Consider the following 136,586-nt stretch of genomic DNA (forward strand, 5'->3'; position numbering starts at 1 on the left):
CTAATGTATTACTCTATTTTCTACTCCAAAAATAATATTTTTTAAATGATTTCATTTTTATTTTATTAATAATTGCAAATAAAATCTTATACTTATAAAAATTTACCAATTAACCCCAATTATTTTATGTTTACGATAAATAATTAAAATATAAATTATTTGAATTAAATATTTATTATTAAAATGTACAAAAATCATTAAAAAGACAACATATATGTGGGTTCAACAATGAACATTAGAATATTTTTTCTACAAATTATCAACTAATGCATTTTGTAATGAAAAATGAGCTTCTTTATCTTTGATATTCTTAAATCGAGCAAGAAAATTTTGAAATCGGACATTTTCATTTTCTGCAATTTTGATACCCAGAGGTGGAGCTTCTCTTCCAAATTCAATTGGTGCATCGAGTTCACGCTCATCCATACAAGATCCAAATATTTGTGCGTATATTCAAGTTTAACAAATACAAATAATATTAAAGCGAAATGTTGAATCACAAGATCAACAAGCTCTTTCTCAGACTTTTTCGTTTGGGCAATATTTCACCGACCTTAGCGGATCTGGAATGGATTTTCCAGATTATTAAATTACTTATTTTATGTTATTTTTATTTTTATTTTAATTATTTATGTTTTCTGTTATTTTATGCATTTATTTAAAATTATTAAATAATCTTTTGTGGAATATACTATTTTCATGTTATTGCATCATTTTAAATATTATTTAAGTAAGAAATAAAAATATTAAAGATTCAAATGACCATTTTATAAATAAAAAAAGTTTAACTCCAAAATGGAGTAATGGGTAAGAGCATCTCCAATGTAAAACTCCATTTTTTCCTCCAAAATGGAGTAAAAGTGAAAATGAAGTAAAATTGCTCCAACCCTACTCCATTTCCCACTCCATAATGGAGTGATGAACAAACAAAAAATAGATTATTCCATTTATGGAGTAAATTTCATTATGGAGTGAGATATGAAGTTTGGTTGGAGCATTCCTTACTCCATATTCACTTTTACTCTATTTTAGAGAAAAAAATGGAGTAGGGATGGAGATACCCTAAGATTACTCCATAAATGGAGTAACCCCAGCAATTACTCTATTTTAGAGTTAAAAATGGAGTGGGATTGGAGAAGATTTTACTCCATAATGATGTTTGGAGTTGAAAATGAAGTAGGGTTGGAGATGTCCTTACTCATTACACATCTGTTAATTTAAGGTAAGTTATAAACTAACAAGTAAACGAGAGCACTCTGGTAAAATAAATGTGTTAATTAAGTAACTTTTGGTAAGGCGTTTAATAGAAAAGGAAGTGATGGAATTAGGGAGCAACGATAGTGACTCGTCTTTGATTGGAACTGATTTTCGTGGGACCCAAAAGAGGAAGCCACGTGGGGAAGTAGATGATGACGTGGACTGGACAGCCACGTGGAGAGGATGAGGAGCCAAGCTGTTTGGTATGTGGAACCAAACAACTAAAACCACATCAAGCCCATTCCCTGCCATTAAGCTTCTCCACTGTTTTTTTTTTTGGTCCCGCCATCTCCACAATTTTCATTTTTTTCTACAAATATGAAAATTCTAGTTTGAAATAATATTCTTTTAATGTTTGGAAACATACTAGTAGATAATACCTGATATTTTTGCAATACGTAATGATAGGTACGGAAAATGTGATTATAACATCATATCAATAGGTACATTTTCTGCTTCTAATTCGAAATCCAAATTAAAGACTAGGTACATTATTACAGAAGTTAGAGTATCCACATAGGTTCTTGCAAATTTGACAAAACTAATATAACAAAATATTATTTGAGTATCTAAATTTTTTTAATGTAACTACAACATCTTTAGTGTATTATTCTATACTTTTCAAAATATCATCTATATAATGAAGCTGAAGTTCTAGAATAATAAGTAAAAAATGGTTACACGATTTCATTTTTTAAATAATCATTTTTACTTCATTACATAATGAAAACGTAGAATTGATTTTTTTTACTTTGAACTTTTAGAATTAAAATGGAGTGTGATTGAAGATGTTATTTCTTATTTTTTGACATCGATTGAAGATGTTATTAAAAGAGGTAAATTTCTGAAAAAAGCTTTATTACCTATACATATTTTCTAAGCTTTATCATACTATAGAAATGTCGACATCTCCAAACTTGTAGGATACTCCATTTCTGTTTCAAAATAGTTGATGTTTTGGATGAATGTACAAGAATTAAAATATACACATTTTTCTAAAAAATAACACTAAAAATATTAAATAAATCTAATCCAACCAATCATCAAACATATTATAAAACATCATTGGCCACACAGTTTTCAATGAATTTTAAACTAATTAAAAAATATCAAACATCATGTATTTTGAAACATCAATAACTCTTCAAAACATCATCTATTATGAAACGGATGGAGTATTTCATATTAAAATTAAATTAGGCAATAGAATCCATCAAAATCAATAAAATATATGATAGGTTAAGGAAGGCTCTATTAACTTTATTAAAGTATAAATAAGTACGATTATAGCTTTTGTAACTAGCTAAACCTATGCTAGCCAAGTGATGGTGACTAACTTAGTTGCAATGATAATATCTTTTTCTCTTCATTGGAACTTGAAATCACAATTGTAAAGTGCGTTTAACAAAGTACACCAAAAAAGGCACTCGTATTGGTGGCTATGAGTTAAGTTTTTGAGTTTGTCAAAAGAAAAAGCTATTTGCATTTTAAAAATATTGGATCCCACCAAAACCCACTAGATGGGATTGTGGAAGGAAGAAACCTAAAATTAGAGATGTAAAGCCATGTGCACGGAACCTTGATTCCATGGAGCTTTCTCTTCTTTTCATGTCACAACATTTTGGAAGCTTTGAGTTTGGCATATCTATATATACGTACGCGCATATACAAAATAACCAATATGCACTCATTTTAATGTTATTTACTTCAGCAGGTTAAAACAGTGTTATTTCATCGATGTCGGATTGAATTTTAAATCTCGTCTGGAAAAGAAATTCACTCTAGTTAAACTTTTTTTTTTGTTCAACCCACTCTAGTTAAGCTGATCCTGATCCTTGGTTCGGAAAGACTAAAATATACATATTACTTCACGGTTTTAAACAATACATTCAACTTTTCTATAAAGAATAGCAGTTTGGGATATGGGTCACTAGAAAAGCTTATTAGGTATGAATCAATGAATTATTATCGTGCATGAGTCACGACCACTTAGATAAAAGAAACGTACCAAACACTTTTATTGTTATTACACTATTAATGTTTTAATTCGATATTAACCACTTATTCAGAAAGCCTTTATTATTTATGTGATAGAGAGGGCGAAAGAGTGTTTAACTCACGAATGTCGATCCCTTTATTGTACGATCTTTTGTATACTGATTTTTGGTTTTTGTCGTTGGATGTTTGTAATGACTTCGCGTTATTTCAAATGCCAACTATACATTTTTCTTTTCTTTCCTATGCCAGATTTATCTAAGGATAGGTACTATTTGACTTTAGGGAAAATAAGTTAAACAACACTAGCTTAGACCATTTTCAATGGCTTACTCTATTTTAATTTTAAAATAAAGTAACTCTATAATAGAGTTTGAGTTTACTCCAATGGTACTCTATTTTAGAATAGAAAATAGAATAATGAATAAAAAACATAAATTATTCTATATTTGGGGTAAACATATTTAGAGTGAGAAATAAAATACTATTAGAATATTTTTTACTCTAAACTCTATTTTAGAATGAAAAATATAGTGAGGTCGGAGATGAAACATCATATATTCAAGCTGTAAAAGAAAAGGAAGAAGGCATTCAATAGTATATGTCTACTATTACAACGAATAAAGAAATAATTAAGCTACTTTGCTTTCAAGCCTTTCTAGGTTTTTTTGTAGAACATACTTTCTCCATTTTTGAAAGACCTTTTTCTCTCAGTTATGGAGAAGTCTTACTCTTATTTTGTTCTACGATATCTTTAAATCTAAGACAAATATTTGATAATGTTTGTGACATATCCACAGTCATAAATCAGTTTTTCCCCCAAAGTGTAGTTACCTTAAACTTGAATTAAGTTATGTTAGCATTGTGAATTATTGATTAAAAAATAACACTTTGATAGTGATAGCTTGAATTATTTGCAATCATGCTTTCAAATGAAGTAAAAAAAAGATATATAATGGTTTGTTTCATGCATTTTTAAGAATTTATGCATTTTTAAGAATTTATAGTCCCTTGATAGTGATAGCAAATTTAATAATTTTTAAAAATTGAACAAATGTTTTTTTTAAAAGAATTTTAACGAAATTGGTAGCAAATGACTTAGGGCTGGCTATATGTTTGAACTTAAAATTAAAGAATTAAAACGAGTTAAGTTTAGTATCTCAAAGTACTAAATAAACAAATATGAACGATAATCGATTAAGTGGTCACGCGGAAGGAGAAAAGGAGAAATATGAAATCATTGTGATATGAAAAGGAATCGCTTCATGTACAATTAGGCGTAAAGTGCAAACTGCAGCTCATTCGCCGCAGAAAGTTTTAAATTTTACTTAATTAGTTGTAATCATAAAAAGCTATACTATCCATTATATAAGTATATACATTGCTTCGTTTCCTACAAATGGCGGTGCACTTCTATCTCAAAGTATTACTATATTATGGTATAACCTATACAGTTGGTACGTATTAAGTTATTCCAGAATACTCTTTAAGAAGTATATACTCTTCTTTGGATTTTGAAGTTGTCTTTAATTCAGTTTATTAAATATTTATACTCCACTTTCATAAAAATTCATATCAAAAGATTACATTCATGTTTGAATCACCTTTTTTACAAAACTCGAAATTATAACTACATAAAAATTTCAGCCATATCTGTTTTGTTATAACTTTTGAGATGGATTTTTAAGTTATTTAAATATTTATTACTAGTAATATTCAGGAAAAAAAATCAAAGCACCAATATATAACAGTACACATAAGGGTGTCAAAATGGGTCAAATGGGTCAACCCAACCCAAAACCCAAATAGGTTTACTGTTAATGAGTCATGGGTCAACCCAACCCATTTATTAAATAGGTTGGGTTAACCCATGACCCATTAAATTAAAAAGGTTAGATGGGTTAATGGTTGACCCATGGACCCAATATCTTTATAATAAATTATTTTTAAGTTAAGACCAAGTTGATCAAAATGATAAAATGTTTTTTGTGGTTTAGGCGGAAAATAACATTTTTGCGGGAAAGTAAATTTTCCCAGTTTTGGCGGGAAAATGCGTTTTTGCGGTTTTGACGGGAAAACATGTTTTTACGGTTTTGGCGGGAAAATGCGTTTTTGCGGTTTTGGCGGGAAAGTGCATTTTTGCGATTTTCGCGGAAAAATGCGTTTTGCGGTTTTGGCGGGAAAATGGGGTTTTGCGGTTTTGGCGGGAAAATGGGATTTTGCGGTTTTGGCGGGAAAATGTGTTTTTGGCGGGAAAATGCGTTTTTGCAGTTTTGGCGAGAAAATGAGGTTTTGAGGTTTTGGCGGGAAAATGGATTTTTGCGGTTTTGGCGGGGAAATGCGGTTTTGGCGGGAAAATGCGTTTTTGCGGTTTTGGCGGGAAAATGGGGTTTTGAGGTTTTGGCGGGAAAATACGTTTTTGCGGTTTTGGCGGGAAAATGCGTTTTTGCGGTTTTGGCGGGAAAATGCGTTTTTGCGGTTCTGGCGGGAAAATGGATTTTTGCGATTTTGGCGGGAAAATGCATTTTTGGCGGGAAAATGCGTTTTTGCGGTTTTGGCTGGAAAATGGGGTTTTGAAGTTTTGGCGGAAAAATGCGTTTTTGCGGTTTTGGCGGGAAAATACGTTTTGGCGGGAAAATTGGTTTTTGCGAGAATAAATGATTGGACTTTAGAGATATTCATGATTTTCCAATTTTATCAAACCTTAGAATTGAGTTTACTCATGGATTTTTTTAATTGAAAACAAAATGAGTCATAGTTGACCCAACCCAATAAACCCATTAACTTGTTAACCCATTAACTTGTTAACCCATTAACCTGTAAATCCATTAACCTGTTAATCCATTAACCTTTTAACCCATTAACCCATTGGATCAAAAATAAACAGTTCATTTGGGTTAATGGTTCAAATTGGGTTGGGTCAACCCATGGGTCATGACCCATTTTGACACCCCTAAGTACACATAGAACATATTTACAGTCAAATATATTTTATAGTTTAAAACAAAACGTTATATCAAAATAAAAATTATCAAAATTCTGAATATTTAAACATTTGTTTCTTTTATCAGCAATGCACAAAATAATAAATAATTTAGGATTACGCTCAGAGAATAATTGTAACTAGAACTTGATCCGTGCGACAGCACTGATGTTTATATAACAATTTATGTATATCATGTATTTTGTTACTGTATCATGTTATATATATATTTATTAAATGTGAGTTGGAACATTTATATAACTATAAAAAAAGATTGGATGTAAATATATATATATATATATATTAATATACTATGTTGGATCAAATTTATATTGATATTTTTTCATATTTAATTGTATGATTGAAATATATTATTAGTACTAGTCTAAGACCCGCACCTTGCGCGGAATGAACATTATATATATAAATTATTTTATATTTTATATGTTTATAACATATTATGAAATAATAAATATATATTGAATAGTTAAAAAAGTAATTATCTACTACTTATATAATTAAATTGGTGCGAACATATAAATAAATTTTATAAATCGAAAAAATATTTTTTCTATTTGATATGATATATAATTAAATTTAAATGATAATAACATATATGATATATTTCAATATTAATATTTATTAGATGATGTTTTTTGCTCATACTTTTTCTTTATTATTTGTATCTGTTATAGCAAAAAGTCTAAATTATTGATAACAAAATTTTCACTGTGAGATCAATGGTTTAAGTAATTTATAATATTTTAAAAAATTAAATTGTCAATATTTTTTTCAATTTTTTTATCAAAAAATGTTCAAAGTAAATTTCAAAATTAAGATATTTATGTATTTTTATATGGCATATAGTTTAAATTTAAAATGATACATATTTTTATATATCTTTTATTTTTGATACTTATTAAATGAGACTTTCAACTTCTATTATTTTTTAATTATTTGTATCATGTCATAACAAAAGTTTTAAATCATAGATCACAAAATTTGAATGTGAAATTTTTAACAGTTTTAGTAATTTATACTCGTTTTTAAAAATTCAAAATATAATATATAAGTAATTTTTTTAATTTTTATTAGATGGTTACTATGATTGTTTAATTTATTTTAATAGCTTAAAATTAAACAAATATAATTATAATACACATTTATTTTTATCAAATTTTTATTATTCAAAATTATTAATTGTCATATATACTTTAGCCACATTAGACAATTCCGTAATCTTATTTAGGAAATAATGAAGCACATTAATAATGTATTTATTGTGGTTTAATAAAAATCTTATTCTATATTTAGATGGACCAACATATTTCTCTAAATAATCTAAGAATCATTCTAGTGATGACACGTGGCTACAAAAAAATTGTTGTAATGCTTCTCAAATAATATATAGAGGATATTATGCGTTTGGATCAAACTAAAAATGAATTACAACTATTCTAAAAACCCAATTGGATGGAATATAAATTGACCCGTCTATTTTAACTAAAATTATGGGAATAAAGTTAATTTTATATTTAAAATATGAAGGTGATATTGTTGTAATATTTATTTTTTATTAAAAAAATATTGATGATAATATTCCAAAACGTTTATAATAAAGAAGTTTAAAACATAAATGAATCACATATAATATATATGCACAATATTTTATTGGTAAGTTACAGAAATAAGCATTAATTTTGTTTATATATGGTAATTTATACTTATAAGACCACTAGGTTGTTTTTAATATTTGTTTCAATAGTTTGTTAATATAGGTGTATTTTAAAATTGATTTAATTACATTTAACTCAGATTTATTTAAAAAAACATATTAATCTAACTGAAAAAGACAAGTACTAAAATAAAAAATTCAATTTAATGTTCAGTGACATGAAAATATAATTAAATTTAAAAATTAAGAAATATTTTTAATGGATATTTCTTTTTTAATAATATAGAAGGAAGCGATTCCCGAAATTAGTTCAGCTTTTCCTGATACCAACTGATTTATGCAATGATGAAAGAACTCTTTTAAGAAAAATATAAAAAGTATCTTTTTGTTTATTATTGCATGTAATTCTTTTTACTTATTTGATCAATCAAGCTAAATACTTTTTCTTTAAAGCAATTAGCAACTGTATGGTCATTAGACCGCATTAAGTAAGTTCTTTGGAATCGTCTTCGAAATAATATATCCGATGGTTTTGATTGGTCATATGTAAAGCGTACTACAGTCTACAGAATAACCGAAGATTTTGCTCTTTCACGAGTTTTTATTATCACAAGATTTTGCACAATCACGATGTTTATTCATTTATTTTTCCTGCAAATTTTAATGGCAAGTAGGAATATTAAGATAATAGTATAATGAAAGGATCAAATATGCACATTCTTTTACGATTCATCGTTTTATTATATATTTCAAGTTTTAACACCTACGCAGTACATATACCTTCAGAAAATATAAACTTCGATAAATATATGAAAGTAATAACAAAAGTATCTATGCATTTGCAAAATAAGATGCACCCAAAAGATAACATGTCACATGAAAACCTTGGATTGTATTTGAAAATAACCATAGAGAGAGGAATAAATAAACTTGACGAATATATAGGAGCCAAATACAAATATTAACTAATCAATTTTAGTACGCTTCATTTATATGTAAACGACTGACAATTTAGAAGTTTAAAACCCCCTAGATTTCCAAGATCTTGTGAAACTACTCCTCCCATACATTAGTACATCTTCATTTCTACTCCATTTTTTTCTCTAAAATAGAGTAAAAGTGAATATGGAGTAAGAAATGTTCCAACCCAACTCCATATCTCACTCTATAATGAAATTTACTCCATAAATAGAGTAATCTATTTTTTGTTTGTTCATCACTCCATTATAGAGTGGGAAATGGAGTAGGGTTGGAATAATTTTACTCCATTTTTACTTTTACTCCATTTTGGAGGAAAAAATAAAGTTTTACAATGGAGATGCTCTTACTCAGATCTGACTATCACTATACTCGGTGTGTTAATAATGGAGGACCTCATAAAATTGATTTCCGAGTATATGGTCGTTTTGTTTTGAATTTTCTTTTGTGATCGTAGTAAGCATATGGATGTTAGTTAATTAATATATACTAGATTTTGACCCGTGCAACCGCAACGGGTGTTTGTTTTCAATTTTCTACACATAAATTATTGTTTTAGAACATAAGTGGTATATATTTTTAATGTTAATCATATACTTAAATATTTATATAACTATTTCAAATACAATAATTTTATAATTTACATGTTATAATTAATTAATTGTTTAAACCTTATGTATTTGCCACTTCTTATTATATATTTATCTTACTGTATTTGCATTTAATTATTAAGCAAATTAATATATTCATGAGAAAATATATTTAAAAAATATTTTGAATTTAATTTATGCTAAATTCTGACCCGCATTTTAAAGCTGGATTTCTTTTTACCAATATTTTTATGCTTATTCATTTTAGATAATTTATTATTGTATATATAAAAGTGTAAGATATGTTAATTTTTAGACATGTATTATATAGTTTGTTAATTTTAAGCTGTTCTATCATCATATTATATTGGGTTATATTTTACATAAATAGTTTATATTTATGAAAATAAAATTAATAAATTTATCAATTGATTATAATTTTATCATATTTATTTTAGTATAATAATTATATTTTAACATGACCATGCTATAAAAGTAGATAAAATAGGATATAATTTATTTATTTTCATTTCTGAACGATAACTTAAAATACATTAAGTTATTGTTTAAATATTTTTACACAGATTTATTAGAATTTTTAAAATATAATATGTAAATATATATTATATTTAAAATGAAAATATGTTATGATTAAAGTAGTTACAAAGATTTTATATTATTAATTTTAAAGAAATACATGTTAATTTTTAATCATGTATTATATAGTTTGATAATGTTAACCCATCTTACCAACATATTAGATTTTATTTTTGAACATCAATATTTTATAATTACGAAAATAAAATATATAAATATATAAATTTAATACAATTTTATTATATTTAGCTCAATATAATAATTTTATTTTAATATGATTGATTATGATTATATAATAAATATAATATTATAGATTTTTTTATTTTTTCATTTTATATAACTGAATATATTAATATATAATAATATTTTAACTAATTTCGAAATTAGTGAAAATATTTAAATATAATTTCAAAAATAAAGATCTTGTAAAAATCTTTTTAAACAGATTTGTTAGAATTTTAAAATAAATATATTTATATTTAAAATGAAAAGATATTAAAAGATATTATGATTAAAATATTTTAAATATTTTAAAAATTATATTTATTATTAGTCTGAATTAAAATGTAGTATGAATTTCTATGAATAGGTCCATTAGGTCCATTTTTAAAAAAATCACACATGAATCAATGTTGTGACTTCTGTTTTAATATATAAGATTTTTATTGAGAGAGTTTCAAGATAGGAAATCTTAATAAGAATTAGCAAATTACGGATTTTGTTTTTGCCAACAATAAAAACTACAAAAGTGTATAATAGTATTTCTTTTTTAATAAACTCAATTGCTCCTCGTTACCGAATTTTAAATGGTGATGTTCGGCAAATTGTGTCAAGTAGAAGGAACATATCTCAAGAAGGGATCGTTCTTGAAACATTTGACAGCTTAATTGGTCTCAAAATTTTGATCTTAGTGAACTGTTAAAGATTATAATTGATATATTTATTAGATAAGTCTCCTGTGTGGTCTAACCAGTATGATATATTTTATGATGACGGCAATTCGGCAAACCAGATACCAATCTGTATTAGTTTTTTTTTTTGCATAAATTAAGAAACGCAAATGCCTTTCTAACATACGGATGTTCATATGTGCCTGAACAACATGAGAGCTGATAATCTGATTCGACTGTATGACAGATTTGAAGGATTTTATCTTAACCTGTGTAATGTGTATCCTACTACATTAATCATGGATTAACTTAAAATTACTTGAGATTAAATTTAATCAACTTTACTCTGCAAGGCAAAACTGATAAACAATAAATCTTTAAGATAATGTCTTCAAATTTTTTTTTTTAACAACATTTTCAAATTGTTATATATGTACATCTAAACCTAATACAATTTAATGATATATAGGCTATAGCTACACCAGTGATATATGTACATAATGAATATGTAATCTGGTTGGTATGATAAAGTAGTTGAAACATTACTTTAACATCTAATCTATTAATCTAATTTAGGTTTTTATTTTTATTTACTATTGACAAATCATAGTATAACCACTTAAAAAATTAGTTTTTTTTTTGACAGCGATTTAAAAAATTAGTTAGTATGATATATTTGATTATTTACATTAATAACAAACTAACTATAAATTTGAATTTTATTTTAGTTAGTTATAACAAAATTTGTTGAGATAGAATCTAACAAAATTTTACTAAAAATTCAAATGTTTTTATAAATAACACATCAATTGATTTTGCAATTAGTAATATAACATTATTATAAATTAATGTTAATTAAAACTTTATTCTAAAACAAGAAAATAAAAATATATACTTTTTTTATATATTATATAATTATATTATGTATTATATAACAATAGAAGTGATTTATGAATTAAATATGACAAAATCATATTAAATAGGTAAATTAATAAATTTTATTTTTAAAATTGTTTCATTTAAATAAATCATCACTCATCATTAAAATGAGTTAAAATTCGTAAACTATATAATATTTTATACAAAAATAAATTTATTAACATAAGATAAACTTTTACATCTACAACTATATATTATCTTTTTATTTATTTTGAAACTCTCAACAATATATTGTTTAAAAATGTTTATATACAAAAATATAATTGTAGATTATATTCTTTAGTTCATATACTATTAAAAAAATATGTTACTAGAAAAGTATGAAATTTTAATAATTCATTTAAAAGTATTAATGACAAATCAAATTTTAATCATAAATTTTATTTTTTCTTTTAATTATAACAAAATCTAATGAGACATATTTAGAAAATATAACCAAAAATTAAAATATTTTATAAAATAATGTATTAATGTAGTAACAAAAACAAATTAAAAAATTCATGTAATCTTTCAAACTCAAAAATAGTTGTGTAGTTTTTCAATTTTTTTGACAAAATATATAATTTTAAAAATAAATATTCAAACTCAAAATGATAATATTTAAAATTTTACAAAAGGTAAAATCATAGATAATAAAGAATATTTTTTTAAATGTACCACGAAAAATAAACTATATATGCTGTAAAAATTAAAGTAATCTAATACTCCCTATGTTCTCGGAAAAAGGATTTTCTAGAGTATTTCACGCATATTAAGAATATAATAAATATTTTCAATTGAATATACATTTTCCAATAAATATCAATTAATAGTATTCAACCAATTCAAATATTTTAATTAATGTTTTATAAAAGTATACAACTTTTCAACATTAACTACTAAAAATACCTTAAAATTTTAGAAAATTTATCATTTTGGAACATAAAATAAATCTAGAAAATCATACTTTCAAGAACATATGGAGTATGTTGAAATATTAATTAAAAAAGTTAATATCATAACGTCCAAAAATATCATGTATCAATAAAATTTACTAAAATAATATGATAGATGCTACTATATATAAAATTTACTAAAATAATATGGCTATATTATTTAAAAAACAATGTTGTTACTTATGAAATCCGTAAAATACTACTAGTAAAAAAAGTCGCTATAGCTACGGTCGGTTTTCGTAGCTATGGACTGATTTTCGTAGCTATATGACCGTTTTGCTACGAAATGCTACGAAAATTGGATCGTAGCTATAGCATCGTACCAAAAAAAAATTCGTAGCAAAGTCGAAGCAAGATGCTACGTTGTTGCAACGACGGTTTCGTAGTTATTTTGCTACGGAGATGAACGTTGCTAAATTGTATCTATTTTAAAAAAAAATTAAAAAAAAAATAAATTGCAAAATATTCAATATTAATTTACGAAATAAAAAAATATTAGAAAATTATATTTTATATATCAAATTGGCTTACAAAATTTAAAACGATTTATCAAACTATTAATAAATAAAATCGGTTTAGCATACTAAACCAAATTAAAAATATACCTAACCCTAATCTAAACCTAATGTATATTCTCCGCCGCCTGCCGCCTCCTCACCGAGCTTCTTCGTCTTCAACATTCAAGCTCTGCTCACGACCCACCACTGCTACCTCCTCCATCAATCTCCTGTGCCTCATTCATCAATCCTGTGCCTCCTCCACTTTCCTTTACCAAGAACAAAAAAAATCAGATTCAAAACACAGAGAGAGAGAGAGAGAGAGAGAGAGAGAGAGAGAGAGAGAGAGAGAGAGAGAGAGAGAGAGAGAGAGAGAGACGTGACCGGTGGTGGTGTTGACGAGCGTGCGGTGGTGGTGGTGGTGAAGGGCGCAACCGAATAGAAAGGAGCATGGTGGTGAGAAGCATGACGGTGGTAATTCTCTTCGTTCAGATCCATTTGCTTGAAAGAAGAAAAGTAAATGAAAGATGAGCAGAGGAGAAAGAGAGATGGGAAGAGGATAAGAGAGATGAGATTAGATGAGGAGATCGAAGAGGTACAGAAGAAGAAGAAAATAAGAAGTATAGAATCGTGTGGAGGAAGAAGAAAGGAAGAAAGAGATAAAACAAACATAAAATATTAATAGTGAATTAATCTGAGCCGTAAGATTAATATTACCAACGGCAGAGATTCGAAAAATGGTGATCCACGCCTCACTTTTTGGTCCAATCAGAATTAAGCTGTTAATTCTTTTTTTTTGGTCATCAAATAACTTTTAATTCACTTAAATATGAATGGGTTTATATGGAGTTTAAACAAATGAATTTAAATTTAAATAATAGATTTATAATATAGGATTTGATTAATGACTATGATTAAAGTTAAAAGTTTAGTCTAATTTAAAAGTTTTAAATATAAGGTTAATGTTCATGATTAAAGTTTATTTGGAGTCTTAGGTTTGGGGTTTAGAGTAAAATTTGAGAATACAATTTGAAATTTTTTGATTAGTATCTATGTTTAGGTTTTGGTGTTTAAATTTGAAAAGGTTAAATTTGATGTTTGGATTTTATGGTTTCGTGTATAAGATTTAGAGTTAGGGTATGACTGGTTTTTCCGCTACCACCCGCAAACGCAGCTTTTGCGGTTGGTAGCGGTTGCTGGCGTTTTGCAACAATCGCTCAAACCGCTCTAAATCGCTCCAAATCGCTCCAAATCGCTCTGAACCTCATAAATTCAAAAGCTGGTTCCAGCTAGCGTTTGCGGTTGCGGGCGTTTGCGGGAGGATAAAAAAAAATTATTTTTTTTCCAAAACAATATAAATACAAAAATAAAAAAATTCAATAAAAAAATTAAACTGAAATTATAAAAATGCTAAAATATATCAATTAAATTTTAATTAATATTATAAAACTTTAAAATAAAATTATTTTCTATATTTTTAAAAAATTTAAACTATAACTTTCTAAATATAAATTTTATATTTATTATAATATTATTATTTTTGATATTTTTATAATTGTATCAAATGTAAATATTGTTAATTTATTATTTAACTGCTGCTGCATTTGGTAGTTAACCAGTCATAAGTATCCCGCAAACGCACTAATTTTTAACCGCATAACCAGTCGTACAAATCTCTTAAAACCGCTAGAAACCGCAACCACCCGCATCCGCAAACTCCCGCAACCGCAACCGCAACCGCTGCGGTTAAACCAGTCAGGCCCTTATTGTATATGGTTTGGAATATAGTGTTTGAATTTTAGTAGTTTTGGAAATAATTTATTTAAAATATTAAATTTTGAGTTTAAGTTGATATTTGTTGTTAAACTTTGAAAATATTATAGTTAATGTTTTGATTTATGATTTGGGTATAGAGTTTATATATGGAGTTTAGGGTTTGAAATATAGTGTTTGAGTTTAGATTTAAAATTTGAAAAGTTATTTTAAAAGTGATTAAATTTGAGTTTAACTTTAAGATTTTGAGGTTATAGTATGAAAATATTAGAGTTTAAAGTTTACTTTTAGAGTTTAGAGGTTAGAAACATGTTTAGGGTATAGGGTTTCAAATAGCCACGAATATTTTCGTGGCAAATCGTAGCTAAAAGATATTTTGTATATTAGCCACGTAATATTCGTAGCAAAATCGTAGCAATTTTTTGCTTCGTTTACATTCGTAGCAAAATCGTAGCTAATTTAGCTACGAAATTGATATGGTTTGCTACGCTTTACGTTTCGTGGCAAATTCGTAGCAAATTCGTAGCTTTTTCTATTTTGGTACGAAAATAACGTAGCAAATTCGTAGCTATAGCGATTTTTTCTACTAGTGTTATATATGTTAAAGTGAATTTTTAAACACAACATGTAAATATAAATAATCTTAAACATATATATTTTCTATAATATAAATAAATAAATTTCAAAATGTTTTACATGCAAAATATATAAATTAAAGAAAAAATAGTTTGAAAGAGGTTCTCTATTTGATTATTTCAGAATACTATTTTACTGTATCTAACTCGAAAATGTATTCGTAACTAATAAAATTAATAACAAAATAAAATGTATTAAACAAATCACTATATATTAAAAATTTCGAATAAGAAATATAAACAATAATGTTATAGAGATTTTCTTAACAAAAACAATAATATTATATAATTACCTAATATATAACACTAGAATGAAAGTTATATATTTAAAAAAAAATTAATAGTAAAAAAGCAAAACTGACTGAAATATATATATTGGTAGAAGATTCAAGATATAGTGTTTCGTCATACCATACGTCGAAGTGGCCACATGTTATAGAATACAATATTTCAATAATTAACTAGATTTTGATCTGCGCTTAGAAAACGCGGATTTATTTTTGAAATTAAATAAAATTTTCTTATATAAGAGATAATATATAGGTTTGAGTACATTTACCCAAATGCACTGAACTGTACCAAACTGGGAAAAAATTTCAAAATTAAGCTGAATTTCATAAATAATCGAGCATAGAAAAAATAGAAACTAAAGTAAGGACCAAATGAGTACTTTAAATTTTAAAATACAAATTATATACCTATTAAACATAACTAAACCATTGAAAATTTATACTATTAATAGAATTATATGTGGTAATGATCACATTTGAATAATCTATCATATATTCATATGGATTTATTGTTAGAGCAATTATATAATAGATTATGAGAAAATAATAAATGAATCATTTAAATTATGTAAAATATTTATATAGTTAGAGAAATATAAGTTAAGACCAAATAAATAATTAAGTCTAGTGAAATGGTCTAACAACCTTGTTTAAGTAGATTTTTTAGGAGTGATTCCCTTTTAATAGTATAGATTACGAAATTCGTACTATTTATGCGAACTATTTGTCACAACAATTATTACACTCTTTTTATAACCAAAAAAATGAAAAAGATTATCGCCTACGTCGACGATCGAGAAGATAATCACCACAAATAGTACACAATTTTTTTCATAATTTATATTGGTTAAAGAAAAAAAATCTATTGTACCGTGGCAGGGCCATTGCACCTGGCGCTACCGTGTAAAGGTTTTTCATGTGGCAACCTCGTATTTTATTAGTAATTAGGTTTAATATAAAACTTCCAATAAAGGTGATGAAAAAAAAACTTGAAACTAGGTACCGCCCAACTTCGAAAGAAGAGACAGAGACACCAATAGACTCAAATTTCAAGGATTAGTGGTCCCGGAATTTAGTTAAACCGAAACTGGACCAAAGTTATTACTTCATTTGTTTGTTAAATTCAAATAATGGATTCAACAGATGATGTATCGTCTGATACATGTTGCATATCCCGTATTATTATGAAAATGTTCATCGATACCTTCTCATCTGAAAAATGCAAAAAAAATTATCTGCGGTACTGTCATATGGTAGTTTATATCTCTCTTTAAATTGTTATCGCAATATTTTTGTTGTATATCGGTTTCGCATGAGTTTCAAAGGTTTATAATTTAATTTTAGAAGCCATGAATATATGAGAAATTATTTATTTTCTTTGTTCTCTTCATGTTAACTACCGAGTGGGATGTATTAATTTTGGAGTGATATTCATGTAATGTCCTAATTAAACTAGTATGGTTATTTTGTCAGACCAAGAAAGATAAGAACGTAGTTTGATTAAGGGAAATTGCGCTCTATGACTTAAAAAAAAAAATTCACTAGGTGACTCTAAAATAGAGAAACTCTATTATAGAGGTGGATTTGCTCCAATGTATGCCTCTATAATAGAGTTCCTCTATTTATAGGGGAAAATATAGAGATTTGCTATTTTCATCTCTAAATATAGAGGTAAAAAATATGATTTCTCTATATTTTCCTCTAAAATAGAGGAACTCTATTATAGAGGCATACATTGGAGCAAATCCACCTCTATAATAGAGATCTCTATTTTAGAGGAAAATATAGAGACATACATTAGAGATGCTCTAATAACCCTAAAAGATTATTTAGAATAATGGAAACATGTGGTTAGAGTTATTGAGACGTGGTGGAAGTGATTAACTTCAGGTCCATGGAAGAGTTTTCTTGCAGCATGGTACATGACTTACATCCACATGCTGCTCAGTGCTCACATACATACATTAGGTAGTGTACATACTTATATAAATAATATAGAACTAATATGGTCATAATGGTAGTATCAACCGCGTTCTTTAATTCCCACGTTATGGTAACCAACTATTGCATTTGAAATCATTTCTAATTTGATTAGAAATGTTTAATTTATTTAGTTACCACTCTGATCGGTAAATTGCGTACGAGTTTTGATTTTGACCATATTTCGCCTGTAATCGTTTATTATCCACATTTTGGTTTGGGTCGACAATTATCATAGTAGTATACTAGTTGGAGAGTTTATTTTGAAAACTATAGAATTAGGGTTCAAACACGCTTGTTAAAAACTATTCTTATGACTTCAATTCTGGTTGACCATTGTGAATGCCTTACATGACAAAAGCACAAATTTCCGTAAGCATCTAGAAATGGGCTCCATTTAATATTCATAAGTAATTTACATAGAGTTAAAAAGGTAAAACGTAAAGTCTCATTTTATGTACATAACATGGTTGAAATATTTTCTTACTACATATATATGTATGACTATTACAATTTAGCTAATTATTGAAACCAATACGAATACATATCATGGAGCTTAAGTAGGTAGAATAATTATTTGTGGTTTAGATTTGGTCGGACGAGCCGCCATTCATTCAATTTTCCTCTTGGAGCAATTATATATACAGATGTTTTGGAAGAAAACAAAGTATATTATACAAAGACAAGAGACTTTTAAAATTTCAGTTTCTGTTATCATTCACAATGAAGATATTATGTCGCCAGTAGACATAATTACTAAGAAAGGAATATTCTTATACATTGGTTTTATAATTGTCCGAAGAAACGTCGGTAACACTACGAAGAGTGGATGGACATGAACCTTTTTTTTTTTTTCCCATAATAATATTTTATAAAGGCTCAGAGACTACAGAAAGATAAGGCCCAAAAAACCAGCCTGTACAACATACAAGAACAACAGAGGCCAACAAGGCCATCAACTATTTTCAAACTCAAAGAAAACAGATAGTGATCCACTCTCAACCACTCAACAACTCCATGTGCTGCACACAAACACAAAAAAAGACACGTGGCTAAGGGTTGAAACGTCACCATCTCTTTCAGTTTGATCTCACCGCCGGGACCTGTAAACAAAACTCCACCGACATCATATCGGAACACGAGCTACGAACGTCTTCATCGACAAACTTAAACAAACCAGATCATTTAACCTCCAGAAACAACCGGGAATTTGACCACATCCACCGAACCACCACCTCCAACAACTGTATTGAAGGTTTAGGAGATTCATTAACTATCACGCAAACAACTGAGCTTTGGAGAGCTTCAACCGATTAGAATCGAGATCTCATCCAAACTCAGGTCACCAAACACGAAAACGAAACCGTCACATCGCTCGAGCATTTCCGAGAATACGATAGCCGGCGACCACCACCGAAGAAGAAACGGCACGGCCCCAGAGTCAAAAGCCAGTCATCCACCCCATGGTAGGTGCGATACTGGAACAGAACACCGGACATGCAGCTCCAAACGAGAATAGAACCACCGATGTCCAACGAAAAAATAAACAACAAAAACAAAATCCGACCGACGACGTGACTTAAGGAGCCCACCGTCGTCGGTCGGAAGCTGAAATCAGAAAACGATTTACTTCTTTTCTCTCTCTAGGCTGTTCTCTGTATCTTTCTAAACCGTTTCTACGTGGGGTTATGTGGATGGACATGAACCTAATTCAACTCAAACTCAATAAAATATATATAGAGAATCGTTGAAGTTTAATTTGGAATGTCAAAGAAACTGTCGACGGCCAAACATGATATAATGCATGAACATTCATGAAGAGCCACGTCCTTTCACCCTTTGACATCCCTTGAGCTGCTATAGCACTACAAGAAAACAGCGGTATTCTGACGGACGTTCCGACGGAAAATGAATTCCTCGGAATATACCGAGGAATTTCCGAGGCAATTCCGAGGAAACACAAAATTTGGCTTCCTCATTCAGTTCGTCGGAATATTCCGACGGAATACCGAGGAAAATTCAGTTCGTCGGAATATTCCGACGGAATACCGAGGAAAATAGTATTCCTAGGAAAAAACCGATAAATTCCGAGGAAATATTATAGATGTTAGAGAGCCGTTGGGGGGATTTTAAAAATTCCGAGGAAATTCCGAGGGCAGAAAGGTTTTCCTCGGAATTTCCTCGGAATAGATCTTGTCGATTTAGGGATTTGATTATACATTCCTTTTCCTCGGAATTTTCCGAGGAAATTCCGACGACGATAGAGTTTTCCTCGGAATTCCCTCGGAAAATTCCGAAGAAATTCCGAGGAACTTGGGGTTTTAAACCGAAAACAACGTTTTACGGATTGAATAACACGTATATAACCTTCATTAAGTGTCTTAACCAGATTATGAAGTCAAACTTTGGTGTTTTACCCAATAACAAACACTTTTACGATTGCATGAACGAAAACCACACAACATAAGAGAAACACTTATACACTTTAACAAACGGTAAAGACAATACTTACAATTATTTTTAAAATTTTGTTATTTCATGGTTTATGATCATCTATACAAAGAATCCTCAATGGTATGCATTATAATTGTATAAGAAATGAAATACGGCGAAAATAATCGATGTTTTGAAACCCCAAACCCTAGTTCCTCGGAATTTCCTCGGTAAATTCCGAGGAAATTCCGAGGAAACCTGGTTCCTCGGAATATTTTCATTTAACCGGGTAAACCAAGCCGCCAAATATTTCGCGAAAATTGAATTAATGATTTCCGAGGAAATTCCGACGGATATAGTAAATATTTCCGAGGAAATTCCGACGGATATTTTCCGTCGGACCCCTCATTTTATTAGGTCGAGCCCGACCTTCTTCCCCATTTCTCTCCGCCGCAATCTCTCTTTCTCCTGCGATTTCGTCGACTCCTCTCTTCTCCCTTGCGATTTGCGGCGCTTTCTCTCTTCTCCCTCGCGATTTCCACCCTAATCCTCATGTATGAACCCTATCCCACTCTTTTAGGTTAGATTTGTATGGTTTTTAAGTAGATTTGATGATTTTGGAATGAGATTTATAGATTTTGTTAGGGTGAATGGTAGATTTATAGATTTTGTTAGGGTGAATGGTAGATTTGATTTGTATCACTTGATTTGAATTTTTTTTTTTAGTTTTTATTAATTTTGTGGTTATAAAAATCGAATTTGTAATTATATATATATATTGAAAACGTTTTTTGTATATAAAATCTATTTTTTGCATTTTAAATTCATTTATATATTTATTAAACATTTTTAAAATCTATAAAACTTTTTTAAGATTAAAAATCATATATATAATATTTAAAATCATTTTTTTTGTGGTTATAAAACGTTTTATGTATTTTATATAAAAAATATAAATTTCTATATTTATTAAACATTTTTAATATTATGAAAACTATTTTTTGTAATTATTTAACATTTTAAATATTTTTAAAACTATTTTTTGTAATTATTAACTGTTTTTGTAATTTATTTAAACTATTTTTTTAATTTTTTATACTATTTTATATTTATTAAAACTAATTTTGTATTTATAAAACATTTTTTTATTATAAACACTATTTTATTATTTTTTGTATTTATAAAAACTATTTTGTATTTATAAAAAGATGATTTCATATTTATAAAAATATTTATATTTATTAAAACTAATTTTGTATTTATAAAACATTTTTTTGATTTATAAACACTATTTTATTATTTTTTGTATTTATAAAAACTATTTTGTATTTATAAAAAGATGATTTCATATTTATAAAAATATTTATATTTATTATAACTAATTTTGTATTTATAAAACATTTTTTTATTTATAAAAACTATTTTAGTTTTTTTTGTATTTATAAAAACTATTTTGTATTTATAAAAAGATGATTTCATATTTATAAAAATATTTATATTTATTATAACTAATTTTGTATTTATAAAACATTTTTTTTATTTATAAAAACTATTTTATTTTTTTTGTATTTTAAATATATTTTCTATTTCAATTTTAATTTTATATTTTCGAATTTCAATTTAAAAAAATAAATTTATATATTTTTTTTTAATTTTGGAAATATTCCGAGGAAGTGTATCCCTCGGGATATTCCGACGACATCTTCCTCGGAATATTCCGAGGAAATTCCGACGAACATGTGGTCCTCGGAATTTCCTCGGAAATTCGTTTCTTCGGAATTCCGTCGGAAATTTCCGAGGAATTTCTGAGGAAAAATGAAATTCCGAAGAGTTATTTCCGAAGACTTTTTTCGTCGGTATGTCGTCGGAATAGCGTTATTCCGACGACATACCGACGATATTTTCCCTCAGTATGTCGCTGTTTTCTTGTAGTGTAGGGACAATTGTTTACTTCAATAATCCTCATTTATCAGTTTATATTAGGAAGAGTGAGCTGTTTTTTGTTGGCTTTGATCAAACTAATGTGTCACATGCATATCCTTCGTATACTATACTTTTAAAAAAGGCCTTTCACCTTCGTATACTATACGTCCCGCGCATAACGCAGTTTTTTTAAAAAAATCACGTGGCACTGCATATGCTATATATAAATATTTATTTATGAGGTTGGTGTTATTGTAGTAACTTGCTAGAGTTACGTAAGTAGTTCATCACTCTTCAGCAGAGTAGAGACCGTCCAAAGCTGGCCTAAGATGTAATAAATCTTTTTAATTTGATTAAAAAACTGTCCGCTCTTTGATTGAATTATTTTTCTTGAAATGCAGATATTGTTAATTCTTTGCCCCCACAACGTTGTAGGTTTGACTATTCAGTTACCCAGGTTTCAAAGTATATGATAAACTGGGAAAAGTGCCAATTTCGACCCAAACTATTTCAGTCGTGCCAAATACGACCCGAACAATTGATCAGTGCCAAATACGACCTCAACTCAATTATAATTCAAAAAAACTACCTGAACTTCTTAAAACGTGCTTAAATCTACATTGACTCTAACAGAAGTTAGTCAACCGTTAACAAGATAAAACGACGTCGTTTGATATACGAGGAAAAGTGCCAATTTCGACCCCAACACTCTTAATCGTGCCAAATAAGACCCGAACAAATAGTCAGTGCCAAAAACGACCTCAACTCAATTATAATTTAAAAAAAAATTATCCAATTTTTTCTAAAACGTGTCTAAATCTACATTAACTCTAACAGACGTTAATCAACTTTTAACAAAGATAAGACGATGTTGTTTTGATATATGTATTTTTTTTAAAAATATGTTCATTTCGGGATTCAAATCCGTGCTGGAATATCCTTTTAAAGGGGCACACTAACAACTAGACTAAAATAATTTTTTGAAATATTATTACAAATTGAAATTCTCCATTATATAAACTACTATTCTTGTTCATCTTATCCAATTTAAAACTTTGGTGATTGCTTTATATATTTTAGTTATTGTTTAATTTGTCTAATATTTTGTACAACATATCTTAGTGAAAGAAAGGTAAAAGGCCTCTTAACATTTTTGAACAAAATATCAAAATATATAATATCAACTTTAAAAACTAAAAAAAATTCCCACTTAATTTTAAAAATTAAAAATAATTTATATAAGAAAATTGTATAAATAAATTCAAAGTTGTAAGCATATTTAAGATCGTATAATAATAAATATTTTATTATTATATTTTAGTAAGATATAATTTTATTAAAGATATGATAAATAAGAAAAACACGTTAATGTATTTATATAAATCAGAAAAAATTGTCACCAAAATTTTAAATTGGATAAGATGAAGAATAATAATAGTTTATATAATTTCAAATTTGTAATAGTATTTTAAAAAGTTACTTTTATCTAGTTGTTAGTGTGCCCATTTAAAAGGGTATCACAACATGGTTTTAAAATTCCATAAAATACTATTACAAATTTGAAATTATATAAACTATTATTATTCTTCATCTTATCCAATTTAAAATTTTGGTGACAATTTTTTCTGATTTATATAAATACATTAACGTGTTTTTCTTGTTAACGGTTGACTAACTTCTGTTAGAGTCAATGTAGATTTAGGCACGTTTTAAGAAGTTCGGGTAGTTTTTTTGAATTATAATTGAGTTGAGGTCGTATTTGGCACTGATCAATTGTTCGGGTCGTATTTGGCACGACTGAAATAGTTTGGGTCGAAATTGGCACTTTTCCCATGATAAACTAAACAACAGAAGCTTAAAGTCAACTAATATTTTATTCATCTTAATACATTCGTTACAGTTGTTACTTGTGAGTAAACGAACCTACCATATCTTCAGAACTTTTAAATATCTCATTAAACAATCCTTACGACATTAAAAGTCAACTAATATTTATTGTATTAACCGATTGGGGAATATTGGTCCACTTTAGCAATGAAGATTGATTATCCATATAGGAAGAAAAAAACAAAAATGTAAACTTGAAATGTACCACGACCACGAGGGAGATGGTGTTAATTCATCATGCGTACCATATTGTAAGAAAGAAAGAAAAACATACAAAAGTCTCTTTTCTTATGGTCCCTCCGGTTAGGGAAGTAACTCAATATGGTCCTGGGATGATCCAAGTGGACTCCTTCCCAATAACTTCATCAATTTGTAACTTAACAAAAAAAAAAAATCATCATCAATTTGTTCTCCGATCCATTTATTTCAGTGGGGGGGGGGGGGGGGGGGGGAGGGTTTGTATATGTGACTAAATTAAATGGGAGAATTTCATTACACACGTAACATAAGTATTATTTGGGATACAAACTATTTACCGTTGTTGAAAATATTTAAGTTGTAAATTTTAAGATTTTTCTAGTCATTAAAATTTTTTGGTGGGATTTTTTTAGTTAAGAAACAAGCTCCTAATCTTAAATCTCAATTAACCCTTTGATAAAAAATATATCTCAATTCGTCTAAAACTTAAAAATCATATCATTTCAAATTGTGGATTGAATAAACCCCGATTATTACTTCATAAAACTTCTTTTGGTACCCCTATATAAAATTCTGGTAACCAAAAGAACTGAATAATATTTAACGGTAATTTTACATACATATTAATTAAAATTTAAGATAGATTTTTCATCAACAGTATTTTAATATTTTTTAAATATAGTTTGTCAATGCTACTTATAGTTATAATAATATGAAAAGCCAGATTTGTGTAATATGGAAAAAGTTCGAATAGACCCAAATCAAGCCAAGAAATTGTTCTATTTGTCCACGGAACTGCAAAGCCTTTTCTTTTGCGGTGGTGATGGATTTGTTGAAGATAGTGGAGATCCTCTACTCTTGGAACTATTTTTTTAGTAAAAGGAATCGCATTTTTTATCGTCTTCTTAACTGTAAAGAGGCATGCAAGAGTTTTCTTAACTCTTATGATTTAATATTTGCATGCGGTATCTCATACTATGATTACTTTTTTGTAATCATCTAGAAATGTAATTGTAGGAGAAAAGAAAAATAAATCCTGAAAAAATACAAAACTTGTTGTGGTACGTTGTTAATTAAAACCAAAATGAGTTCAGAAACCACAAGAATTATCGTCTGGAGCATCGTAGCATCCATCATCGTCTTGATTGGTTTGGTATCGTGGCGACTTACCATTATATTCCGAAATAATGATAATTAGGTTAAGATCCGCCTAGCACGAAATGAACATTACATATACAAACAATTTTTACACATTATTATTTATTTTGTATATATTTACATATATATAATTAAATTAGAGTAAGTATATAAATTAAAAATACCTCTTATTTGATTACAATAACTTTTTGGTAAATAAATCAAAACAATCACTTTTTCAATACAAATTTTGAAATAATATATTTATTTTTTTTGTATGGTAAATAGTTTATTTAAATGATATTAAGATATATATATGTATATATATCATATGAATAAATATTAAATGAGATTTTATATTCATACGATTTTATGATCATTTATATCTATTTATAACAAAAAAAAAAGTTAAACCATTGATCACAAAGTTTTAAACGTGGAATTTTTAATATTTTTAGTAATTTATAGTTTTTAAACAATTCAAAATGTAACATACAAGAAAAATATTTTTTTTTATTATATGACTAATGTGATTGTTTAATTTATTTTAATAATATAAAATTAAACAAAAAAAAAAGATACAAATTTTTTATCAAATCTTTATTATTCATATTAATTAGTTATCATATATATGTTAATTATATTAGATAATTTCATATCTTTTATTTAACGAAAGAATATGTAATATTATTTTGTACACTACTAATTAATTTGATAGTTTAATAAAAATATATTATATATTTAGATGAATTTTAAAAATCATCATAGTGATTATACGTGTTTACCAAAACATTGTAATGCTTCTCGATTAATATATAAGGGATTGTTGCGGTGATGGTTAGGTGATAAATACTGCTTCGAAGAAGCAATAAGTAGTGCTTTCTAAAGATTATGCCAACCAGGTAAACTATAATAGGATGTTAAGATTATATCCGGTTATAACAAAAAAAAAAACAGGCAGTTCCAATGTGTATTTATTTTCATTATTTTTATTTACTGAAACAACTATGTATTCTTCTTTTTATTGAAAAATTGATTTTAATATAAGGCACAAGTTTTCTAATTAACTCATGAGTAAAATTATATATGGGGAATTTGTTAAAATAGCATAAAACACACACACCTTTCGTGAATGTATAGATTCTGAAACTAGAATGTGTAACTCTTCAGCTAATCCTTAATTCGATTACTCCACATATCAAGCTTGAAGCAACTAAGTGACAAAGATTATGAACGATAAAAGATGGATTTCTTTTTCATGAAAGAAGAATTAACTAATTGTTATACGATTTCTTAAGAAAAAATGGAAAACTATTAGTTGGTCTTCACATGAGAACTGGAGTCATGCTGTGCACATTTGCACATCAATGTTGGTTAGTTTCTTAGTCTTCTCTCCATTCCCAAAGCATGATATCCAGAGATGAGAGTGTTAGGGATGCTAGCATCAAACGGTAGACCACCAAGCTCCCACTCTCTATATATCACTTCAGCACCTTCCATGTCTCCTATACTCGAGAGTGCACTTATCACAGCCCTGTACCCTTCGTTACTCGAACCCGCGTTCTTGTGAAGCTCCCAAATCCTATACACATCTTCCCTCTCCCCTACGTCTCCATAAACACTCATCAGCGCCTCGTAAGCCGGCTTCCTTGACGCGCAATCAACCAACAGCTCTGTTCTAAGCAGCATAGCTAAGGACTTTTCCGTTGCGCCTGACTTCAAGTAAGCCTTTGCCATGTCGATGCACGTTCCCCACTCCAGTTTGATTCTCTGGTTGCTGCTCAGAAACTTCTCCATTGCCTTGATGTTAGACACAGCTGCGTATACCAAGAGGGCGTGGTTCGCTGTGAGATCATCCGGCTTGACGTTGTTGTCTTCCATCTCGCTCAGGAGACTGTTGACATTATCGTGGCGTTTCAATGGACTGTAGAGAGATAGCATTAGGTTGAACGGGGTAGGTTTCAAGAGGAACCCTAGCTCTCTCATCTTCTCGAAAAGAGCTTCTGCCTTGTCAAGAGTGTCGTCGTTTCTTGTGTACAAAGTTAACAAAGATGTGTAGACTGTGTAGTCCTTCATTGTCTCAGGGATGGTTTCAAAGAACCTCTCTGCTTCTTTTAGACCTAGAACAGTATCTATAAGTAAAATCCTAGACGCCATATCTTCCGGAAAGAGAGTGTAGACACGATGTGAACTCATCCATTCTGATATGTACAAAGAAAAATAATATGATAATTAAAATATAATTTAAAGAAAAAAATAATATAATTGTGTTAGGTTTTAAACCTGGAGGGCATGGGAGAATCGTTCTGAATCTTGGAGCTTCTTGATGATGCATCTTAGGTCAGAAGGCTTGACTTGGTTACCTTGTTCTTTCCATTGCTCAAGGGCTTCAACGACTGGTGTCTTCTGATCTATAGCCGTGGCGATACGAAGCAGTAAAGCGCTGTTGTTACGGTGAGGAGAAACTAGGGTTCCGGCGTGGCGGATGGAGGTAGGATCAATGTTGGAAGGCTGGATCCGCCTTGCTTGTTGACCAAGAAGTTTCATCGTGTGCCTCATCATATTAGGAGAGAGAGAGAGATTGGTTGATGATGTATTAATCGATGTATCGTATATATAACGGTTATATATGCTTGTGTAGCACGGGTTTGATGTTACTTCCCCGGCAAGTTGTGGACTCGAAATAGTAAAAATGTTAATTAATTATATAACTATTTTCTCTTTTTTTTGGGCAAATTATATAGCTATTTTCCTATATACACATATTACACTAGTTCTTATCTTATGATTTATAAATATTATAAACAAATATACAGAAAAAGATTTAAGTTAAAATTTATCCAACGGATTGTGTGAATGACTGAATTATCTATCACTAGAAAAACGTACATGAATATAAATAATAAATCCAATATAGCAAAACTAATATCTTTTACCCACTTATGTAGGTTCCCTTTGTACAAGCCAAAACATGAGTTGTTGTTATATCCTTTCTCTAACATCTGGTGCCTTTCACCAGATTTAAAACACAAAATTAAAATTAAAGTTGTACCAAAAAAAAAGAAGAAAAACTGCACAAAACACAAGAGTTCTTCTGTTTTTTTTTTCTCCCAGCCAAAGCATATAAGACCTTGAGGAACTTCGGGGATGAATCAGAAACAAAAATAACAAAGAAAAGAAATGGAGAATTTGTTCAATCTACCAATGTCTTGCCAATAACGGTGAAGAGTGAAAAGAAAAATCTGTTCTTCTTCCTTCTGCTTTTACAGGTATGTTCTTGAAGGGACAGAGTAGTAAACCTGCAGCTTCTTTTGGTAACTTCACCCATTATAGCAAGAAACTGAAAGCTGGGTTTTCTTCAAGCTCTTCAGCTGGTTTCATCTCTGCAAAGTCTTTATCTTGCATTGAGCTCGATAGATCCTCTGTCGTGAATGGAATGCTGAGCAAGAAATAAAGAAACATAAGCAGAGCTAAACAGAGGTTCTACATAGCCAGAGATGAAGAGTTTGGAGTCAGGATTATTGTGTTACCTAGAATCTTCGTCTAACAAGAAGGCGCTGCTGTCAGCGTCGTTGGAATCCTCTATCATAAGCACCCTCATGCTTGAAATCACCTGTCAGAGAAGAGCAAAATAACGGTTAGAACGAGATCAAAGCGTGAGAACTGTTTTTTGAATAAAAGCTTACATCTTGGGATACACTTCTTGTGTTGTAGCTGTCATCCCAGTACAGCGTACATATTCTGTAAAGTTGCTGGACGCTAAGGATCTGCAACATGACATTCGAATTCAGAAGCAAATTCTTATGCATGTGCATAAATATCCGTCTAAACTAGAGTACATGGGTCAGGCCGATAGAGGGACTTACAGGGCATAAATCAAGTGCGATGTCATCGTACGAGATTCTGTACTTCTTATGGATTACCTGTTGGTAAATGCCAATTCAAAAGACAATCATGAGAAACTACACAACCTCTCATCACCAGATATAGCAAATATGGAAAATAGAACAAACGAAAGTGTAAGAGTACTTACCAAAAATCCAACAGCTTGCCTGATATGTTTAAGTTCATCCCAGGATGAGCCAGCATACTGCAATTCAAAACGTATAATGAGAACTGTGCTATAAAAAAAATCAATCTATAATTCAAAAACTAGAAAGAAGGATTTGCAAGGGAATACTTCTTCTTTTGTTTCGGCGCACCATTCCTCTAACAATGTTAAACCAGATTTTACATACTCTCCGTTGCTAAATGTACAACATTCTCGTCGCAAAAGAAGGCTACAGAAAATAATGAACCCCGTTATAACAACACCTAGTAGATAATAGACGGTAAACCAATCTCTCACCTGTTAAATAACTGGACATTTATGAATGAGAATGTCTGAGTAAATATCTTTTGGATAAGAACCGGAGGAACCTGAAAGTGAAAAAAAATATATAAGAATTCTCACACACTAAGGAGAAAGAAAACGTGACAGGATTTTGGATTTCCCATACAAAGTTCTCTTTCAGTGTGTTTAGAAGTGCGTATAAGCCGTCAATAATTCCCTTCCAGTGCTCTAAAGGAGAATCCTTTCCCAATGACTTTGCAGATCGTAGCGACCGTCCCGTTGATGTTCGTGGTGCCTAAAGAGGTCCGTTCATATCAGACCAACATACATAAGAAAAAAAGAAGACTAGTAGTATTTGTTAGCCGACCTGGATGCAAAGGGAAAGCAAAGCTTGCAACTCGTTTTTCAGGTTATCCCGAATCATTCCAAATATCTTTTCTACGTAAGCTGTAAGCTGCTGTTTGAAAAGCAAAGCTGGATCCTTGGCCTCAACAGGGCGAATCACTGCAGCCGCTGCAGCAGCTGCTGCTGCAGAAGTCTCGGCAGAGGAAGGCGCTGAACGGAAACCCTGGTATAGTAGAAGATAATGCTTCAGAATACTTGAATGATTTTGGAACGAAATCATTAATATATAAAAACAAAAGGCACATATACCATCGCCATTCTTCCAAACAAGGAAGTCGAAACAGGTGGTTTTCGCTGTTGAGTGGCACCACCAGGTTTCAGACTTTGTTGGATCATGAACAACAATGTTGAAGTGTTGGACAGCCAATAAGCCAAATGCTCGTTGTCATCATCATCCTGATAGTAAAAATCGCAGCAAATCAAGCGTTATTAACAATAATCTACGTTTCAGAGGAAGCAACAACACCATATTACACTGTTTCAGATCATTAACGACAAAAAGGGGAATCAACAATGTCGTAACTATAAAGACTTGGCATGTAATTTAGTACCTTGATAGCAGAACCAATCATTTGAACAAGACGATCAAACACGTTGGTTCTTTCAGCTTCAAAGGATTTCCAATGAAGGAGGCATTTGTATATAGTAAATGCCGCTACAGGCTTCCCTTGGTTGAATCCAATGTTCTTCGTTACGCAGTTGATAAGAGCACCAACATTCTCCTATTACCAGAAAAAAAAATATCTCTCTTCAATCAAAGAAAGCACATCCGACAGATCAGAAACACAGAATATAGCAACTAAACTGAACAGCATACATGTTGACGTTCCTTTTGCAAACTCCGAGCCTTTGCCTCAGATTCTTGGGTTCTTGCTGGTGTTTCAATCTCAGCCCCCTGCACAAAATGTCGTTAAAGACATACAAAGAGTTTGAACGTAATTCAGGGGAAAAGGGAAAGAAAGTTAAGACGCGACTTACATTGATCAGACTTTCTTTACTAGAAAAGTGACCATTTTGTGAATTCTGCAAGTAAGAGAGCACTATTTTAGTTATCATGATTCCGGAAAAAGCAAAGTATATTTTGCTCAGATATACCTTAGCTGGAGTCGGAGGGAGTTGTCCTGATGTGTGTAAGAGGGATTTTTGCCTCAATATTTGGTTTTCAGATTCCACATCCAATATTTTTTCTTGAAGTCTGCAGATGAACATGTAATAAAAGTATGCTTAATATTGAGATTGCCAGTGAGATTTTGGTGAATTAGTTAAGAGAATCAGAGATGCATAGTGAGTACTCGTGCACAGCTTTTTTCAAATTGACAATTGTAGTTTCAGCCTCTACAGCCTGCTTGAGCCTCTCCTCACTTAGTTTTCTCGTCTTCTCGAATTTTTCCTCTGTTTCAACAATCTTCTGGTCTAATGAACTTACCTGTGTCTGAAACCAAATGGAAATATAGGAAATATGAAACCTTCCTTCACCTATTTCATGGCTTTGACATCCTCTAGAGAAAAAAACAGAGTTAATTTCCTACCTTGAGTCTTTCGTTTTCACTAGTTAACTTGTCCACCAGCTCTGTGTCAACTACAGGAACCTCCTGCAACACAGGAACAATTTCTGCCGTCTTTTTAGCAGCTTCCATTTCCTTTATGAGCAAGGCTTTGGCTTCCTTGAACTGAAGTTGCATTTCATCCAATGATGATCGCAGTTTTGCATTTTCTTGTGTTTTACTTTCTTCCATGTCCGTCTAAATGGTTAAAGCCACAAAAAGAGATGACGGATATGTCAAAACATCTGAATCCATAATTCCATATATGCCATAGAAAAGCTTTTGGAAGAGATTAAGAGTTCTCTATTAACTTACCCTCATGCGTTTCTCTAGCTGCAGTCTCCAAGTGAGCTCTTCCACTTGTTTCTCAAGCTTATTCTTGGCAGCTTGAAGAGCTCCCGTTTCCTTTGCAGCCTGCACGAAATATGAAGGCATAATTGATATTCATATTATTGGAAAAATCTAACATCTTCTGCCTAAGTTACGATGATAGAAACGCCAAAGATAACTTCCAGCGGCTAGCAATCGCGTCAAGAGAGCCAGCGCAACTTTAAAACCCCAGTTAGTCCATTATGTAAGCGCATGTATTCCGGTTATATATGCTCATATCAAATCCTACATTATCTCTATGTGTTACAAGTGCCATAACTAAGCCTAGAAAGAGAAGTGGTGCACAAAAGAGGATGTACACATAAATGAAGAGAAAGCTCACCGTCTTAAGCCTCCGCAGTTCTTTGCGGGCTAACCTTGCTCTCCATGCACTTTGTGTTGTAACTGCTGCTTTCTTTAGCCTCTGGTAGTGCAACTGGGCCAGGAATTTGCGGCAATGGCTCTGTAATATACAAATAGAACAAATTAAAAGTCATTAAAAGGAAGAAAAGCTCGAGACGTCTAGTAGATGAAGCCAACAGGAAAAAATATGTTGTCTATTCAACAGGAACGTGTACAGAACCTGAATCAAAATTGCCGCCTTGTTCTGCCTTTGGAACCGTAGCTCGTCACGTGAAGCCATGCCACGTATTGCTGATTGAATGGAAACAGCAGCAAAGTATAATTCCTTGTAAGATTTTCTGGCAAGGTGCATCCGTATGTCTCTCTGAATCTCCAAAACAGCAGCTTCTCTGCGCAATCCATAAAACATACGTCGAGAAAGTTGACCTACATATAATGAACAAAAAATCAGAATATGAAAAATTAGTAACATTTACAATTGCATCAGTATCTTTAACTGTAAAGTACCTCTGCACACAGCCTGCATATTTACTGCAGCCTTGCGGAGCATCATTAAATTTTTGCGGAACAAGTAGGAGCGGAATTTCCTCTGGATGCTGGTGGCTGCTCTGCCTAAGACTTCATTCCTCCGAGCATCTAAGTCAGCCATCTGTCCAGCCCTAAGGAAAACCTTCGTCTTACCAATCTGTGAAAGAAAGGGCATCATAAAACGAAGACAATTCAGACGCTCTCTTCAGAGTTTTACAGCTCAGATACATTGCAAAGTATTCAAAAGGCTTCAAAAATGTACCTGGTATCCTTCGAGTCCAACTTTTTCAAGAAGTTTCTTGCAGGCAGCTACATCATCAGAACTAAAGACACCAACCAAAATTAAAACGCTTTCAATATCTAAGGAATTCACTAAATTAAAGAGAGGGAAACCTGTTATCCGAAACTTCAGGAGCAAGGACACTAAATCTCTCTAAGAATTCTTCAAATTGTTTTCGAGTAGGAAACCCAGCACAGCTAATCCTGATTGCCTCCATAACACCCTGAAAGATATGCATATTCGGAATTTTTAAACTAGCATGCAACTGTAACAAGCACATTTGTTAAATAAACCAAAAATATGGAAATCCCACCCCACACCGGAGCTGTTGCAAAACATTTTGGTTCTCAAAGATCAAAGGCTTCAGAAGATTATTGGGTTTCACGCATCGAATATAGTGAGGCTCAGTGGTACTCAGCGTTTCAAGCAATGTCACTAATTGTTGCTGTAATAAGTAAGAAAGTGACTTCAGTAATCATGAGATTAAGATTAAACAGACAACAGTTTTTGCATAAAACTACATCATTTACCGCACCTTAAATCGTGAACCAATCGAAGAGAACTTTGTCTTTTTGTTAGCATCTTCTGCAAGAAGAGGAAAGAGACATGAAACAAAGGTGCACTTCGAAGCATTTAGCAGAGCCTGATGCTCGGCAACAACGTAATCTTTGTTCTTCTCCAGGAACTGTTCAGTCTGATAAGTGACCTGAAAATACGATTCAGTTAGGTCTCAGCAACTAGTTTTTGGGTAATTACTGCACTATAAATATCCACAACGTCAAAGCAAGTGTATACTCACGTCACCAGCGTAGTGGCAAATTGTGAAGTCCGTGCGAGCTAATTTTGGCTTACTAAAGTGCTTGTGATCTTTAAACGTTTGATACATCTTTTGAGCAAATGTTTCATGTGTTGATCTAGGGAACATGCTGCAAGATACAGGTAGGAAATTTGGATATGAGACAAGACAGACAATACATGCTGGACAATATAAATACAAATTTTTAGAGCCATACCAAGCCTCATCCAGGAGAGCAATGATACCACCAGGTTTCTGAGAAATAACAAAATAATAATGAATAGTTTTTGATATGAATAATACTCAGTAAGAGGGCAGATAAAACATGGTGAAACTAGCAACCTTTTCAATAAGCTCCAAAATATCTTTATTATCAACGAATTCAATGTAACTCCAATCAATTTCTTCTTTGTTATATTCATCTTGTTCCATTTTGAAGACGTGCTGCCCGGGAGAAAAAAATCATGTAATCATTATTAGGAACAAATCAAGTAAAGAACGGCAGCCATTTGAAGATGAACAAACCTGATTAAAATGTTGCTGAAGTTTCTCATTCGTCAAATTGATGCAAAATTGCTCAAAACTGCAAAGCGCATGGAATCGAAAGCAATTTTCAAGGAAATCACAAGCAAATCCGTTTCATATTTTCACTTCACTTCCATTTAGAAAGAGAGAAAATCAGGTCTCTAATAGTTGGAGAGGACCCCTTTAAGATAAATTTTTAAAAACTTATTTGTCCCTTTGGCTTCACATCAAAAAACTTCTAGGGGTTGAGATATATCAACAATTACTACCCTTTCCACTGCTTCCTAAAACTAGAAATCTATAAGGAACCAACAAACTACAGAAAAGAACTATCACGTGAATATGTTGAGACTTATTTTTATATGAGGCTAAGTTCCATAATAATTCTCTAAGGTGGTTCCTTTCCCCCTATCAAACAAAAGGCATACCGCTTAAGCACCTGTTTGTCTTGAAACTCTCAAATCCATATATATCCAGCACTCCAATTAAATATTTTGAATCAGGATCTTGTCCAATTGAATCATTGATCTTGTTCACAATCCTGAAAGAGAAATAGAACAAGTTAAGAAAATTACACTAAACCAAAATTTGCATATCTGCAAAGAAAGAGAAGCATCCAGCTACCAAAAATCCGAATGTATCAGTATTAGGCATACCAATCAAACAATCTTGAATATACAGTTTTTGCTAATGCATCTCTGCTGAGTGCCGCAGTTTCTGGATCCAGCCATTTGGTGATGCTTTCATCACGTGTCACAATCACACGTTTACAAAGAGAATCTTCCAGTGCCTGCTCATCGCACCTGATGAAATCCAAGAAGTAAGGAATGACTTCTTTGTTCCATATCAAATGAATTTGTTTAAGGAAGGGCGTTTTCACATTTGAAAGTCATAAATAATCAATAAGTTACTGACATGAAGAGCTCAGCCGCAGTCTTCAGATGGTAGTTGGACTTCTCATCTTTTGGGGCTGATGAGTCTGCTTCTTTTCCTTTTCCAAATTCAATGTTACCTAGATGAAGAATAGCAGCCACAACTCGAAATATTGCTTCCTGACATAACATTTATATCAAAATACATTCATATGTCAATACCATAATTACTACTAAAGCAATGACTCAAAAAAAAACCCTACCTGCTCCTCTGAATTTATTCCAACAACATCCATTGCCTTTCTAGTCTCATGATATTCCTTTGAATCATCCATTCTCTCCAGATCGATGCACTGAGACTGATTCAGGTAATGAAATGTTCTTGGATCCGCCAATTTCCATTTTTTAATGTCCTGATTAAATAGTAAAAGGAAAATGAGAAAACATCAAGTCAATTTCGATGACACATCCTTACTGGACTGCACAATTTTATTGATACATTTCCAACTGAATTGTAATAAAGCTTAAGAGAGCATATACAAGCAATTGAGGTAAAAAGAACTCTTGGAAGTTCGTTTTGATCAAAAAAAAAAGAACTCTTGGAAGTTCGTTCAAATACTATTAGCACAGTTGGCAGTAAAGAGCAAAGTCTGATCCATAGCTATTTCAGGTACTAGACCAAATTATAACGTCTCCTGTGAGTAGAATGCTTATAGGGGAAACACTTGAAAAGGAGAGATGAACCATATGTACCTCAGGTGGTGCAGCACAGAGCATGTAAAAACAGTGATAGTTCCTCTCAGGATCCGAGACCTGACAAACACGCGATCTCTCTAACAAATAAGTCCTGATAGCAGCTCCCGATATCCTCCCCCTTTCATCGAACTGAATCTCCACAAATTTTCCAAATCGACTGCAACATGATAATGATCATGAATTAATAGGTGAAAGGTTATACAACACAAGAAAACATGACAAAGTATGTTCCCACATGCATATGTATAGGTATATTTTATACTATATGCACCTCGAATTGTTATTCCTAACAGTCTTTGCGTTTCCAAATGCTTCTAGAACCGGGTTGGACTGCATACAAAGAAAAGATAAACATATCCAAGAATCAATTATGAATCTACTTCAATAAAACCTGACTTTGGAAATCCAGAAAGTCTAAACTAAAAGATAACCTCTAAAACTTTCTTTTCGACACTCCTTCCTTCGGAAACAGCTCGACCTCCCATGTCCGCCAGATACTGCATGAGCAATTTAGTCGTCTCGGTCTTCCCTGCTCCACTTTCCCCACTCACCAGTATTGATTGACTAAGGCCCTGATTTATCATTTGTCTAACCCCAACGGAAAACAATCCAAGGTAAGCCAAACAGGAAACAACCAGTAACAAAATGGGAAGAAAAAATATTTCAAAACTAGATGGCAGGAACCTGTAAGCTGCATCCGCAACTGCAAACGGGTGAGGGCTCAGTTCTCCAAGGGCTGCACCTTTATATTGTTGCATCATATGGCTGGTGTAAAGATGCGGCAATCTTCTAAAAGGGTTTACAGCAATCAGAATATTCCCTGTGTAAGTCTACAAGAAAGTATATACAACATTAGCGCAAATGCCTAGCAAAGTGAAAGACAAATATAGCTCTATTCAAGATGCACAGAGTGGAAATGCAAATAAAGCACTGACATAAATTTCGTTGATATCAAATCTAGATTTCATATTCTCGAGGACTCCTGGTTCATGTAAATACGCTAGCCTTGTCATATCATCCACTCCAGAAGCTGGAGCTTCAACATCTTTTGGGTATGCATCTGATACTTGAACACCCACCTAAAAGTTTTCCAACAATATATCAAAAAATCAAAAATTCAATATTGATGACGTGTGCTTAGTGATTTAAAACATACCGTCTTCCCGGAGGAACATTTGACCTTGATATCATTGCCTTTGACCTCAACGACTTCACCGTCTATCCACGCCACTTCTGGATCTTCCACCCAAACGGAAGAGCCAACACTAACCGTAGTACAAGCCTGCATAAACCACCCCAACAATTTAAATAAAATCAATCTTCACCTCAACTTTAATGTACCTGCTAAAATGTAAAATCACACCGCAAGAAACCAATTTGGGCTATTCAATTCGATCATCGGAGAAAATCAATTAAAACTTGGGCCAGCGAAAAAGTCTCCGGTTATAGTCAAGCCACGGATAAGTCAGCGATAGCTAGCACAAGAGACGAACACAATCGCTCTTGAAATAAACGCAGAAAAGGACAAGTAAGATACCATTGTTCACCGGAGATTTAATCAGAGATCAGAAACTATTTGCTTGAGCTTGGATCTAAACGCATGAGGTTCCCTCCGAGAACAGACGATCGCTCGCAAACTCCAAACGTTTGTTTTGTAACTTAAAACGCAGGGAGCAGATGGAACTCTGCAACTCTCGCAAAAGTAATGATTCTAGCGATTGATTCAAATGGGAAGTAGGTGTGAGAAATCTTCAAGCAAACAAACAAAAAAAAATTAAATTAATTCAAATCTGCTCGAGAAGAAATCGGGTAATAAGGCCATTTTTTTGGTCTGCTTTCCTTTGTTTTTTTTTTTCCTTTCTCGTATTTATATTTCTTTAGATTTTCTTCTCTCTTTCTTTTCCGGAATAGTGTGATTTAGTCGTGGGGGGTTTTACTTCTGTAATTAAGGTAAGTAAGCGTTAATTTACTATTCAATTCCTAACATACCCTTTAATAATGACTTCAAATGCTTAATAAATTATTGGTCCACACACTTTCTCTTCTTACATTATTTTGCTTGCTCTGGAGAGAAAAAATGCCAACTAGCATTCTGATTTTTGTAATGCAAAAATGATGGATACCATAGTATCTTACAAATTATAATAAATATTACAAATCTGGTAATATATGATTTTTTTTTTTGAACAAAAGATTGATCTTGTTGACCAAAAAAAAACAAAACATTATGAATGGGCAAATTAATTACTCAAAAGGAAGACACTCCAAGTTCCAAAAGGCTTGAAAATATTTGGACTGAAGGGTGAACAGAACAATCTACAATCAGGTGTACGAATCTTAAGGAGAAGACCCATTGCGATTTAAGAATTAACCACTTTACACTTGGTCAGGTTATATAGTTCACCATTGCCAGTTATTTTGACATGAAACATTTGCTACTTTCACGGCCCACACACCGATCATCTCGCCGTCACTAAGCTCATTAACAACACGGCAATGGGGTCCATAGTTTTAGCTTGCCAATCAGATAGGCGCGTGGCATCATCATTTATGAATTTGATTTTGTCTTTGTAAGGCGTTAACATCGTCAAGTGGATAGAGGAAGTGACGACACATAAAGATAAGTAGAGCGTGGGCGTGTCATTGTAGTCTTCGGTTCAATCCCAGCCGTTGGTAATAAAACGCATTTATACAGACGCGATCAGCAAGGTTGAAGCGTTCACATTGCTTACCCATTTACTAGTTTAGAATATTAACACCACTTCGTATAGTATGTTTCTTTTTACAACAAAGCAAAGTCAAACGTAAAATGAATGTTAGTATTTGACACCAAGTCTTTACTGAATTTAATATGTATAAAGTTTTAAATTGTGAAAGTGGGCAATGGAGTGACTTGAAAGAAGATTAGGTTTGAGAAAGGAACATAGAACATTGAAGTTGTCAAACCAGAAAGGGTACAAGTCGGGGATCAGTACGGTGAGGAAGACCGGTGCGAGCTCCCAAAGATCGGCAGTTGCAAGCAGCCTGCAAGACAAATACATGGTTACAAAGATCGGTCAGAAAATGTTGTATGCTCCATCTGGAAAAAGCGGTTCAGTGAGACTAGAAAAACATTGGGGACAGTGACCATTTATAAGTCTTACACTGATGGCAACCACAGAGTATTCAGTGTTTCGGTTTAGGATTAGGAAACTCGGTTCTCCAAAATAAAGTCATAGATTCACATGATTTATACGGGGAAAATATGTATAGACATGAAAAATTATGAGCATTGAATAATATAAAACAGAGAGGTTCTGTGAAATATGTTTTCGGTTTAGGAGAGTTACCACTTGAGTAGCGAATGGTAGCATTTTCTCTGGGGGCATGCCGGCGCATAAGGCTACAGACCAAGGAAACAAGTAGAGATAGGTCAGTAAATGTTTACGAATTTGTTTTTGGGTTGTGATTACTCAGTGAGTGTATATGTATCTTGGTAAAAATTTTTACCATAAAGAACTGCTCCTATGAATGCGTCGCCTGCACCGGTGGTGTCAACAAGCTCTTCTGGAGGAATTTTCTCTGCTGTTCCGAGAAACAATCTTCCACTCAGTGTTCCTACGCCGTTGGCCTTTAGTTTAGCAGTCTCCTGCGAGAAATTTGTGTGGAAAAGTTGGATTTTCTTCCTTTCAGTGACAAGTTATTTTAGGAGATAGAACGTTTGGTTACCGATGAAACGCATGTTGGAAATGTTGCGGTCGAGTCTACTCTATCCTTCAGAGTCTCCACCAAACTCTCAATGTCCGTCTCTTTTGATTCTGATGCTTCTGTTGAGGTGGTGGATATAGACAGAGGATGTTGGGAACCCAGTGAACGGAAGATGAAAAGAAAGAAAAGCTTATACAGAGTGACATGACGTCTCGGGTTTATTACCTGTTGAATCTCTCTGGATCATTAAGCATCCTTCTTCACCTAAGGTTACGATCACAAACTTCAGTTTCGGCAATCTCAACAGCATGGACACAAGCGCACATGGAATTGAAGACACTTCTGTCCATGCCTGTTAGACGTGAGAGACTGAAAATTTTCAGCCTCCTCAAAAGCTGAGAAAAAAGATGCTGGAAAACAAAGACAAAGACTAGCTTACCTGAGGGAATTTTGCTGTGCAGACAACGTAATCGGCGAGTTGCAAGAGCTCATCTAATCCATCTCTTTTCTTCTCTGCATCAACTAAAATAGGTATCTTCTTCCGACTTGCCTGCTCTGGATAAAAGCAACAAGCAAAGAAGGAAATGAACACGTAGGTTGAGTGGCATATTTTCTTTTCGTAGACAAAAATAGAGAATCATGCGAAAACCTCAAACATGGTGAACTTATAACAATGACTAATCTTACAGACATACAAATCACGCTTTGTTTTTGTTGTACTAGAGAGAAATCAAGAATCAGGTAAAGGCATGGGTTCAAGCAACATCTATGCCTAGAAACCATTCGAAAAGAAAAGAGATGCATGCTTACCTCTTTCGCAATCACCAACGCCGTTTCGTGTAATCGTACATCAAAGTATGCAATGCTTGCTCTGTCTAGAGCAGATAACATGGTCGACTGAGGAAGATCAGTTGGTACCATGGGTGGATATCCAGGCGTATGAATACAAGTACGCGTTTGCCTGAATAAAAGAAATTAGAAACAGGCAAACAGCACTCCAAACTAACTATTTACAAGATGAAACATATCCCCAAAATTCGCAAAAAAAAACACACTCACGTTTGTTTATCAACTATGACGTAGGTAAACGGAGTATTGCCCTCTTTAGAGACCTAACATGAGACCAGATTAGCAAAAAAAAGGCTTAAATAAACATCATAGAGACTAGACTACAACAGATGATGAAAAGGTTGAGGCATTACCACAAGAAAGGAAGTATCAACACCATCGGATTCAAGCTCCTCCAATATACCTTTACCTTGAGAGTCATTAGCTACCTAAGCATAGTTTTTTCATTACTAATCAGTTAATAACATACTCAACTGTTGAATCTGCTCAATACCTTACTAATAAGCCTAGAAGTCAACCCCAAACGAGCTGCACAAGTCAATGCGTTTCCAGCATTTCCCCCTCCTTGTACCTGAATACATCAAAACACACAGTTCCTAAACCCTAAATCACAAACCAGAACATAAGAAGATCCTGGAGAGAGAGAGAGAGTTGAAAGAGTACCTTGAGGCTAGTGCTTCGGATCTTGTCATCGGGTTTAGGATAAGAATCCACCGTCGCCAGGAAATCCACAGTGGTTCCCCCACAACCAAGCTACACGAAGACGGTAAATCTCCAAATAAGCGCGATTCAAGTAAAACTTCAAAAGCATACGAGTCAGTTACGGAGGAAACTCACGACAATGCCGTTATCCGGCGGAGGAGGTGGAGGAGCAGAATCGGTGGAGGAAGAAGACATTCTAGTCCTGAAACTGAATCACACAGGGAAGAGAGAAGAATCCTTTAGAAACTCTGTAAGAGCATAAGTTAGTAACGGAGATTGCAATCGACGATTGAGCAAACTGAGAAAGCGACCTCGTGAAGTGACGACGGGAAGACGGAAGAGAGACGGCGGAGAAGAGAGGAAGAGGTGTGAGATGAGTGAAACACATCATTTTTTGCTTCTTTGTATCTGAGAGAGAGAGAGAGAGAGATTGAGTGAGGTGTCAGTTCTGTGGAGAGAGGTGTCAGACGCTGATAACCAGATGTTTTAAAATTCAGATCGACCGGCCGGTTCGATTGATGGAACCCAGAGTCGGATAAAATGTCGATTTTGAACCACTAGTGTACCAGAAGAACCTTCCAAGTGAGATAGAGGAAAAGCATTATTCATAGAGAAATTCCGGATAACTAATTTTGTCACAAAAATAAAAATTAATAAAGAAAATGATCAAAATAAGTTTTATTAAAGGGTAAAAATACATGTTTACTTTAGGTTTAACTAATTTAGACTTAGGGTTTAGAGTTGGGTGAGGTTTTTGGAATAGGGTTTCAAATTTAAAAAAATAAAAAATAGATATTAAAATTTTTAAAATAAAAAGGAGCTATTTTGGCTATTTTTTTTTTATGATTATTTTTGTGACAAAAACTTAAAAATTGTTATTTTAGAAAATTGCCATTATTCATATCCATATTTATTTAATGTTGAACGAATGTATGTTAACTAAGACAAATTGATTTTTCTTCTTTGCTTAATAAATTGATTTTCAATTTCTTTGTGGAAACTGGAAACTGGAAAGTCGATCCCACAAGATAACTTTAATTCCCACAAGATAACTTTAATTCCTGCTTTGTAAATACCCAATATGTTTTCTAATAAGTGTCACTTTGACATTTTTCATACAAATTAAAATAAAAACTGAAATGTAATTAAATTGTTATTAATTACACATATTTAACTAATACTCCATATGTTCCTAAAAGATCTATGTTTTAGAATTTTCATACTTTTTAACAAAACATATTAAAATTTAGCTATAAATACATAGTTTTTTGTAATTTTATATTTCCTATATTTTTAAACCAATAAGATTTTAAGAAGTGCAATTAATGTTCTTGAACTTCACAATTTCTCATTATTAGTTGACAAAAATTACATTGGAAATATAAAATATGTATCTTTTTGAAACAAAAGGTTTCTCAAGAATATAGATATTTTAGGAACAGAAGGAATAGTATTTTAGATAAACAAAATTATTTATAAAATCAATGCAGTTTATAATTAATTTTCAACTGAAATTAAGTATAATTTGCATTGGAATTCTAAAGTGATATTTTTTGTGTAACAAGAAAAAAAATATTAGAATGACACTTATTATGAAATAGATGGAATATCATGTTAGCTTCGAATGATAATGCACTGAAACAATTATGGTAACATGCTGAATGGTAAATACACATTTATATTGCTAAACAACTAGTCCTCCTATGTATTAAATGATAAGTGACTTAAATAATTTGGGAGCCGGCGGTCCCATGGACATAGTCGTAACATAACTGCAGAGACATATTCACAAAGAAGTGTTTACAAAATTCGAGTTGTTGTGGAAAGATTATTACATAATTAGAAAAGATATCATAAATAGTCTAAGAAAGAAGAAATTCATGATATATATGATGTTCTCTCTGCACAGTAATACTAGCTCCTCTTGTTGTTCATGATATTCATGTATGGACATGACTAAAATCTTGAATAGTATTAGTGTTGACTTGTGTTTGCTTCAGGGACATAATTATCAAACTCTCTATAGTATAAAGAAGATGAAGGTTCTTTGCCGCTGCCCATGGATACCAACCAGCAGGGTTGAGATGATCGTCGATGAATGAATCCATAACAATTACAGTTGCCATAACACCCCACGGATACCCAAATATGTCTTGAATGTTGACTTGATAGGAGCAAGATCGACACTTGCTGTTATGTTGTACTTTTTCATTGTGAACTCCGATTTGTAGTCTTGAGTTTAGCGGTTTTTAACTATCACCATATTTCTTTGTTCTTGATTTGGCTTACGTGCCACTATCTGACACCTTCACAAAGAAGCGTCTGCAAAATTCGAGTTGTTCTAGAATGATTATTACACAATAAGGAAGGATATCATGAATAGTCTAAGAAATATCCAAAAGAACTTGAAGAATCTGCAAAATTCGAGTTGTTTTGGAAGGTTTAGTACATAATCAGAAAATCTACCATTCAAACACACAAAAACAAAAAGATGGATTTTTGGTTAATTGATTATATGTTTTGCATTACTATCTTGAGAGATAAATAAATATCTGGAAAAATATGTAAAAAATTAGGAAAATATTAGCAAAAATTAATTTATAAACACAAAATGATAACGAGAAAAATAAAAAAAAGTAGAAGAATATGCATAATATATGTTGGAGAAGTTAATATGATAATTACATATACAATTCTACAAACATTTATTATTATTAAATATTCATCAATTATTTTTATATCAAATTTATAGAAACTTTACGACTGATTTTTAAACTATCTGAAATAAAAAGTTATATTTTATAATATTTCTAATTATTATCAAAATTTATGACATTGTAAATATAACACATACTACAATATTTATATCTGTCAATTTGCGAACAACCACCTAGTATACCATTAATTGGATGAATCATGTCCACCTAGTATACATTAATTGGATGAATAATGTCATTAACTCATGTTAACATCTCAGTTCCTAACTATGACTTGTGCAAAATTATGCCTTGAAACACTAACGCTATTAATGGGCTATCTTTCAGAAGTGTTGAGTTATTGATTTGGGGGTGTAAGAAAAATATTACAATACATCTACCAAACCTGTTTTACGCTGATTAAACAATAAACACTAATCAAAAGTTTAGGAAATACATAAAGGTGAAATATATTTTCTTTCTTTTCCGTTAACCAAAGTTTTAAACGTATGTTTTTTTTTCCTCTTACTTTAAACATAAGAAGAAAAAGAATTGGTTACCATGTGTTCATCTTATCTTTTCCATTTCGCTTTATTCTAGTCACTTTTAAGTTCCGTATTCTTCTTACTATTATATAGGATTCCATCAGTCAAAAGCGTTGGAGAATGAGACTATAAGATGATTTGATATAGACGACTTTTATTCAAGACTACTGTGGTATGGTAATTAAACATAAGACCACGATTAACCGAGGTTCTTAGGATAGGATTCTTAGTTTCGGCTAAGAACCGTTTTTTAGTTTTTAACTAAGAAAAGTTGAATATTTTTTAAATAAGAGATATAAGAGCTGATTCTTAGTCGAAAAATGTATTAAAAAAACAAATGTCAAATCATGAATTAAAAAATTCAGATTAAGAGTCTGAATTAATCATGCTTTAACGTTTGTTTGATAGATGGATAGGTACTTTTCTTCCAAGTCTGATTACTTTAAGATCAATGCATTCAATGTAAGAAATGGAAAGTTGACTGGTCAGCGGATCTAAGACATGAAAATCATTATAGTATATTTTAAGGATTAAAGTGACAAATAAAGATCACATCTTGCTGACCAAGAGAATCCAACGCTTACGGTTTAAGGATTTTCCCAGACGTTTGAATTAACTTAAAAATATTTCGTGCTTGTGAAAACCTTCAAAGCTGAAATTTTATTATGTAGCATTATGTCAGGATTATTCGAACTTAACTACGAAGTTTTCTCAAACCTGAATTGTGAAATACTTGTTTAATTATGTGATTGTTAATGCACACAAGTCTAAATTTTCTTACTATATAAACACCCAAACAAAAAGAACACAAAATACAACAATAGTAACGAATCAAAGTGAAGAACTAATTGTGGCGGAATATGTAATGTTTGTCAACGGAGAGAGATACATCCCAAGTACAAGAAAGTCCCTTGGGAAAAGTGACGATATCACCTGCTCCAAACTCTACATACCAATCTACTTGTGCATCCAACGATGACGATGATGCTGCTGTTGATGATGATGATTTAGGGTAAACCTTAACTTTACCCTTCACAATGTAACATATCTCTTCTGCTTCATATTTCAAATGGTACTTCCCCGGTGAACATCCCCACCTTCGTTCCCCAACCAAGAAAAGATAAAATTTAGTTTTGTATCTTGCAATAATAGATCTCACACCATCCAGTAAAACGAATTAAGAACATAAACAAGGATAGTCTAATGATCTTACTTGGGCCATGACTTGAACATCAGTTCGTCAAGACGATCTTGAGATGGGTTTTTCTCGACGATGATTCTTGGATTCTGATCTGTCATTTACTATTACCTCCTTATCTCTATTAAAATATTTGTGTTTTCAGTAAAGTTAAGCAATGGAGAGGAGAAACATGATAATCACAAGAGAAAATAAGTGTGAGAGTGTGTAATTGTTAAAGCTTTCTTTGTGACGTATTTATTCAGTCAAGATATGGGGTGGAGTAAGAAAGAGGAAATATCTTTTTTGAGTATTGACCGGAAAACAAAAACAAAAAGAATCTAAACAAGATTAATTTACCTCAATATGAATGAATGATAACAACGATTAATGTGATTAAGACTTAACTTTCTTTTTTCTTTTTTGTCAAAGATTAAGCTTAACTATAACACTCTTTTTTGTCAAAGATTAAGACTTAACTATAACATACTCTTTTTTCGTCAAAGATTAAGGCTTAACTATAACGCTCTCTTTTGTAAACAAAGAGCATCTAACCATGTAGTAGGTAATAGGTATGGGGTATTTGACATATTTTTAGTGACATGCATGTGTATTTTGGTTCCACTGGTCAAAAGGTTTGAATGAGTATCCAGTTTGACCATCACGTGGCGAAGCTTCACTGGTTTTTGGGGTACAGTTTCTGACTAGATGAGGGAATCAATGGTTCTCGAATATACCGCATAAATACTAATTCATTTTGTAGTCACTTTTGAACTTTGTCTCCTACTTTACATTTCTTTGCAAACAACTCGCCTTGTAATCCTTATCTACAGAATAACACCTACGTTTTACATCCTTTTAAAACAATTATACACATAAATGGAAATTTTAGAAAATTTATAGGGAAACATTTTCAGTTCTCAGTCTTTGTTATTGTTAATTATGTTTTGAAAATTGTAAAATATTTGATAGTGAAAACCATTTTCTGCATAATATATTTTTCGCTCTTTCCATATTATATTCTATTGTATTAATATATTGGCCACATGTTTGGATATATCTTTCGAATTCACATGTGAGTGGTTGTTTTTAACTTTGCTTTTTTATTTGTCGTCTTTTTTGCATGGGATGATGAATCACGTCTATTGTACTGGTGTCTTATTCGCACGTGGCTCGTAACTTTCTCCTAATATGATTTTTAGCTGCTCTATTCAGTATGTTACTATGTTTCAAATTATTTACTTAAATGTGTTTTTGAATTGCTTAAAAATCTTAAAGATTAGTGTTTACGACAGTAATTTCAAATTATATAAAATTTTATCATGTGAAAAATAACTTTAACAACTAGTCTCTGATGGCCTCGATGTTTTCTTTAAAGCACAACATATTCTCCATTCATAACTTCAACGATTAAATGGATATAGTCATAAAGATAACATGATATTTTTAGGAAAATTAAAAACAAAGCAAATGAAAGATAGCGTCACAAACTTAGATTTAGATAAGTTTGATAAAGTGTCGAAATTGATTAGAAAGAAGTCACTCGCGAGTAATCTCATAGAGACAGTATTGTGTCCTTCAGATTTTTCAGACTTGGAAATAGTCACTATAATTCACGACGTAAGTTCAAAAAAAAAAAAAAAATCACGACGTAGAACGATCCACTACCTTGATTCGCTGGCCTCGGATGCTATTGTCAAAATATAAAACTAAGATCACACGACTATTATATTATTCCAGTATTTACATGACGCAAGATATCGACTCCCGAACAAGACCTAAACAGTTCAAGCCATAAACCTTCAGTTTCGTCGTTTGATTCTATCTGTAATTGCACGCAACTTGTCATGGACTAGATTGTTTGGTTCCTAGGAAAAAAAACTGCATTCCTCGTTACTTACTTCTTGAATAGTATTTTGGTTGTATTTTGCATTTGTCATTGCTTGTTTGTTTCTCAGTTTTATTTTTGTGATATTTCCTTAGGATTATAATTGGTGGTTTATATTGTAACCAATTTCTGATGGAAAAGCTATATATCGCTAAGGGTAATAAACATATGAATGCGAGCACACGGCCTAGAATCTGTACTGGGCGGAACCATCTGGCCCTCCAATTATTTATTGGTCTGTACTTGCCCATTCTTTAGTTACTAAATGTAAAAATAACTTGAGTAATTATTAAGGAAATTTTAGCAAAAGAAAAAAAATTAGTCAGAGAATTCAAGTAACAAACTATAAAAATATATACTATAATTATTAGGGTCATTCTCATAAATAGATTATTTTCAAGTTTTGGTCACAAAAATAAACTACGAAAAGAAAAATGACCAAAATGTTTCGGTAAGATAACCATAATAATCTAGATATATAAAATTTTAAAAAATAAAATAAAAATTATTTTTTTATAATTTTAGATTATATGTTTTCAAATTTGAACTTTTTTATAAATTTTTTATTTTTTAAATTTTTATTTTTTTTTATTTTTTTTTCAAATTTTTTTTGTAATTCGAAAATACTTTTTGTAATTCGAAAATACTTTTTGAAACTATTTTTAAAATTTTTATTTTCAAATTTAAAATAATTATTTTTTATTTTATAAATTTTAAATCTCAATCCCAAATCTCCACCCTTTAACTCTAAACCCTAAAGTTTATTTATCTCTTTAATGAAACATTTTGGTCATTTTGATCTTTAGAATCTATATTTGACATAAATTTTTGTAGTGATATCTTAAGGTATTTTCCTAATTATTATTATTTTGATCATTATCTTCGGCCATTTGATTCAGGTTCATCATTTTCAACGATTAAATATGTAACTTTTTATTTTTAAATTAGCACACCGTTTTAGATATTTGAGGATTTACCCTAATTCAGTGTTGGTGGCTGGTGATGGACTCATGGTTAATACAAATCAAAATATAAATAAATAAACAGCCAAACTAAAACAATTTACTCCAATGCAAAAGGAGCAAATATATACAATCAGAGACCAAAGAGTAGCTATATTAAAATGAAGAAACTAAAGAACACCTAATTACACATTCTCATTTTCACGACCCATCTCCCTAACCATAATCCCATTCCTGATCTCTTCTTCAGTGTACATATAAGCCAACCCACCATGACTCGTCGGATCCATCCCGGCGATCTCATCCTCCGACGGTATCCTCAACAGCTCCAGCTTATGCAACACGAAAAACAGAGTCCCCATCGTCACACTAACCCACCCCGTAATCACCACAATCTGCACAACGTGCGCCGCAAGCAACCTCCATCCCCCTCCCATCAATAGCCCGTAAGGCCTGTTCGGATCACCTCCAAAGACCTCCGAAACATACGTTTTATCTGCAAACAAACCGGTGAATATAATCCCCCACGCGCCGCAACCACCGTGAAGCTGAGCCGCTTCCAAAGGATCGTCGTATCTCAACTTATCAGCTAACTTGTTGAATCCCATTAGCACCCATGCAGCTACAAACCCGCAAATAACCGCCGCCCACGGTTCAACAACCGAGCAGCCACCGGTTATCGCGGCAAACCCGCCTAGCAAACCGTTACATACATCTGTCACGTTCCAATAACCATCTATCAATCTCTTCCCGAACAAAGTCGTCAACGCCGCCGTGCATCCAGCTAAAGTAGTTGTAACAGCTGTTCTCCCGACAGCGCTCCATTGTCCGTAAAACGAACTTCCCGGAGACGAACCGTAAGATTTGTTAATGATCGCAAACGAACCGGGGTTAAACCCGTACCAACCGAACCAGAGTAAAAACGTACCAAGCACAACCAACGTCGCGCTATGACCACGCAACGTAACCGGTTTACCTCTATTCTCAAACCGGCCGATTCTCGGTCCTTCGATTAACGCTCCCCACAAACCGGCTATCCCTCCAACCATATGAACGACGCCGGATCCAGCGAAATCAATCACCCCTGATTGAAACAGAAGGTTATCAGCTCTAGCGGGAGACGCCCAACCGTCGCTAGACCAGAACCAATGAGATACAATCGGGTAAACCAACCCGGTTAAGAAAGACGAATAAATCAAATACGCAACGAACTGCGTCCTCTCGGCGATGGACCCGCTGGTGATCCCCGCGGCGGCGATGGCGAACGTCCACTGATAAAGAAAGTAAGGATAATCAAACGACGCCTTCGGGAAGCCGCTCATGGCGAAGAAGTGTTTTCCGATGAAGCCGTTGGACGGAGAGCCGAAGGCGAAGGCGAAGCCGAAGAGGTAGTAGAAGAGACCTCCGGCGGCGGCGTCGATGACGTTCGTGAGCATAATGTTCATCGTGTTCTTGGCTCTGACGGAGCCGGCGCAGAGCATGGCGAAGCCGAGCTGCATCGCGAAGACGAGGTACGCGGAGAAGAGGAGGTAAGTGTTGTCTATCGCGTAAGACGCGTCGGTGAATTTGCCGGAGATCGTTTCGAATCTCCCGCAGATGAATTCTGCCGCGGCGGCTGCGGCGGTGGCGTTGGCGCCGCCTGATAGTAAGGGGATGAGATCAGAGGCGGAGCAAGAGAGAGTCGACGCCATTGGTGGAATTTAGAAATGAAGAAGAATGAGAGAGAGGTTAGTCTTTTTATAGAAGGGGAAGGCTGAGAGATTCTCGAGATTCTGTTTGAATCTTTGAGGGAATTGAATCTTTCTTTATTTAACAGAAAATAATTGTAAACTGAAAGAATATTTTTAAATTCAAGATTCTGGTAACTGATTTTCCACTATTAATGTTTATTTGACTTTTCTTCACTATAATTATGGAAGGCCGTACCTTTTTCAAAGTAAATTGTTTTTTAAAGTTCCCAAAAATGAAGTACTTTGTAATCTGTGGATTGTAAATTTATTTTTGTGCAAAGATCTTGACCATATATATTTTTTGAAATTTACTTCTTTATTGGGTGATTTACTGATTTACCATAAATAAAGGACGGAATATATTTTATTTTTGTTACTTACTAAACTTGAACGGTACCGTGTTAAACAATCAAAAGATAATGCACTTAGATTGATATTGAAATAAGTCCAAAAATATAAAAATAAAAGACTGATAACGAAATGTTTTCGTAAACTTAACGTCCTAACCAGAAATTAAGCTCTTGGCTAATACTACCTATATACATACTAATTCTAAATTTAATAAATTATGAAAATCAAGACAATCCTAATGTTCAAATCATCCAAAGAAGGTTTCGAAACCGAATTGGATTGACCAGACAAGGGACAAACAGGATCAATACTGTCCAATGTCCATGAGCCAGTCTTCAATCTCCGCCAGCGCTTTGTTGACACTTCTACTTTGTTGTTGTTGTTGCTGCTGATTCGCCGGAGGATTAGGAGTTCCACACGGAACTGCATTTGGCCAGCTACATTTTCTAGCGTAACCATTGGTGTTAGATGATGTTAGCGTTGAGACATAACCACCAAAAGTCTGCTGTGAATTGCCTTGTAAAGCCGTGGGAGGAGTAACATAACGGTTATACGGCAAGCCTTGAGCAACTTCCACAGGAGTAGCGCCTACACTTGGCTTTTGAGTCCATGGTTGCGATTTGGAAGAGAATGCTTGGGGGATTGGGTTACCATTATTAAACCAACCATATTGGTTTTGGTATAACTGAGAAGCACGAGGTTGTAGATTTTGCGGAAAGGTCCTTGGTTGCTCGGGTCTGTAACCAGGACTTATGTACGTGTTTGGGCGAGACGCAACCATAGTGGATGGTCCAAACTGGTTTACAGAGGAATACCAAGTGTTTTGTTGCATAGATTGAGGCCGAAGTAAATTTCCAGTTCCAGTCCTGACGCATTCACGTTGATTTTTCCATATCTGATCTTTATCATTGGCATGGCAGTGATCATAGGCGGGGATACCTATGCACCAGTGAGGACATGGAGCACGTATGTCACAAACATAACAATGACACTGTTTAAGAAAAAGCATAACCATTAATTAGCAATATAAGCATAAATTAATATAATAAGCAAGATGCAAATAAAGACATTTCTCACCATGTCACAGTACTTGTCGTGTGATGTGGACTTGAAAGGGTACTTAGCGCAGGCATGTCGTGGATGTGGGAAGTCTCTACATGCTACCTATAAAATAAAAACAACTTCCTTATAATCCTACGAACAAGTTGCAACTTCCTTAAAAACAACTTAGAAACTATACACTTTAAAGTAACTTCACTTATAATCTTACGAACAAGTTGCAAGTAATGATGAAAGTTTTGATATGATTTTACCTCGCCCTTCTGCCCTAGTACAAGGATATCATCATCTGTTACACAAGTGTTAGATATAGTCTCCTTCGTCTTGTAAGGATCACCATCCAAGACTACACAATCGTCATCCTCTTCCTCCACCATTACATCGGAGGAAACTGGTTTCCGTTGACCAGTATGGTTCGGTTTCTCGTCGTCAAACACATCAGTGTGGTCGACTATTTTATCATCCTCTTCGTCTGAACTAAGATAAATGATACCATTCATGCTAAGGTTTTTTTTTTGTTTTTCCAAAATAGACGGTATATCCAATGAAAATTCAAAGGAGAAGAGAGGTATCAGAAGGGTATTGCATGAGTCAACACTCAAATGAGAGATCTAGAGATATTCGTTTGTTCCTTTCACCACCGGAAAAGGAGAACCGTTAATGTCGCCAGGATGGCGCAGAAATTGAAGGAAAACAAAACGAATTAGGTTTTGGTATCGGAGAAGAAAGCAATTAATAACAAGTTGTTAAATCATTTTATTAATGAGTCATTCTTGGGTTCACTCCCTAGGTTCACCAACCAATAGGATTTCATTATTTCAAATTCGATATCTTTTAAAAAAGGAAACAAAATATTCTCAAATTATATTATGTTTTAAAAAAAAAAAAAAAATAATAGTTACAGAAAAAAGAATTAAAAAAAAAATATTTTTAATGTTCTCAACAAAATACTAAACCCTAAATCCTAATCCCTAAACCCTAAATCCTAAACCCTAAACCCTTGGATAAACCCTAAACCCTTGGATAAATCCTAAACCCTTGGATAAATCCTAAACCCTTGGATAAACCCTAAACCCTTGGGTAAACCCTAAACCCTTGGATAAATCCTAAACTCTAAATAAAAAACACTAAAACCCTAAACGCTTGAATGTTTTAGTGTATAGTGATTTTGATTTAGAGTTTTGGATTTATCCTAGAGTTTAGGGTTTATCCAAGGGTTTAGGGTTTAGGATTAAGGGTTTAGGTATTAGAATTTAGGGTTTAGGGTTTAATGTTATGCTGACGACGTAAAATATTTTTTTTGTAATTATTACTATTTTTTTTTACTTTTTAATTTTAAAAACATAATATAATTTGATAATATTTTGTTTCCTTTTTTAAAAGATATCGAATATAAAATAAAAAAATCCTATTGGTTGGTGAACCTAGAGGTTCACCCTAGGGGGTGGACCTAAGAATAAGTCTTTATTAATTTGGCCAGGCCCAAATCCTAAACTAATTTCCTTAAATCAGAATTCTTAAAATTTTATTTTGGATTTTGGAGAGAGATTACAGGCGAAAATCCGGAGCTTCTCACTTTTTAAAAAATTGCGAAATTAGTTAATTTTGAGCGTTTTTTATAAGTGATAGCGGTACATCAAACTCAATCACTTATTATACTAAGTTTTATTACTTTCAGTTTTGGCAAATTAAGATACAAAGAGCCTTTTATTTCGTGAAATATTGTCAAGCATACAAACAATAGCAATCATTAGTAAAAAAATACCAATAGTAATCATTACGAAGAATTATTTTACGACAATTTAAAGAATTGTTCCTTGCTACGACGAGTGATGCATTACAATGAGCTACTAACTACGATTGGAGAATCGTCACTAAATCGCTTGTGTGACGAATAGCGCAGTCGTTAATCCCTGTTTTGTTGTAGTAGTTGTATATGGAGAAGACTTTAATATAATTGTGCGAAAAGGAATTTGACAGATAGGTTTTTCAAAAATATTCTCATTTTTTTTTGTTGTGGATAAATTCGGTGGCATGCTTCTGTATAATCCGCCACGCTTCAGTCACATGCTTCTCCTCTGTCAACGGTGCACCAACGGCAAATCGTAAAATGAACTTTCCTGACAGAGCCTGTTGACAGAATTTAGATACGTTTCAGTTTTTAGTTATTAAACTAATCCTTTTCCAAAACAAAATATGATATTTTATTTGTTATATAGATATAACTCACCGTGTGAGAGATGAAGATCTTGCCAGTGGAGTTAACGGTCGCAAGCAATTCACGGTTTCGTTCGTTACACTTGTCTTCATCACCATCAACAGGGGCCAATCGAAAGCAAACGAGTGAAAAATACCGAGTAGTGACGACCTTCACATTTATATAAGAAACATTGTCAGAATGATCTTTATTTTAGAGTTTTTACACTTATTAAAAAATACGTAAAATTTTGATATATGTATTATTTTCCGTATTTAACTATTTCTTATGACTTTTAACCAATCAAAATTCAGTAAACACAATTAATGTTTTTGAAGTTTACAATTTGACATTATTATATACATTGAAAAGTTAAAATATTGATCTTTTAGAAACAAAATATTTTTCTAAAACATGGATCAATTAGAAACGGATGGAGTATTAACCAATAATTTTTTTTTGGTTGATCCTAAGGAAAAAATATAATATTTATTACAAAATCAATTACATGTGACGTTTAAATAAGTTTTCTATTTCTTTGTTTCATATATATTTATTACCTCGAAATGAGCATCTTGAGCTACATAATCTTCAAAATTCTTGGCGAGATTGACATGGTCTCTTATAAAGTTTCTCAAGTTCTCGGCACCATAGAGCCTTAAGACCATCCATAACTTTAGTGATCTGTGTAAGTACCACATACATTTATATAAGTTTGTTTTTTGGTAAAAACATTTATATAAGTTTATAGTACAACTTATAAACCTCAATTGTAAGTACGACGAACCTGAATCTCCGAGAAAGAGAAATTTGCCAATCTTTATAATTTACGACCTCATCCCGCTTAGAAACCTGATATCCATTGAACCATATGTAGATTATATATTTACTCTCACACAACATATTTTCCATCCTAAACACATATGAAAATTTAAGTATCTTTGCTAACGGGCCATTTTAATCACAAAACGATATATATGCTGATATATCTTAGTAGTATTTTTTTGAATCCTTTCATATACATCTTGCTACTTGAATGACAACATAATTCGATCGTCATTTCAGAATAATGGTATTTACTAGTTCTTAGCACAATAAAGAACATGAGGGACTTTTACCTTGTATTCAAGATACTCAGGATTTGTTTTGAGAGCATCAATGAGAGAGTACCGATCCTTTATAGTAATTCCAAACAAACAAAAAAGTTGTTGGATATAAAGTGACTAAACAGTATAATAATCTGAAACTGATGAAAGTAACTAACTAGTAGTACTATACACTAAGAGAAAAGGGATAAGAACCAACCTTAACCCAAAGTGGTGAACAAGTTTGATTAGCAAATAACCATTTATGAGCATTGATGTTAAAGGAGTCTGCGTTTTCAACTCCGTCAATATGTTTTCGAAATTCTGGGCATATGCATGCATTCCCAGCATAAGCTGCATCCACGTGCATCCATATCCCGTAGCTCTACACAACATCAATATTTATTTAGCCAAATTAAATCATACATTAATTAAGTATATTTGCAGTAGCTGACGCAATGTGATAACTGATGTGGAGGAACTAGGTTAAGAACATGGTTTATGCACTCCATACCATATATAGATATATAAACTAGTCAATTACAGTTAGTACTATATATGTGTATATTTATTTACCTTTGCAATTTTTCCTAATGGGACCAACGGATCAACTGCAGCTGAAGATGTTGTGCCAACCTGACAAGCCACATATATATATTTAGGCCAAATAAATTATAACAAAAATAGCTATAATCCATATTGTTGGTTGACAACAAAAACATATACTTCTTTCATATAGTTATTAATTAATTAAATTAATTATTAATTTAAAACTAGTTTAAGTAATTACTGTAGCACAAATGAAGAAAGGGATAAATCCTTTAGCGAGATCACTAGAAATAGCTTCTTCAAGTGATTTTGGAGGCATTCCATAATTTGTGGAAGAATCTGTTTTGAGCAACCTAATGTTTTCTTCATGTATTCCACCGATCTATATAAAAGATCACCACATATATATGACTTGTATAACTATTTAATCAATTAATTTAGTGTTTTAAGAAAATATATATACGAACCAGACAAGCCTTTCGAAAACTAGAATGAGTTTGGTCGGATGCATATACAACAAGTTGAGAGAGTGAATTTTTGCCAGCTTTTTTCATTATCCTGTCTCTGGCAGCTAATACCACCACAAGCACTGCTTCACATCCTGTCCCTTGGATCACTCCTCCTCCCCTCCCTTCATTTTTGTCAAATCATTCAATTAAATGCATAAAGGATACAGTCAAAAATATATGCTCTATTCTTTTATTATATCATTTAGTAGTTACAAATGTTGTTAATAATCAATTGGACCACAGTTTCATGTGTGGTCATAGTTTCTTTACTCTAAACGTATCAATAACTATAAATTTGTAACTAATTCTGCGGCCAGCTACATTTCACCAGTTAAAAGAACATTTATGCAAATCATATGGACTAATCATTCGAGACACTCCACCAATGTGGGTGCTCTAACGCTAAACAATCAAGAACCTGTAGAGAGAAAATGGTCGGGAAGTTGGAGCAATTTGGCAAGCCAATCGAGAACTATGACTTCGAGCTCAGTGGCGGCAGGAGAAGTGAGCCAGGTAAAACCGACGACGCTCAGGCCAGCGTTTAGCATCTCTCCCAAGAATCCGGCCACACTCGTGCTTGACGCATAGTATGCAAAATAACTCGGGCTCTGCCAATGAGTTAGACCCGGAATTATCTTCTTTGAAACGTCTATAAATTATGACAAAATTCAAATTATTAAAAACGTGAATAAATAACATATAGATGTGCTAGGTTACAAAAGAAAACACATAGATATGAAATGTTCGTGCGTGAAAAAGTGCATGCTGCGTTAAACATAAACAAAACTGTATTACGTACCGTGTAGAAGTTCTTTCAACGGTTCAGGGTGGTCAGGTGCTGAATCAGGCAATATGTCCCGGAGATAACCAGGCTGCGTCAAATCACCCACAAGATATACTTTATATAGTAAAAATTCAGAAAATATTACTCTAATTAAAGTACTTGTATTGCTTTTGTACTTTTCTATATAGAGAGATGATTAATGATTATAGAATTACATAAATGACCACATAGAAACAAATAACGAGAGGTTACATTTACATACATGTAGTAAAACAATACCTGATATATATTTATCGTTTTTATATATACACAAAGAGGGAGAGAAGAGAACAAACCTGAACTTGAGAAAGAACAGGAAAATCCTGAGGGGAGTCTTCAAGGTTTTTGTAATAATCAGCAATAAAATCAACCATTATGTGGCCTTGCTCTCTCAGCATCTCACTATCCATTGGTTTCATTTTTTTCATCTTTTCTCCGTTAACTTTTCCATTACCATTAACGTAGCCGTTGTCGTTGCCATGCCCATTACCGATGCAATGGCCGTTGCCATGCCCATTACAGATGCCATGGCCGTTTACATACCCATTACCGATGCCATGGCCGTTGCCGATGCCGTTACTTTTGCCAATGCCGTTCTCTGTGCTGTTGCCGTATTCCCTGTCACGGATATGTTATTTAAACAATTTTTAACTAAAATATCCCATATATATTCAAATCTATATGAAATATGATATTGATCTATATGAAATATGATATTGTTGACAAAAAAAAATGAAATATGATAATATAACACTCTACAGAAAAGGTGAAGATTAGAGGCGTTGCTTACATCTTGAATGGTATTTGGCAACTGTTGTAAGACTGATTGTTTATGTTTTTTTTTTTGAGAAAGGATGAGTGTGTATGTTATTATCGAGAATTTGTAAGATGCATGGTTCAGTGGTCTGCTTTGGGGGATTAAATAGTACAGTACTACTAAACAAGCCACGTTTGTTTTATGTACTCCTTCCGTTCTTAAAAGAGATATATTCTAGATAAAACTTTTGTTTCAAAAAGATACATATTTTATATTTTCAATGTAATTTTTGTCAATTAATAATGAGAAATTGTGAAGTTCAAAAACATTAATTACATTTCTTAAGATCTTATTGGTTTAAAAGTATAGGAAATATAAAATTACAAAAAAACTATGTACTTATAGCTAAATTTCAATATTTTTATTAAAAAATATGAATATTCTAAAATATAGATTTTTAGGAACGGAGGATGGAGTATTAATTAGTTACAAAATTTATAGCCACAAAGCAGTGATATGTGAATAATGAATTATTTTGTAAATATCACAATAGTAATATGGTTGGAAGAGCTAGTCGTAAAACCTATGCCCGGTAGAATAATAATCACTTGTTTGTAGATGTTGGCGCCCAAAATTTTATCGGTGTAAAAGTATTATTTTAGATAATACTAGTAAAAAATCCGAATTTCAGCGGGTATTATACTAAATATTTCAAAAATGATACTCCATTTGTTTCCAAAAAAAAAAACTACTAAAAGTACCTTAAAATTTTAGAAAATCTATCATTTTAAAACAAAAAAATAAATTTAAAAAATTCTAATCTCAGGAATAGAGTATTTGTAAATACAATAAATTCAGCGACAAAAAAAAAAGTAAATGCAATTAATTCATCACTGTATTACTCTACTGAAGTAGCTTTCAGCACAACCTCTTCCTTCCAACCGCCAACAACTAATATGCCCCCGATGATCCATAAAATCTCCAAGAAAATCATAGACATTGTCTTGATATCTGGAATCTGAATTTCATATTCTTGCTTAAGCCAGAGATCCCGAACATAAACCTGAATCTGTGAAAAGCCGGATGTTTTTATTTATTAACTTGAAATATACACAGGAATAGATGATTGGAGTCGCAAGAAAAAAAAATTAAAACTCCGGTACGCCGACCCATGTGTTCGCGGATCTGACATTATTAAGATATGTTAGCAGTTAAAGGTCAGGTCAATAAAGAGCAACAAGGACAGTATATCAAAAATGACGTGATAAAAAGCAATAAATATGGGATATCAATCATTCATCTTCCACACCCTTCATGTCTCAAGTGAGCTACTCCTTACCGAACAGCATTGACTTGATCCAACGAGAATGGGAGAAGTCGACCATCTCCACAAAAAAACTGTTGTGTAAGATAAAAGTAACACTATATCTTTACACCAAAAAAAAGTAACACAATATCATATGGTCGATTTGATGTACTCCTGGCCACAATTCTAATACGATAATTGTAGACATTTGGGTCTTAAGCTTCCACAATCGCTAGTGAAAACCGTGTACAAATCACAAGGTTGAGATTATAGTTTTTCCATGTCAGCTCCTCAAACTGCAACCACTTGTGAGATTATTTCTACAATCGCAACCTTCGACATAATGACTTTGGCCCAAACAACACAAACTCTAGTGATGCCTGAAGCTGCATCTATCATTATCATTATAGCTACAATAAAGGCTGCAATTATAACTGAGGCTACAGCCACAACTACATCCGCTCCCATGGTTGTTCCTATATATTTCAATAGATTTTGCACCTCTTTAAGGATGACCCTTTTACTTTATAAAAAAAATATTATAAAGTGAAACTATACAACTTTGGAACATATTTTAGAAAAATATCAGGGCATAGCTATTTTAATTCTTGTAGTATGTGACAAACTAATCAGTACTAAGTAGGTTTCATTTGTGATATTTTTTATCTTTCTAAAGTGATATATACCCGGACTGCTTTATCTTTGAATCTAACCACGTGAACTTGTATGGCTTGAATTATAGATTTTTAGAAAGACAAGCATTTTTCTTTTTTTGGTAGAAGGGGTCATCACCCTCAAAATGAGAATGTTCTAGTACGTAGAAGGAAAACATAGACCAGTACCAGAATACATGTTAACTCTATTATTTTGTGTGGGACCAGCATCTTGACATTGAGTGGTGGAGCTGTCCAAATAAACTTGGAACAACCTGATTTTAATAATTTAAGATCCTGCAACATGTCGGTCACCCTCACCCAATAGTGTTACAATGAGTTATTTACTAAAGACTCCTGGAAAATGATTTTCACTACGAACACTGAAATTAAGATCCATTGATGATTGTTTAATCTTTCTGGAATATGGTAGCATATAATAGTTGCGTTTATCTACAAATTTGAATTCATGTGTTCATATTTTCCAGACATAAATCGTCATGTGTGTCAACGACGGCTGACTCACATGTATGTCAAATTTTCTAAAACAAATACAAAATATTCTAAATAAGTGTACACGACATTACCAAAAAACTTATTTTCCAAATTTGAATTCATGTGTTCATATTTTCCAGACATAAATCGTCATGTGTGTCAACGACGGCTGACTCACATGTATGTCAAATTTTCTAAAACAAATACAAAATATTCTAAATAAGTGTACCGGTCACGACATTACCAAAAAACTTAGAGCATCCTCATTGCTAGGACTTTATTGCATATCTTAGGTTAGTTTATTAATATAATTAGATTAAGAGATTTTGCTAAGATACTTGATTAAAAGTGAAGATTATTGGTAGATACTTTTGTAGGTTCTTAGCTAAATAGTAATTTTTTTTTTATTTTGCAAAATATTTGGTAGGACTTTATAATAAAACATATAACATTAAACTTAAGAAAATAACAAAGTTGAACAAAAATTAAAAAAAAAAGATTACAATTTTGAAAAAAAATTTCATAAAAGCATATGTTTTATTAAATGCATAGAAACTTAAACATGAAAACTTAATTTTCATACCCAAATTGATCCCATATATGTTCGATCAAATCAAGTTTTAATTGTCTATGGATTGGTCTACCCCGAACTTTTGCCCGACGATCAAGTGTATTGAAAAGCTCGGTAGGCATCTTGACGGAAAAAGAAATATCCTCATCTTGAAACGTCTCATCTTGAGTCTGTGTACGTCGTTCATCTTCGACAATCATATTATGGAGTATGATACATGCTCTCATAATATTTGCTATCTTAGATTTATCCCATAAATTTGAAGGATTTTTAATAACGGCGAATCTAGCTTGTAGGACTCCAAAGGCACGCTCAACATCTTTGCGGACAGATTCTTGGGTTTTAGCAAATAGTGAATGTTTTGGACCCTGTGGTAGTCGGATAGATTGAATAAATGTCGCCCATTCCGAATAAATACCATCCGTGAGATAGTAGGCGAAATCGTACTCCCTTCCGTTGACATTGAAGTTGACTTGCGGAGCTATGCCGTTAATAATGTCATCAAAAACAGGTGATCGATCTAGAATATTAAGATCATTCATAGTACCTGGAGCTCCAAAAAAAGTGTGCCATATCCACAGGTCATAAGAAGCTACGGCCTCCAACACAATTGTTGGTTTATCGGTTCCTCGTGAATACATACCTTTCCAAGCGGTGGGGCAATTCTTCCACTCCCAGTGCATACAATCGATGCTTCCAATCATTCCGGGAAATCCACGTTCTTTTCCTTTAGCGAGTAGTCTTTCTAGATCCTCCGCTGTTGGACGTCTTAGGTATTCATCTCCAAACAAGTCGATAATTCCCGCGGTAAATTGGTGCAAGCATTTTCGAGCTGTGGTTTCACCAAGTCTTACATATTCGTCAACTGTATCAGCCCCACCACCATATGCTAATTGACGAATGGCTGCAGTGCATTTCTGGAGCGGTGATAGACTTGATCTTCCGACTGCATCTTGTGTTGGAGCAAAATAAGCTACTTCCGTAGAGAGACAATCCACAATACGCAGGAACAATGACTTGCTCATTCGAAATCGTCGTCGGAATATATTGGGAGGGTATGTAGGAGTTTCAGAAAAATAATCATTCCACAGGTTGATGTGGCCTTCTTCCCGGTTTCTCTCAATAAATATACGTTTTTTACGCTCTTTCGGTTCGGGAAAAGTATCAGGGATTTCTAATAATTCTTCAAAAAGGGATTCAAATTCAACATCATCATCTTTGTGATAATGATAATGAGAAGAAGAAGCCATTTTCCAAAAAAATGAATTGAGAGGAAATGTTTGGAAAGAGAGTTCAAGAGAGATGAGATGTGGTGAAGGTAATGAGAGAAGATGTTATATTTTTATAGCACACAATGTTTTCCTTCTGTTTATTTCCCTATAACTCCCGTGATGTTAATAGTTTGAAGTCTTGTGACACCAGATATGATAACTCCCGTGATGTTTTATAGCACACAATCTTTGATTATTAGTTTCTTCTGACAGTTGATTGCTTGTTTTGTTGTGTTGTTTCACGTGTTTATATGTTTCTAACTCCCGTGATCACAACACCATACCGTCATGAGAAAAGTTTAATACAACACCAAATCCAAATGATTTTGGTCCCTAATACATAAGTCCTTATTACAAACCGCAAAGCAACAACCCGACCATTACAGCTAAAATACATAAGCAGTCTACATAAACATGACCATCATCCATATTACGAGTAAAACAACAATGAAAGCAACTACCATTTCAAACCGATTGGTGAACACTGGATTCTTGTTACTTAGCTTAGAAACCATCTCCTCTAGTTTAGCCACCTTCTGCTCAGTCACATAGTCACCCATAAGGGTAAGAGAATCTACCTTTTCAGCCAGTTGGAGGGTGTGTAAATCCCTTGCTTTCATCTCTTCCATAACGGCGACATCCCACCACTTCCAAACGTGGCAGTCACCATCATCAACATTTGCGCAGGTGTAGTATAGTCTACCTGGATGAACTCGAGAAGGAGAGCTTGCGAGAAGGGGTTGACGCCCACAGTAACATATCTGCGGGATTCCAAACTCCACCTCAGGTTGAGGCGGGTAATGAACCTGCTCAGCAAAGTTCTCTCTTATTTCTTCTTGATCCCGGCGAATAAGATCGGCTGTCTCGTCGTAGCCACTGGATACTGTGTGCCCACCAAACGTATCTGATTGTGATGGCTGACTATAACTGTAATCAAGTCCCATTGTTACTTAACCTGCAAAAAAAAATTAAGAGAATTAGTAAATTATACACACTGAAGGGAACATAGTCAAAATTAAGAGAATTAGTAAATTAAGAGAATTAGTAAGCAACAGATTGACCATTTAAAAAAATTATTTGAACCACAAGTGAAACTTTTTCATAAATATTAGAAGGGAACAGAGTCAACATACAAATTAAGTAAGCAACAGACATGAAGCAACTACCAGAAACATGAAGCAACGAGCATAAACATATTGAACATACAAACAAAGCAACAGATAAAACCATAGAACACATTATTGGAACACATCATTCTCAGAAATACTGGAGGAGTAGTTTGTTCTTGACAACATCTTCAGTCTCAGTTAGGGGTTCTTTTTTCACAAGGAGAGTGTCTAGAATAGCCAGCCTTGACAGTTTTTCCTTCATAGCCAAATCATCCTTCTTGATCTCCCAAACGGTCTTATAATCAACGAGAGCCTTCCCTGAACCATTATTCCTTCTTGCTTTTGCAGCCTTGATCCCTTCAGGCCGTATCTGATGATCATCGACATTGACACTTGAAGATTGTGCGGAATCGTCACCAGTTTTCCTCTTTGCAGGGCCAGTAGCCTTGGGAGTGTTGAGGTTGAGCCATTTCTGTTCATACCTCAACACACACCATGCGTGCTCAAGGTTAAATTTGATTTTGTAATCACTGTAGAAAATATCATGAGCGGCCTTGAGTACATCATTCTCACCCTGACCACTACTCTGTTGTCTCTCGGCAGCTGCAAAGGCCCCACAAAATTTGTTTGTGAGATCATTGATCTTGTGCCACCTTTGCTTACAGTTGAGATGCATCCTCCTGTCACCACTCGCTTTAGCATGCGGAGATTCGGCAAAGTATTCTCCAACGCGCTCCCAGAAAGTCCCTCCCTTTTGGTCATTACCAACTATAGTATCCTTAGAAGTATTTAACCATGCACTTATTAGAACCTCGTCATCGGCAGGGCTCCATTTTTTTCTCTCCCTACGTTGGGCTGGTGTGTCTTCTTGGGGACTTGGAGCCTCAGACTGTTGTGAACTAAAGGGAGGGATATCTGAGCCTCCAATGTTCATAGTAGAAGGAAAACTCTCATAAGGAAAGTTTCCCTGTCTCTCATTTTGACTGTTGAGAAGTCCTACATAGCTAGGGGAATTATTATATGGATGCATCGAATCGATAAATACAAGAACAGAGAAGAGAGTAATGAAGAGAAGCCGGAATGGTTACTCGTTTGAAAACAGAAGAGAGAAAGAAGATGATGGAGAGTATATGATATAAAGGAGGATGAGTTTCTTTAAATAGGTGAAACTTTAAGTGTAATAAGTTCCAATACTAAAGACTAACCATAAACTACCAATGTCTAATCAAAAGTTATTACACTTTACTACTACAAAGCTTTCAATTCTATAGGCTCATTAAATCAAAACGGGATTTCGTTTGAACTTTCAAACTACCTACACTAAACTAAGAGCAAACAATACGAAGTCTTGGTTACAAACAAACTACACTTCGCAAGCATTACCTACACTTCTCAAGCAAATGAATTATCACCCTTCGTTCAAGATCAAGCAAACTTGGTTACAAACAGATTCCAGTTCAATTAAATGTAAATCTGAATTTGGTTTCAAACTAAACAACAGTTGGCAAGCATTAACCACCACAGTGAAATGGTACAAAAGCAGAGCTAACATTTAAAACAATAGTCAATCTACCAATCTATTTTGATAGCAATAGCAGACGAGATTCAGATAAAAAATAGGAAGACTTAACAATGTAACAAACGAGGAGATTCAGATAGCAGATGAGATTCACATAATCTATAGTATCATATAGCAACCGAGATTCGAAAAAAAATTCAAACAAAGAGAATCATCGCAAATTTTTCAAAAACAAATTAATTCAACACTAGACTATTTAAGGAATTCGATCATCGCATAGTTCATCAGTATACTTTTATCACAAACAAATTAATTCAACACTAGCCATACAAGCACATACTGAATCGTATAATCCCAACCAAATTCTTGAATTAAACTACAGAGGAGGAACACGTACCTCGTTTTGGCCTATGCTCGGAGAGGAGATGGAGTGAGATGGTTTCGATTTCGCCGAGATGGGGTGACACGGTTTCGATTTCCCCGAGGGGATTTCGACAGAGGAGATGGAGAGAGACGGTTGGAGATGGGGTGATACGGTTTCGAGAGGAGTTACACAGAGAACATGCAGGGAGGCGGTTTCGATTTTGACGGATTACAGCTATGGCGATTGAATCGCCGACGAGCTCCAAACAAGAAGAAGATGTCGAAAATGAAAACAGCAAACACGAGTTTTTCTTCCTCTAACCCTACATCCATTCATTTGCTGCCACCTGCCCCTTAAGGACGGAGAAATAAATTTCTTAATTAAGAAGTTCTCCGGCCCGTTTGTTATATTTACAGCTATTTTTGATTAATTTTTCGACCCAAAATAAGAAGAAATGGGTCTTAGATACGAGCGATAATCATGCTCTTAGTTCAACTCTATCGGTTCTTCTTTCCCAACTATTTCCTTCTTCTTGTTGCTTAAACTGTTGTTGTTTATGTTTATGTTTAATTCAAACTGGGCCTAGGCTAACTAGGAGAACAAGATAAATAACATATATGAAACGAAATATACTTTTTGTGATGTGTTGTTATAAGAAGAGTGGAGGATTTATACAAAAGGTATGAATATGATTTTCTACATAGAATCATGAAGGAAAGGCGGTTTAGTAGGAGTGGGCAATACAAGATCCGTAGAATTAATCATTTCTATAACCTTAGACATTGTTGGGCGAAGCTGTGGAGACTCTTGTGTGCATAACAAACCGATCTGCATCACTCTCTTCACTTCTGTCTTATCTGTCTCTTCTTCCATATCTTTGTCTATCATCTCCTCCATCTTGTCTGAAGCATAACATTTCCAAACCTGTTCAACAAAGTTATTTGAGAAATGGGTATAGCTATATTGAGTTAAAGACTGATCTGAAAGAATGAAGAGACTCACTTGAGTAACTAAGGTTTCAAGGGAGTTATCAGACCGGAACTTATTGTTTCTAAACCCGCTGGTTATTTCAAGAACAAGGACTCCAAAGCTATAAGCGTCGATTTTGTTGCTTAGTATTCCCTTACTAATGTATTCAGGAGCCATGTATCCTCTGTAAAACAGCACCATTTTGTTTTCAAATACTAAAACCAAATCTCTAGTAAATTCTTTGTGTTGAAAGGACTTACAGTGTGCCAGCAATGGGAGAAGGAGAGGGAGAGGGAGAGGACGAAGGGATGTCTTTGCCACCTTCTGGATAGAACTTTGCTAAACCAAAATCTGAGATTTTCGGTTTGTACTTTAAGTCTAAGAGTATGTTGCTTGCTTTAATATCTCTGTGAATGATCTTACAAGCTTCATGAAGATACTCCAACCCTTCTGCTGTTCCCAAGATTATTGCCCGTCTCTTCTTCCACTCTAGCTCTTTCTTCTTCTCCGGGTCTTCATTTCCATTTCAAAATAAAATAAAAGTTAGTAGTGTTTGCAACCAGGCAAGAAGATCAAGCATGTGTGATTCAAAGAAGAGATCTTACTAAACAAGATGTGATCAAGGCTTGAATTAGCGAGGAACTCATAGATAATGAAACTATTCATGTTAGTGAAGCAGCAACCTATAAGCCTGACCAAGTTCTTGTGTTGGCATCTGCTAATCACATCTATTTCATTATGAATCTCTTCTCGTGTCTTATTTCCTGATATATGCAAACGTTTTATAGCGATCTCTCTGCCATCAGACAGAGTTCCCTGTCATAAAAAGACATAAAAGTCTTCTTAAGAGACAATGTTAAAATTGTAGACAAGGATATACATATTAAAAAAAAAAGACAACAACCTTGAAGACTTCACCATATCCTCCAACACCAAGCTTGCAACTCTCATTGAAGTTGTTGGTTGCTTTCTCAAGAGTTGAATACTTAAAGCACATCAAGTTTGAGTTATTAGATACAGACTTTGACTCCTTCTCTATCCTTAGATGTCCAAACAAGTGATAACTTTTTTTAGTCTTAGTTCCTAATGACCTAACCAGAGCTATATTATTTAATTGCAGAACAAGGATCTCTTACCTTTAAGCTTCTTCTTTGAACTAGCTCCCAAATAAATGCACTTTCCACACCAAAATCCAGATGCAATAGCCAAGACACACACCATAGAAATCACCAGTATACGCAGAACATGTTCTTTCGTTAAACCTACTCCACAAAAAAAAAAACTGTTATGATTAAAAAAAAAAAGACTAATCACAATTTGAAAAAAAAACACGAGTTAAAGAGACATACTCATAGAAAGCAATTCACGCTCGTTATAAAAGGTATAGTTAGAGTAACGCAAGTAGCATCCTGCATTCATGACAAAGGCTTCTGTGGCTGGTGAGCAGCTAGTTGCCGATAAAGCTCCATCTGCTAAGCACAGTTGACACAACTCTTCGTCTAGCGTTTGCCGGCATATTCCTAATCCGTAAGCAGTTAAACCGTGTACGCTCTTCCTAGCCACCACCGAGAAGCCTTGACTATATGGAGCCGTGTCAACAATGGACTTGGTTACTTCCTTTACTAAGCCTTTGAATTCTCTAGACGACGACGACTCATCACCACCACATATCTAAAGTCCCCCAAAATGGTCGATTAGGTCTAGGTTACGTGTTAACCAAGTAAACGAAGAAGGACAATAACAATTAGGTTACGTGTTAGCCAAGTTAAGAGAACAAGAACCTTGGAGTCTTGACGTGTAACAGGCTCGCGATAGAAGCTGTAATTATCAGCCCTAACGAAACAACCGTCGAGGTAAAACCGACCACCGGGGGAAGGAAAACAATTAAAGAGGAGATCGGTGGCGCGTGACCAACAGAGACTACATTCATCAGGCGAGAGATCGCTAACGCATTGCGACAAGAAGTACATCTTCTGAGGAGGAACACCGTCTTCGTGTGTCCCGAACTTGAGTTTCCTCATGTCATCTCTGGTCTTGTCGATATTGATCTGATAAGATCTCCGGTAAGCCTCCTGGTCCGGGACGGAGCCGTTGTTGCAAACCCATCCGAGGACGTCGAGTCGAGAGACTTCCGTAGAAGTTGACGGAGATGGTAACGTTAACGTTAACGTCAAGAAAACGGCAAAGGAAGCGAGTAACAACGTTGATGCCATTAGGAGGGACTATGCATATGCTTTGATGTGTCTCCCTCCCCTCTCCTCCATAATAAAAACTATCTCTAACAGCTTCTTAGGCTATATATAGGATTGTAAGTAACCGTTTCTTGTTTTTTTTAAATATTTAGGTTTTGGAAATATAGTAATCAAAATCTCTAATGAAATAAAAATGTGTAACATACAACAAAGTCCAGCTCATTGCTTCTTAACGAACTGTAAACCGTTTTGGTCAGAGTACCGTTCCATGAACCTCATGAACCTATCCCATTCCTTCGGCGTGCGCATCACGTGCTTGGCCACAATGCCTTCAGGTTTCCCGTTAACGAATCTGGCGTTCACGTCGGTGGACTGAATCACACCTTCCTCGTCGATCATGTACAGTCCGGTTATCTCCCCGACCTCGCCGCTCGAGTCGAAAACCGATGGCTGGTCGAAACTGAAGAGTGCCATTCCGTTGGATCCGTCTCTTGACCGAGTCAGCTTGACGTCAGGGATGGTCATCTCGTCTGTTCCTTGGATGAACTGGAGCGTTGGTTTCACCATCATCGTGATTGGGACGAGGTTACGCGGTCTTGTAGGTGTTTGAGATGGTGGCTGGAGTCGCGGGAGGGAGATGGGAGAGCCAGTGAAGGTGGAGCGCGTGATGGGATGAACAGAACATGAAGTTAAGACAATGCCTACAATTTTTTTAAAAAGGGATCAAAACTGGTTCTTAATTACATTTTACACAATGTATTAATGGTAAGGATCCGACGTGTTCGTTCTATTACAATGAGTTGTTTTTTTTCAGACATGAACCCTAATCTCTCATAATAGATTTAGAATCTCGCGTAACAGTAACGGAATCAGCATTCTATCGGAATTTTCCAGGGGAATCGATAATCAAACCTACATTCAAACACAAAGATTCCACTACCGATTCTTACACGAAGGGATACAAAGGAAGAAAGTGAGGAAACAGTACCTGAGGAGCGTGAAACATCTCGAGGAGAATGAGTGAGAGAAGTTAAAGATCCTATCGAACGAAAACAAGCCATCCTCGTGCTTATCGATGAAATGAGAGACACGGAAGAGTCGAGGCGGAAGGAGATGAAAGCCAAAGGATCTGGTGTGGTTGGCGGGAGAATCATGACGTGTCACTACCAAAGCCGTTCCTTGATAGGATAACGTCATTGTCTCAGTAATGGGCTGTTAACATTAAGCCCAATTGTAATTGACATTTAATTCGTTTCGTCACATAATAAGCCCATTTTTGGGTTCGGTGATCCCATGGAATACACGTGGCAGCGGCACATGCGTGCAGATCGAAAGGAAAAAAAGCTGGACACAAGTCTGACGAATCCGATGGGCCATGTGAAAAAACCGTCAGCATATTTGCTAATTAATTATTTTATTTTATAGTGTATGCTATTGATATTTTAAATGTTTAATTAGGAATTTAAAAATCCACAAAACACCATTTGCAAAGAGTTTTATGTGCTTTGTGAGATTAGGTTTCTCTTTCTAATAATACAAAATTGATACTAAAGTAAGTGATTAAGGTGTTGATCCACATGCGTCCCATTAAGCCGTGAACCCTCCTCTTGTAAGTATTTATTTATATTTACGATCTAGACATCTAATATATAGCCACAACCATCCAATGTGTGTACTTTTGGAGTTTTGGGTGATATAATTTATTTATTTCAATATTTCAAGTTTTTGTTATATTTTACTACTAGTTCTAGCTATAACTATATCGGACTAAATGTTCAAAACTAAATGTGTAATACTATACCTGCAGTTATCATATCCAACCAATTAGTGAACAATCGTAGAATTTTAAGTATTTTATCCAACGATCGAAAGGATTAGCAAATGAAGAATTTAACTAAGGATCGGAATGTTTTCTTAAAAACTACAAATAATAAGAAACGTAACAACAAACATATTTAAGACCGGCCCACATGAGTGCATGTGAAGCAACGTTTTCTGTATAAACATGAACCAGTAAGAGGAGTGGGTAATTGTTGGAGTATTACAAAATTTGATTTGATCAATATCCGGTTATTAGTTATTACTTAAAAACATTATTATATACATATATTTACACTGCCATATTTATTAAAACCTGTAACATGGAAAGATTCTTATCTACTCAATCATGCAGATGAAGGAACAGTAACAAGCCTGCACTCTCTGCAGTGGCATACATTATAAATATTATATGCATCATGGTAACTCTTGATTGAATTTTTTTAATAAAAGATATGCCTCCATATAATGGCGATGAGGTGGGTTCGGTTCGACTTTGCTTCTATTAAGTATTAAGTTATTAACTAACACGTAGAAGAAAGAAACTTTACCAAATTCAAAAGGGAGTGAGAAGAAACGTGATAGCATTTTCATTATTGTTGATGCTTAATTATCAATGTAACGGTTTGGAACTATCTGAAATTAAAAATTTAGTAGAGAAAGGTAGCGTCATCATCTAATTCATCTTCATCACATGTGTATCACCCATTCTGATGGTTAGAACGTTCACCTCGCTGGCTACATACAAATGTAGATACAAAATATATAAATATGGTTTAATCTATGTTGGTAATATTTCATATAATATTTGCCATACTGAGCAGCATTTTAGATTTAAAACTTTCTTAGAAGGTAAGCATGAAAAGACCCAAAAAGAAGAAAAAAGGCGAGAAAATAAATAAAGACATTCTACAAAAGCTGAAAGGGAATGAAGTTAAGCACAAGCTAACGATGAGAGTATGGTACACACCAAGTGTCTGTATAATTTTATGCATATAATTATGTATTAATCCTAAGCTAATTGGCACATTCAAAACTTAATATACAGCAAATCATAGTTGACTTTGTTTTTTAATTTAAAAGACCGTAAACATTTTTGGATTAGTTGTAGTTGTAAAAAACACATTCTCTCTTTCACATGTTCAGTGTCTTATGAAATTTCTCAAATAACTCCAAGATCTTGTTTTTCTTTTTCATTAGAACATTTAATCATACATACTCGTTGATCACTAGATCCACATAAAACCAAGATTCATTTTTATACATATATATAAAACATAGATATAGATTTATATATATACAGAGCAAGCAGTTACTTGCCAAGTTTCTTCTTATTCTACTCTTCTTCCTCCACCACTTCCTTGCATGTTCACTTTGTCTTGTTCTTGGTAATGCACTAAAGGAGACGAGTTTCAGTGAGACAGAGGAAGAAGATGAAGATGAAGGTTATCGTTCTCTTCCTCTACTACTGTTATTACATTGGTTCTACCTCCTCTGTTTCAGCTTCCATCGACAATGGCAATGAGCTCTCTGTTTTGCTCTCGGTTAAATCAACTCTTACCGATCCTCTCAACTTTCTCAAAGACTGGAAGCTGTCAGGAACCGACGATCATTGCAGCTGGACAGGTGTTCAGTGCAACTCCCACGGCAATGTTGAGAAGCTCGACCTGTCGGGAATGAATCTCACGGGTAAAATCTCTGACTCCATCAAACAGCTAACAAGCCTTGTCTCGTTCAACATCTCATGCAACGGATTCGAATCTCTGCTTCCGACATCGCTCCCTCCGTTGAAATCTGTAGACATCAGCCAGAACGAATTCACCGGCAATCTTTTCGTGTTTGGCAACGAAACACATGGACTCGTTCATCTCAATGTTTCAGGGAACAATCTCTCTGGAAACCTAACTGAAGATCTCGGGAACTTGGTCTCTTTAGAAGTTCTTGATCTCCGTGGGAATTTCTTTCAAGGGTCACTTCCACGCTCATTCAAGAACCTGCAGAAGCTGAAATATCTTGGATTATCCGGCAATAATCTCACCGGCGAGTTACCTAGAGTTCTCGGTGAGCTGTCTTCACTTGAAACAGCCATTCTTGGTTACAACGAGTTCGAAGGTCCGATTCCACCGGAGTTTGGGAACATCAATAGCCTCAAGTACCTTGATCTAGCCACAGGAAAGCTCAGTGGTCCGATTCCCTCTGAGCTCGGGAAGCTAAAGTCACTCGAGACGCTTTACCTCTACCAAAACCACTTCACCGGTAAAATACCGCCAGAGATCGGTAACATTACCACTCTCACGTATCTTGATCTCTCCCAGAACGCGTTATCCGGCGAGATTCCAGTGCAGATAACAGAGCTGAAGAATCTTCAGCTACTGAACCTGATGGGCAACAAACTCTCTGGCTCTGTTCCTCCGGAGATCAGCAATCTGGCGGAGCTACATACCCTCGAGCTCTGGAACAACACGCTCTCCGGCGAGCTACCAAGCGACCTCGGGAAGAATTCTCCGTTAGAGTGGCTTGACGTTTCTACAAACTCCTTCTCCGGCCAGATTCCTTCCACATTATGCAGCAAGGGGAATCTAACCAAGCTCATTTTGTTCAACAACAACTTCTCCGGTCCAATTCCAACAACTCTTTCCACTTGTCAGTCTCTAGTTCGCGTCAGAATGCAGAACAATCTCCTCAACGGTTCCATCCCCATCGGCTTCGGCAAGCTTGAGAAGCTACAAAGGCTCGAGTTAGCCAACAACCGCCTCACCGGAGGGATCCCCGGAGACTTATCGGATTCACTTTCCCTTTCTTTCATTGATCTCTCCAGAAACAAGATCAGCTCCTCCCTCCCTTCCACGATCCTCTCCATTCATAACCTCCAAGCGTTCTTAATCGCCGAGAATGATCTCTCCGGAGAAGTACCAGACCAGTTTCAAGACTGTCCTTCACTCTCAAATCTCGACCTCTCATCAAACACTCTCTCAGGCACTATCCCCTCCAGCATTGCTTCATGCGAGAAGCTAGTAACCATCAACCTAAGAAACAACAAACTAACCGGAGATATCCCTAGACAGGTCACAACAATGTCAGCATTAGCCGTGCTTGACCTCTCCAACAACTCCTTAACCGGCAAACTCCCGGAGAGCATCGGAACATCTCCAGCGCTGGAACTCCTCAACGTCTCCTACAACAAACTCACAGGCCCAGTCCCTACGAACGGCTTCCTCAGAACCATCAATCCAGACGACCTAAGAGGAAACTCAGGTCTCTGCGGCGGCGTTCTCCCGCCGTGTAGCGACTCCCAAAACGCAGCTTCACGTCACAAGAGCCTCCACGGGAAACGAATCGTCGTCGGGTGGTTGATCGGGATCGCATCGGCTCTACTCCTAGGGATCCTCGTCATCGTCACGAGGACTCTCTACAAGAGATGGTACTCCAACGGATTCTTCAGCGACGAGACGGCGAGCAAAGGCGAATGGCCGTGGAGGCTCATGGCGTTTCATCGGCTAGGGTTCACCGCCTCCGATATCCTCGCATGCGTCAAGGAATCGAACATGATCGGAATGGGAGCGACGGGAATCGTCTACAAAGCGGAGATGTCGCGATCGACGACCGTACTCGCCGTGAAGAAGCTCTGGAGATCCGCCGCGGATATCGAGGACGGAACCACCGGAGATTTCGTCGGCGAAGTGAACCTCCTCGGGAAGTTACGTCACAGGAACATCGTGAGGCTCCTTGGATTCCTGTACAACGATAAAAACATGATGATCGTATACGAGTTCATGCTCAACGGCAACCTCGGCGACGCGATTCACGGGAAAAACGCCGCCGGGAGGATGCTCGTCGATTGGGTGTCCCGTTACAACATCGCGCTCGGTGTAGCTCACGGCCTCGCCTACCTCCACCACGATTGTCATCCTCCGGTGATCCACAGAGACATCAAATCGAACAACATCTTGCTCGACGCGAATCTCGACGCCAGGATCGCCGACTTCGGCCTCGCGAGGATGATGGCGAGGAAGAAGGAAACCGTTTCAATGGTCGCCGGTTCTTACGGTTACATCGCTCCCGGTATGCTAATTTTAATTTGGTTATAAACCGGTTCGATAATTCTAATTTGGTTTATTATTTTGCAGAGTATGGATACACGCTGCAGGTGGACGAGAAGATAGACATATACAGCTACGGCGTCGTTTTACTAGAGCTGTTAACCGGAAGAAGACCGTTGGACCCGGAGTTTGGAGAGTCCGTAGACATTGTGGGATGGGTGAGGAAGAAGATAAGAGACAACATATCTTTGGAAGAAGCATTGGATCCTAACGTTGGAAACTGCAGATATGTTCAAGAAGAGATGCTTTTGGTTCTACAAATAGCTCTTCTCTGCACCGCGAAGCTCCCTAAAGACAGACCTTCGATGAGAGACGTGATCTCGATGCTCGGAGAAGCTAAACCGAGGAGGAAAAGCAATAGTAATGAGGAAAACACTAGCCGTTGTGGCTTGGCCGAGAAACAACAGCCATCGGTGTTTAGTGCTTCACCTGTAAATGACCTTCTTTAGGGCGTGATGGAAGAGGAGTGTGGCTTAAACTGATATGTATGTAGAAGAGAGAGAGAGAGAGATCTTTGATTTGCCTTATTACATGTAGAATAACTTTGCTCTCTTTACAAATGTTTATTATTAACTTGTGCATTGCTCTGAAACGTTTTGTGATTTTTACAAAGTTGAACAATATAGCTAACTAAATAAATGGCAGAGCCAAAAAAACTGTGAAGGCAAGAATATTCTTACATTGTTGTTGTCTTCTCTTTTGATCTGTCTTATTATTGCTTCAAACATAAAAGGGTTCTTGTAGTTTATTTATATGCTTTATAAGTTCATTTTAGCTGCAAACAAGGATTATACAAACATGGTCACAACGACACAAAAGAAAAAGATATATTAATATCAAAAGAGGTGTTTGATGTAATCAGTAAATGTACCTGCACCAGTAGCTTCTGATGTTTTCATTATCCGGAGCCTTTTCACAGAACCAATAAACATCCTGGTCACAAGTAAAACTCAATTCAGGATTCAAATTTTGGAGCTAACATTGTACTCAACATAGAAAGCATGAGCATATTTATATATTCATACCTCCACGGAACATCACCAACAAGCATCCAATCTCCTTCCTTGTCTTCATATGTTAGTACTAATCCAGAAGACCCATCTGGTAGTATCTTGAGCCTTGTTTCCAAGTGACCATCTGTTTCTTGTGTGCTTGAAACTGATTTTGCAGAAACATTCATCATTTCTCGGTCCAAGACCAGCAAAAGACTCTAAAGGAACATAAAAGAAGAGACTACCAAATTCACCTGTGTTGGGTTTGAGAAACATATCTTCGAGAGCGTTGGACAAGGATTCATAGCAATTATGAGCATTCAGATCGACTTTCCTTCCAATGGGAATACCATCCATAGTCACCTTCACAAACATCGAGCTTCCCATCTTTGTTGCATCATTTGTATTTCTGTTTACTTGTTGTGGATCTTCCATGGCCAATGTCTTGGCTTGGTTAACCATACTGTTCATCCTGTAAGTCCTTATTGGTGGCCACCCCACAACTTGCCTGCAAATTTCACAAGTTTCTCAAAAGCTGAGTAAAGACAAAAAGGATTTGACTTAACACTTCCAAGCCTGTAAAATCATACACGTGAACCATGCTCAGATCAAGACAACTCTACACAAAAATCAATAACATGAAAGAAACATCACTCTACAGGATTCAACCACTCCATTCCAAAACAAAATTCACTTCCCTCGAGATTGTCACCTATGGAAAAAATGATACAACGATCCCAACAACCTCTTCTAAGATCAAGAAGATACATTCAAAGTCATCTACGTAATAAAGGTTGAACCTTTCTCCAGATAAAACTGATCAAAAGGAACATTTTTGTCTCATCAAATCCATGATAAATGTAAAGGCTTTTGCTAAAGGAGAGGTGAATCTCACCCACTAGTAGGTGGTGCCATGGAATCAGCTGTTCGCTTGATCCCAGCCGTTACGCTAGCTCTGCTACTCAAGGAAGAAGGTGATGACGATGAAGAAGAAGAAGAATCATCATTAGCGTGAGAAGCCCTACAATCTCGATACCCTTTTCGACCGAGGCTCAACGTAAGACGAAGCTCGAGACCGTTCTCTGTCGGAGAAGAAGAATCCTCGGAGGAGACGACGAGGTTTTCATCGTTTGACAAAGTCGAAGCGGAACCGCCTTCCATTAGAGAATTCTCGAAACCCAGCAGAAGAGTGAGAATTGAGCAGAGAGATTGATTTCGTTGGAGATTTGATTGCGAAGGGGGAAGAGGAGATGAGAGATGGGTTGAATTCGAAGCAAAGTTTGCGACTTTAAGTAAGGTTAATAAGAGCATATGCAATGGTGTTACTCTAATTAGAGTCCTTAGCATTATTAAAACATTAAAAAAATTTGGTTTTTTTTTTTTGAATAGTTAAGGACTTAATCAAAAGAATCAAGTCCAATGGTGTTACTTGAATTGGAGTCCTTAGCGTTTTGTATTCATGAAGTTCAAAAAAAAAAGAAAGAGTTCATGTTTCATGTCTCAAAGTAATTGAAACATGATTTGATTACCAGCAGCAGCAGCCATTGTTCCAGAAGGAAGCATAAACTACACAGAACCGAGTCCTTGGTGATGTGGTTTAAGATCAAACTTACACATCAACAAGACCAGGCATGATGACAGCTTCGCCATAGTCAATCACTTTCACTCGGCTCCTCTGCTTCTTAAACCAATCTTCCTTCTTCACCACCGACACAATAATCCCTCCATTCACTTCTACTGCATCCGTAACGTTCCGACGTTATTGGGATCCACGACATAAACTCAAAAGTATATTTTGTTTACTCAACCTAAGGCCTAACGGTGAAGCGAGCTCCTCTACGAGAATGTGAATTACGGGACTGTCCCATTACAAGTGACAAGAAGGGCAAGGAGCCATGTGAAAACATACTCGACTGTGAAGCTCCCAAACAATTTATTTGGCTGATGCAACTGCTGAAGGTTATATCAAAATAAAGACAACTTCATTAGCCTCTCAGATACATGAAACTTTACAAAGCAGTAAGACTAAACACTTTACAGCAATTATATGCAATGGGAAGAAGCAATCTCAACAAATTAAGGCATGGTAAAGTTAAAGACTCTTACTTGTCATGGTGAGATTCCAATCTGGTTGGATAAAAAGAAGCTTTGACTGCAACATGAGGACGACGAATCCCCCACTGAGCAGCAACACATGAGCTTCCAAATTGATAAGAGCCATTTCACTTCCCCTGCCAGACACAAACAAGTCATTTAAAAAAAAAAAAACCTTAGCAAAAATTCTAATTTCTTTAACAACCTAACTTCAAGGAACAACCCACGTCATGATTGCAGTAACACCAAAACAAACCCACAAATATGATTGAAGAGGAATTGTAGGATCCATTGATACGGGGAAAAAACGAAAAGGGAGAAGAGGAATTATAAAACAGGCGGTGACAAATCTCGACTGGCAATTTGCAGTGTCCGAGTGAGAGAAATGAAGTAAAGAGAGAGAGAGAGAGATAGGATCATGGTGGGAGATGATGGAGCAAGGAGAGATCGAGAGAGAGAGCGTGGGAGGAGAGATAGAGAGAGACACGTGTGTTAAGGATTGAGTCCTTCCAATCCTTCTTGAAGGATTGATCCCTAGCTAATTAAACCAAAATAATAATATTATATTGAAATAATGCTAAGGATTAATGGTAAGGACTCATCTAAAATCACCGTTGCAGTTGCTCTAACAGTGAGAAGGAAACAAAGGATGAACAAGAAGACACGACTGGTGGGATTTGTCTCTTTTCTTTCTTTTTTTTACTTCCCTAACTTTAAGTCTTCTTTTTCGCCTAAATATATCAAATTTTAGGCAAAAGAAAAACAATTGAAAAAGGAAATAACAAAACTGTAATAAATTTCTCACATTTATTCCGTGACTATATTTTTACTTGTATAGTTTAGCTTTGCAATTATGCAAAACACATATAAGTTACAAAGTGTGATTCAACTGTCTAACATAAAAGAATAATTTATTATCGTAACCGCAATACAATACAATTACATTACAATAATAAACAATGAACTAATTATTCGATGCAATAAGAAAATAACTTGATGATTTGCAATGTATATAAGTGATAGAAAAACAATGGAAAATATGATGAATAATCCATGGTCTAAATCAGATGTTTTTTAGTTGGTATAGACTCCAAAATCTTATATAGATTGGATATAATTAAAGACAGTTGATGATCAAAACGGTTGCATACTTGCATCCGTGGGACTAATTAAAGCTAAAATATATATAATCAAAGTTTTGTCAAATATATTATATATAATCAAAGTTCCAAAATGATTTTGCATAATTATCTCAAACTCGAAAACTATAGTAAAATAGGTAAAAAGTGGGGGCTCACATGTCAGCTTCATGGGATTCAATCGGACGGCTAGAAAAACGATACTAAGATGGCTACGTGGGACCAACGTGAACAGAAGGAGGGGGACTCGTGCCCACGTCCTCTGGTCTATCTTACCAAATCGGACGGTGGCGATGAGTTCCGGTTTAAAGCTAGATATCACACTAAATATAAATTTCTTAATTTATAATCAAGTGGCAATCTAATCTATAATCACGTAATTTAAAATAATTAAAAGAGAGAGTTTAGCTGTCCATTTTTAGTGGTGTCCGAATAAAAGCCCTTGTCGTCTGGAGGGAAGACATAACCGACTCTTGCTTCTTTACTTTCCAAATAAACCGTTCAATTAATTAAATGCAATACCAGGAGGGTTGAATTTTTGATAGTGTTAGTTGTCCTTGCGGGTCCCACCCTCCGAGTGTGATTCCCCACGGTGTGCACCACCGTAAGTATCCGATTCTCTACATTAAAGACACGTGACAAACCGGTTCCGGTTATTTCCGAGTTAATTTCATTTCTGAATAACAAAACGGATATAAACCAGGACCGGTTATTTCCGAGTTAATATCATCATCTTCTTCTTCTGGAGCTACTCTGGTATGAAGCTGGATCCCGCAAGAGAGATCGCGTTAAGGATGCAGAGAGACCAGAAGTCTATGTGATTCGTTCGGACATTCCGACAAGAAGCGATGTCGAGGAGCTGTCGGCTTCTCCTCTCCCGCGCTTCACTCTGTTATCGTCTTCGCTCTGATTATCATCATCATCATCATCACAGCTTCACCACTTTCACAAAACGTAACTCAACTCGAACATCAATTAGAATCAATGCCTTTTTATCAGATCCATCTCCATCACCGATTAGTTCCAGAGTCAACGCGCGCGTCCTGTTCTTCTCAACTTCAACTCCAAATCCAGTCTCTAAATCTAATAACCAAACCAATACGACGTCGTCTCAGAAGATCCTCCGCACGATCTTCAGCTCCTTATGGATGAAAGACAACCCAGAGCTCCGTCTCAGAGTCCTCGCCGCACTAGCCTGCCTCGTCGGAGCCAAGTTCTTGAACGTTCAAGTGCCTTTCCTCTTCAAGTTAGCCGTAGATTCACTCTCCTCCTCCTCCTCTTCATCATCCCTCGCTACCACAAACCCTTACCTCCTCGCCGCTTTCGCTACCCCTTCCTCCGTCCTCATCGGCTACGGCATCGCCCGAACCGGATCCTCCGCCTTCAACGAGCTTCGCACTGCCATCTTCTCCAAAGTCTCTCTCCGCACCATACGCTCCCTCTCGAGAAAAGTTCTCTCGCATCTACACGACCTCGACCTCCGCTACCATCTGAACCGAGAAACAGGGGCCTTGAACAGAGTCATCGACCGCGGTAGCCGCGCGATTAACACGATCCTCTCTGCGATGGTTTTCAACGTCGTTCCGACAATCTTGGAGATATCTATGGTCTCAGGTATATATAATCCCTCCGTATCAATTTAATTGTCGTTGTACTAAAAATTTTTGATTTAAAAATAAATGTAGTTTTAGAGTTTCAATGCAAAATTTATTAATAAGATTTTCTATTTTATTTTTTTACTGGTTGAAATATGGTTTTTATTTTGGAAATATACAAAATCATATGTTTATTCATTACAAAACCTTTTTACAAATAATGCATTATCGGTCTCAGGTATATTAGCTTACAACTACGGAGCTGTTTTTGGTTTGGTCACTTGTCTCTCCGTTGGATCGTACATAGCTTTCACGTTGGTTGTGACGCAGTACAGAACCAAGTTTAGAAAAGCTATGAATAAAGCTGATAATGACGCTGGCACGAGAGCCGTTGATTCTCTTATAAACTACGAGACTGTTAAGTACTTCAACAACGAAGACTACGAAGCGAGGAAGTACGATGAGTTGCTGGGGAGATACGAGGATGCTGCCTCCACGACTCAGAAAAGCCTCGCGTTTTTGGATTTCGGACAGAGTTTGATATTTAGTACGGCGTTGTCTACGGCGATGGTGTTGTGTTCTCAGGGGATTATGAACGGTCAGATGACGGTTGGTGATTTGGTAATGGTGAATGGTCTTCTCTTCCAACTGTCTCTTCCTTTGTACTTTCTCGGTGGTGTTTACCGCGAAACGGTTCAGGGTCTTGTGGATATGAAGTCTTTGTTTCAGTTGCTTGAGGAGAGATCTGACATTGGAGATAGAGATGCAGACGCAAAGCTTCCTAGTCTTGCTCTGAAAGGTGGGAGCATTCGGTTTGAGGATGTACATTTTAGTTACCTGCCGGAGAGGAAGATCTTAGATGGGGTTACGTTTGAGGTACCGGCAGGGAAGAGTGTGGCTGTTGTAGGTAGTAGTGGAAGCGGGAAGTCGACGATTCTTAGAATGATATTCAGATTCTTTGATACAGATTCTGGAAATGTAAAGATTGATGGTCAGGATATAAAGGGAGTGAGGCTAGATAGTCTTCGAAGATTCATTGGAGTTGTCCCTCAAGATACTGTAAGCTGCCATTTCACAGGTTAACAAAGTAATTAGTATTAAGTTAGATAGGCTTCAAATCAAAACAGTTCATCTCTCCATATAGAATATTCGATAGACCAATTTTCGAGTTAGATGATTATGGATATGATTTAATTATATGAATCTGACTCTAATACCATATTATTAGATGAACTTTTTTAACTCAAAACTAATTGGTAATAATTAGATTGTTTTTTTTCTTTAGATACTATTATTTATGATGTTTTCTAACTTCAAATGTAGAACATTGTCCCTAATAGTTAGTATGTGTAACATATGGTTATAGTTTGCATATGGTCATAACCAGGTTTGGTTCACTACTGGCATGGCAGGTGCTATTCAATGACACTATATATCACAACATTCACTATGGAAACCTCTCAGCAACAGAGGAAGAAGTCTACGACGCAGCTAGGCGTGCGTCCATTCACGACACGATCATGAACTTCCCGGAGAAATATAAAACAGCGGTTGGAGAAAGAGGGCTGATGCTGAGTGGTGGAGAGAAACAAAGAGTGGCACTAGCTCGTGCCTTTCTGAAATCGCCTGCGATTCTGTTGTGTGACGAAGCGACGAGTGCGCTGGACAACAAAACCGAGGCAGAGATAATGAAAACGCTGAGGTCGTTGGCGAGTAACAGGACTTGCGTTTTCATTGCACACAGGCTGACCACTGCGATGCAGTGCGATGAGATCATTGTAATGGAGAAAGGGAAAGTGGTTGAGAAGGGGACGCACGAAGTGTTGTTGAAGAAATCAGGAAGATACGCCGATTTGTGGATACAACAAAACAGTACAGTGGAGGGTTGAATCTCAAAAGCAAGAGCCCGAGTGTTGACTTTGACATATTTGTGATTCTTGTCTTCTTATTTTTTACGCAAAATTTGGAATAATTATTTGCAAATATTAATTGTTTGTAATCATGTACAACAGAAAATAAAATTGTTTGTAACCTTGTAACAAGGAAAATATTTTGTAGTAGTAGAGGCACCAAACCTATTTGTTTGGTTTGTAATTTGAAATTTAACATTTGAAATTTTTATTTTTCCAACCTTCATAATCGAATTTGTAATCTAGTAATTCTGAAAATGTTATTATTTCTCGATCATTCTGATTTAAATTTGAAATAAATGAGAAAACAAGGATTGAGTTTCAACAAAAAAGTCAGGGCTTTTAACATCTCTCTATGATTCTGCACACAAAAAAATCAATAGAAAACCCTCTGGGCCTTCGAAGCCTTCAGACCAACAAACATATCAGAAAACAAGATCTTTTATTTTTAAACGAAAAAGACAAAAGCCTAATTAAAATGATTTCCAACTATCCAATAAACAGCGTCCACGTAAGAATTATAGTGGATTCCGACAAGAAAGTAACCTCACGCGTTATTACACAGCGCGTAAGTGAACGACGGATGATCCCCTTTTGTTTAAGAAACAGAGCCACCACCACCACCACCACATCCTTGGACGAAAAAATTAAAAAAAAACAGCCGGAAAATAAAAATCACCGTCAACATACAAAACAACAAGACGACTTCTCCGATTAATTTTAATCGTTTAGTAGATTCGATTCGATTTCGCACGTCTCCTACCTTTTCAATGAACTGCTAGGTGAGAATTTTCGATTCATATCTTTTCGAGCATAAATTGCAGATATCTTTGCACCACGTTTATGATTGGTTGATTCGGATTCGATTTGGTGTTTATTTTCCAGCGAATTTGATGTTTGGTTGGATAATGGTGTTGTTATTGCTCTCCTTTGTAGATGATTCTCTGATGCTTTGTGTTTATTTTATTACAACTAAGTTTTGTTTTTGTTTTTGTCTTTACAGATTCTGCCAACTTAAATTCATTTAGGTCAGAACAAAACAATGGAAGCTCGTCCGGTTCAGAGATCAGGTTCCAGGGAGCTAAGTAACCTAACTCGCACTTCTTCAATTCCATCTACACCAAACCCTTCTTCAGCAGCAGCAGCAGAAGTTGCTTTCATGAGATCAGAGAACAACAACAACAACACTCAGTTCATGTCTAAGCCGTTAGGAGGACAAAACTACCATTTGTTGGCCTCAAGTAACGGTGGAGCTGTTGGACATATATGCTCTTCCTCATCCTCTGGCTTCTCTACCAATCTCCATTACTCTTCTATGGAGAAGCACTACGCAGGTAGCAGCAGTAATGCCGCTGCTGCTGCTGCTGCGTCGAGGGACGATAGTTCTTGGTGCAGTGATTCACTGCATGGAGGGTTTCTTGATTTTCCTGAAAACCACCACCCGGCCAGCCAGATTGAGGACGGTGGTGGCATTGGCGCGGCGTTTGATGATATTCAGAAACGGAATGATTGGCATGAGTGGGCTGACCACTTGATCACCGATGAAGATCCTTTGCTATCTACTAGCTGGAATGATCTCTTACTTGAGACAAGCTCCAATTCAGACTCAAAGGTTTGTTCCAAGTCTATACATCATTATCCTCTTTTGATTCCGTGTTTCTTAGAACTGAACACCTGTTTTAGGACCAGAAAACTCTGCAAGTTCCACCGCAGCAACCGCAGATTGTTCAGCAGCAGCAGCCTTCTCCTTCTGTGTCTGTGGAGTTGCGACCTGTCAGCACAACGTCTTCAAACAGTAATAACGGAAATGGCAAGGCACGTATGCGTTGGACGCCAGAGCTTCACGAGGCTTTTGTTGAAGCTGTCAACAGTCTTGGTGGCAGTGAAAGTGAGCTTTTATCTCTCCTTTGCTTTCCATAAACTTTGTGTGTCTTATGGTTAAACTCATATTGTTCCTATTTAATGCAGGAGCTACTCCTAAAGGTGTGCTTAAGAAAATGAAAGTTGAAGGCTTAACTATATATCATGTCAAAAGCCATCTGCAGGTTCTTATTTGATCTTTTCTTTCCGGTATCTGTTTCATTCTATGTCTTCTGATAAAATATAGTGTTTTGTCTTAATGAACCGCAGAAATATAGGACGGCTAGATATAGGCCAGAACCATCAGAAACTGGTATAGTCTTCCCTATCTTTATCCCCTTGATGTTTATTCCTGAGAATTCCATACAGTTCTGTTCAAAATATAATTTATTTTGAGTCTTACAGGTTCGTCTGAGAAGAAGTTGACACCACTTGAACATATAACATCTCTTGACTTGAAAGGGTAAAGGTTTTCTCTGTCTTGTAACATTACAATAGCTACACAGTATGAAGTCTCTAACAGTTTCTTTGGTGATTATTTATATGCTACAGCGGGATGTGTATCACTGAGGCTCTGCGACTTCAGATGGAAGTACAGAAGCAACTCCATGAACAGCTCGAGGTATATCTTTCTTTATCTACATTCATAAAGGCATTGCCTATAGCTTTGGCTTTTATGCCAGTGTGTGAGCTTTTTTGGATTTATGAAGCTGCAAATAGTGTTGCAAAGGTGAAAAATGATTCTAAAGATTATGAGTTTGGATCAAAATGTTTTTCTTTTCTTGTTACTGCAGATTCAAAGAAACCTGCAACTCCGAATAGAAGAGCAAGGCAAGTACCTGCAAATGATGTTCGAGAAACAAAACTCTGGTCTCGGCAAAGGCACAGCCTCAACATCAGATTCACCATCCAAATCCGAACAAGAAGACAAGAAAGTCACTGATTCGAAGGAGCTCACACCCGAAGGAACCGGTAAATGCAAAGAGCCAGAATCCCCACAGCCAAAGCGCCCCAAAACCGATAACTGAGAGTTTAACAGAGTGGGAGACTTGAAGACTTCTCTCTCTACTGTTTAGCTATTTTTCTGATGGAAGACTCTCTAAACAACAGATCCTCAAAGAAGAAACCAAAAACAAATAAGAGTTCGTTTGGGAGAATCTTCATCATCATTCGAATGTAATCTTAACTCATCATTAGTTTACAGATACAGATTCTGTCTCAATATTTTCAGAATATTAAACTTATATCTGGCTTACAATGACAAGTGACCACAACCTATTCAGTTTCTTTTCAACTATGTGTTACAGAATGTATATAAACTTCACATCAAATCAGATACTCACACATACATCTTTATATCATATATATATCCATCTATATATCAAAAACAAACACAAAAAAAAAATAGGAAAAAGGAGAAATCATAAACCAAAACCAAAAAAAACGTAAAAGAATCATCTGAATGGCTCCACTGGCATTGTTTCCTCCAATGCAACAGCAGCTTGAAAACACTCAACAGCTTCTCGCTTCGACGAGACAGATCCTTCAGCTTTGAACATCTTCCCAAGATTGTACCAAGCCGAGTGGTTCATCCTATCAATCCTAAGAGCCTCCATCAAAAAGCTTCTCACAACCGCTACGCTTGATCGGTTCCCAAGCTCCAAAAGAATCTCAGCCTTTGATATTAGGCTCGGGACGTGCATGGGATCGATGTCTAGAGCAGTGGTGAACGCCTCCATCGCTTCTTCTAATTGTCCCTGTCTCTGGTACAGTACACCTGCCAATAGAGGTAGCTAATGAACATCAAGGCCCTGAATGTTTCAACAGGTAAGAAATGAAGAAGGCAATCAATTACCTTCAGTGTGGTATCGAACAGGAGAGTAAGGCGCAATGAGTCTTGACCTCGAGAGACAAGTCTCTGCGTCACGCCACTGCGAGAGGTCTATATAGATATGAGCCAGATCATGCCACGTCCCAAGCTCCAGACTCCTCAATTCCTCTACATATCCCTTTGGCATCTTCTTTGAAGAGTTTAAGCTTTTGCTCTGAACCTGAAGGAGAGCGAGAACTTCCGTGTAACTCTTGATCCCTTCCTTCACTTCTCCTCTAGCCAAACGAAGCTTCGCCTTCAAACGCAGCAGCTTCCCCTGCTCCCACTTCCCCGTCTCGTTAAGCGCTGCATCCACTATGGTCTCAGCGTCTGAAAACCTCTTCTGCGCAGATAAAACACGAGCAAGAAGCAACCACGCTTCAAGATCAGACTCCGCTCCAAGCCTCAACGCCTGTTTAGCGTATACCAACGCGGAATCAAGCTTCCTCTGCTCTGCGTTCTCTAACGCGAGACGGTGCAGGACTCTCGGGTCTGTCATATCCGCAGAGGCTAACGCCTGCATCCCTTCGGATTGCCTAGCTACACGCTCGGCCTCGGTAGACGTTTTCCTCGAGCTTTCAGTGAGTGCAATGCCTAAAACTAGACGAGCCGCACCGTCTAGCTGAACGCATTCGTTCCCCAAGCTTCCTATCGCTCTCCGAGCATAGTCTAAACCTTCCTCAGCGAGAGAAGGTCTCTCGCCGCATATCTTGGAAGCCATCAGCAGACCTGATATCCTGTTTGGATCCTCCTTTTCTGAAAATAGCTTCCTAAGTAAACCGAGAGCAACAAGACCTTCTCCTGCGCCGTGGTAACATAAAGACAACGTATGATAAAGCTCCCTCTGGTCCAAAATCTCGGGGCTAAGCTCTTCTAGCTGCTTAGCAAGAGCGGTTAAGTCGCCAGCCATTGTGAGAGCGAACGTGAGATGGTCCAAGATTGATGCATCCCACGAGATTCTTTTCTGGTTAACTTTCCTGAGGAGTAACATGAGAAGGAGAATAGCTTCTTCAACATTGTTCCTCGGAATGAAAGAGCCTTCTGTCTGAGAACGGAGGTTAGGCGGCACAGCTTCTTCGCCGGAGTAGAGAAGAAACACAGCGTACTCTTTCTGTATCCTCGCTGTGGTTTCAGGATCGAGCTTCCAGTGATTTAGAAGCGCTCTTCTATAAGATAAAATAGCATCACGCGGCGAATCAGCAAGCTTCCACAGCTGAGGAAGCAGCTCAACAGCTTTGGTTAGCGTCTCCTGCAACTTGATGTCGCCAGTCACATTCTCTGAGGCCCCTTCCGATACAGAAGCCTCGATTATATCGAGAATAACTCTGCAAGACTGCGCAGCTTCTGCAAGAAGAATACAGTTGTTAATACAGAATCAAAAGATAAAGATTGTGACTTGTTGTTACTTACCTTGGAACCTTCCAAGACGCTGGAGAGACTTCGCTTTGAGGAAGATAGCTTCGAAGAGTAAACTAACAGCGTGTTTAGACATGGGAGGCTGAGGAGGAGCCACAAAGCTGCCTTTGGATCGTCTTCTATGTTTTTTTTCATCTCTAGCGGTTAAAGCTGTTTTCATCTTTATTGTGATCCCATTGATATCAATCCCTTCAAAGACTCTCAATGCCGCCTCTATGTTCCCTTTCTGATACTCAATTCTTCCCAAAAGTGCCCTCGCCTCCTGAAACAACAACAACAACAACAACAACACAATGATACATCTTTTTTATTTATCCTAGATGGCGGGTGGTGATGAAGAAAACCGAACCTCGTAGTTCAAAGAGCTTGTCTCACGCAGAGACAACTCCGCTTCTTCGATGTTCCCGTTATCTAGCTTCTTGGCGTTCTCGCTCTCAGCAGCTGATAAAGCTGAGCTCACATTGCCTACACCAAGCTCGGACCGCTTGTCTTCTTCCTCAATGAGTCTCATTTGTTCACCAGAACACAAACACTTCATTCTGATCTTCCTTAAACGTTGTCTTACTCTATGTAAACGCAGCTTCTCAAGAAGCCTAGTCTCGCTGTTCCTCATAGCTTCTCACAGAGTTGGATGATCTTCAAACACGCATAATTAAGAACACATAATCAACATTTTTGTGCGATATGATATACAAAAAGAAAGATTTGATAATTTCAAGATGTTATGATCCAATTCATAAGAAGTAACGCCGAGAACTAGTTTCGATAAAAGAACAAAAAGTCGATGACTTTGGGATTCGAACTCAGAGCTAAGTATAGAAAGTTCGAAACTTTAGAACGAAAATGAGAATGAAACCCTAAAACAGATCGAATCGCAATACTCAATTGAAGACGATCAAGAAACAAAAGGGAGAGGGAGAGAAAAAGAAGACACCTTTGATTTTCCGGGAAAGGAGAAGAGGAAATAAGGATGACGAAAGCCATGGCCGCCTCGAAATTCTTCCGGACTTATTCCGATTCGAAACAGTCAAGAGAAGCAATTGAAAAGCCAAAAAGAAAAAGAAACAAACAAAAATAGAAATTAAAAAAAAATAAAAATCTGATCTTTTCTTCTTCTTATTCTGAGCCTTTTACTTTCTCTCCGACTTTTACCTTTGTCGCTTTCTGCGTTGTTGTGAGTGAGTTTCTGCCTCTTTGTTTCTTCTTTCTGCACTAATACCCAAATATTAATCTTTCTTTTTTTTTAAATTGAAATTTAGACGGCGTGAAGAGGGGATGATATGGTGCAGGTAGCAGATGGAATTTTCCACGGTTTGGGCTGGAACAGGAGATGTGTGAGCAGATGTGTTTGCTCAACTCATTTATTGCCTTTTCTATTTTTTCTTCCTTTATTTCTTTTTCTTTTAGTGTTGAAAATGTCTTTTACAGGTCCCATTGTTTGGGTTTTCATTAATTATTCGAATTCATTTCCATATTTCTTTGTATTTAACTGTGGGTCACCAAAAATGATGAATCATGGACCATATAAACACACATCATAAGTGATTTGTTGGTCTTCTATTAACATTAAGATTTCTTTTTATTTTGAATATATTTTGAGAAATTCTCTAATTCTGTAGGACATTTATCTGTTTGTAACATTTTAAAACTAAACACTATTCTTAAATAAGTGAATAAAGTTTCTATCTAAAGTATACCGCATATATTAGTAATATTTTCTAAAATTTAATGATTTTTTTAATTAATTTTGTCTTTTTAGAGCACTTGTTAATTTGGTCCCAAACAATAAATTATACTGTAGAAATGAGTAATGTCAATGAGCCGAAAGAGGCCGACGCAAATTTATAGTCAGGCCTTAAATACTTAATATCCCATAAAAGATCTTAAGGCTATCAATACACTCTCTCACTCTCTCCAATCAAAGCCCATAGTAAAGTTAGGCCCAGAGCCAACAGTAGTATTATATTCTACTTTTGCATTCGTAAACGATGATCAGATGACCAATTATGAGTTACTTTTGTCAACAGATTTTATATTTACTGCTTTTCATTTGTCTAATAACATTGATAGCTTTATCTTTTAAATATGTGCATAGAATTGATAAAAGACGCAAAATTAAATATTTTGATTCACAAAATAATTTCCAAGACTAAGAGCAGCTCCATTGAAAGTTGTGGTAGAGTATCTCAACAATTTAAGAAATGGAAAAAAATTAGAAAAATAGGTGAGAGAAGGTAGACAATATCTCTGCACTCATGCTTTGAGATACCTATATCTACATGTGTTGATGTGTAACTGGTTCTGGTGTTTTTAACAAATTAAATTTTAACTGAATATTATACTTTATTAAAATACAAATAATTTATAGTTTAGATATTTATGTATGGATCTAAACCAATTGGGGTGTTCTAACAAATCATTTGTAATTAATTTGATATCATTGGTTTTTCAAGAAGAAAAAAAAGAGGACTAAAAACACAACACATTATACAATATGCATGGTACATTTGTTTCGTACAAAGAAATTTAATAGCGACAGCTAATAAAGAAAAGAAACAATAAAAAAATGAAATGGACCGGTCTGAAACTCTCTGGCACAGTGGGGACAGTGGAAGGTAGGAACCGGAAATAGAAACGGCATGCGCGAGACCGTGCCCCTTTCCGATTAGAGGCTGTCACGTTTCACCACTATACCGGGGTGCGATTCCTTTAGCCGTCGCTTTCTCGTACGATACATAACACTGTTCCCATTCGGCGGCTAAGGCGCGTCTTTGTCTATTGCTCCGCCGTTTACCCCTCTCTGTCTCTGTTACTTAATTTCAGCTTTTGTCTTCCTTTTTAAAGATTTCTTTTCAACATTGTTATAAATCTACTTATACAAGTTTATATTTTAATTTTAGCAACAAAAAAAAGTTTATATTTTAGGTTTTAATGGAATAACCAAGTAATATTTTTTTAACCAAGTAATATTTTGATAAGAGAAAATTTCGATTCTAAGCAAATGATATTTTATGCAGCTAATTTGGCAAAAAAAGGAGATATTTTTTTTTAATCAAAAAAAGGAGATATTTTTTTATCAAAAAAAAAGAAGAAGATATTTATGCAGCTTTTGATCCATTTTTCCATCCTTTTAGTTTTTTCTTTCAAATACAAAAATAGAAGTGATATCTGATTTATATTTAAAGGATGAATAAATTAGTGAAATGGTAACTATGTGATTTACATTTCTCACAAAGTTAACTACATGATTTTAGAAAATAAAAGGCATCTTTGAAATTATTGGATGAAGCAAACAAAAGGACTATCTATCATCACATCTCTCCTTTCGCTCTCTTCCATCTCTAAAAAAACCAAAGCTTCAGATCTCCCGTCTCCGGTCCGGCTCCTTGCCCGGTACCGGAGGACTCCTCTTTAACCCTTCTCCTCTTTTCTTTTTTGCCTTCTTCCTTTAGTCTTTTTCTTAAGGCGAAATACTTGCTGCTCTGGTTCGTCGGGGATTTCCGGAGACTTAAACGGTCAAAGGGATCAACTTGCGGCGATCTTGGAGGAGCGGTGAGTCTTAGAGAGGCTGAAGCGAAGGAGGTCGACTTTTAGGGCTGAGGTGAGTCACCGGATCAATTTTCCCTTTTCTAGATCTCCGGTGCTCTCTTCACGGCGGCGGCGCGTGACTCAGTGGGAGACCTCCTCCACCTTGGATCTATCGTCTGGAGTGGCGGTGTGGCAAACGGAGGAGTGGTGCGTCGGTCCGTAGAAAATGGTCTGGTCCCCGGTTTTCGTGGACAGCGCGTCGTGGGTTTTAGCCTCATCGGAGGAGTCTACCGGAGGGGTGAAACCTGCAGCAGGTACGCGGTGGCTCTCCATATCCCAGCGTCGCGACGATGTAAGTGTCGGGGTCGACGGTGGAGTTTCACACCATTGGAAACTGTGCTTGCTGTTCCGGTTACGTTGCGGTCGTCAAGGTCCGACTTTTCAGTACGGGTTTATCTCGTCTTTTGGCTAAGGAGCGGACATTTGATCTCGGAGGTGTGGATTGTTCATCAGTGTAGCGTCGCAAGGCGAAGAAGCATTAGGCCGGTTTTGTCACTCCAATCATTCGGAGCTTAATGCAACGGGCTGTTTCAAGGAACTGGTTGTATAGTCTGTCATCTTCGAGCTCTCAGTGTTGTCGTCTCGTATGGTCTAATGTAGGGGTCTAAGAGACTGCTTTCCTTGAGTCGTAAGGGCAGTATGTTCTCAGTGGGGTGAAAATACAACTGAGATTTACATCGGGTAGCATAGGATCCAATGAAGTGATTCTAGGTGATACTAGATTACTCAGTTGTAAGTGTGGTTGAATCACTATTGTGGTGAAAATCATGTATTCCCTTTGGTTGGTTAATGACAAGTTGAAGTTGAGTTAAAAAAAAAAAAAAAAAAAGGACTATCTATCTATGTAGGATGGTTTTGGTGACTGTGCCTAAAAATCGAAACGGTGTCGTTTCTCTCTGAAGTTTTCGTCCGGTATGGTCCCGACAACCTCAGCTCATGCTTTTTCTCTTCACTTTTTACGTTTTTTACCTACGGAACGTGAAGCTTGTACCCTTCACTCTCTAATTACTATCCTACCCTTCCCGTTGTCCATTGTTTAAACAACAAATCTCTTAAAGAAATACTCAAATTAACTAAAACAAACAGGAATATAAATAGAAGAAATTAAGTATACAGGTAAAAATGCTCATGTTCCTTTTCTAAGCAACGAAAAGTAAACTCCACTGTGTGAACTCTCTTAAAATTTATCATAGGAGTAAAAAGCTAAACATTTAATTTACCATCACAAGGTTTTAAACTAGGGGTGATTACGTCAATTCACTCAAATAGACTTTAAGGAAGCATGAACCCATCCATAAAAAGCTACGTATCGCTCGTTAGCAACAAACCCAAATCCAAACAAGAAAAAAAGCTGCAAACCCCCCCCCCCCCAAAAAGCTTTCTTTCTCTCTGCTTTCATGGCGACTTCTCATCTTCACCTCTTTCTCTTCTTCCTCTTCACTGCTCCGTCCACCGTCTGCCAAGAAAACAACGACTACGCGCCGCCTCAACTCCCCCCATCGGAACAAGAAGCCGTCTACCGAGTCCTCAACTCCGTCAACCCCTCCATCCCGTGGCGAACCACCTTCCCAGACGACCTCTGCGCCTCCCCATCAGACGGCGTCGTATGCGACTACCCCGACGCTTCCTCATCAACCTCTCTCCACGTCACCGAGCTCCACTTGGGCTACGTCTCGGACTACACGCAGAACCCTCCTTGCTCTTCCAACTCCACTCTCGACCCTCTCCTCTTCACTTCTTTCAAACACCTCCGCAAGCTCTTCTTCTACAAATGCTTCACCGGAGCTCCCGCCTCCTTGCCGGAAACCATCCCGGAGGAGTTCGGCTCGGTTCTCGAAGAGCTCGTCTTCATCGAAAACCCCTCTCTTTCCGGCGACGTCGGCGTCTTGATCGGTAACTTCACCAAACTAAGAAGACTAGTGTTAACCGGAAACGGCTTTCACGGTTCGATTCCAAACCGAATCTCCGGTTTAGTCAGTCTAGAAGAGATCACCCTCTCTAGAAACAGCTTAACCGGAGGCTTTCCGGCGACGTCACGTCTGAAGAATCTCAAAGTCCTCGACTTTAGCCATAACTCTCTCACCGGAAACGCCCCTGACTCCATCGGAGACTTAACCGAGCTTCTCAAGCTGGACCTCAGCTACAACGCCTTCTCCGGCGAGATCCCTCCCGGAGTCGGAAAGTTGAAAAAGCTCGAGTTTTTGGATTTGAGCTACAACCGTTTCGGGAACTACGGCGTTCCTCTGTTTCTAGCCGAGATGCCGAGTCTTAAAGAGGTTTACCTGAGCGGTAACCTCCTCGGAGGACGCATCCCTGAGATTTGGAGGAACCTCGAGGGTATTTCCGGAATTGGGTTTTCGAGGATGGGTCTACATGGGAACATTCCAGCTTCGATGGGGTCGAGTCTCAAAAGCCTTTGGTATCTTGCGCTTGACAACAACAACCTCGAGGGTTCAATTCCTATAGAGTTTGGTCTTTTGGACTCTGCTCGTGAGATCAACCTTGAGAACAACAATCTCACGGGTCAAGCTCCGTTCTCAGATGGTTTCAGAGATAGAGTTGGGAAGAAGCTTAAACTGAGCGGGAACCCGTATCTCCTTTTGGTTAAAGAGTCAGTTCCTCCTCTAGCCGGGGAAGTTCTCTCTTCGTCGGCGGTAAGGGCTTTGGCGTCGGTTTGCTTCCCAGCGGTTTTTATGGTTCTTTACATTTTGATGAAACAGTGAAAAGAGAGAGGGAGAAGGAACAGAGAATAGGTTAGAGAAAAAGTTTTAATTAGGGGGTAAAGTTTTAGTTTTTTGGATGTAATTATTAGTCTACGGCGTAATGAATTTATCTTTTACTATTACAAAATCAAAAGTCTCGATCTTTTGTCTTCAGACATTTATGTAACGGAACCAGTATCATCAGACATTTTATCAGTTTTAGATCCTCTGTTGGCATGACCTTCTTTAGATTTCTTTTTTTTTTTTCTCTGGTAATGATAATCCAACACTGCGTTGAGACACAGAAGAATCTTCTTCGTTTCCTTGTTCAAATGTAGCCTCATTTGTTCTCCTAGACGATGATGAAGTGCCTTTGTTTTGGTCTTGTCGGATTTCTCTCTGGTCGGAGAGCCTTTCTCCGAAGCTGGTTTTCTCATGGGTTTTGGTAAATCTCTTGACCGGCCACCATATTATGATTGACATTTTATGGAGGAATCGTATTCTCTTAATCCTGGAGTTGATTCTAGTCCTTAAGAGCACTTGAACTCGTCCATCGTCCAAATGCTGTTTTCTTATAATGTGACTCGTTAATTTTGAAATGGTAAAATTTAAAACTTGAAAGAAGAACAAGAATAGAGTAGTGTAGTGTTAAAAAAAAAAACAGAGTAGAGTAGAGTAGTACCCAGCTATGTGCAGTGGCATTATCAAACGGTCCATCCCAACCAATGTGATGCAACATGCTTTTGTAAGCTAAGAGAAGCTTAGGGTAGAGATGAAGAAGATAACGTTTTATTCAAAGTTTCTTGCTTGATTACAATGGTTACATAACATCTGAATATATAGTAAAGCTGAGAGACCAACTAGGGAACAGCTCAGCATGTGACAGCACATAGCTTTAAGGAATCAAATCTGTTACACAGCTGTGTGACGTGAGCTGGAGCAGCCGTACGGAGACCGTAGTTTGGCGTCATCTGCTTTGGTCCTCTGTTACCGTTGCATAGCAGAGCTGTTGGTTGAACGGGCTTAGACACCAATGTGTGGGCTTTAGCTTCTGCCAAGGCCTCTGAAGTGTTCGGACTTAGACACCCCCGCAAACTTGTGGTGGGAGCTGCCACAACACCAAGTTTGTCCCTCAGTCTACAGAAGGGCTGTTGCGCAAGGGACTTAGTGAAGATATCAGCCAGTTGTTGAGCCGCTGGAATCTGATTCACAACCAAAGCACCTAACGCCACTCGTTCGCGAACATAATGAAAATCTGTGTCAAAGTGTTTTGAACGAGTGTGAAGAGCTGGGTTCGCAGTTAGGTAGACTGCAGACAAATTATCACAGAATAGCTGAGGAGTGTCCGGAAGCGAAATACCCATTTCACCGAGGAGAGATGCCAACCACTTTAACTCAGTTGCAGTAATCGAGAGAGTACGGTACTCAGCTTCTGTGGACGATCGTGAGACCGTAGGATGGCGTTTTGCTGACCAGGAGATGATATTGGAACCGAGGAAGGTGCACATTCCTCCAGTTGATCGTCGAGTCTCTCGACACCCTGCCCAGTCGCTATCACTGAAACCATAGAGTAGAAATCCTGTCTTTGCATTTATCGTAAGACCTAGGTGAGACGTGCCCTTTAAGTAACGCAGTATGCGGCGAAGGTTGTGAAAATCTGCCACTGTCGGAGCATGCATCTTCTGACAGACGTAGTTAACTGCAAACTGACTGTCCGGTCGCGTTAGTGTCAGATACTGAAGCTTACCAGCGAGGCTCCGAAAGTAAGTAGGTTCATCAAACAGTTTATCTTGACCAACAACACGATCAAGCTGAAGAGGCAGAGGAGTAGAAGTAGAATCACAACCCGCCATGCCAGCTGTTTCAAGTAGATCCTGAGTGTACTTCTCTTGGCATAAGAACAGACCCTCTGAATAATTCTGGACTTGAATGCCAAGGAAGTAATGGACTGGACCCATATCTTTCATGCGGAAAGTTCCGTTAAGGGTAATCATCAGCCTTTTGATCAATTCTTCATTGTTCCCCGTCAGTAGCATATCGTCGACGTACAAAAGCAAGTAGATAACATCTCTGCCATGAAGATAGACGAACAGAGAAGGGTCACCATGTGTACATTTGAAGCCAAACTCGAGCAAGAATGTACTAAACTTGTCGAACCAAGCTCGTGGTGACTGTCGCGGACCATATATTGATTTACGAAGCTTATAGACGTAATGTGGTCGAGTCTTGTCTTCAAATCCCGGGGGTAGCTTCATGTAGACTGTCTCTTTGAGATCCCCGTGGAGATAGGCACTTTCAACATCTAACTGACGGATGTTCCAACCTTTGACGGAGGCAATATGAAGAACAGAGCGTATTGTTGCAGTGCGAACAACGGGGCTATAGGTCTCAACAAAATCAACACCCTCTTCTTGTTGGTTTCCTCTTGCCACCAGACGCGACTTGCGGTTCTTCAAGCTACCATCAGCGTTAAATTGAGACTTAAAAACCCATCCACAGCTTATCGGTGCAGCGTTCTCTTCAGGAGGGACTAGGTCCCATGTATGAGTGACTTCCATGTTATTAATTTCTTTTCCCATGGAAGCTGTCCATTTTGGATCTTTCAGAGCCGCAACCACTGACTTCGGCTCAGGATAACCGTTCTTGACACTCATTAGTACGTAACGCGGGTTGGGTTTCCTGATACCATCCTTTCCTCTAGTGACCATAGGATGAACAGGAGCCGCGTTTTGTACTGGTGGAGGAGAGTCTTCGACAACCAGAGGAGGAGGGGAGTGTGGAGGAGATGGTACATGTGCTGGTGATTGAGGTACATTTGGCGTCATCTGCTGAGGTAAAGGACCAAGATACTCTTCTTCAAGTGGTGTAGTATCTGGAACTGAGGGTGGAGTGATAAACTCCGATCTCCACGCATTAAGTAGTGGAGTTTCGGCGGTATTGAGAAACTTCTGATAAACAGTCTCATATGGAAACGTTTTCTCATCAAACAGGACATGTCTACTGACGTAGACTCTAGCAGTAGGTGGATGCAAACATCTATAACCTTTGTATTTTTCACTGTATCCAAGAAAAACACAGTGTAGACTCTTTGGATCAAACTTGTTCTTCCCGTAAAGACGAAGAAAGGGGTAACAACTGCTCCCAAACACGCGGAGGCTCGTGTAGACAGGCTGTGTGCCGACAAGCACTTCATAAGGACTGATATTACGAGGGAGAGTCGACGTAGGAAGCAAGTTCAAAAGATATACAGCAGTGAGAAACGCATCAACCCAAAGTTGCTGAGGTACTTTGCTCTGGAACATGAGAGACAAACCGAGTTCAGTCACATGTCGATGCTTCCTCTCAGCAACGCCATTTTGCTGAGGGGTATGAGGACATGACATGTGATGCTTGATGCCACAAGAAGATAGATACTGAGTGAACTGATTACTTGTAAATTCTCCACCTCCATCACTTTGAAAAATTTTAATATCTGATTCTAACTGATGTTCCACTGATTTCTTAAAGCTCAAGAACACGGAAAAGAAATCTGATTTCATTCTCAAAGGGTACAACCAAGTGTATCTTGAAAAATGATCGACAAACACAGCATAAAACCTGAACCCTTGAGTCGACGCAACGGGAGAAGGACCCCATAGGTCACAATGTACTCGTTCTAATGGTTTGGTTGCTACAAACGCTGAAGTAGAAAAAGGTAAACGACTAGATTTTCCAAGCTGACACGCCTCACAGAACGAAGAGCTGGATTTATTCAAGACGATGGCTTTATTCTGAGATAGACGCTGGAGAACTTTATGATGAGGATGACCGAGCCTCAAGTGCCAAACATCATCAGGTGCGGCTTGCTGTCTGTGAGAAAAGAAAGCCATGAACTGCAGGTTCTCCAAGACGTATAGATTCTTCTGCCTAGTACCTCTGGTGAGAGGTTGCCTTGTCTGTTTGTCCTTCACAACAACACTATCAGCATCAAACTCAATAGTACAGGGATAATCAGAAGTGAGTTTCGAGACAGATAACAGAGATTTCGTTATAGACGGACAAACAAGAACATCATTGAGCTTTATGTTACCTTGAAGACTAGGCAACACTGCAGTACCAACATGTGAGATAGGGAGATAATCACCATTACCAACAAGGACAGTGTCATCACCTCTGTAGGTCTGAGCCGACTGCAAGTGAGCGCTATCATTAGTGATGTGAGCTGTAGCACCAGAGTCAGCACACCACTCGTGACCAGGCACCGCGGAAAGCTCTTGACCTCTGTAAGCAGCTAAAGCGTTGTGATACTCTTCTGCTTGAAACGAGTGGTCAAAACGCTTGTAACACTTGTAGGCTGGATGACCAAACTTGTTGCAGATCTGACATGTTGGTCTGTTCTCTGAAGAAGAAGAACCACGGCCCGAACCTTGACTGATTTGTTGATGAAAGCCTCTGCCTTGAGTCGAGTAACCACCACGACCACGAGAGGATCCTCTACTCGAGCCGCGACCCCTGTTTGAGTAGCTCCCTCTGTTACCGTAAAAGGCTTGATTCGTAGCGACGTCAGAAGAAGTCTCGTAAGCAGCAAGCTTGTCGTGGAAACCGATAAGTTTGAAGACAACATCGTCGAAGTTCGGACCAGGGAACACATCCATGGAGCTCTCTATCACAGTCGTGATAGACTCATATTCACGACCCAGTCCACGAAGAACACCATAGATCTTCTCGTGCTCAGACAGAGGAGCTCCGATTGAGTCGAGTTGGTCGCAAATCAACTTCATTTCGGAGATGTATTCCGATAGAGATTTACCGCCCTTCTGAGTAGACTGAAGACGACTCTGAAGCTCGAGCTTGCGAGTAGGAGAGACACGGTTGTACTTCTGACCAAGATACACCCACAACTCCTGCGACGAGCGAAGACCATAGACACATTTGATGACGTCTTCAGAGAGAGATCCAACGAGCCACGCCATGATACGTTGATCGGTGCGAATCCATTTAGCGTAGGCAGGGTTCGGAGTCTCGACATCTTCTTCACCGGTACGGACAGTAAGGGTCAGAGAGGGCCGGGGTTCAGAGCCATTGACGTAGCCGAGAAGAGATTGGCTGTTTAAGAACTGTTCGAACTGAAACTTCCAAGAGAGGTAATTTTTGTCATTTAGCTTGAGAGTAACGCAGTGGGCGATGGTTAAAGGAGAAGTAAACGGATCACCATCCATGGTTCTGATACCATGTAAGCTAAGAGAAGCTTAGGGTAGAGATGAAGAAGATAACGTTTTATTCAAGGTTTCTTGCTTGATTACAATGGTTACATAACATCTGAATATATAGTAAAGCTGAGAGACCAACTAGGGCACAGCTCAGCATGTGACAGCACATAGTTTTAAGGAATCAAATCTGTTACACAGCTGTGTGACGTGAGCTGGAGCAGCCGTACGGAGACCGTAGTTTGGCGTCATCTGCTTTGGTCCTCTGTTACCGTTGCATAGCAGAGCTGTTGGTTGAACGGGCCTAGACACCAATGTGTGGGCTTTAGCTTCTGCCAAGGCCTCTGAAGTGTTCGGACTTAGAGCTTTTACGTCCATTGGATTTTCGATTTGCATGCATCTCTTGTTCCTTTTCTCCTTCTATTGCTTTTATTATCGAAATCAGAACCACTTTTTATTCATAGAGATTGATTAAAAGAAAAACTAATCCCACTTTTGATCCCAAAAAAAAAAACTAATCCCACTTTGTAACTACGTAGATGAAAATATTAATAACTTAATTATGCTAGAAGGTTTTTTTTTCTTTTTAATGATAGAAGATTAAAAAAACTCACCAAATCCTTGAGATATATATCGGACCCTTTCAAAAGAATTTTCATCTTGGTACTTGACATTGCTAGTTGCTTAGTTGCTTTCTTTGGTTTTATAAAACGAAAGGACGATGAAAAGAGCAATGTGCATATAACATATACATACCTAACTTTTCTAGTTATATATAAACCACTTAAAAACTACAAAATTCACCTCAAAAAGCGTATAACTTTGAAATATGAAAAAGAAAATCGTGTATATGCCTCGAGAACAAGACTGATTTTATTAAAATAATGTCTATTTGTTTTGGTTTTTACAAGCCTATTCTTAGGATATGTACATTTTTATCGTTCAAACGTTAAATTAATATGTTTTGTATATTTGCTAATTCATACTGCCGTAGCAAGCAAGAGAACACACAAAAAAATAACAGGCGGTTATGTAGAAATAAGCTCAAGAACTTGTCGTGATTACAATAAAAGATTGTAAAAATTGAATAAAAAAAAAAATCCAGAGAAATTCGTAATAATTAATAATACATGAAAAATTGGGAGTCTCGTGTAGACAGAGGAACAAACAACAACACATTGCGTAAAGAAGAATCAAATTTACAGACAAAGATCCCATTGTAAAACCTTCATGTTTTGTTTTTATTGTTTCTCATTTGCGGATCGAAAGAAGCTCAAAGCTTCTGAGAGCCTCGTCACGTGCCGACCTAGAAGAGGACACTCGGTTGCGGTTAAAGACAGAGGCCGCCTTAGAGTCGTATCCGCTCACAGCAGCTGCCACCTGGTTTCTCTGAAACACGGATGGTCTGCCACCTCCACCGCTCGAAGCCACACGGCTCGAGCCGCGGCTATCCCCTTGTTCACCAGACGAGCTTGGCCTACTTCCAGAGGCCACCGCTCTCCTCGAAGCACTGCCGTATCTTGAAGTGCTTCTACCTTTCTCAGATACCATATTCTGATCCCCAAAAAAACAAAAAAAAAACATGAGTTTCAGACAATAGTTATGTATTGAGAAAAGGATGGTTATGTGTATATATGTTTTACCACAGCAGGTTTCATTGGTGGAGGAACATCGTCAAGAGTTCGATGTCTGGTTTGGTTTTGATGGGGACTTGCTCCCGTAGCGTTTCTTCTCGCGAATGCTTCAACTGCACCTGAGAATCTGTCGCGGATCTCCCTCCCAACTGTAAAGAATATAACAGATCAGATCCCACCATTTGGTTAGATATGTTTCAAACTCTGACAAAGAGTTAAGGGTTGGTTACCTGAGATCCTTTCAGGTTTTTCAGCAGATGGCCCAGCAGCAACACCTGGTTTACCAGTACGATGCTGAAGAAGAAAAAAAAGTGAGTAAAGACACTCCATAGAGAGATAACGTGAAGGACAAGATTACTAACCCTTCCGTGGGAGCTGGAGCGGGAGCTTGAACTACTCTGAGGGTGCTTCAACGCAGTCCAGTCGAATACATAGTCAAACTGATAACCTGATACAATGAATCAATTTGTTTGTCATATGAGAGAGGCTTCTATCGAAAGAAGTAAAAGTTTGGTGGATGAAAACGCAAACCTTCGCGGATAAACAAATCTCGGAACAGCCTCCTTAAATATGAGTAGTCTGGTTTGTCTTCGAACCGCAAAGACCTGCAGTACTGAAAGTATGATACGAATTCTTGTGGATAGGACTTGCACAAGACCTGTTACAAAGAATTAAATAGTTAACTCCAATCAATGGGGCAAATGATGTTTTTTACAATACCTCTATAGGAGTTGAGACTTTCTTCTCGCTGATTCTGTCGTACTTCTGCTTCTTTGTGCCAGCTTTTAGTCCCTGCCACGGGAGGCTGAACAAAGAAAAAGTTTAGACCAGAACAAGCGAGTGGAAAGACTTAATCAGACAAAAAAAAAAGGATCTGCATGGACGACCTTCCTCTGAGGAAATACATGAGCACGTAACCAAGAGACTCCAGATCATCCCTTCTACTTTGCTCTGCCATAAAAAAAAATGCAAATAAGCACAGCTTTGAAGCAGACCTCAAGTGGTTATAATGAGGTTCTTACCGACTCCAAGGTGAGTGTTGACGCTAGCATACCGAGCTGTCCCCGTAAGGTTCTTGTTTTCTCTGTAATCAAAATCAACATAAGTATCCTTCACAACTTAAAGTAAACATATATGCACAAGTAAATCACCTGTAGGGGATGTGTCTATGTGTTTGGAGATCCCTATACTTCTTTGCAAGGCCAAAATCAATGACATACACCTTAGATGAAAAGAAAGCAAAAAAGAAGAAACTCATGATTAGTAACCAAGAGAGAGAGAAAATAGAGTCTAACATAAGTGTTACCTGGTTTGCTTTGCGACCAAGTCCCATCAAGAAATTATCTGGTTTTATGTCTCTATGAAGAAACCCCCTTGAATGCATATACTCCACTCTGCTAATCTACAATAGTCAACAAACATTTTTAGTCAAAACCCACCGAAGAAAGTAAAAAAGCTAGCACATGAGAGAATAGAATACTCACCAGTTGATCAGCGAGCATCAAAACTGACTTCAAAGTGAGTTTCCTATTACAGTAGTTGAACAAGTCTTCCAAGCTTGGACCAAGCAGATCAATGACCATTGCGTTGTAGTCTCCCTGGACCCCAAACCACTTGAGGCTAGGGATGCCAGCTTCACCACCACATAAACACACACAAATTACATGAGCAGCTACAGATTTTGAGTTAGCAAACTCATGAACACAAGAGATGTACACTTACTTCCTCCTTGTAGAAGCATGTATATCTTCGACTCATAATGAAGCTGTGGATGCTTCGTTTTCGCAGGCTCCTTCAAAATTTTACAGAACGTTAGACATAACTGATTATAACAATTGACTCCCTCTTGCTATTTAACTATCGAATACCAAAACATAATGAAACTCAAAAAAAGACTGAATAACACATTAACTTAGTCTATTTCAGTTAACATATATGATTATATATCTTCTTAAGGAAAAAACAAAGAGTCAATTTTTTTAGTTTTCCCTTCAAACCAAGAATTACAATATAAAAAAACACATGATGAAGCTGAAGAACAAAGACAATTGCCAAAAAGTATGAAACTTAGAAACGAGATCTTAAAATCACATGTTTTTTTTTTCTTTTGCTTAAACTTTGTAAAAATCACATGTTAATTAAATAAAAGAAAGCAGATTTGAATAAGATACCAGTTTAACAGCGACTTCTTCTCCGGTTTGTACACTTACGCCTGAAAATAATTTTCAATAATCAAATTTAATTCAAAAGGTAATAATCCACAAAGATAAAAGCTTCAACGAAGCACAGAGAATATGATTTTGATAAAAAAGAAGTAATTTTTTTTTAAATTTACCTAAAAAAAGCTCTCCGAAAGAGCCACCGCCGATCTTCCGACCAAGCTTAAACTTGCCACCGATTACATCATCCATTTTCAAGTCCATTCAAACCACAACAACAACCCTTTATTACCTCTCTTTTTGTAAGAACCGGTCTACGACATCTGAGATCGAAACACAAAGTCAACCTTAACAATCACCTCTCTCTGTCTCTCTTGCCTGCGTCAGGAAAAGGAACCATCCGATGCCGTGGAATAAGAGTTGAATCGCCGGAAAGATTTTATTAATTAAAATTCAGACAGAAAGTCATCGAAAATCGACAAAACTACATCCCCAGATTGATTTTGTCACATTCCCATATCAAAAAGGTGACGACTTGAGTTCTGGATCATGGAATATTGACCCAGTAAACATGTTAAATCTGAAGTCAGAGATAGATGGGCCTAAGCCTTTTTAATGGGCTTTTTAATGGGCTTCTGTGAGCTTATCGCTTGCTTATCGCAGATTGTGTGTGATCTATATTTGTTTAACTTTGTGCTTGTATTTGGTGATCGTTATGAAACTTTGACTCCATACACAAGTACAACCAAACACGTTGATGTAGGCCTTTTTGGGATTGGTAACAGGCCTTGTTTGAGCTTTACAGGAAATTAACTTAGCCCAATATTTTTCCAATCAAGAATTTTGTACGATTACTACATCCACGACTTGTTATGTAGCTTTCAAGAATCAACACTTATACCAATCATGAATGCTAATCTTGTTGTATAGTTCATGTTTATGCCCCTCATCCTCCAATGTTGTCTTGTCGTTATCAGAAAAACGATGTTTGAAATCATTAGGCCTAATCCACTTGTCTCAGTCCCACTTTGCAACGTGGAATCTTTAGAAGTGTGTAGAGGAAGATATCCTCTCTGCTGCTGCACACATCAATATGTCTAAAGAAGATTATTATTGCTGGAAGATGAACTCATGAAGAAGCGTCAATGGCTGGTCTTGTTAGTCCACGTAGTCAATAAATCGAAACGTCCAGATTAGGATTTTTTTTTTCTGTGAATATCAATAAAGCTTGTAACTCACTCATCATTATTTTTATTTTCTGTGGACAAAACTTTTCGTAATGGTATCTTTATTACTTTCAGCTAACGAATATGCTTTAATTTTCAAGATCTTTGACTCATTTTCCTCCTTGATCGTCGTAAGATAACTTAGTTTAGTAGTAACACTTAAAGCATCTCCAAGGGAACTCTATTTTTTCCTCTATAATTTACACTAAAATAGAGTAACTCTATTATAGAGTTGAATTTGCTCCAATGGTTCACTCTATAATAGAGTTACTCTATAATAGAGTCAAATATAGAGTAATCATATTTTTTTACTCCAAATATAGAGTGAAAAAACAAGAATACTCTATATTTCACTATATTATAGAGTAACTCTACTATAGAGTGAACCATTGGAGCAAATCCAACTCTATAATAGAGTTACTCTATTTTAGAGTGAAATATAGAGAAAATTATAGAGTACCATTGGAGATGGTCTTAGTCGCCAGTTAATTAGTACTCCATCCGTTCCATATTAAATGCTGTTGTAGAAAAATTGTTTTATTACAAAATAAGTATCGTTTTTGACTTTCAATGTAAAATTTATTAATTTATTCAACAATTTATTTTTTTTATTATTTGAAATATGGTTAGGTGTATAGATAATTATGTTTTATATAGAAAATATATAAAATTAATTGTTTTTAATTTGTGTGCACAAACTCAAAATGACATTTAATATGAAATAAAAGAAGTATTGTTTTTTTGTGAGGGGATTTCGGATGGATCTTATGTCACAATCTTGTAATAAAGCTATTATTGTGTTTCCTTGTGTGCTTACCATTCGTGTGTCATTCTGTTGGTTGGCAGTTAAAGCAAATTATAGTAGGAGTATATGTTTTTTTAGTAGTTAAACTTATTTCTTACCACTCTTCTTGTTTGTAACAACAGTTTGGAGAGTTAGCTTAGATGTATACAATCAAGTTTTACTTATTTCAACTGGGATACGAATCGAAATACGCTTAGAAAAGATGTCGGTATTGGTTCCATTGATTGTGAAGGCTTTAGAAATACACAGAGAGAAAATGTCATTGTATATATTGATAGAAGCAACCCCGACGTCGAGCGATTGAGTATATATCTAAATCAAGAAAAACCATCAAGAAAAATGAAAAAAAAAATTAGAAAACACCAAAAGAATCTTTAGCGGTCCCATGACGTTGAAGTTCTAAAAGGGAAAATAAGATTTAAGAAGTGATGTCTTACTTTTTTTAACTTTATAGATTTCTTCCTCTCCTAGACCTCTTTCTTCGGTTGGTCTATAGCTTTCAAATTAGACGAAAAACACCAAATAATACAAACTATATGTAGAGTGGGTGTACTATAATCTTATAGCTAGGGCTAGCTCTATTACTCTTAGTTAGATGTTTATAGCATCTTCAACCCACTTTTATTTTTTCTTCTAAAATGAAAAAAATTATAATAAAGATGGATTTAATCCAATATATGCCAAAGCTAGATGTGGGTTGGAGATAGTCTTATGACTATATATTTTGATGCATAGATCCTAGATCATCCACGTGGTCTCATTCTTTGGTTAGATGATTTATATGTGCATGAATTTAATTTGTCTTTTATTTTTATAGTCGGTACTCTAGACAAACATGAGCTGATTATTTAATTGTGATAAAAGTTTATTAATTTCTTGGAATATGAAAACAAAACGTACGTAAGTTTCTTGTTAGTAATTATTGACGGTAAAAACTGATATTTATCCAAGACTGGCTTGGTCTACAAGCTTGATATAAAAGTTGATTGAACACAAACCCTACACATGATATTTACCAGAATACTCTTTTTTTTTTGTAAAAGTTTTACCAGAATACTCAATATCGTATGGTATATATATTTATATTGTACTATTATCTTTTAGGGTGTGAAAACTTGTCGAACTGACAAAGTATAAGTACATTTAATCCGAAAGTGAAATGTATCTACCACCAATTGATCGTACATATATATATATTCACCTTTTTGTCAACATATATATATATATATAGACATAGTTATATATAATAACCTTGTTGAACAAAAAAAGTTATATATAATTACCTCAAACAATGATTTCAACATTAGCCATCTCAAAAAAGAACATTAGTCATCTCACATCATATTATCAACTTCGATATGTTTTATTGTTCGTAGGATTGATTGATGCTACAACTAATACACAATGATTAGAAATTGTAAATATTTGTTTTTATGTGAATATCAATCAAAATAAGTTGGTAATGAACTAGTAGATTCTACTCAAATATTTCGTGATGTCTATCTAACTTTGTATATGTATCGGTTTAATCTAGTTTAATATACAACTATATGAGGCATGTATTTATTTAATTTCGTTATGTTATTTACATATATAATTGTAATTGACGACACATACTTCGAATCAATTAATCTGGGGTTTAAATCGATTAAACTTTTTTTTATAATGAGCTTAGCTGTAGTTAATGTTAGCAGCCCGCATATTTGTAAGGGGGGTGTATGATACATGGTGAAATCATTTGGTTAAAAATAAAAGCCCTTCTAAAAAGGGTCGTGACAAAATTAAAATCAGTTCATGTGATTATGATGGAAAACCTGAAAATCGAGTCTGACCATCGAGCCGAAAAAAATATCTGACCATAGTTTTTTATTGGTATCGTAAAGGAATGAATGAGTCCAATAGCATTGCGGCGGCGAATATTAAATAAAACTAAATCTTAATTAATCATAAGCTCAAAGTTCTCGATGACACGCTTCTTCAACCTCCCCCAATCAAACTGCCCCTCTTTTGTCAACACTGTTTTCCATATCTCTCGCAGCATATTACTACATTAGTATATTATACTCAATTCGTTTCACAATAATATATTTTTTAGTGTTTTTACACATATTTAAAAATACATTAAATTATTATAATAAATATATTATTTTCTGTAAGTTTTTAATAATTTTTAACTAATAATAATTTTTGTATTTTCTGTAATTTTTCAATAAAATCAATTATTTGTTTTGAAAATCACATTTTTTCACAGAAAATACAAAAAATCTACTTATGTGAAACAAATTTGTTTCTAAAACATCTAAATTAATAAGAATAGATTGATATTTGCTAAAAGTATCCATCAAATTTCTGTTGTTGTTATTAACATGACATTGACTGCTAGAATATTATCACTTAAGTAAATATTGTTTCTGTTTGGTGGAATAATACTGAATATGATCTAAACGTGCAATCTTTACTGTTTTTTTTTTCTGAACAGGATAAAACATCTTTTTAAAAAAACATTTCACTGGTAAAAAATCTGTATGTCTAGATTCTAAAGAGCATTTTCCAGCTCATTGAACATGTAGAAGTTAATGTTATAACTATTTCAACAATGTATTAAAAAAATAGTCAAGTAATACATATAAAAATACTTTTTTATTTTCTGACTTTTAATTTTAATGTGATAGGTTAAATCTTGCATATGCGTCTCTTATAAAAGATGATAACAAGGGAAAGGTGGATTTCCATTGAGGAGAAAGAAGATACCGTTTGGTGATTCTTAAGAAAATACGATGTGTCACTTTAATACGACAAGGAAATAAAGTATATTTTTCCAAAAGTAATGAAATAACTTATACAGGTTATATATACATGATTTATTTATGTACAATATTCACTATATCGGATTTTCCCCAGTTCTGGTGAAAGTATAATTCGTATATGTGTTTAGGTTCTTGCATTAAATTCTGTTTCAAATATTTTTGCTAAATTGATCACAGAGACGAGATTTATAAAACAAAACACACATAAAATTTTCATATTAACCTGTACATTAATTCTATTTAATATATATATATATATATATGCTGGATAAATATTTAATTGCCTACCGTGAAATAAGAATTTTTAAGAATATATGATAAAAACTCGTATAGTAACTTATTTTTGTTGGTATAGCTACCAAAAAAGAAGAAGAAAAATACGTCAATCATGAATACATTTTTCCGACGATTTGTGACACCCAAGCAGACGTGCCAGAAGATCAGAAGGCTTGGAGCGCAACTTGCGGTTAAAAATTTGATGGTTCACGGGATTCTGCAATTCACACCAAGTATCACATTTTGCTACGTTCTTCATCGATGCGAGAACCGAGATATCTGTTGCCGAGAGTCGTTAATTTTTGTCGTTGCTGTTTTCATTATTTAGTTTAAACATACTAACTTCCTATATGAACACATATACAACGTAAACTACTAATAGATAAATATAAAGGTGCAGGGTTCAATGCATTATGAGATTCATTGATATATATATGCCCATCACAATCGAGAATATAAGATGCTTATAACTTGTAGATAACAATTTCCCACGTATCTAAATTATATCATTCCGAATCATTTGGTGTCAATTATACAAATTTCATCTGTATTCTCTTCTTTGTCTTTCAAGTATTATTTCACTCGTCACACATGTGCATCCTGATATTAAGTGTGTCATTTTCTTTTCCTTGTTATGAATTATTATTGCTGAAAACGTAATTTAGATAAAATGGTACAGCGTACGTGTCATTGGCTTATTGGGATTTGAAGTGTTTATAATTTTATTCATACGACATCACTTTCAAAATATTCTTGATGTTCATTTAATTTTTGAAGTTTATAAAACAAAATAAAATTAGGTTTTAACGAACATTATTAATACAATATCATTATTAAAAAAAAATTATTAATATTTTTGATTAAAATAAAAACAGTTTAGGTATTAAAATGGGCACATTTTAAAATCTTGTGTATTATAATGGATAAAATAATTAGTTAAAGTATTAAAGTGGGTAACAAAAAAGTTTTGGTATTAAAAAACTTAACAAAATTTAGTTGAGATATTTTTTATGGAATTGTTCATATTAGTTACAATGGAATTTAGCGTTACTCAAAAGCCGGTTTGCATCCTCAAAAATATGTTTAACTATGTGTAAAGAGGTTTTCTATTGAAATGCATTAGAATAAAAAATAATCAAATATACATATAAGCATACAATATATAGTCAAATATAAGACAATTTTAACAAACACATTATCTCTTCTGTATAAAAAATTATAAAAACAAATTTTAACCTATGAAAAACATGTTAAAAAATTTATTACTCCATTTAAGTTTAAGGTTGTTAAAAATTAACTAAAATAAATGTAAGCACACCAAAAAAATCATATTTGATTATTATATAGTTATATTTATACAAACTTTAATTTCAATTCTATATATTAGAACTACAAATATAATTTTATATGAACAATTTTTATTTCGTAAAAATATATTATAAATCAATGTAATACAAAATAAATTACAAAGATTATTAAAAGTAAAAATTTATTTTAAAAAAATTATGATATAGCGTTATAATACAAATTAGTTTGTATAATACCTATAATTATATTTTTCAAATTTATGAAAAAATAATATTCATATATCGAAAATATGAATATATTAACATCTCAAACTAACGTTCTCGCTTTATTTCACAAATTTAAGACTGAAATTCAAACTTATAAACATGTAACAAAGCTAAAATGACATTTTCGTAAATTATTTTATATAATTTTTAAATATTAAATAAATTTTATAATAATAATGTACACAAATTTTGAAAAAATATATAAAATTTAAAATACTTAATGGATTCAATTATAATATTTCTGTAACAAATTTAAATTATAATATTTATTAAATAAAATTTTGTAAACAAAAATAGTTATAAGTTTTGAAAGAAAGAGTCAAAATCTCGTGGAAACTTTTTTTTTAAACTATCTAGTGGAAACTTAAAAATTAAAATCCGGTGGAACACATTTTTTATACAGTACTACATATAGTTTCCTAGTTTCATAAAGAGATAATCGAGCTCGGAAAATGGGGATTATAGTACTAAAACTGTTCTGCAATTTTACAAAATCTAACAAAATTTATAATATATATAGTTTTTTTGAGGAAAATTTATAATATATATAGTTTTACAAGTTTTGTTTTATTAATTTAAATCAATATTGTATATTGATTTATGCTTCCCGCACGTTCTTTTCTGAACAATTGATCAATGATTAGAGATTATGTTCCAATCAAGATATATGCTTTTGAGATACAATGAATGTTTCGATATTTATTTAAGACACTGTTTGATAACTAAGATGCAATGAACTACTACCATTTCAGATATAGTTACATAGATATTTCCTAAATATGTGCTTATTTAAGGTCCATGTTGATGTAAATGGAATAATTATAACCTAACATTTTACCTAAAAATAAATTAGAGCCTAAAATAAGAGTGTTGTATTAAAGTAATATTGAAAACAATAACTAATGGTCATAAGTCAAAGCAGAATCAAACGAGTATCGGATCCATTAGCTATTTATTTCACTTGCATACAAAGAAACATCGTTCTCCTGTCCCAGTAATTGCCCTTTACAATAGGAACTTTTAATATTCGTCGGTGAATTTATTATCCGTATATATTAACGTTTTTGGCCCTCATTAATTGGCTCATTGCTCCCCGGAATGCGCACGGCCTTAGAGTCTTTGGGTGTCCATTTGCTCAAGATCGAACGAATTCGAGTTTTATTCATTATCATTATGTATGGTCTAAAATCGCAGAAAAATGTTCACGTGTTTGATAATATATTAGTATCGCTCGGTGATTATGGATTCTACTGCATGTATATATCTTTTGTGTCGTATCTCATAAACGCGCAGATCTCATACCGCATATAAAAATGTCTATATGTTTGTTTCAGAATATGATTCATGACTGGATGTGAATCCGTAGCTTAACTTGCATCATGCCTACTAAATTATTTGTATACATATGATAGAACTAACAGAATATATTTAATATTTTGCAAATGGTTTAATGAAAACTAAACGCATAACAGTAAATATAATGATGAAATATATTCAACAGAATTTTTACAGGCTACAAATATACATAGAAACCGAGTACATAAATAGTCTAACAAGAGTCAATGTCAACAGATGGTATAAATAAATCATAATGATATTAGGATTTGGTCTGCAAGATAGAACGGTAAATTGCATGCCATGTGCATTTATTTAGAATATATATAAGTGTACTATTTGAACTTTAGTATTGTTTAAATCATAATGATATTAGGATTTGGTATACATATGTTTTTTTTTTTGAACATTAGTATTGTTTATGTATTCCTTGATACTTGCATGTACTTTCTTTCTTGTGCGAGCATTTAAATTTACCATCATGAATATCTTTGGTTTGCTTTTCTTACCCAGCGTTCGTGACATGAGTCACATAATCATGTCTTGTTCGTTCAATTTTAAAACAAAATTATATTAGTTGACACAATGATTTGCCTAGTAGTTAGATGTTACCCTTCGGATCTCTGAATCCAAATACTCAATTAAATAACTATAATACATACAAATCATAATGTAATCAATCAACTGCATTGAGGACCGAAACCTGATAAAACATTTGTTACAAATCCTCAATTTTTTGAAGAAAATTATATAAACATAAGCTCATAAATTTTTTTAAAATTTTTTTTATTGAAATCTTTACTAAATCTCGCATGCAACCTTTTAAATCCTATGATCGCCCGACTGCATCACAAAACTTATTTATTCAGTCATAGAAATATCAATAGTATATTAAATACTGTGATGCATAAAACTTGTGCCATCTAAATGATCATCTCGCGTTTTAAAAGTAGAAATATTGCAAGACGGTATTCAACAATATTTTTGTACGTTTGCGATTAATTAATAGAGGTAGCCCAATTTTTTACAATAGTTAATACTAAAAAGACAAAAAAATGGGTTTAACAATATTTAATATATATGACGAAGAAGGCTGCTAAGGAATACAAAAGACGAATAATTAGATCACGACAAAGAATGTTAAATCCGTCACTCTTTCTGCAATCAAACACATATAAACTTCCCTACTTGGCAATAGACTCTTCCCCTTGAGTTTACCCTTATTCCCATCACTTTGCTTCAATAATACATATCTCTCCCATACAGGGCGGAACTAGAAAAAAAGTTTGTACGGAGCATAATTAGAACTGTTCATAAAACTAAGTATAGATTTGTTAAAACAGGAGGGCATATTTAGAATTAGTCAATACTTTACATGAGATTTTCAAAATGAGTTGGGGGCAGATGCCCCCCTATTATTCCATGTGCCTCCGCCACTGCTCTCATATATCAATGTATGTTTATATGTATACACATCATTTGCGAGATTAGTTTCTCTATATATGAATACACATGTATATATAAGCACGTCTCTATATGTGTACACTTTTCTTCTAAATGATAAATATGCTATTATCCATGGAGCCTATATATATGAATGATTTGTTTTAATCTACATATAGATCGATAAACTCCTATTCTTAAATCATCAAATTAATCAGTGCCCTATTTAAAACTTAAAAATATGGGGTTATATGCTAATTAATATAAACAGAATAGTTTAAATGAAAATTTTATTACAGTAGTAATTTTATCCTGAGATTAATCGAATATAAAATCAATAAAATCAGAAATATGTTAAAACTAAGTTGACGTGTTTATCCTAAATAATTCATGATAAATGAGTTACTATGAAAGATTTCAAAATAGATGTGCCAATCAAAAGCAAAGTAAGATAGTCATTTCAACAAATTTGTGATGACAGTCAAGAGATCTTGCAAATATTTAAAATATTAAACCGACCTGTGCCATCTAAAAGCAAATATGAAAATGTGAGTCTATTAGCTTCAAATCTATGTATGATCATCAGCAACTCGTAATACTTCTTTTCACTACTTGTAATTATGATTTCTGTTGTGTTAGCTATCTTGGCTTATATATTTATCTCATAGGTTCTTTTTGATCAATTATATGTTCCTATACATACTTCTAAGTTGTGGTCGTATGAATTTGGCTACACAACTCAGTCTTCAAGATGTTACACGTCAAAAAAAAATCTACAAGAAAATATGAGATGATTTTCGATGTTGAACGGAAGGTCTCAGAGAAAAACTTAATGTTTTGGTTTGCCCTAATGTTAGGTAAACTATTCCATCGTAGAAGGAAAAAATATTTTATAATGCTTCAAAATCTAGTTTTCTAATTCTGTTTAATAAAATGGAAAATTTTCGTAATCCAAGAATAATATATATTACTTTTACCAAAAACAACAATGCATATTTTGTTTTTGTAATTGAGGCTTTTCAAAAAAATGATTCAAAACAAATTACGGGAGAATATGTACTTTCGATGAGAACGTGCAGTGTCAAAGGGTACATAAGTGCAATGGTAATAATATATTCCGGATCAACAAAGCAAAAGGCCAATACCGATTAACACATCTTGATTTACAATCTACTTTTCAACGGTCTTTTCGTTGAAATTTATACTCCTAACCATTTCTTCTTGATTCATTGATTAACCGGATCAGAAATAAAATTGATCATCTGGATTTTGTGACTAACTTTAAAATTAAGTCCTAACAATAGTTCCAACCAGTCATCCCTTGTTTGCCAAATTTACTATGGTGAAACTTTGTTGACAAAGCTGAAAAATACTCCAAATATTTATAATCTTTAAGATTTTTTTCTCCAATTTCATTTCAGAATGATTCTTGATCACATATAAATTATTTTCTTTCCCACAAAATATTTTATACATATAGCTACTTTAGAGACAACAATATGTATAGGATCCACCATGAACATTATTGTTAAATATCCAGCTCACTAGTAGGTTTCTGGATCAGGAATAGCCACAAACCTTAAGGATAAGCCATTCTATTTAATCACATCCATATATTAGTATATGATTTTTATTTACAAAACTCATGGTTTTAATATCAGTTGAACTATAATAAGTCAACAACTTAAGTTATCTGTAAATTAAATTAAAATTGCGGTGTTATCTAGTAATGCGAGAAAGCAGTTCAACTAGGGTTTGAGTGTTTAGTTTTCGGTTCAATTCCAGTTTGGCTTTTTGAATTTCAATTTTTTTTATTCTAGAGATATAAACCATTCGGTTATTTATAAAAATTTTATTTAGTTATTTTGATTTTTGGTTTAGTTCAGATAACAATGTTAGAAACTGGCTGATATCCAATAAAATGCATAGTCTAATTCGGTTCCGATTTGACTTCAGTTTTTCAGATAATTGGATAAAATCATAATTTTGAAATTTTCGGATAAAATATCTGATAATTCTTATAAATTTAAATATTTTAGACAAAAAATTGTATAATTATATTTTTAGATAATTTAGATAATTTAAAATATTTTGAATAAGAAAATTCGGATTTTTCAGAGTAGTTTGGTTTATAATTAGCTTTTTAGAATATTTGATAATTTCAAAACTAAATATAATTAATATTTTAGGTATATAGACTATACTTTGAATAGTTGGGTACCTGTTCGGTTTTTAATTCTGTTTTGGTTTTTCAGTTTCAGAAATATATAAATCACTTAGATGTTTGTGAACATCGGTTCGGTTTTGAATTTAGTTTTTTCAGTTTGAATCCAATTCAGTTTTTGATTCTCAGTTTATGTAGAATTATTTTTTTAGTCTTTTATTTATTATTTGAAGTTTTACCTTTTGAAAACCCGGAGTTAAATTAGGTTAAATATATGAGGCAATACACTTAGGCTTCGAATGTTTACAACCGCTCCGTCCTGTACCGTAGTTAACAGTAACAAAAATCTCTACATATACCATATATCTATACGTTTTTATAACTGTTAAAACTGCACCGTAATTGAACCGTTTATCCAGCACCGTTTAAACCGCAGTTACCATTCAGAGCCTTGATTGATTGACCACCAGTTTTTTTTTTCGGTGCGTCTTTATTTGTGTCAGTGTGTGTTATACAGCTTCCAATAATTACGAGAAACATAGGAAACATAACGACAAAATTGAGTTTTGTCTACACCTCAATTATTGCGGATCTCTTAAATAAATCCAAGAGTTTCCGAAACATCAACAAATGAGTTCTATTCAAATTTCACTGTCTCGGGTTCATGTTCATCATTAATGGACCCCTTACTCCCATCGAACTTTTTTGTATCTTCGAAAATTATCTCAGTATATTACATTTATATATAGTAAAAATCTCCTTAGAAATTACAAGTAAAATTTGATCAATTAATTACAAAGTAAGAATGTATTACTTCTGTTTTTATGTTATTAAAATTGAGAATAGAACGATACAATATATGGGGTTGCGCATTAGACTAAGCTAAAATAGTTACAAAATAGTATGTTGTTTAGCAAAAAGTAGAAAATAGTCCGTCTTGCATAAAATATAAATATAATTATTGTATAGAATATTTCATATTCTCAACTTTTCCTTATTCTTTGCATCAAGAAAAAAACTTTTCTCTATTCGCAGCTTTTATTTCAAATTATTGGTGCACAAAAAAAGAAGAATAATTCATATGCAGAGATTGCCTAATAAATGCAATTTGTATAGCAATACAGAGAGGATTGTGACTGAGGTTCCGACATGTTCGGTGGATGGGGCTTGGAATGTTGAGACTAAATGTGCTGGATTTGGTTGGTTTATACAGGATAAGAAGACCCATGTGGAGATCCAAGGCGCGGAGTCGCGCAGCTTTGTCGGATCAGCTCTAATAGCGGAGGCTCTAGCCATTCGGAAGGCGATGCAGGAAGCATCAAAGGAGGGGTTTTCAAGGCTCCAGATTCTATCGGACTCAAGCGTCCTCATCTCTGCCCTGCGATCAGGGTCGGTGTTGAACGAGATAGCGGGACTTCTATGCGATATTAGTCACCTCATTCCTCTCTTCACATCTTTATCTTTTGTTTTAATTCCGCGCTCTGCAAACCTTGTAGCGGATAATCTTGCAAAAAATGCTCTCGCTTCTCTTATGTTGCAAAACAATATGTAAGCTTTTATTAGTTGAATGAAAAGCTGTTGACCAAAAAAAATATTCCACGCGGTCAAGTCTAGCAATCGTGATCAGGCCCACCAGTGGCAGGTTGGTAAACTAATATATTCCATCCGATTAATTGAACAATCGGTCACAAGTTATTATTCATACAGTATCACAAATACTATGTCAACTGAATTTATTTTTTTCATACAGGATTACGAACACGAAATTTGAGAAAAGAGAAAAGGCAATGATTCTCAGATTCAAACATTTCTATCAGGCCCGTGCCTCTTATAAGGCAGATAAAACATTAGCTTTAGGCCACAATTTTTTTTAGGCCACAATTTTTTTTTAAAAAAAATTAGGCCACATCTTCTATTTTATGTACAGTACTTTTCATTTTATTTAGCTTGATATAAAACCACGGATACTTGTTAACAAATCTTCTTCTTTATTTCTTCCTTCATATTTTTTTAAAAAATTTAATCTTCTTCTTTATTTCTTTACTTAGTATGGAAAAATCTTAAATCTTGTTAACAAGTTGATTAATAATTAGTTATAAAGTGCTTTTGAATTGAATTTTAGAATAACAATGGTTGTTGGGGGGTGGTATTTATGAAATTATTTATGTTCGGAGATCGAACTTCTAAAAATGGCACTACAAGCAGAAGTTAAAAGAGTTGCTGAAATATTGAACTCTATGAAAGTAATGGAAGATTTTAGTATAACTCATGGATTGTTTATCAAATATGTTAGCAATTCTTTTTCAAAAAAAATATATGTTAGCAATTCCAGTTTAGGTTGCTTCTGCAGAATTTGTTTTTTAAAGTTGAAGTTGATAAAAATATTTACGATTTACTATATGTCACAAAAGAGACTGAATGGGAACTAGAAGATGTGTTTTTAACAAATAAAAATTTATTAGGGTTACATTTGAAAAAAATGCTTCAGGCCACCAAAATGTTTGGGACGGCACTGATTTCTATAGTGGCTTGTAGAATGAGAGAATTTAATATTCAAGACACAGAGAGCATACACAGCCTTCTTCGCAAGTAAATCAGCAATGACATTTTATAGATGAATGAAAGTTTGTTGTTAAAAAAAAAACGAAGAGAATTTTATATATAAGAGATGGTGTTTTGTTAGTTTCACCGGCTTGCCCCTACGGATCCGTCCATATCTCCTCCCTCGTCCTGTTACGATGAGAGTTCTCACTCGATTGGAATTAGCATCTTTTGCTCTCTTCGATAAATACTATAGAACCGGAGTTCATGTTCCACTTTTCCTTCAGCAGGGAGTTTTATTAGAGGATCAACCAGTATTTGTCTCCTACGATGCGAGTATAATAATCGACAGTTTTCAACCGCTCTCAAACCCCGATTAGGCATTTCAACGTTGGCATCAAATCCGATTTCATCATGTTCTTTCGAACAACGGTTTTAAGATTTCACAAGTGAATCTTTTTACTAGTCTTTTCTCTCTTTTACCACATTATTATTTAGCTATCTTAATATATATATAACACCTAATTGTCGATTACATCTTCGGTTGTGACTGTCTAAGACTTTTGGATTTTTAATTTAATATAAGCGTTTAGTGTTAAAAAAAAAAAGATGGTGTTTTCTCTACATATGGGTTTTGCTCCTGGTACTCTTTATTTAATTATTTGGCTTGTACTCTTTGGATTATATAACCCACATTAAGACAGAATGAGTAATCTCCACTGATGTAAACAAAGACGACTATAATCCTTGTTCACAGTGAATGTTTGCGAATTTATGTATCGCACCAATTGTACATTTTGTAGAGAGAACCCTCGTTAATTTAGTTAGATTGATTCATGTGAATTTATAGATAAATCGAGTAGAATAGAAGTATCGATCCTCAACATGGTTTGTTATTGTTATTATGTTGCACATTTGTTTTAAATAATTGTTGCATTTTTTAGAGTAAAATCATAACAAATTCTGATAAAACAAAATACTGTCGCAAATATCGTGACTAAGTTGCATACAAGTACTAGTTATATACTACAAGTATCAACTATCAATTTGGTCACAGCGATTGACTACCACATTTGTCAAAATATAATCTTTCTACTGGTTCACAAAACGGCGTCACTCCCACCTTAGCTCAATTGCAGTGTCTTATTTACTTTTCTATGCATCTTTGTGTATCTTTTGTTTGAACTCTGCTAATTAATCTTTCCCGGAACGATATTCAAATATGCATACACCACAAAAGAAATGCTTAAGTTTAATTGTTAACAGACTACTAAACAAGAAAATGCATAATCGGCCGCTAAAATGCTAAATTGCAAAAAACATTGAGATGTAAACAATTGTTTTGATGACGATTATAGCAGAATCTGAACATACCAGTTGAACTGTTTTATTATATTGATGTATATATTGTCATTTGAGCAATACCTATGTATATAGTTGACCTCGTAATTATTGATTGATATTGGTACGCATACATTCTCACATATTGGAAGTATACTGTCTCTGACATTTTAAATAAATTGGCTCTCGTCACATATATGCCACATTAGCATTTTATACGTAGATTAATTGTGCATGGATTAATGTCAACTATTTAATCAAAATGAATCAATGTATGTTTCTTGGGTATAAAAAAAGGAAAATCTAATTCATTATTGAATCAACCATCCCATGGAATTTTATTTGTAGAAAATTAGGCATCAAAAGGATAATCAAGTATTACAATGTAATGTTAAATTCTCTTTAAAATAATTTCATTACAAATTTTTATTTTAGTAAGAGTTATATGTATACTCTTGGATGCTGGTTCACAACTTTAAATCATATGCTTCGCCAACCCTTTTTCGTTTGAATTACATCAAATCAGAAAAAAATGTTTGACATATTAACTAGGTCCATTTATATATGGCTAGAGGATCACAATGACCACATAAAGTAGACTATTATATTTTCCCCTAAATCTCTGGCCAGGAAATATTAATTTCACACAACAAAACTTATATAACAAGCCTGGTTAATACTAATTATGGACAGCAAAAATATCACACGGTAGTTACCACAAATAAAATATACTAAATTTCTTATGACTTCCCTAGTTTTTTTCTAATAAGATTTTCTAAGCTAAATTCAAACGACCCATCTTTATTTTGTATATAGACCAGTCTTACCAAAGAAGAATAGTCTATAAAGTTTTATCGAAAATATATAAAGGGTGTTCCTTCTCTTCTCGGCTGTGGGAATTCTTTGTGAAAGGGATGTTGGGTAGTGCTTACACAAATTATTGGAATGCGATAATAAGCTTGATCACAGATCAGTCCATGGAAAGAAAGAAATTCTTCTGTATTAGATATGCATTTCAAGCTGCGGTTTATACGTTATAGAGGAAAAGAAATAAGATCAAACATGATGATAAGCCATTGCTATTGTCAGCTCTACAGAAGTTGGTTGAGAAAAGAGTTCGTAATAAGCTAAGTCTGATGAGAATTAAAGGAGGCAAGAGAATGCAAGAAATTTTGCAGTATTGGTTTGGTGCTAGATTGTAAATAAAAATAAACTTTGCTTGAGGTTATAATCTGGATTTGTAAAGGGGGAAAGAAATAGATTTTTACATAAAAATGCACTAGTTGTAACCAGGTTTTTTTGATGAATATAATTTAATATTCATTCAAAAAAATATATATAAAGGTTCATTATGGCTTACATATATACACTTTTACTGAGGTTAAATTTATTTAAAATGGAACTCTGATTCAGTTTCTTATTTATTTCATTATATAATGCTATCAAATTAAAAGAATGGAATAGTCTTTTTTTTTTTTGTGCGTGAGGGTGGGGGGGGGGGGGGGGGGGGGAGGTGTCAACTTGCAGATTAATCTAGAGCACTATCACAGCTGTATAAGCGCCGTGTATACGTTAAACGGAACCTTGACGTACCGAATTTCATAGTTCGGTTAAATTAAACGGTATGCCCTGTTCTGGAAATTTTGACAATTATTTTACCATGTATACGTGAATCCAAATTTATAGGAAGGAGCTTATAATTTATCTCCTTTTCTTCATCAATGAGAAAGATAAACTTGCGGCAGCTGCATTTTACTGTCCAAAATCTATACTATTAAAAGAAAAAAGTCCTAAAAATTCTGTTTAAACAAGTTTGTTAGACCATTTTATTAGACTCAACTATTTTTTTTGTTTTACTTTATATTTTTCTAAATATATAAATACTTTACATCATTTAAATGAATTCATTTACTATTCTTCCATAATCTATTATATAATTACTCTAACAATAAATCTCTATGAATATAAAACATATTATTCATACATGTTTACACATAATGTGATCATTACCACGTATAGTTTCATTAATAATAAAATTTTCAATGGTTTAGTTATATTTAATATATGTTATAATGGAGAATTCTCTCGTGTATAACATTTTTTTTTTCATTTTTATGTGAACTGGAAACTAGAAGCCTTAATATCAATTATTCAACTATGAAACATTAATTTAATTAATTACATGCAATCAATTATTAAGATCTAATCTTACATTCTGATATATGAACTAAATGATTAATATTATCATAAGAAATATCAAATGGGTCTAAACGGGTTGGAGATTTAAATGAAATTAGTAAAAAAAGACAGGTTTAAATAAAACATGTTTATTTACTTTAAAAATTCTAACAATGTATATGCTACGTTTTATTGAATTTTTACAAATGTAAAATATCTTACGCTTAAATCGGGTAGTTTAGGTTGTTTGGAAAAAAAATAGGATAAATAATTAACTATTAATTATTTGAATACAAAATATTTGAGTCATTATTTTTTTTGTTGCATAATTTGGTTTATAAATAGTATTTTTAGGATATTTGGTTATTTAGAAATTAAATATAATTAATATTTGAAGGTATATAATTTGTATTTTAAAAATTTTAAGTACTTATTTGGTTCTCAGTTTGGTTTCTATTTTTTTGGTTCCAAAGATATAAGATATGTTCGGTTATTTATGACATTTAGCTTAATTTTGGTTTGTTTTTTCCAGTTTGATACGGTTCAGTGCACCTAGATAAATATACACAAACCTATACATTATCTTTTATATATTTTATATAAAAATAATTTTTTTAATTTTAAAATAAACCCACATTTTCTAAACGCAGATCAAAATCTAGTATATATTTATAGCGTATTTTTCTGTTTCACATCTAGTTTCCACAAAAAATGATGTTAGTATATGTTTGAAATTTTACTGTTTAGATTAGAAAATATTTAGAAGTACTATAGATATTTATGATATATAATTTAGATTTATCTTTAGAATTACTAAATATTCTATTTTTTTATAAAAATAGTTGCTGTATATACCCTGTATAAACATCCGTATATACAGTTTGACGCTGTACGGTAGTTCACCGTCCGACTAGCGTGCGTATTTTATAGAGTAGTGATATATTCATTCCGATTTTGCCGAACAATCACATTCAAATAAACGTATCTAAATGAAAACGCTTATTAGAACAACGAAAAAAGAAGGGAAAAGTTTAGTTTGTTTCGCTAAGTGGATAACAATGAAACAAAAGAGAATATTGATAATAGTGTCCCATGAGACACCTCACAACTAAGATTTCTTGTAACTTTGGTTTTTCTTGAAACTTCCCACCATAACTAACTACATATACTGTATTACACAAGCATGGACCCGATTATTCTTACAATATTTTTGTAAGAAACTCTAAGTTGTCATCTACCATCCTTAGCTACAACTATATATTATATTATTATATACATTATACTAATTCCCCCTAACTATAAATATGTACATAATTAACCTATATATGTACCTAGACACACCCCTCTCCCTTTCCCTCTCCTTCTTCCTCCTCTACTAAGCTTTTCTTGGTATTGGTAGTATTCGCATAAGTTGAAGGTTTCTACATTGAAAATACATATTAAGCTAAAGATTTATTCATATAATGGGTTTGAAAGATATTGGATCCAGATTGCCACCAGGGTTTCGGTTTCATCCAAGCGATGAAGAGTTGGTTTGTCACTATCTTTGCAACAAGATAAGGGCCAAATACGACCAAGGTGATGTTGAGGATGATGACGCTGATGAAGCCTTGAATGGTGCTACTGATCTTGTGGAGATTGACTTGCATACTTGTGAGCCGTGGCAGCTTCCTGGTAATATATTGATATACTTTTCTGTGTTTTAATTATATTTATATACTTGTGATTGCTAATCATGTGTTTACGAGTTTGTTTATGTGTATATCTATATTTTATAACTTTTCCGGCCTATTCACTCCTGGTTTTTGTGGGTTTCAAATTGTGTTCGTAAAGATTCTTGAAACTTTCCATTTAAGATGAAGATTCTTGAATTGAACATAATAAGAAAATAGATTCTTAAAATCAAATTTTATTCTCGGCATCGGTTAGTATTATACAATTAGATGTTTACTTATGCGTACTAGTCGGATTTTATTACGGATGATATATACTTACATAAATACTAGTTTTGGCTTTATCTTTTTTTCTTCTTCTGGTTTTGGATTTATCAATTTATCGGATGATTCTTATAGCATTAAAATAATAGTTAATAATACACTATCCGGCGTGACATGATTAGTTGAGACACATGCTTTTTTTAAGAATAAAATGTTTTAGATTAATTAGAAATAAAACATGGAGGCTATACATACAAAAGCAGCGAAGTATACAAAATCACAGCTGTCGTTATAGCATTCTCGTAAATCAGATTACAGTATGAAATAAATAGTTATACTATATATATATCTCTTTGTTAAGTATACACTATTCATATAAAACATGCATATATGTATATGCGTGTGTGTGTTTGTATGCATATGGTGATTTTCATTTTGTGTGTGAATTATCTTTTGATACATTTAGAAATTACGGAAGTTTTTCCAAAAGGTGACCGAGAATCTTGTTGTCATCTTTTTTCTCAACTTTTAATTTTTTTTGGTTCTCTCCGTAGTTTTGACTTTTAGGGACTTTGTTAAAAAAAAAGATAACTTGTCGATTATAAAATTCAGAGTTAGTTAATTTGTTGCATTAAAGAACATTAATTAAAATGCAACAAAAGAATAAACAAAAGATTAGGCTGGTGTGTAAACACGTAGACCTTTTTGCTCCATATCACAAGCAACTTTAGAGACTCAAGAAACCTTTATTACTTTCAAGACCTGCACGATCTTCTTGTAATTAGTCGAATATATGTATATATATCATAGTCAAAATAAACAATATATAGTACTATTTGGGATATGAATGATAATAATTATGTTTCCAAAAAATAAATTATGGTCTATTACTCTTCTTCTCAATTAAGGCAGAATAAAGGAATCTTTTTAGGTAGTCAGACACTTTCGTGATCATCCTCAGATTAATGCGAAACTGATAGGAGGAAGGTTTGAGGGAGCAATGATTTCTCCGTTGAAGTCAAAATCACAATTATATTTTGCCAAAACAGAATACAATGTCTCACATCCTCCGCCTTGTCTACCTCACAAGTCTTATATCATCACAAAAACCTTCACATCACTGTTTATAAACCTATAGACTACAATTCCGGTTTTATAAATAAAATTACAGTGACCCAGTCATTAAATTTTCAATGTAAATAAATTTCTTAATTTTTTTGTTAACAAAAATACATAAATTAATATTTAGCATACGATTTTATCTCTTTTACAAATTTGACAATTTTTATAGATATCTAATCAAACCCTCATATTAATTTACTAATGATTTATAAAATCTTTTGTGTTGTGTAAAAGATGTGGCAAAGCTGAATGCAAAAGAATGGTATTTCTTCAGTTTCCGCGATAGAAAATATGCGACTGGATATCGTACAAATAGAGCGACAATAAGCGGATACTGGAAAGCAACAGGTAAAGATCGGACGGTGATGGATCCACGAACAAGCCAATTGGTAGGGATGAGGAAAACACTGGTCTTCTACAGAAACAGAGCACCAAATGGGATCAAAACTACTTGGATCATGCACGAGTTCCGTCTTGAGTGTCCTAACATGCCACCTAAGGTACTTGTTCCCCAACAATAATTCATTCTCTCTTTCATACTACTAACCATTATTAGTAATGATCATTTCACAATAATTACGTCTTACTAAGCACAACTTGTAACGTACCTAAACTCACGCATGTGTCTATTCGTGGATGTCCCATGCATAGATATAGATACCAAATTAATTGTATCAGCGTATTTGTTTCTTTTTTATGCCAAAACTAATTTAAAAACGGAATAGTATTGTTTTCCTTTTTTCCCTTCTATTATGGAGAATCATGATAAGTTATTATTACCCACTAGAAAAAGGTTATTTTATTCTTTTTATTTTCTTAACATTAATCATAAATCGTCATAATTGTCATAATCCACTAATCCAATATAACAGTATGCAAAATACCATATAACTAATCATAATCAAACTCATATATGTATGTATGAGTTGTGCATGACATGGGGTGCATGATGAGATGGCAGTAAGTACAAAGTAATGACGAACTTGTGCATATAAAACAAAAAGAGAAAAAAAATGAAAGAAGGAGACAAAAGTGTCTTTAATGCGTGTTTGGTCATTTGCATGCACGAGACCGCACGTAAAGTAAACATCCCATGCATTTTTTAAACATATGTTAATGTTTTTTTCTAAACAATGTCGTCTCGTTTTCTATCGGTATGTGGGCACAGGAAGACTGGGTTTTATGCAGAGTGTTCAACAAAGGCAGAGACTCAACACTACAAGACACTAACAATGAACATCAGACGCAAAGATTTGAAGTTAATGACGCTCCGGATCTTAATTACAATAATCAGTCGCAGCCTCTACTATTATCCCCTCCTTCCAACACCATCGACCCTCCACACCATCATGATCAGTGGGAGCAGCTAATAAAGCAGCCTTCAAGGAGCACCGACCATCCCTATCATCACAATTGTCAACATCAAACCGTAGCATGTGGTTGGGAGCAGATGATGATTGGTTCGATGTCGTCATCGTCAAGCCATGGCCCTGATCACGAGTCCTTGCTAAATTTGCTTTACGCCGACAACAAGAACAGTGTCAACATCACTGATGATAATTATGGACATAACTATGGGAAGATATTGCTGTCGTCAGACATCACGAGTTTGGATCATGACAAGACATGTATGGCGTCATCATCCGATGGTGGTATGGTCTCTGATCTTCACATGGAATGTGGTGGCTTGAGTTTCGAGACCGAGAATCTCCTCGCTTTCCAGTGAAAACATACTAACGAAGGTTTTTACATATATTCGCCGATTTATTGATTCGTGAAATATGCATATATATTATCTATAGACTTGTCAAATATCATACATGTAAGTTGTGTGGCTTTTGGGTATAAGATTTGTGAAACTAGCTAGGTTATTTAGGAGGTTGTTATAAATAGTGTGCTTTTTTAGGGTTTTTTTTTTAAATTAATACGTGAACACATTTATACTATAAATATTATTGTCATAATTAGTTTCTTTGTAAATAATACTCTGAATATTCATCATATATATTGTCAGTCATCTTTCATTAAGAACTCGCTTATCATTTGTTTATAACTTCAACGTTCCCCGTAACAAACTGACGTGTGATAAAAATATATTCCATCCATCTAGATCATGTGTACATTCTTAGAAGATATAACTAAACAAGAAAATGTAAAAAAGGAAGATTATAAAGATGTGATTTTTTTCTTCACGTTGGATTGTATTATTAAGCCTTGCAGAGAGTTCTACGCAATGAAAACTAGCAAAACAAATGTAAGAAAAGAGATACAGCAGTAGGAATCTAAATTAAATTAACACACATCTATTTTGTATATGGATGACTAAACATTTTTCATATAAAAGCTACATATTTGCTTCTGGAATAGTTAAATCTCAAGGGAGATAATCTTCGTATTAATCCAAAAACACCACACTTCAAACTGAATTGAGAACGATTGTCACTCTCTTTTTAATACTCTAGTATGATCCACCAAGACAAGACAACTCTTTATATTACTCTATTGATATAATAATAAAGTCAAAGAGATTACTGTTTCATATAATTTGATTTTGCTTTTTAAAGTAACCATAGTTTGTAGCAAGAACTCCATCATCATCACATGAAGAACCATCAACGATTGAAGCCGGTAAGACCCGTCGCTATCATCCACAGTAGATCTGTCAACTACCTTTCTAAACGGTTCAATTGAACTGAAGCTTTTGTTTTTCCAAATCCATTGGAAGAAGCACACAAATAAAAACAATCAAAAACTTTGCCAGATTTAAAATAAATTGGCAATTAAACAAACTAAATAACCAGAGATAAATAAAATCAAAAAAAGAGAAGCAAAATGAATCAAATAAGCCAATGACGGAGCTATAGAAGCCTCCGATCATCGGCTTGAAATTAGAAAAAAATCTCTCTTTTTCTCTCTTAACGGCTAAGATAAAGATGTGATTCATGTGATGAATAACTATATGGGAAAACGACAAACCGGAAAGACTCAGTAATTGGCCACAAATAACCTTTAATTTTCCTCAGGGAGATAATTAAATCTCGAAGCGAATTAGTTTGGGCCTCCTACAGACCCACATAAATGCATAACCTCAACAAAATATAGAAGAAGCATTTATATATTATAAATATAATCTATTCTATTAAAAAATACAAAATAATAATTACCTATTTTTAAGGGGTTATTACATATTTGTATTTTCGTTTTGAATAATTCTAACCAGTTCATTTATTATTTTTTTAAAGTATTTTATTACATGTTACACTCTTTTTTTATTTTTCCAAATTACTTCATTAGTTATATTTACCATAATAATTTGATGTCATTTATTTTACGTATTAACTATAATAATTTCACGTGTCATCTAAATAAAATTTCTCTGTTAATGAAAAGAATTCAAACTGTTTAACAAAATTATTTTTTATTTGCTTACATAATCAGTTAAACATAGGTGTATTTAGGTATATGTTTGGATATGTCAGTTTTTATGGATATCGGGTTTTACAGATATCGGTATCTGGATTTTAAAATTAAACTATGTTCGGGTATTATAAATTTTCGAATAGAGTTCAAGTTGGATTCTTCAACCTAAGATATCTAAATATCTAAATATGTTCGAAAATGTTGTTAAATAACTTATAAAAAACTAAAAATCAACATCACACGGGGGTATGGACGAAGCTCTAGTGATAGGTTATACTGTGTTACAAAAAAATTGGAAAGACTCAGTGATTGGGCCATAATAACCTTTAATTTGTTATTTATATAGTGAACTGTAAACATGTATCTATCTATCTTATTAAAACTCAACTACAAATTAGATTTGTTTGGAAATATGTATAGTAATTTTTAAAAAAGTTTGTTTGGAAAGATAGATTATAGTTTAAGAAAAAGTTTGTTTGAAAACATGGATTGCAGTTTAGAAAAAGAAGTTTGTTTAGAAACATAGATTGTAGTTTTAAAAATAAATTTGTTTGGAAACATGAATAACAATATATTAAGAGAGTGAAAAAAGAGTAATGGGCTTATATTTTTAAGAAAATTTAGAAGTCCATTATATTATGAGAAACTATCTATATGGTACCTAATCGGGTTCCGTTCAGATATTTTTGGGTTTCAGGTTTCCGGAATCAAATATTTCAGCCTCATTCTAATTTTTTTAAAATTTCAGTTCAGGTTGTTTTGGATTTTTGCGAGCTCGGTTTGAATTCGGATAATTCATTTAAATTACTTTTAAAATTTTAAAATTCATTGTATATTTATATACTTTAAATTTCTCAAAAACTATAAACCAAATAATATATTAAATATAAATTTGAATGACATATGTTAGAATACCTAAATTTAACATATAAATTATTTTAGTTCAAATATTTGGATAGAGAATCAATAATTATTTTAAGTATTTCTGGTGTTTTAAGTATACTTTTATTATTTTATATATTTACTATTGATGATTTGTATATATTTTCAAGTATTTAAACCAGCTTAAATGTATTATATATATTCTAGATGTTTTATATATATTAAATCTAAAAATAATTAATATATAAGTATATAATTCTATTTCGGATACATTTAGGTATCCGGAATACTTCGGTTCGGATCGGATTCGGTTCTCCAAAAACTAAAATTTTGAATAATTCGGATATGTAATCAATTTCGATTTGGGTTTGGTACTACGTTTTTGGATCGAGTTTCTTCAGATTCAGGTATTTTGCCTATCCCTTATATTATTGACATGAAAAACATAGAAACATATTTTTGAAAAATATACCGTGCGGGTGCGCAGATCAAAGTCTAGTGATAGATTATAATGTGTTACAAAAAAAAAGTATGATAGATTATACTTAAATTTTCTGCGGAAGGTCGAATAATTTAGTAAACTAATAATTACAAAAATTATGAACTTGGATCCATCTTAAATAAAACATAATGATGAAAATGCAGATATGGTTAGAACAACCATAAAAATTCATAACAATTTAAAAGAGGAACTATCTTCTTTCTGTTGTCCTTTGTCATATTATCCACATATGATGGTCCGAATTAGCGACGTGAACTGTCACAATTCAAGTACCTGGCTCAATGACCGAACCTTGCACACGTAGCCATCAGGCTCATAGAGAATATGAGTTGAAAAAACACTAGTCATCACCAAAGAATGTAACTCGAAACTCCACTTTTATTTATGAGAAGGGTTACATACAAGAGACGTGCCGGCGTGTTCTTTAGACACATATTTTACACATACGTTAAAAACTTAGAGTGGACATGATTACAAACTGACCATTACAATAGTAACCATGTCACTACTTTATTAGTAAAAGTAAACGTTTTAACTTAAGCCTCGACTATCTCCTCGATCAACTGGGGTTGTCCACCGCGCGCACGAGTCAAAGTGGTCTCAAGCGTGTTGAACTTGATCCTTCTAGCTTCCTCGAGAGAAATTTGGAAAGCGTTGGTTATGACCTCTAGTGGCAATGCCCTCAAGGCCGAGGTTCTACCGGCCAAAGTGCTGACCATCGCGTTAGCGTTTGTCTTGAAAGAAATCCATTCGAAGTTGTTTTGGTGGGACTGGACAACATAGGCGAATCCTTGTGGGATGACCACGAGCTGTCCCTTCTGCACCTGTTGGTCCAGCACGTTCTGTCCGTTGTCGTTCACCACTTGAATCCTTGCTTGTCCTTGAGTGCAGTACAAGATCTCGTTCGCGTTCATGTTGTATTTTGGAAGCACCATCGCATTCTAAAAGAATGTTCGTTAGACCAGGCCCATCATTGTCACATACATATAGCTAGCTTACGATTGATTATTCCCAAGAAAATTTGAATTATATGTATATGAATTGGATACAATATATTATATATTTTGACATAATATATGTATACAGATAGTATTTTTTTTCTTAGTATACATTAACTGTATATTTTGATTTCATAGTTTTAAGAAAATATATTTTTAAGTAAAATTCTTGATATGTGGTAATATAATTTTATTAAATGTACTTACACCCTGGAGAATGCCACGGGTGGCGCTGAGTCTGATATACTGCAAGATGGGTAAAGTGTAGCTGTTGACGCTGGTCACACGGCCGAGGTTGGGCTTATACACGTCAGCACGGGCTGGGTCATCAATGTTCTCGTGGGTCCTCATGCTGCAGATAGTCTCCTCCAAGCCGTTGTCTTGTGGGCTTTGTGGTGGGCCACGGGGGTGTCTCCACTGCTCACTCTCGTATGGCTGTCTAAGAGGCGGCCTCACAACCTGGAAAGGTCCCTTAACACGAACGATGTTTCCTCTGCTGTCTTGTTGGTTCTGAAGCTCCTGAGCCAACCTAACGTCGATTTTCAATGCCTGGGCTAGGACCTGAGGGTCGAACCCGCTCAACATGTTCTGTTGTTGTTGCTGCTGCTGCTGGGAACCGCCCTGTGGGTTGTTTCCGGCCAGACGGAACGTCTACAGAACAGAGTCACGTAGGCAAAACATGTATATTAGCTACAAATGGTACGGTAGATCTTCTTATAGTGAAGGATTGCGTATATATATGATTACTCTTGGGTTGCGGTCGAGTTGGTTTTGGTAGTTGGCAATGTCGAGAAGGCAGATAATGACAAGTGGCTGGTCACCGGTGTTGTAGATCCAATGGGAAGAGCCTGCAGTAATGGCAATGATGTCTCCATGTCGAACATGTTCGACCTTCTGGTGCATGTCACGGAACCCTTGCTGCTGCTGACCCTGCTGTCCCTGTTGACCCTGCTGACCCTGTTGACCTTGTTGTCCCTGCTGACCCTGTTGTCCTTGTTGTCCCTGCCATGGTTGACCTTGTTGTTGTCCTTGCATAGGTTGCGAGTCCATGAAGGTTTCCGCGCATCCAGGGACCACTCTTCCGCTAATACCCATTCCTATAAAATTTTATAGAAAAAAAAAGAGAGAGGAGACAAATTTGGGGTAAGTGGATTGTATCTTCATTAGTAGATGATATATACATATTTGACGGACAGGTTAATTAATTATGGGTCCATAGATAGATATTGACCTTGAACAACGTAGGAAATTTTGGGGGAGCTGAAGAAGGTAGGAAGGTAGAGACCGCCTTGTTCGATTATAACACGAGAGACAGAGACACCAGCACATCGGATCTGAGGATTGTTGTGATCCCAGTACTCGACCCGACCAGCCTCGCTCTTGATAGTTTCGGTAGGCTGGAGAACGTCTAAGTTATCGAGGTTACACGCGTTCCCTAGCTGAGGAGGAACCCCTAGCGACTGCCTTGCGAGACAGCCGTTAAGGACGAGGAGAGCCCCGAACGTTGCGACGAGGAGATGAGCAAGCTTAACCATATTGTGTGTGTTTTTGTGATAGATGGATGAAGAAACATGGAGACTTGGTAGGAGTTTATATATGTGGAGTGAGCATGAAGGTTTGTGCCACGTAGGAATGGGTTTGCATGAAGTCGTGGGTCTATGGTCTTTACACGTCACTCTGTGAGCTGAAGCAAATGTCTCATGATGTTCATGCGCGTAGCACTATCTCCGCATACTCCAAACCACGACAAAATTCAAATGTATCCATCTCATTTTTAGAAAATGGTTCATGTTATCAGTATAGACTTATAGAGCAACCTGGTTGATTAACTAATCATTTCTAATCGTCTTAAATTCATTTAACCATATAATAATTGAACTAAAAACGAGATAGGAGAATCTACTTTTTGACAATTAACAAATCAAATTACATCACTAGTATCCAGTATTAAAATATCTGGCGTTGCGATCGAATAGTTTAGGAGATACAGCCAAGACTATCTTCTTCTTTTTTTGAAAAATGAGTTACCAATTTTTAAGGAAAGGAGACAAAAAGGTGACACATAACAGACGCGGCGACACTCGGAGGGTTTGGTCCGTTGTATCTTCTGCGACTTGAGTCGCCAACTGTTCGGTTGCATGTTAAGCGGCAGTGACATTTGTACATGCCCTTGTCATAACCCATAAACCCATTCTCAATCAAGCTCATCCATAAAGAATGTAATTGACCACTTTACCCCACGGAAGGTCGATTAGAAAGAGAGTATAATTTAGATCCTTAATAATTGTTCATCATCCGAATTTGTTACGTGGACCTATGTACTATTAGAGTTATCGAGTTTTATAATGGGCTTTCAATCTTTGGGAAACTGGGCTTCATCTATAACGTGGGCCCAAAGTATTTTTTAACCGGAAAGTTCTACTAACTACTAGCCAAGGTTTAAACCCTAAACCCCTTTCTCACGATCTTCCCCTCTCTTCTCTCCGCGACATTAGCAAAGTTTTGAGGTACGCTTGTCTCCTTTCTCCTTCTATGTCTTCTCCGAAATGGGTCTGTATCGGTCAAAGTTCTTATCAAAATTCTTAATTAAGTAAAAAATTTAGGTGGGTGAGATAGTTTTCTGCTCGAATTGACCAACTAATCGATGCTATAGTGCCAAAGATGCTGTTTAATTAGAAACGTTCTGGAGATAACCCTTGCTTAAATTTGCAATCTTTTAATGATTTGCTTTTGTTACTTTACAGTTAGTCTTGCATTTGCATAGAGTGTGTAGATCTGTGTCTGAAAATTTGAGTGTTTGTTTTGTTAATCTGTTCCGACACACCTTAAAGTTTGTTTTTTTATTTTATTTTTAACTTTGTTGGATTATTCCAGGAAAAAAAAAGATGAATTTGAACAACGTGAAAGTGCCGAAGGTGCCAGGTGGGGGTGCAGTATCTGCGTTGCTTAAGATTGGGATTATCGGTGGGCTTGGTCTCTACGGTGCCACACACAGTCTCTACAATGTTGACGGGGGTCATCGAGCCATCATGTTCAACCGTTTAGTCGGTGTTAAAGATAAGGTTAGTTAATGTTCTTTTTGAGTTTCCAGTGGATGTAATGTAACTTTCTCTCTCTTTTTCCACTGAATGTTCCTAGATCTCATGCGGTTAGGTTGATTTGTTTAACTCTGTTTATCATTTGTGAAAGCTTGTTGTTTTGCTCTTCTCACTGAGCTTAGTAATAGTCTTTCTTATTTGACAAATATTCACAAGTACGCGGTTAGTAAAGTAATCTTGTTATTTACGCACGCAGGTTTACCCTGAGGGTACACACCTTATGGTTCCTTGGTTCGAAAGGCCTGTCATCTATGACGTTCGTGCACGACCTTACCTTGTTGAGAGTACTTCCGGAAGCCGTGATCTCCAGATGGTACTCTTCTTAAAACTCCTCCCATTTTGTTAAGTCGACAAACTTCTTCTTAAGCACTCTGTGTTTTGAAACTTTCAGGTGAAAATTGGGCTGAGGGTTCTCACGCGTCCCATGGCAGACCAGCTACCTGAGATCTACAGGACCCTTGGTGAGAACTACAGCGAGAGAGTTCTGCCTTCTATAATCCACGAGACTTTGAAAGCTGTTGTTGCTCAGTACAATGCTAGCCAGCTTATCACTCAGAGAGAGGTATCTAATTAATTGGCTCTGTAAATATATATGCATATTCTTTTTCCATTTCCTTATTGAGTCAAGTTATCTAATCTATTTTCAGGCGGTCAGTAGGGAGATCAGGAAGATTCTGACTCAACGAGCAACAAACTTCAACATTGCTCTTGACGATGTCTCCATCACGACCTTGACTTTCGGGAAGGAGTTCACAGCTGCCATTGAGGCAAAGCAGGTGGCTGCTCAAGAGGCTGAGAGGGCTAAGTTCATCGTTGAGAAGGCAGAACAAGACAAGAGGAGTGCAGTTATCCGCGCTCAGGTAAAGAGAACATGTTCTACATTTTCCAGTTACCTTAAGTTATGAGACCGATTTAAACAAATGTTCCAATGCCTTGTGTAGGGAGAAGCCAAGAGTGCTCAGCTCATAGGTCAGGCAATCGCAAACAACCAAGCGTTCATAACGCTCAGGAAGATCGAGGCGGCTAGAGAGATTGCTCAGACCATAGCACACTCGGCCAACAAGGTGTACCTGAGCTCTGATGATCTTTTGCTTAACCTACAGGAGATGAACTTGGATGTGAATCCAAAGAAGTAGAGAGAGGCTTCTCAAGTAAACACATGTGTGGTGGTTTGTGTTAGTCTTTTCAATTCTCTTGCATCCTTTGGAACAAAAGCTTAAGACCTTTGGATTGTTATCTACTATTATCCCAAGCTTATAACCTTCGTCCATTAAAAAAGGAAGAAGAAACTGTTTTTGCTGAACGAGTCAAATGTAATAAACTAGTTTTTGCATTAAAAGGTTGCCGATAAAATATCTCAATGAATTAATGTACCAAGAGACAAAGTGAGATCTTTGTACATTTTTTCATGATCAGTCCAAGGAATTAAACTTGTATATAAAGCAGTATAATCAAAAAGGGAAAAATATAATGACAAAAACAAAAGTTACGTATATAGTATTGCAATGTAAATTTAAATTATTTTTAATGTATTTATGTGTGTACTATAGTATATATATGCTTAGATTATAGACTTCTCTTATTTTTTGACCAAGCATATAAAAGTTATTCTCATATTTTTAAGGGATAAATGCTTGAGAATCATGAACCAAGTGGTTCTGTATCCCGGTTTGATTAAACGAGATGATCGCTGGAATATTGTTATAATACTCACTGGCTCCAGCTGACCCTCCATTTCCTTTAACGTTATGAAGATCGTAATGAAGGTGGCGACCACCAGCAAGGTGATGGGCGTGGCCATGAATGTAAGGCCGCTCCTTGGCAGTGGCTGCGGCAGCAACAGAGCCACCGCATTGGCGTGGTTGAGTCTGGTAGAATACTTTGGAGACAACTAGCTCACCTTCTTTCTCTTCCTCGTTGGTGCCAAGATGATATTGATGCATGACCCAATTAGTCTTCTCCGGTTTCTTTTGTTTGCCGTAGTTTGTGTAGAGCACCAAGATTTTCTTGTAGCCTCTTACTCGTCCTCCAGTGAGAACAGGACGTGTTTTTCCGGTCTTGTGCCACCGTGTCTCGCCACCGACTTCGGAGTCAGTGTGGACTTTACGTCGCTTTCTTGTTCCCGTCGTGTATGCCTTCGACGGTCGGTGGAAGAAATGACGGACCGTCCCGTCCTTGTTCACACCTATATATGTGAACGTTAGTTAATGTCTATGTAATTATTACTGATCAGTTGGCATTTTTTAGACATAATTTAATCAGGTATTACACTCGTTGAAGAAAAATATAAGAATGACATTATAACATCAATTTGATTGGCTTCGCACTCTATTTCTATTTGACATTTTTGTTACTTTGAAAATCAAAATAGTTTGTTACAGTTCTTTTTTGTTTTTGTTTTAAAAAACTCTACTAGCAGTCGAAAATCAATGACGAAAAAATGGAGAGTCAAACCAATATGATATAAATAACCGGGTTACTTTTCTTTTCTTTTTGGTAAAAGGAAATATTGCATGGCTTCAAAATAAGTACTATAACTAGATATTAACCCGCACATCCGTGCGGATATATTTATATTTTTAATTAATATTTAAAATGTAAAATATGTTATAAAAATATATATCTAATATCATTTTTATGTATATAATTTTTATTTTGAAATTTTATATTTGTTAAAATTTGTTTGATGACATTGTACAAATCATATATTAATGAAGTATTTTTGTTTATTTATTTTAAATGCAACATCAATATTAATAGTTTAATTTTAAACATTAGTTTTATATGAATTAATAAAAAAAATTATTAGCTTCTTTGTTTATAAATTTTTATTCACAAAACTTTTTTTATGTGAATAAATTAAATTATTTTTGTTATATTTTAAAATATTATTTATTTAATATATTATATTTTAGTTTAATGTTTATTTTTACTAAAAATATCAACATAAAATGTTACAACCAATAAGATATTCTTTATTTTGTTTTATATAAAAATTTAATTTGATAATTTAAAAAGAATTGGGCTATACTATTTAATTTCAAAATTAGTTACTGAATTATATATAATATAGTGTATGTTTAATATGATAAACAGTTAAATGATAATTACTTAATGACAATATATTTATGTTTTCTTAGAAATGTTATTGTTTAGATGTATATTGTTTTTGTTAGGAAAATATCATATATGAGTAATTTTAGGATGTTTAGTTAAATTTCTAATGAATGGTCTAACATAGACTTGTGTATGATATAAAAAATAGAACGAGTAGATATTCGCTAAATGTACGAAAAGTTTCATTTAATAAGATAATTGTGCATTAATGTTCTTTAAAAAGTAGATCTATAATCTATTTATAAAGTAAATGATTTGTTCTTCTTTTATGTCGGTAGTTTAGACCATATTAAGACAAAAAAAACTTAATATTCGGTATTAAATAAAAGCGAATAATTGTTGATAGGATTATAGTATCTTGGAAGAAACAACATAAAATAACCTGGCAATTTCTCAGGATGGGTATAACATATGCCGTTTTCGCCGTCGATGGTACGAATAAACTCATCGATGAGAGGATGAAGCTTTCTTGCATCGTCTCTTACCTTTCCTTCAAGATGCTCCAGTACCTCTTGATCCGTCGGATCGAACTTCACTCCGGCAGGCAGTCCGGGCAAGTCATGGATCCCCGCCTATATACAGCATATTTTGTTCATATCAATCACTGATTAGTTTCCAAATCTATAGAGCTGGATAAAGCTAGCTAGAGAGAAAGAAGAACCTGTTCATGAAACTTGAATTTATGGCAACATGAAGGACACGTTTTGTGAGTAGAGACTTGCAATGAGGCTGCAGGAGACTCAGCCGCTGTTGGAGAAGGAATGATTCTTTCAACGGTCTGAACATCGCTACGGTCATTGCACCAAGTCATGTTGTTTTGTGTATCTTAGTTTTCTCTCGTGCATTACCTCTCTTCTCTTCCTCCACACTTCTCACAACTTCATTAGAATAAACAAAGGCGTGAGAGAGAGATAGAGAGAAGGGAAAAAGGGTTAAAGATGGCTAAAGCATATGTTTCCTAAGTAGAACTCTTTGAGGTTATCGTGAGAAAGAGGAAGGAATTGAATTCTTGTTCATCACTTTTTAAGCTGAGTTAATTGCTCTTTTTTGCCCTTGATATTAACTTTGCACTATCCATGAGAGAGAAAAATAAGATATAGCTATTATTAAATCTCATTTATAATGTATACGAATGTACTTGTATGCTATATAGTAAGAAAATATTATTTTACGACTTAAAAAGTATGTCTAAACAAGGAAGCATACATGCTAAGTAACAATGATAGGGAGAGGTACACCTACAACTTGAAAGTAAAGTGTAAGTACATTTAACTATGAAACTCCCGAATCTTTAGTTTTACATTTATCTAACATTGATAAAATATTGGAACTTTTCTTGTTTTACAAGTATATATATGCAGATACATACTTTGGAGTAA

The 136,586-nt window shown here is 34.7% G+C and overlaps 22 protein-coding genes, 3 long non-coding RNA genes and 1 other non-coding gene across 38 annotated transcripts in view; 7 read left to right on the forward strand and 19 right to left on the reverse strand.

Moving 5' to 3' along the window:
- LOC103854158 (probable indole-3-pyruvate monooxygenase YUCCA8) overlaps window positions 1-309 on the reverse strand; it is a 3,176-nt gene extending 2,867 nt beyond the window's left edge. Inside the window, exon 1 of the mRNA XM_009131083.3 lies at window positions 1-309. This exon is cut by the window's left edge and continues 1,148 nt beyond it. The gene's annotated coding sequence lies outside the window, so the exon portion shown is untranslated.
- A 13,021-nt stretch (window positions 310-13,330) lies between these two features.
- Window positions 13,331-14,239, reverse strand: LOC117128398. Its single transcript, XR_004451695.1, has 2 exons — window positions 13,721-14,239; window positions 13,331-13,605 (listed from the first exon to the last, which is right to left on the reverse strand). It is a non-coding gene; the product is annotated as an uncharacterized LOC117128398 (long non-coding RNA).
- Window positions 14,240-17,307: 3,068 nt separating this feature from the next.
- On the reverse strand, window positions 17,308-20,317 carry LOC117128317. The gene is made up of 2 exons (XR_004451611.1): window positions 19,721-20,317; window positions 17,308-18,855 (listed from the first exon to the last, which is right to left on the reverse strand). It is a non-coding gene; the product is annotated as an uncharacterized LOC117128317 (long non-coding RNA).
- Window positions 20,318-22,016: 1,699 nt separating this feature from the next.
- LOC117128522 lies at window positions 22,017-25,931 on the forward strand. The gene is made up of 3 exons (XR_004451841.1): window positions 22,017-22,380; window positions 24,123-24,125; window positions 25,881-25,931. It is a non-coding gene; the product is annotated as an uncharacterized LOC117128522 (long non-coding RNA).
- Window positions 25,932-26,966: 1,035 nt separating this feature from the next.
- Window positions 26,967-28,139, reverse strand: LOC103854168 (putative pentatricopeptide repeat-containing protein At1g28020). Its single transcript, XM_033286440.1, has 2 exons — window positions 27,956-28,139; window positions 26,967-27,793 (listed from the first exon to the last, which is right to left on the reverse strand). The coding sequence occupies exons 1-2, from the start codon at window positions 28,137-28,139 to the stop codon at window positions 26,967-26,969; spliced, it is 1,011 nt and encodes a 336-aa protein (XP_033142331.1).
- Window positions 28,140-28,506: 367 nt separating this feature from the next.
- Window positions 28,507-38,256, reverse strand: LOC103854176 (myosin-14). The gene is made up of 39 exons (XM_009131105.3): window positions 37,901-38,256; window positions 37,520-37,645; window positions 37,299-37,442; window positions 37,048-37,193; window positions 36,795-36,951; window positions 36,635-36,693; window positions 36,361-36,520; window positions 35,871-36,020; window positions 35,651-35,787; window positions 35,392-35,538; window positions 35,175-35,276; window positions 34,736-34,793; window positions 34,553-34,654; window positions 34,428-34,465; window positions 34,214-34,340; window positions 33,950-34,120; window positions 33,728-33,859; window positions 33,528-33,637; window positions 33,397-33,457; window positions 33,114-33,291; window positions 32,827-33,032; window positions 32,587-32,706; window positions 32,190-32,288; window positions 31,860-32,072; window positions 31,623-31,762; window positions 31,426-31,525; window positions 31,309-31,353; window positions 31,148-31,225; window positions 30,882-31,052; window positions 30,580-30,726; window positions 30,293-30,493; window positions 30,092-30,220; window positions 29,941-30,011; window positions 29,773-29,872; window positions 29,626-29,682; window positions 29,459-29,515; window positions 29,279-29,359; window positions 29,123-29,205; window positions 28,507-29,031 (listed from the first exon to the last, which is right to left on the reverse strand). The coding sequence occupies exons 1-39, from the start codon at window positions 37,901-37,903 to the stop codon at window positions 28,920-28,922; spliced, it is 4,518 nt and encodes a 1,505-aa protein (XP_009129353.1). The 5' UTR covers window positions 37,904-38,256; the 3' UTR covers window positions 28,507-28,919.
- An 823-nt stretch (window positions 38,257-39,079) lies between these two features.
- LOC103854186 (ketohexokinase) lies at window positions 39,080-42,170 on the reverse strand. The gene is made up of 13 exons (XM_009131115.3): window positions 41,913-42,170; window positions 41,737-41,809; window positions 41,563-41,652; window positions 41,393-41,470; window positions 41,253-41,327; window positions 41,110-41,162; window positions 40,861-41,011; window positions 40,490-40,600; window positions 40,276-40,402; window positions 40,072-40,169; window positions 39,853-39,991; window positions 39,693-39,745; window positions 39,080-39,387 (listed from the first exon to the last, which is right to left on the reverse strand). Exons 1-13 carry the CDS (start codon window positions 41,990-41,992, stop codon window positions 39,304-39,306), a joined length of 1,212 nt encoding a protein of 403 aa, XP_009129363.1. The 5' UTR covers window positions 41,993-42,170; the 3' UTR covers window positions 39,080-39,303.
- Window positions 42,171-45,564: 3,394 nt separating this feature from the next.
- LOC103854202 lies at window positions 45,565-48,379 on the reverse strand. Its single transcript, XM_009131135.3, has 2 exons — window positions 46,056-48,379; window positions 45,565-45,939 (listed from the first exon to the last, which is right to left on the reverse strand). The coding sequence occupies exons 1-2, from the start codon at window positions 46,139-46,141 to the stop codon at window positions 45,687-45,689; spliced, it is 339 nt and encodes a 112-aa protein (XP_009129383.1). The 5' UTR covers window positions 46,142-48,379; the 3' UTR covers window positions 45,565-45,686.
- Window positions 48,380-48,862: 483 nt separating this feature from the next.
- LOC103854213 (ammonium transporter 1 member 4) lies at window positions 48,863-50,630 on the reverse strand. The gene has a single exon (XM_009131146.3). It carries the CDS (start codon window positions 50,558-50,560, stop codon window positions 49,055-49,057), a length of 1,506 nt encoding a protein of 501 aa, XP_009129394.1. The 5' UTR covers window positions 50,561-50,630; the 3' UTR covers window positions 48,863-49,054.
- A 238-nt stretch (window positions 50,631-50,868) lies between these two features.
- On the reverse strand, window positions 50,869-52,899 carry LOC103854222. The gene is made up of 3 exons (XM_033286762.1): window positions 52,264-52,899; window positions 52,028-52,114; window positions 50,869-51,941 (listed from the first exon to the last, which is right to left on the reverse strand). The coding sequence occupies exons 1-3, from the start codon at window positions 52,507-52,509 to the stop codon at window positions 51,255-51,257; spliced, it is 1,020 nt and encodes a 339-aa protein (XP_033142653.1). The 5' UTR covers window positions 52,510-52,899; the 3' UTR covers window positions 50,869-51,254.
- Window positions 52,900-53,701: 802 nt separating this feature from the next.
- On the reverse strand, window positions 53,702-58,098 carry LOC103854232 (probable tyrosine decarboxylase 2). Of its 2 annotated transcripts, XM_009131166.3 has the most exons (13): window positions 57,963-58,098; window positions 57,469-57,790; window positions 57,149-57,221; window positions 56,768-56,998; window positions 56,308-56,471; window positions 56,082-56,222; window positions 55,868-55,927; window positions 55,512-55,676; window positions 55,325-55,381; window positions 54,994-55,058; window positions 54,767-54,890; window positions 54,240-54,377; window positions 53,702-54,139 (listed from the first exon to the last, which is right to left on the reverse strand). In XM_009131166.3, coding segments are annotated over exons 1-13 (1,671 nt in total). In that variant the 5' UTR covers window positions 57,965-58,098; the 3' UTR covers window positions 53,702-54,010. The 2 variants fall into 2 exon arrangements, with proteins under 2 accessions (XP_009129414.1, XP_033146134.1); XM_033290243.1 differs by lacking the exon at window positions 55,325-55,381.
- A 4,413-nt stretch (window positions 58,099-62,511) lies between these two features.
- LOC103854252 (putative cysteine-rich receptor-like protein kinase 43) lies at window positions 62,512-68,453 on the reverse strand. 4 transcript variants are annotated; one of them, XR_004457554.1, is made up of 8 exons: window positions 67,968-68,453; window positions 67,536-67,857; window positions 67,323-67,448; window positions 67,091-67,221; window positions 66,792-67,002; window positions 66,447-66,699; window positions 65,251-66,370; window positions 62,512-63,180 (listed from the first exon to the last, which is right to left on the reverse strand). XR_004457554.1 is itself a non-coding variant. In XM_009131187.3 (8 exons), exons 1-8 carry the CDS (start codon window positions 68,397-68,399, stop codon window positions 65,914-65,916), a joined length of 1,854 nt encoding a protein of 617 aa, XP_009129435.1. In that variant the 5' UTR covers window positions 68,400-68,453; the 3' UTR covers window positions 62,512-65,913. The 4 variants fall into 4 exon arrangements, 3 of the variants coding, with proteins under 3 accessions (XP_009129435.1, XP_033146124.1, XP_033146116.1); XM_009131187.3 differs by having other exon boundaries at window positions 62,512-66,141; window positions 66,220-66,370; XM_033290233.1 differs by having other exon boundaries at window positions 62,512-66,141; window positions 66,220-66,370; window positions 67,091-67,269.
- LOC108871109 (glutathione S-transferase T3-like) lies at window positions 63,483-64,364 on the reverse strand. The gene has a single exon (XM_018657178.1). The coding sequence runs from the start codon at window positions 64,362-64,364 to the stop codon at window positions 63,483-63,485; it is 882 nt and encodes a 293-aa protein (XP_018512694.1).
- A 37-nt stretch (window positions 68,454-68,490) lies between the features above and the next one.
- On the reverse strand, window positions 68,491-69,569 carry LOC103854241 (photosystem II reaction center PSB28 protein, chloroplastic). Its single transcript, XM_009131177.3, has 2 exons — window positions 69,367-69,569; window positions 68,491-69,079 (listed from the first exon to the last, which is right to left on the reverse strand). Exons 1-2 carry the CDS (start codon window positions 69,530-69,532, stop codon window positions 68,598-68,600), a joined length of 648 nt encoding a protein of 215 aa, XP_009129425.2. The 5' UTR covers window positions 69,533-69,569; the 3' UTR covers window positions 68,491-68,597.
- Window positions 69,570-69,801: 232 nt separating this feature from the next.
- On the forward strand, window positions 69,802-74,877 carry LOC103854284 (MDIS1-interacting receptor like kinase 1). Its single transcript, XM_009131218.3, has 2 exons — window positions 69,802-74,258; window positions 74,324-74,877. Exons 1-2 carry the CDS (start codon window positions 71,630-71,632, stop codon window positions 74,743-74,745), a joined length of 3,051 nt encoding a protein of 1,016 aa, XP_009129466.1. The 5' UTR covers window positions 69,802-71,629; the 3' UTR covers window positions 74,746-74,877.
- On the reverse strand, window positions 74,829-78,222 carry LOC103854273 (auxin-responsive protein IAA11). 7 transcript variants are annotated; one of them, XM_033290313.1, is made up of 7 exons: window positions 77,588-77,982; window positions 77,395-77,519; window positions 76,184-77,238; window positions 75,543-75,796; window positions 75,322-75,454; window positions 75,168-75,229; window positions 74,829-75,071 (listed from the first exon to the last, which is right to left on the reverse strand). In XM_033290313.1, the coding sequence occupies exons 3-7, from the start codon at window positions 76,633-76,635 to the stop codon at window positions 75,055-75,057; spliced, it is 918 nt and encodes a 305-aa protein (XP_033146204.1). In that variant the 5' UTR covers window positions 76,636-77,238; window positions 77,395-77,519; window positions 77,588-77,982; the 3' UTR covers window positions 74,829-75,054. The 7 variants fall into 7 exon arrangements, 6 of the variants coding, with proteins under 6 accessions (XP_033146204.1, XP_033146198.1, XP_033146205.1 ...); XM_033290307.1 differs by having other exon boundaries at window positions 76,184-77,241; XM_033290314.1 differs by having other exon boundaries at window positions 76,184-77,025; window positions 77,097-77,238; window positions 77,395-77,982.
- Window positions 78,223-78,462: 240 nt separating this feature from the next.
- Window positions 78,463-82,252, forward strand: LOC103854311 (ABC transporter B family member 23, mitochondrial). The gene is made up of 3 exons (XM_009131250.3): window positions 78,463-80,135; window positions 80,355-81,175; window positions 81,529-82,252. Exons 1-3 carry the CDS (start codon window positions 79,370-79,372, stop codon window positions 82,003-82,005), a joined length of 2,064 nt encoding a protein of 687 aa, XP_009129498.1. The 5' UTR covers window positions 78,463-79,369; the 3' UTR covers window positions 82,006-82,252.
- A 247-nt stretch (window positions 82,253-82,499) lies between these two features.
- Window positions 82,500-85,150, forward strand: LOC103854324 (protein PHOSPHATE STARVATION RESPONSE 1). 2 transcript variants are annotated; one of them, XM_009131269.2, is made up of 8 exons: window positions 82,500-82,808; window positions 83,030-83,638; window positions 83,710-83,914; window positions 83,995-84,071; window positions 84,157-84,199; window positions 84,292-84,349; window positions 84,439-84,508; window positions 84,681-85,150. In XM_009131269.2, the coding sequence occupies exons 2-8, from the start codon at window positions 83,069-83,071 to the stop codon at window positions 84,912-84,914; spliced, it is 1,257 nt and encodes a 418-aa protein (XP_009129517.1). In that variant the 5' UTR covers window positions 82,500-82,808; window positions 83,030-83,068; the 3' UTR covers window positions 84,915-85,150. The 2 variants fall into 2 exon arrangements, with proteins under 2 accessions (XP_009129517.1, XP_033146185.1); XM_033290294.1 differs by having other exon boundaries at window positions 83,716-83,914.
- A 1-nt stretch (window position 85,151) lies between these two features.
- Window positions 85,152-88,855, reverse strand: LOC103854335 (protein NPGR2). Of its 2 annotated transcripts, none has more exons than XM_009131279.3 (5): window positions 88,107-88,845; window positions 87,522-87,808; window positions 87,167-87,434; window positions 85,742-87,100; window positions 85,152-85,663 (listed from the first exon to the last, which is right to left on the reverse strand). In XM_009131279.3, exons 2-5 carry the CDS (start codon window positions 87,783-87,785, stop codon window positions 85,341-85,343), a joined length of 2,214 nt encoding a protein of 737 aa, XP_009129527.1. In that variant the 5' UTR covers window positions 87,786-87,808; window positions 88,107-88,845; the 3' UTR covers window positions 85,152-85,340. The 2 variants fall into 2 exon arrangements, with proteins under 2 accessions (XP_009129527.1, XP_033146103.1); XM_033290212.1 differs by having other exon boundaries at window positions 85,341-85,663; window positions 88,325-88,855.
- Window positions 88,856-90,114: 1,259 nt separating this feature from the next.
- Window positions 90,115-93,688, forward strand: LOC103854343 (piriformospora indica-insensitive protein 2). The gene has a single exon (XM_009131288.3). The coding sequence runs from the start codon at window positions 92,158-92,160 to the stop codon at window positions 93,481-93,483; it is 1,326 nt and encodes a 441-aa protein (XP_009129536.1). The 5' UTR covers window positions 90,115-92,157; the 3' UTR covers window positions 93,484-93,688.
- Window positions 93,689-99,662: 5,974 nt separating this feature from the next.
- On the reverse strand, window positions 99,663-103,000 carry LOC103854352 (casein kinase 1-like protein 6). The gene is made up of 14 exons (XM_009131296.3): window positions 102,618-103,000; window positions 102,454-102,494; window positions 102,005-102,074; window positions 101,767-101,915; window positions 101,589-101,684; window positions 101,434-101,504; window positions 101,305-101,366; window positions 101,170-101,233; window positions 101,003-101,087; window positions 100,814-100,940; window positions 100,645-100,730; window positions 100,513-100,576; window positions 100,292-100,431; window positions 99,663-100,202 (listed from the first exon to the last, which is right to left on the reverse strand). Exons 1-14 carry the CDS (start codon window positions 102,703-102,705, stop codon window positions 99,900-99,902), a joined length of 1,446 nt encoding a protein of 481 aa, XP_009129544.1. The 5' UTR covers window positions 102,706-103,000; the 3' UTR covers window positions 99,663-99,899.
- Window positions 103,001-107,692: 4,692 nt separating this feature from the next.
- Window positions 107,693-107,849, reverse strand: LOC117129236. Its single transcript, XR_004452880.1, has one exon. It is a non-coding gene; the product is annotated as a 5.8S ribosomal RNA (ribosomal RNA).
- An 11,625-nt stretch (window positions 107,850-119,474) lies between these two features.
- LOC103854361 (NAC domain-containing protein 21/22) lies at window positions 119,475-127,145 on the forward strand. The gene is made up of 3 exons (XM_009131300.3): window positions 119,475-121,805; window positions 123,425-123,690; window positions 124,359-127,145. Exons 1-3 carry the CDS (start codon window positions 121,595-121,597, stop codon window positions 124,914-124,916), a joined length of 1,035 nt encoding a protein of 344 aa, XP_009129548.1. The 5' UTR covers window positions 119,475-121,594; the 3' UTR covers window positions 124,917-127,145.
- Window positions 127,146-128,358: 1,213 nt separating this feature from the next.
- On the reverse strand, window positions 128,359-130,568 carry LOC103854369 (cruciferin CRU1). Its single transcript, XM_009131308.2, has 4 exons — window positions 130,224-130,568; window positions 129,740-130,089; window positions 129,200-129,643; window positions 128,359-128,935 (listed from the first exon to the last, which is right to left on the reverse strand). Exons 1-4 carry the CDS (start codon window positions 130,525-130,527, stop codon window positions 128,531-128,533), a joined length of 1,503 nt encoding a protein of 500 aa, XP_009129556.1. The 5' UTR covers window positions 130,528-130,568; the 3' UTR covers window positions 128,359-128,530.
- An 841-nt stretch (window positions 130,569-131,409) lies between these two features.
- Window positions 131,410-133,475, forward strand: LOC103854389 (prohibitin-1, mitochondrial). The gene is made up of 6 exons (XM_009131325.3): window positions 131,410-131,499; window positions 131,868-132,054; window positions 132,287-132,403; window positions 132,482-132,652; window positions 132,738-132,950; window positions 133,032-133,475. Exons 2-6 carry the CDS (start codon window positions 131,878-131,880, stop codon window positions 133,224-133,226), a joined length of 873 nt encoding a protein of 290 aa, XP_009129573.1. The 5' UTR covers window positions 131,410-131,499; window positions 131,868-131,877; the 3' UTR covers window positions 133,227-133,475.
- The window catches only part of LOC103854379 (NAC domain-containing protein 73), a 4,303-nt gene continuing 1,178 nt past the window's right edge, over window positions 133,462-136,586 (reverse strand). Inside the window, exons 1-3 of the mRNA XM_009131317.3 lie at window positions 135,869-136,586; window positions 135,590-135,779; window positions 133,462-134,275 (exon numbers count right to left, since the gene is read on the reverse strand). The exon at window positions 135,869-136,586 is cut by the window's right edge and continues 1,178 nt beyond it. Of these exons, the coding sequence (XP_009129565.1) occupies window positions 133,710-134,275; window positions 135,590-135,779; window positions 135,869-136,018 (906 nt within the window). The 5' untranslated portion in view covers window positions 136,019-136,586 and the 3' untranslated portion in view covers window positions 133,462-133,709. The remainder of the gene's footprint in view (window positions 134,276-135,589; window positions 135,780-135,868) is intronic.

Source organism: Brassica rapa, chromosome A01, assembly GCF_000309985.2.
Source record: "Brassica rapa cultivar Chiifu-401-42 chromosome A01, CAAS_Brap_v3.01, whole genome shotgun sequence".
NCBI lineage: Eukaryota > Viridiplantae > Streptophyta > Magnoliopsida > Brassicales > Brassicaceae > Brassica > Brassica rapa.

What these genes read in the sequence shown, in the direction of transcription:
- LOC103854168 (XM_033286440.1), bottom strand. Translation starts at nt 28,139, where the DNA reads ATGAAACTTCTTGGTCAACAAGCAAGGCGGATCCAGCCTTCCAACATT. An exon ending in TGAGCAATGGAAAGAACAAG is followed by an intron (nt 27,794 to 27,955) that starts GTAACCAAGTCA and finishes TGTACATATCAG; the next exon opens with AATGGATGAGTTCACATCGT.
- LOC103854176 (XM_009131105.3), bottom strand. An exon ending in AGCTAGAGAAACGCATGAGG is followed by an intron (nt 32,073 to 32,189) that starts GTAAGTTAATAG and finishes TTAACCATTTAG; the next exon opens with ACGGACATGGAAGAAAGTAA. An exon ending in TGTTTGGAAGAATGGCGATG is followed by an intron (nt 30,494 to 30,579) that starts GTATATGTGCCT and finishes CTACTATACCAG; the next exon opens with GGTTTCCGTTCAGCGCCTTC.
- LOC103854186 (XM_009131115.3), bottom strand. Translation starts at nt 41,992, where the DNA reads ATGATGTGTTTCACTCATCTCACACCTCTTCCTCTCTTCTCCGCCGTC. An exon ending in TCCCGTCGTCACTTCACGAG is followed by an intron (nt 41,810 to 41,912) that starts GTCGCTTTCTCA and finishes TGTGTGATTCAG; the next exon opens with TTTCAGGACTAGAATGTCTT. An exon ending in TTGATACTTCCTTTCTTGTG is followed by an intron (nt 41,163 to 41,252) that starts GTAATGCCTCAA and finishes GTCTCATGTTAG; the next exon opens with GTCTCTAAAGAGGGCAATAC.
- LOC103854202 (XM_009131135.3), bottom strand. Translation starts at nt 46,141, where the DNA reads ATGACAGATCAGAATCCAAGAATCATCGTCGAGAAAAACCCATCTCAA. An exon ending in ATGTTCAAGTCATGGCCCAA is followed by an intron (nt 45,940 to 46,055) that starts GTAAGATCATTA and finishes TGGGGAACGAAG; the next exon opens with GTGGGGATGTTCACCGGGGA.
- LOC103854213 (XM_009131146.3), bottom strand. Translation starts at nt 50,560, where the DNA reads ATGGCGTCGACTCTCTCTTGCTCCGCCTCTGATCTCATCCCCTTACTA.
- LOC103854222 (XM_033286762.1), bottom strand. Translation starts at nt 52,509, where the DNA reads ATGAATGGTATCATTTATCTTAGTTCAGACGAAGAGGATGATAAAATA. An exon ending in TACTAGGGCAGAAGGGCGAG is followed by an intron (nt 52,115 to 52,263) that starts GTAAAATCATAT and finishes TTTATTTTATAG; the next exon opens with GTAGCATGTAGAGACTTCCC. An exon ending in ACGACAAGTACTGTGACATG is followed by an intron (nt 51,942 to 52,027) that starts GTGAGAAATGTC and finishes TTTCTTAAACAG; the next exon opens with TGTCATTGTTATGTTTGTGA.
- LOC103854232 (XM_009131166.3), bottom strand. An exon ending in CGACCATTTTCTCTCTACAG is followed by an intron (nt 56,472 to 56,767) that starts GTTCTTGATTGT and finishes ACAAAAATGAAG; the next exon opens with GGAGGGGAGGAGGAGTGATC. An exon ending in GTTCACCACTTTGGGTTAAG is followed by an intron (nt 55,382 to 55,511) that starts GTTGGTTCTTAT and finishes ATTACTATAAAG; the next exon opens with GATCGGTACTCTCTCATTGA.
- LOC108871109 (XM_018657178.1), bottom strand. Translation starts at nt 64,364, where the DNA reads ATGCATCCATATAATAATTCCCCTAGCTATGTAGGACTTCTCAACAGT.
- LOC103854252 (XM_033290225.1), bottom strand. Translation starts at nt 68,399, where the DNA reads ATGGCATCAACGTTGTTACTCGCTTCCTTTGCCGTTTTCTTGACGTTA. An exon ending in TTACACGTCAAGACTCCAAG is followed by an intron (nt 67,858 to 67,967) that starts GTTCTTGTTCTC and finishes GGGGGACTTTAG; the next exon opens with ATATGTGGTGGTGATGAGTC. An exon ending in GATATGGTGAAGTCTTCAAG is followed by an intron (nt 67,003 to 67,090) that starts GTTGTTGTCTTT and finishes TTTTTATGACAG; the next exon opens with GGAACTCTGTCTGATGGCAG.
- LOC103854241 (XM_009131177.3), bottom strand. Translation starts at nt 69,532, where the DNA reads ATGATTCTCCCGCCAACCACACCAGATCCTTTGGCTTTCATCTCCTTC. An exon ending in AGATGTTTCACGCTCCTCAG is followed by an intron (nt 69,080 to 69,366) that starts GTACTGTTTCCT and finishes AAAAAATTGTAG; the next exon opens with GCATTGTCTTAACTTCATGT.
- LOC103854284 (XM_009131218.3), top strand. Translation starts at nt 71,630, where the DNA reads ATGAAGATGAAGGTTATCGTTCTCTTCCTCTACTACTGTTATTACATT. An exon ending in TTACGGTTACATCGCTCCCG is followed by an intron (nt 74,259 to 74,323) that starts GTATGCTAATTT and finishes ATTATTTTGCAG; the next exon opens with AGTATGGATACACGCTGCAG.
- LOC103854273 (XM_033290313.1), bottom strand. Translation starts at nt 76,635, where the DNA reads ATGCTAAGGACTCTAATTAGAGTAACACCATTGCATATGCTCTTATTA. An exon ending in ATGGCACCACCTACTAGTGG is followed by an intron (nt 75,797 to 76,183) that starts GTGAGATTCACC and finishes TGAAATTTGCAG; the next exon opens with GCAAGTTGTGGGGTGGCCAC. An exon ending in GTTTCTCAAACCCAACACAG is followed by an intron (nt 75,455 to 75,542) that starts GTGAATTTGGTA and finishes CTGCAAAATCAG; the next exon opens with TTTCAAGCACACAAGAAACA.
- LOC103854311 (XM_009131250.3), top strand. Translation starts at nt 79,370, where the DNA reads ATGTCGAGGAGCTGTCGGCTTCTCCTCTCCCGCGCTTCACTCTGTTAT. An exon ending in GGAGATATCTATGGTCTCAG is followed by an intron (nt 80,136 to 80,354) that starts GTATATATAATC and finishes TATCGGTCTCAG; the next exon opens with GTATATTAGCTTACAACTAC. An exon ending in GAGTTGTCCCTCAAGATACT is followed by an intron (nt 81,176 to 81,528) that starts GTAAGCTGCCAT and finishes CTGGCATGGCAG; the next exon opens with GTGCTATTCAATGACACTAT.
- LOC103854324 (XM_009131269.2), top strand. Translation starts at nt 83,069, where the DNA reads ATGGAAGCTCGTCCGGTTCAGAGATCAGGTTCCAGGGAGCTAAGTAAC. An exon ending in GCCAGAACCATCAGAAACTG is followed by an intron (nt 84,200 to 84,291) that starts GTATAGTCTTCC and finishes TGAGTCTTACAG; the next exon opens with GTTCGTCTGAGAAGAAGTTG. An exon ending in ACATCTCTTGACTTGAAAGG is followed by an intron (nt 84,350 to 84,438) that starts GTAAAGGTTTTC and finishes TATATGCTACAG; the next exon opens with CGGGATGTGTATCACTGAGG.
- LOC103854335 (XM_009131279.3), bottom strand. Translation starts at nt 87,785, where the DNA reads ATGAGGAACAGCGAGACTAGGCTTCTTGAGAAGCTGCGTTTACATAGA. An exon ending in CAAGCTCTTTGAACTACGAG is followed by an intron (nt 87,435 to 87,521) that starts GTTCGGTTTTCT and finishes TTGTTGTTTCAG; the next exon opens with GAGGCGAGGGCACTTTTGGG. An exon ending in GCGTCTTGGAAGGTTCCAAG is followed by an intron (nt 87,101 to 87,166) that starts GTAAGTAACAAC and finishes TTCTTCTTGCAG; the next exon opens with AAGCTGCGCAGTCTTGCAGA.
- LOC103854343 (XM_009131288.3), top strand. Translation starts at nt 92,158, where the DNA reads ATGGCGACTTCTCATCTTCACCTCTTTCTCTTCTTCCTCTTCACTGCT.
- LOC103854352 (XM_009131296.3), bottom strand. Translation starts at nt 102,705, where the DNA reads ATGGACTTGAAAATGGATGATGTAATCGGTGGCAAGTTTAAGCTTGGT. An exon ending in CATGCTTCTACAAGGAGGAA is followed by an intron (nt 101,916 to 102,004) that starts GTAAGTGTACAT and finishes GTGGTGGTGAAG; the next exon opens with CTGGCATCCCTAGCCTCAAG. An exon ending in AGATTTGTTTATCCGCGAAG is followed by an intron (nt 100,731 to 100,813) that starts GTTTGCGTTTTC and finishes TCATTGTATCAG; the next exon opens with GTTATCAGTTTGACTATGTA.
- LOC103854361 (XM_009131300.3), top strand. Translation starts at nt 121,595, where the DNA reads ATGGGTTTGAAAGATATTGGATCCAGATTGCCACCAGGGTTTCGGTTT. An exon ending in TGAGCCGTGGCAGCTTCCTG is followed by an intron (nt 121,806 to 123,424) that starts GTAATATATTGA and finishes GTTGTGTAAAAG; the next exon opens with ATGTGGCAAAGCTGAATGCA. An exon ending in GTCCTAACATGCCACCTAAG is followed by an intron (nt 123,691 to 124,358) that starts GTACTTGTTCCC and finishes ATGTGGGCACAG; the next exon opens with GAAGACTGGGTTTTATGCAG.
- LOC103854369 (XM_009131308.2), bottom strand. Translation starts at nt 130,527, where the DNA reads ATGGTTAAGCTTGCTCATCTCCTCGTCGCAACGTTCGGGGCTCTCCTC. An exon ending in AATTTCCTACGTTGTTCAAG is followed by an intron (nt 130,090 to 130,223) that starts GTCAATATCTAT and finishes AAAATTTTATAG; the next exon opens with GAATGGGTATTAGCGGAAGA. An exon ending in CCCGTGGCATTCTCCAGGGT is followed by an intron (nt 128,936 to 129,199) that starts GTAAGTACATTT and finishes ACATTCTTTTAG; the next exon opens with AATGCGATGGTGCTTCCAAA.
- LOC103854389 (XM_009131325.3), top strand. Translation starts at nt 131,878, where the DNA reads ATGAATTTGAACAACGTGAAAGTGCCGAAGGTGCCAGGTGGGGGTGCA. An exon ending in TAGTCGGTGTTAAAGATAAG is followed by an intron (nt 132,055 to 132,286) that starts GTTAGTTAATGT and finishes TTACGCACGCAG; the next exon opens with GTTTACCCTGAGGGTACACA. An exon ending in GTGCAGTTATCCGCGCTCAG is followed by an intron (nt 132,951 to 133,031) that starts GTAAAGAGAACA and finishes TGCCTTGTGTAG; the next exon opens with GGAGAAGCCAAGAGTGCTCA.